Genomic DNA, 129,643 nt, shown 5'->3' with positions numbered 1-129,643 from the left:
TTCTAGCTCCTCCTTGATTTTCCTCCATTGGAATATTTGATCATAGGCGCTGCATTCACAATCTGCTGTGTCTGTGTGAGCAGAACTGGCTCCGCCCACACATGTCCATCTTGAGAAGAGGAGGAAGGACTTCCTCTCGTGGTGCCAAGTGCCAGAGTAGAGCTGCCTAATTGTGGGAGGAGTCAAAGGGAGGGCCTACCTTGATTGTGATTGGCTAAACTCCCGATGACACTATATAGGGTTTGATTTCTGATTGGCTGGTTGGAGCAACACACTTTCTAAAAGCTGAAACAAGCCAGGGAGAGAGAGGACAGACTTTCCATTGAAAAGCACTATATTAGTGAAATCCGTGTACCATAGAAAGTGCATTTTTGCATGATATGACCTCTTTAATGTTTACAAGTGAAAAAGATCAATTTCCTCCGTCTGTTAACAGGAAAAAAAAAAACCCCAGGAATTTAGCAGCTCTTCAACAAAGTTTGTGACATTTATCGCATACACGGAGACATTTCTTCGATAAGAGGACGACGGTTTAAAGGAGCTTGAATGTTTGTCACGCTTATTCGTCCTGCATCACCGGGATCCAGACAAGGTGACGGCTCAGACGTCCAGGACAGTCAGTCCTAGAGTAAACTTCACAGAAACCTCTGAACATCTGCAGCGAGCTCCGCGGGGGGCCAGACTCTGCTCCCAGGTTTCTAGGAAGAGAAATATTCAGCGTGCTCGCACGTACCACAGAGCAAAGCCGTCTTATCGCGGCGGCACCCGGCAGACACATCACATCGCTCAGCCTGTGGCCCGTTTCCATCAATCACAATCGCATCGACGTTACGCGGCACAAAGTCAAGCGGCGTCCTCTCGCCGAGCGAATTCGCACCAATTAGACGCCATCTGAGGAATTCTAATTCACCGAGTCTGGGTCCGGCGATGTGTTGTGATTAAAGACTCAATTTCCCAGAGGTCACTGTGGTGTGATCTCACATTACCACTAACTGATGGAGTGTCTGTGACATCTGCACTCTGACGGCTCGCCGTCGGGCTCGCGGATTCCAGCCAGACTCACAATTCATCCAGTCGCAGGTTTCTTAAGAAGCTGTGTTATTCTAGCAGACTGCTTATTCATGGCGGAGTTCATGTCGGAGCGGCGGCGGCGTGCCGTGAGCGGCTAAGCCTCGAGACGCTCCCATCCGGCATTATCTCCACATGGCAGGAGGCCGCGCCGCGCAATATCCCAACACGTGTCTCCGCCGGAAAGCTTCTTCGCCGTGCTCCTGAGTGACGGCGACAACACTCCTCTGTCTTCATTACAAGCAGAGCACAAAAAACTGCTCCTACCTGCTAAATAGAAACCACATTACAGAATTCCTCCAACTCCTGTTTGAGGTCAATTCCGGCAGCAGCTCCCAGGCAGGTGTGTGATTTGTATTCATTTCAGAGGACTGAAACTGGCTTTGAGACCCGTAATCCATCACAGCAGCCACTGCTCTGCCCTTGTTCCTCATCACAGTTATTTTAACATCATGTGGTAATACAGTTGAAAGCAGGAGCTACTTTCTCTTGTTTAATTCAGCTGAAGCTTCATGTGGCAGAGGTGTCAAACAAACCACCTCTGAAAATGGCAAAGGGAGAAGAGTAACTGCAGTTTTGAAGATAAAAGTCCACGGAGGGACGTGTCCATGTTTTTGTGCGACCTGCAGACCTGAGTACGAGTATTGTCAGGGAGAGTCTGTGAAAGCAAGACGCAGACATCGTGGGAACATGGCGGCAGAGACGACTACACTTATTTTTTTGTGCAGTAAAGGTGAACATTTCTACAATTCATTTGTATTAAATTGGATTTTAATCATGTAACTCTTTGGCTGGTTTTGCACCACTTCAGCTTGTGCTCATTTGCATTTTTCTTTAAATCCAAAATGCAATTTTGTTTAAAAACATTTTTTTAGTGTGAAAGTGGATGGAGAGTGCAGCAGCAATAAAAAGTCTGGGAGGTATAAAATCCTGAATTTAGTTATTTTTAATCACAATAGAAAAGAAATTATGAGTAAAATTAAAATTTTCTCTACCGTAATCAGCCACCAGGGGGCGATCCAGATGTTTAACGTCATAATTGTTTAAAAACAATCATTATTTTTCGGCTCATATTCAGCTGGACGATGGCAAATTTCCCGGAAGGATCATTACTTTTACTGCCTTCCTGCCCCGGGGCCTCACCTGCCGCCGGACAGCGGCTCTGGAAAGGATTTAAAGCGCTGACAGTCCAGAATCCATTACGGCGCGCCGAGAGGCCGGCCGGCAAATTGGTCGGCTCGCAGGAGCAGTAAATAAGATGGAGCGTCCCCATGTTTTCTCGCCCTGTCGATAGTCGTCGTCGCCGGAGCTTGAAAAGTCGCGAGGAGAAAGGATCGAGGCTTCAGGTCGCACCCAGAGGTTCTACTCTCCTGATGAATCGTCACTCAAAGCTAAATCACACTTAAAGGTTCTCATCCACTCACTGGGAATGCAGAACAGTTCTCGATACTGAGGATATCAAATGGAAACACATGAGGGGGAATCAGTACTTCACACGTTGAGGAAGTAATAAAGTGGAGTGATGTGAAGGAGAAACTAATACAAACAAGAACAAAAAAGAAATCTCAATGACAAACCACTATTATGAAAACAAGACTGAAAGCTTTGTTTAAAAAAAAAAAAAAAAAAAAGGAAAAACAAGTGAATGGACTCCACAGGAGTATGATTTGCACCTGAACTATATATGTATATATATATATATATATATATATATATATATATATATATATAAAAATATGAATTTGGCAAACATAAAGAAGGAAAGAAAAGGCAATATGGGAGATGATTGATCACAAAACCAGAGTTTGGTGTTTTCTTTTCTGAAAGGTTTTGGGTTCACGAAGAAATGGCAGAAACACACACATGCACACAGAAAATACACAATAAACATCAACACAGGCATTCCAGTGGAATACGTGTTACTGCAGTGACTATCAAAATAAAAGTACCAAGTCCCAGGAGGCTCTGGACTGGGAGTCATGACACGACCGAGGAAACGTTCCGATTGTGTCTACTGAGCATGTGCAGAAGAACTATTTAACAGTAATGTGGTGTGTATGTGCAGTTGCAGCATTTTCCCGTTTCCACGGAAACGGCGTCAGAGCGTTTAAGAAGTTGCAACATGTTCCGTTTCCACATAGACCGTGTTACCATGCAATCAGTGTTTCAAAAAGTTGCGTTTTCCTCAATTTTCAGGGACACAGAGCATATCAAAGGTCGCGTTTCCCCGTTTCCATGGAGACGGAGCATTTTCTAAAAGTTGACTGAAATTGTACGCGGACTCATGAGAAGCAGTGGCACATTTCAGTAAAAATACGTCGAAAATCTCAGCATTTTCCCACAAATCAAACAATCCGACCCTTTTTGTTTCCTTTGTAATTTCTTTCCTGCCTTGCATGAAGTCGTTTACCCGTCTCGCTGTGGTGACAATTTCAAAAAGTGCTGAGCTTGCACCCCTCGGCCTCAGCCTCCATCATAAAAAGTGAAATTACAGCAGTCACCGCAGGATAAATCTGAGCTTGAAGACGTGTCATTAACCCAAGGGGAAATGAAAAGGATTCACTATATAGGACCGACCGGATTCCACCTTTTAATGATGACGCTCATTAGCGTTAAAGCTTTTCATTATCATAATCATTATTACAGCAGCAATAACAGGCCACACGGACACCGAGGGCAGGAAGTGAGAAATAATGTAGAAAGGATGCAATGTATGTAATTACCAACTAGAAATTATGTTTTATCCATAAATTAACTGGTTCACACTCGTCACAGGAGTCAATGTATTCCTTACGCTTATCAAAATAAGAGAGAAAGTGTTTGGTGATAAACTAAAAATAATATAAAACTTGATAATAGACAACAAAATACAAATTTTAACTTCTTAGCTAGTTTTATTGAGGTAAAAAGACATTTTTAACTGTATATCTACTTTTTTTTTTTTTTAACTGTTGGCAAACAAATTCTGTACAAATTTATTAGCTTAAATTAAGATATTTTTGACTGATTGATATTCCAGTACTACGGTACCAGTCCCATAAATATAGCATAACCACACAAGTACGGAGAACATGAGTGCAGGAAGCACATGGAGCAGAAGCATTAAGATGTCGGGAATCTCTTATGGGGGACAAATGTTGAGATGTCACCAGAAACCCCAGAGAAATATCAATGTTTTTACTTCCATACATGATGCATTGCAGCATAACATGTAAAACTAGAGTTTTCTCTCTACGCTACACAAGACACTAAATGCCAGGAACTACAAGGGTGAAGCATTGAACTGGAACGCCTGCGGATCGCCTTCAACACAACGTACCAACAACGAAGCTCATTCAGTCTGGAAATTGTTCTTATTTTCAAACAATCCGTTCTAGCAGCTACCACAGGGTGGCAGTAATGAGCCACCGCTGGCCGTAATCTACCAGCACAGCAGGAAAAACAGCCAACAGCCAAAAGTTGGCTTTGTTTCGCGTCAACGCCACAGCACAGTCAATGCTTAAAGCAAGATGGCGGCAGGTCCAATAAATGGGAGGAAAGAGTCACATCAGGAGAGAAAAGACGCGTGACCTTCAAACTGAGATGAGGTCGAGAGTAGTTTATATTTGTGTCCAGTTGTTGCTCATTAAATATTATAATTAGGTCATTGTGTTAGTTTTGAGCCATTTTACAGAAATTATTTAAATAAATTACAGCAAAATGCAAAGTTCTCTTGTGTTTTTTATTTGTCTTCAGGGAAATGTGTTCTTAATAACCTGCCTGGGAAAACAAAGGCTAAACAAATACTTTATTTAAGAAACTAAAACAGAAAAATTATTTGAAAAATCGTAAAAATAATCTACATTTTAATTGATTAGTATATTAACGGGTCACGCTTGGTACCGATATTGTACTAGTATAATATCACCATCATGGTTATTGGCACTGTATCCGTATGGCATCAGCATTGTTATGGCTTACAGTGTAACTACCACCAGGGGGCGATCAATACATTTCAACGTCCCATTTGAGATGCTGTCAGTTCAAGCAGGAATCAAACAGTCCACATAAGTAGGCAAGGCGTCCTTCAATCACTCCGACACTGGTGATGGACGGCACAGCGACCGAAGATATCAACCAGCAACTCTATTCAAGCCAAATTCAATTTCCTCTTTATCTCAACTGTTACATTCTCCATGAACGCTCCCGATAAGAATCACAATTATTGAAGAGAGCCATAAATGATTACCAGTGAGTATTGTTGGGTCCCGAGCACCGCGGCCGGCCTCCAGTGAGTCTATTACCGAGACATTCAAATGTTAATTTCCACCGGAACAGACCTTTGACGCACATCATAACCAGGATGTGACGGTCAGTCTATTGGACTCCTCTCTGGAATCTTTACTGCAAATAAAAAAGTGAACATTTTCGGTCAACAGAAGCTACATGTTTCCGTACTCAAAGAAATCTCCTCTCTATCCACATTCTGATGGTGTTTGACCTTGGATGCATGAAGCAATTAATTTAATTTCTTAATTTATTGGAGAAGCAGAGCGATAGCGAGTCACGGGGGGCTCGGTTCCAGGATCCAGGATATCTCTGCCTCGTCGACCATCACGTTCAGGAGAATGTCCCCGCTGGGATGAATAAAAATAGGGCCCAGGCAGCATATTAAACCTTGCCATCGTGTCATGTGATTCGTCGCACCTCCGGCCTCCCTTGTTCAATCCCCCTTGACACAGCCAGCGATAACGTTAATGTGCCGCAGCCTCGCTAGAGCGTCGTCTGGGAGCAAATTCCCAATCAGATACAGCCTCTGAGCAGCCCCCATTAGCGAGATTAGCAAATAGCTCCTCGGTAAACGAGGCAGTGATTGACCTTGCGGCGATAGTCAGCCGAACGACCCATGAGCTCTGCCGCCGTCCCTCCGGGCGAGCGGCGGAAGGCGGAGAAACAGTCGGAATAAACCCAGACGTCAGTGTGTTACGCTGATTATGAAACATGCAATTAGCAGAAACACCATCTGTGTGCCGAGGCTGCTGAGCAGAAAGCTGCTCGCTGGTTACGACCCGGACCAGAACCGGTCGGCTGGATCAGCTCCCACTGCCTTTTCTACCTTCTCCTCCTGGTCACTGCCTCTTACCTGGAGAGGTTCCGTGGCGGCTTTCAAGCAGCAACTTCTGGGTTTTGTTAACTAATTGTATCATGATGAAATGTAGTTTTTGGGCTGCTACCGGAGGATGCTCATTAATGGGGCCTTAATCACTAACTGCGTAATGCTATTGCTAACATGCATTGTGATTTACAACCTCTTAATATTTTGTTTTGGATTATTTTTATACGCGATCCTTGTTGGTATTCTGTGGAGATTATTACAGACAACAAGCTGAGATGAAAGCTACTTCCCATTTCTGTGTTTTAGAGACGGTGTGCACAGTGAGCATGCCAGTATTCCCTGGGCAAAAAACCCCAATAACATTTAAAATCCACCACATCTCAGACACCTTCCTTTCTATAGCTGCTCCAACAACCAACAGTCCCATTGGGGGAAATCTGCCAAAGCGGAGGCCGATCCTTCATCCCACCGCGGTCTCCGAGGACCAGAACGTATCGTGTTGATCCTCCCTCCACCTCCATGTTTAACCTCACGGCTGAAAGCAACAGGTTCACACCTGCTCCGTCTCCCCGGAGCTCATAAAAGTTACCAGAGAAAGTAGAAGCCCCCTGCACAAGAAACGTCTCTACTTCAATATCAGCAGGTCGATTAAATCAAAAACTCTTCGGTGAGATTCAAGGACCGTTCAACCAACCAATATATGTGGACTCGAAATCCTATCGTCCACTCTCATCAAGTCACGCTGGCAACAGTGAGATACACTCTGCATTGGGTCAATGTAAAGATCCTTTATAAGCAAATCACTCTCCAGGCGTTATAAGACTCGAACACACTGACAACGATGTAGTTAGTCTGCTGGGCCACGGGAGGGCGCTGTTGCTTGTTTTTTTAATGAAACCACACAGACACGTGCAGAGAACAAAACGCTATAAACTTGAACAAAATGGAGAGAACCGTACATCCATACTGCGTATATCCCCCCCCTCCCGCCCTGTTGAAAATAATTCTTTCTGCAGAAGACATTTGATAATGGTTGACCAGTATTGGTCTAATGTTTGCACAGTATGATTGCAGTTTTTCATCCATTTGGTTGATTTTTGTAGCGCGCTCTTTCCATAGCAATGCATTGCTTTACTTCTGGAACAACAGAGCCTCTAGTCCAGATTAACATGGATGCTCTTGAAATTATGACCCAGACTTAATAAGATCCTGCTAATTTGTATGCTGGAGTGTTCACGTTGCACGCGGAGGATGATTGACATTACAAGCAAACGCCAACAAGGTTTTCAGACATTATTAGAGCAGCGTCACGTTTTCATCACATTAGAGTGTCTACTGATTGAAAAAGACGGCTCACACACTCACACTACATCTGGTGAGCTCGCACCAGTTGGGATCAGAGTGTTCCGGGTCAGACAACCATGACGGCTCTCATTTGTTCATCAGTGCAGATTTCCCTTTGTAACAACAACATGTTGGTTTACCTTGCAGAGGCTGGAACAACAGTAGCTTCTCTGTGTGCGGATGTTGGCACGCTGTAATTACAGCGCGGGGCCTATTTGAATAAGTAATTAGCTCTGACACACACTGGTCTTTTTCCTGTTTAGTCAGCCTGTTAAATACTGAGAGTGGTAGCTGTCGCCCTAATTCCTGGTGAAAAATAAATAAATCAATAAAATGGTTTGATTCTCGCTCAGCCGAGAGATGGAAACGATGAAAGTGTGCAGATTCGTGTCGACGAGGCCTCGGAGTGACATGATGGAATACAGCAGCTGGACGACACGACAGTGAGTGTGTGCTCGGAGACATCAGGTGGATGAATTGTCCGTCTTCTCATGCGAGACGACACCTTTTTTGTTTATGTCCCTCGGGGCGGAGCAGGGACTTGGGTTTGTCCTGTTTTTGAGGAAGATCGGTGATAAACAATCGCGTGCGATCGTTTTTAGTTGCTTGCCGGTGCCGGACGAGGTTAACGTTATCAGGACCGTAAAAAAGCCCGAAGCACATCTGCTGGCAGCGGCTACTGCAAACCACAAACCCCTCACCACACACTAGAACACTATCTGATTGTTGGCGATTTTCCAGAATGTGTCCTCCCCGAGTTCAACCAATCGGAAGTGAAAATGACCTTCTTGTTTTACGTGAAAGCTGAAGGCGTTGGTCAGGACACAATTTATCCGTGTATCTAACAGACGGATATAGCAACGCCAACACAGTACTCTAATAGTTTTCCTTCATTAACTCAGGACTGGATGTAACAACGGAACAACGCCTCCGGTGGGATGGCGCAACATAAACACTCGCGACTTTAGGAAAAAGGAACAGGCCTGCTGCAAACTGTGCCGTTTCTCAATTTAGAAAGAATAAAACATCACAAGCGTGCGTCATCCGTCCATCCACAAACAACAAACTAGTGGAACACAAAGTCAGTCTTCAACCTCGTGGCATTTATGTGTCTGGAGAGTTTTTGTTTATGTAACAGGAAGATTTTTGACGCTTTTTGCCATTGTAGCCCCAAAACATCTATTTGGGTTTCGCACTGATCAGTATTGTCATGGCCCGGAAATCTCAGAGTGGGAATCGGGCGAAAGATGCCACATACGTCATATCAACTATAGGCACGCCTTTAATACAGCTGCCGCCTGAAACATCATCATCTTCCCCGGAGGGGAGAAACTCTAGTCTTGAAACCGGTCCGGTGTGTTCATGTCGGCTGATCCGACACCGTCACCATGGAGGACCTTGATCACTATGGGCCTCGGGAGGTGGTCTCTGATGAATCTGGACCAGAACTGATCAACAAGAGCTTGAAAGTCTCCAGCGTTTGTGGCTCAGGGTCTCGGTTGCCTCCGAGCCGACGTCTTCCTGAGAAAACAAGCTCGCTGACTGCCACCGTTCAGCCTTCAAGCACATTCAGGTGCAGCTAATTACAGCTAATGAAGAGCGCCACAGAAAAGAGCCGACGAGAAGGGAACTTGGCAACCCCGGAGAGAAGGACGAGAATAACAAAAAGCCGCAAAAAGAGACAATAATTGGGATTCTTGGCGGTATTCTGCCTGATTAAGTTGCTTTGGGAATTTCAGCCAGATAATTGCTGTTTGATGCAGGTGATTATTTAACTGCTGCTGACTTGAATATTAACTCCGCCGTGGGTTTTTGTTTTCCATCGTTGATAATTTGGAACAGATGAGAAGCCCTGATCAATGGAAATGGATGTTTTCTTCTATTCATGTGCAGCATCTCAGGACGAAAGGTCTCGTCAAGTGATTTGTGTCAAGGTTCTTTTTTTTAATTTTTTTTTAATCTTCTCTTGTTGCTCAGGCTCAAAGGATTATATTTCTCAGTCCTATGGTTTTACTAAAATAATCTAAATATTAAAAAAACATCGACTTTAATCCCAGAATTCAGCTTTTCTCAGATTTTGCCTTTTTTCCTCAGAATTAAAAAAAATAAGATAAAATCTTTTAATTTATCATTTTTATTTATACTTTTTCTTCAGATGTTCTAACTTTCCCCAAGAAATTAGACATTTTTCTCATAATTCTTACATTTTTTAAAAACAGATTTTCTCAGAGTTTCAACTTTTTTCTCACAATTCTAACATTTTTGGATTTAAATTTTTTTTTTTTTAGAATAAAGCATTTTTTCCTCCGTATTTTAACAACAAAGTAAAAGATTTTAGAAATAGAAATAGGACTTTCTCAGAATGATGTTTTATTTTCCAACTGATTTAAGCTTTCTTTAAAATTTTTACAACTTTTCTAAGAATAGTTTTTTCAGAATTAAGATTATTTTCCCTCTTGAATAGAACATCTACGATATCTGAGAATGTTTGAAAGAGAATTTTGTCTATAATGTTATTTCCTTCCTGTGAATTTTGAGGATAAATCAGGACTGTGACGTGTGTGAAGGTGGCATCAGTGGAAACGGATGTTTTCTTGACGTGAATCTGTGCGCAGCGTCTCGGGATGAAAAGCGTCATCCTGACAGACACCAAATGTTTACATTTTCCTCCCCGATGTTCTCACAAAGCATTTTGTGTTGACAAGTTCGGAGGAAAAATGTCAAACAAGAGCGACGAGGAGGAGGTTTATTTTCCTCCTCTCTGGGCTCGGTCTAAAAACGCTCCCCGACTCAAACGACAGCCTTGTTTTCTCGTGTGGAGCTGCGTTGTCTGTCAACAGCCGAGCAGCCTCTCGGCCGGCTGCTGAGGATTTCCCTGGTAGATGGAGGATTAAGCCTGGCGGGGATTTTCCCGGCCCGTTGGAAACGTAGGAACGGCGCCAGAACGTGAACAGCAGGTAAAACAAATGGTGAAAACCAACATGTGCAGCCGAAGCCAAAACGTAGCAGCCATCACGGCTTCATCTGTCTTCTTCCTCTGGGGGTTCGTTGTGGCCTTCAGGCGGGTTCCTGCCGTTCCTGTAGAACTGCAGGTACGACGTGGGTCAGTTGACAACTGATGTGTTTTTAATGGAGATGAATTCTTCCCTAAATGAGCCTGGTTTGGACCCTGAATATGGGCCAAGTAACTCCTCTCTTGTATTGAGTTGACTGAAATGATGTCAGGTTGAAACGCTGAGGAACGTAGTGTCGACCAAAGACATTCAAATATTGAGCTTTTAAATTTAAAGAGATTATTTTAAAAAGTCTGCATTTAGTTTAAAGATTTAAAGTCGCGTAGATAAAATAAGTTTTTTTTTTTCTCTTTGAAGGAAAATAGGTTTCATTTTAAGAATGCAGGTGGATATTTAAAAGTAAAAAGCTCCTTTTGAGAGTCCAGGTTTGGACTATAGAATGAAAGTTTATGAAGGTTATAACGACGCCTGTAAAGAGATTAAAGAGTCTGAATAGTTCAGAGTTGAGGTAAAGTTTATAGAGTTTATGTCCAGAGAGCCAAGGTTGACTGGAGGCTGAACAACTCGCACAAATACTACAAGTGATGTAAAGCAGAAATTCTTCTCCACTTAAGAGTCAGATGTATTTCCAAGGAACAAATATGGTTTTTAATTTTTCATCAACCCAATTTCCAATAAGGCTGAATACATCGAGTTAAAAATATGTCCTCGGACGTCATTACACTGGTGAAATGAGCCGACATCAGTGGTAAATAAAGTAACTCTGTGTCCTGGGACCAAGTCAGGAATTTCACATTTAGGGCGTTAAAAAGTGTTTTAAACAGGGGCGGGTCCTGCGCTGTGACTGCATGCAACAATAACTAATTAAGTAATTTCCCCCAAGAATCCTACAAAGTACCTTCAAGGCTCAGCAGCTTCATTCCACTAAGCTCTAATTAAGACAACAAGGATTTCATATCCTCCGTCACATCGGCTGGGAGATCAACCAAGTGGCAAAAAAACCCTAAAAAAATCCTTTGGGGAGTAAATATATTAAGGATGGCATTTACTACTTTTGTATTTTCAAAGGCTGACTGTAGCTTATGTATATTTCAGTGTGAAACGTTGTTAAAGCAGAGCGGCTATAGCTGGAGCCTGTTTCACACGGAGTAATGCTGAACTTCAGCGGGTGGAGCAGCGCTCTGTCAACATCCATCATTCATGAAGACAATGTGAGGAAGTAGAGTGAAGGACAGCGAGAAGCCACGGCGATGGAAACGAAGAAGAGAAGCGCAAGATTTCTTGGCGAGCCGTTTCTGCAAGAATCGCAAAGAGGAAACTGCAAAAAAATGTTGCCAGGCAAAGTGGATGGGGTTTTGGGGAACACCCGAGCATGGACAGAAAAAACACATCAAATAGTTTGTAAAATTCATGAATAGTGAGGTTTGACTCAACGATTTGACTGAAAGTAAAGATGGTAGGAAAATATTCTATTCTAAATATCAATGATCCTTTAATATTTAAGAGGCATTTCGTTGACCATCATGTCACAGACACGTTTAACATGGAGGGATGGTGTAACAGAAATGTATAAGATGGTGTAATGGACAGTGGTTGGCGCTCTTGCCTCACAGCGAGAAGGTAATGGGTTCAAACATCACGGATGGACGGACTTTGTAATGGAAACATTTTATATGCTGGGACATAAACCCTCCTTATGGGAGATGCTGTCACATGAATACATTATTTAGCATAATGCAATGGAGGCTTACGCTCCGAGTACGGAAACAAACATGGACGGGAGCGTTTGACACCTTTATCACAACTGGGAGACTCACAGGTGGAACTGCGTCACGTCGACTATCTTTTTTTGCGATGGACGGTTTAATAGAAACGTTTAAGGACATTTCAAAGACGACGGGACTGATCGTCACACAGAACACGTAGCGTACGGATATAAACAAGGCATGATTGAGGCCGCAGGTTCAAACTAACTCTATCTCAGCCTCTTATAGGCTTTGAGAGCGAGGCAGACTCACCTTGTCAGTCATACGACTCCTCTGCCGGCTGCGATGGAGGGATGGAGGGAGGGATGGAGGGAGGGATGGAAGGAAGATGAGCTGATTGGGATGGATGCCGCCTCAGTGCTTTTTGGAGCGTTGCTGTGAAGACTCAGAGTCCAAGGACCGCCTTTCTTCATCAAACAGACAAGGGTTGATCCTCCACATGCACCACAGCCTTCAGGACACATGAAAAAATGAGTGGCGCGTCTTCCCCAAGGTTTTCTGAATTATAAAACGCAGCCACATCAAACAGTTACGGCTTCCTTCACCTGCTTCCCGACTCGAGTGTTCTTCACAGTCACACAGCCCATCAGGTATTTATGAGACTCCACTCTCACGCAAAAATGCAAATATTCTGGCGGCTGGTCATAAATACGAGGCTGCCGCCTTCAAGAAGGAGCCCTGCTTCCATGCCGGCGCATTAAGAGTTAATTTCCCGCTTGCAGGATTCAGATTCAGCCTGGCTGTCACACTCCTCTCTGTCAGGAGCTTGTGGTGTCCTGCCTCACACCCTGATGTATGCTCCCAATTTAAATCCCATCTATCTGCCATGGATGACAGCAAATAATTCGTGCTGCTGAAACGCTGCCATCGTCCCCGCCACATATCAATATTAATGCCGAATACCAATATTTAGGCTTGTTCTACACACCTGAGCCGCTGCTGCAGGAGGGGTTAACTCCCCTGGAAGTCTGCAGCTCCCTCTGCTCCACCGACACTCATTGGTTTTGGCTGCGAGTCGCAAATCGACTATTCTTCTATGCGAATTTATCAAATGTTTCAAACCCTGGCAGACAGGATGAAGATGAATGGCTGAAGTGGGCCGGCGTCCTCCAGGTGGGATGACTGTTCGCACTGCTCCGACTCAGAGGTCAACAAGCCTCCGTTTGAGTTTAATTTGGTTTTATTTGCCGTTTTCACTCAAAAAGTCAACTTCTAGATAATCTTTTCCGTCTGTGTCGGTTGAAGGCAGGTGCATTTGTTTGGTTAATTGTTTGCAAATAAACATGCTTACGTTGGAACACATCGGGCCCAGAGATCAGAAGATACTTACACCACCTTGTTGCGTGATTTCAAAATGTTTGGTTGCGCTCTGTGTCCGGTGTAGGTACCAGATCTGTCCGGGCTACCAGATCTGTCCGGGGCGGAGTTCGTGCCTGCGCCTGTCAAAGACGTCACACACAATATTATCTACGGCAACTCCATATTAACAAACTACATTATGGGCTGGATCGATCGATAGTTCAAGTGCATGCGCAAGCACCGCCCCGGACAGATCTGGTACCTACACCGGTCCAGCTCGTCAGCAGGTCTCAGGTTCGACTGGCAAACAGGAAGCAGCCGCTCCTCAAGCCTTTATAGAGGAGTGAGTGGAACGTACCAAGTGTGGCAGAGATTGGGGGGAGGAGTCATTGCGTCGATCGCTGCTTTGTTTTCAGACTTTGGTAAAACTGTAAGATGGTGTTGAGCGGCTGTTGTGGGTGAATTTGACTTTGTTTTGTCTTCATGTAATCCAGCCTGAATTCTTTGTGTAATCTCGGTAAATAGCAATGAAATATGAAGGCCCCTCGCTGTGCGCTTCTTTGAACTAGGTCCTTCACGTGAGCAAGTTTCTATCTAGTAAAAAAAATGTTGCATGTTAAAATGTGTTGAAGGGATGTTTTTATTGGCGTCACCCAGTCAGCATTATAGGACCACAGTTGATCCATTCGACGAGCAGGCGGACTCAGATCTCATGGTTTCTTGAGAAAAATGTAGGCCATGAAAAAAACCCTTCTTCCTGCATGACTTTGAGTATCTAAATCACCCCCAGCAACCCAGATGAAGAACATCTGTCAGGCCTGTTGTCACAAAATAAAATCTACTAAAGCACAGCATGACTTTATAAATCCCACGATGCTCTCGACTGCACGGCAACACCGAATCCAAGAAGTCGCAAATGTGAAAAATTTTAAGACATTTTTTTAATCAAAGACATTTCATGTTGGTTAAAACGTTGTAAAGAAAGTATGAAAATAACTGGGAGAATGTGGAGTTGTAGATATTTGAAAGGTCCAACTGAGGTCAAATCAGGCTGAATATGATCAACTACTAAAATTCAGCCGATACGTTAGTGGTTTTAATATCTAAAAATGGTCTTCATACGATTAAAGCTGGACTCTCTGCGTCAGCCTTTGTTTTATTTCCGGATTGTTTTCTCCCTTTGAGGGCTGCTTCTTCTGTCGGACTGAGTTTGGTGCACCAGCTGCTCACAGCGAGCCCTTTCTTTTAACCTTGGTGCATCTCCGACAACACAGATGGCAGATTGCCCCACGCCTTATTTATTCTACGGCTATTTGCTCCAAAACACACATCGTCTCCTCCTCAAAGGAAACAGGTCGTGATGGGGTCACGCCGAGCCGGGGAGAAAGCGCTTGGGCATCATAGTATGAATATGTATAATCGGTTGGGTGTTTTCATGAGACAATCCGGAGAAACTTGCCTCCGGTCGTTTTAACCACGACTCCACACAGAGGTTGTCTCCGTCTCCCCGGCGGGGTTTTATTCCTACGCTTTGTTTTGAAATCTGAGCGTTCCCAATCGCCTCGCACTCCGCCTCGCTCGTTACGAGCTTCATTTACCACAAGCCTCGGAATAATCACTCGCTTTTCATTTTCCCCGAGCTTTAGCCCTTTAAACACTCCACCGCCGGGTTGTTTGGCCAATTACAGAGCAGCCTTTCTATTACTCAGCATATTGGATCAAATTGCGTGTGCCGCAGGGGGTGATCAGTGGAATGCAAAACGCAGCACTGTGGATAAGAAGCTGCAAGTAACAATCATTCCACATGTGTAGTACAAATGATGCTGCTGCATTTTCCGGTGGAGAATAAAGCCATTAACTGATAGCGTCCCGCCGCTGCTGGGGGATGAACTCGCCCTCCTCCACACGATAAACCTGGACGCCGACCAACTGGCTCGCGTTGGAAATCGCTCCAATTACACAGTTTGCAGGAACCGTTGCGGAACGTGATGAAGAGGGACGTGAAGGCGCCGTGCCGGGTTCTGTGATGAAGAATAGCAGCACGGGAGCGCTGGTGTGTTTGCTGCCCACGAGCTCTCACAAGGTTTGCCAATAAAGCTGTTGGAGTGAGGCGCCTCGCCGAGCCTCGCCGAGCGCTGCCCACGTCTCCACGTTCGCCTTCCACATCTTTCATTTTCTCCCGCGGGAGCGCTACAGATTCCTCGGACGGCGGTGACGATAACGCCGCCGCCACTGGAACAGAAGCTTTGACGCTCTACCTGGAGGTACAGGAAGCTGCAGCAGCACAGTAATCCTGCCTATTTGTTCACGCTGGCTGTAACACACTCCTACACATCAACAGGCTGGATGCTGAAGAGGCCCAGCTCTCGACCTCCAGGGAGAACAAAGGAACAGATCAATACTTCATTTCTGCTCTCTGTGTAACAGCGAAGCCTTGTAAACGGCTGTACTGCTGCTCTTCCTCTCGACCTGCTTAATTTCAAACAAAGCCAGAATATTTCATATCGTCTTCCCAGACTGAGATTGTCAATATGAGTCAAGGTTGTTCTTATTTATCCCTTTTTCGTCATAATACTGGTTTGAATTGAACAGATTCCAATCGGTTATTGCACACTCAAGCTTTACATGACTTGAATCAGTTATTCATGATTGACGAGAGGAGATAATTTGTATGTAGTGATGAAGGTTTTGGATTGTTTGGATTATTGTTCTTACTGGTTGGAGGCCTGGAGGTCAACCCAGGAACCTCTGGAGGAAACTGCAATGTCTCGTTGCTCTTCCTACCATCACTGAAAAACCCACGTTGAACCACGAAGGAAAGAGAATGTGTGAAGTGACTCCAGGTTTCAATATACGTGCATAGATTTTTGTGACCTCCATTCACAAGCAATTCTATGTGTAAAATGACTGTGTGCAATTCCTGGCGCTGTCGGTCAGCGTTCTATTTATTCAATCATTCACTTCACCATGAAAACAGCCAGTTTCATCTTCGACGCGCTCAAAATGAATGATTGTTTTGATTTCCCTGGACGAGCTGAGAGGATTCTACCGACACAAGACACATCTCGCAGAACTCCCGGCTGAAAACGGGAAAAAAAAAATCAAAACAACAAAATAAACTTTGTGTTGACACAGAAATCAATTTGCATCCAGTCATTCAGCCGCCAATCAAGGAGCGTTCAGTTTCTTGGCGGCGGTTCTGGCTTTCGGTTGGAAGAAGCCGTTTGCAGGGATGATGAAGAAGTAAATCAACTTTAACTCAGGTAGAGTAATACCCTCGTACCGTTTTCTGTAATAAATACAATATCAAATCTTAAAAAAGTGCTTTATTTAATCTCAAGTAATGGAAAAGAAGAAAGCACTCGAAACTCTTGTATTTTTCCTCCGCATACACTGGGACTGCTGTTACAGTGCGTCTGCTCTCCTGTTCAAGTAATAGAAAATATAATAGTCTGGAGCCTGAGACAAACACCTGCACCTCACGCATCCTCACCAGTTACATTCACCTGGGAATGCAAGCAGCCGGCATCTTCGCTTACTGCCTTACAGTTTGTCTTTTTTCTCCTGGCTGCACAAAGACAGAGATCTGTTGTAAGAAAATACGAGCATCAGAATCTAGCGCGAGTCGACACAGTGTTTGAAAGGAGCGCCACCGTGACGCCGGGCGGTACATCCAACCGTAACACCTACTTCAGAAAGTACAACTGAAAATACATGGAGCACATTCATAATCAGAGCAGCTTTCCAACGAGTGTGTCGGCCTCTGATTTCAGGTAATTCGGGGGTGGGGGGGTCTGTGCCTTGACAAGTCGACAACAACTATTACCTGTTTTTTTTTGTTTTTTTTTTACTTTTTTATGAAAAACGTTTCTAATTTTGTGCCTCGTTTGTGAGTCAGTGAGCCGTAATCCGACACCTTCGCTTGGCGCCAAATGAGATCATCAAGGAATTTGCTTTGGGGATAATCCTCGCCAAGGGATCAGCACCCGGATGCTTGAATTCCACGAATCCCAGCAGGTTTGACGTACGAAGACGTCGGCCTCCTCCGGGTTCAGTCCTGCTAACATTTGAGGTGCTTCTTGCTCGTCATGTCGTTCCAGATCCGGTGCATCTCCTCGGGGGAGATCTGGTGCACGGTGACCACGCGGCGGTAGCGGCAGAGGCTGTAGGCCATCTTCCAGTGGTTGAAGCCGCTGTTCTGGAACGGGTGGATCCCCAGCTTGCGGAGGCACACGCCGACGTACACGTCCTCCAGGTGCAGCAGCCGGGTGTGCAGCGACGTCTGATATATGAGCTCGGCCACGTCGGCCGAGAAGACGTACCCGGTGCCGGAGCAGAAGGGCGGGTACTTGCTCTCCGGGTACAGATCCCGAGGCATGTACCACTTGCTGCGCATGTCTCTGATGGGGCCGCCGTTGATGACGTACCCGGTGAAGTACCTCCTCCTGGGCTTGGTGGTGGGCTTCAGGAGGGTGTAGATGAGGTTCTCCATGTTGACAAAGATGTCGCTGTCCGTCTTGAGGATGTACTGAGCCTTGCCGCAGAAGGTGGCCACCCAGCGCATCCCCATCATTGTCTTGAGCGTCAGGTTGTGGTACGAATCTATGAAGTCCTCCACCACGATGTCGTGGAAAATCTGACTCTCCTGCTCCACCATCTGGTTGAGGACGTTGTCGGTACTGCGGCCCAGTAGGAAGAGCGTGACCACGCGCACGTCGGCAAATGTGCTCTCGTCCCCCCACGTCTCCCTGATCGCCTGCCGGGCGTCAAACTCCTTGTGGGTGGTGCTGATGAGGATGACGAGGAAGGGGGGCTCGGCCTCACACTTTTTGGCCTCGTTGATGAGGTAGCCGAAGTCGTGCGGGTTGAGCGAGCGCGTGCGGACGTTGCTGAACGTGCCGTTCTTCCCGGCCCTGTTGACCTGGCGGATGGGGATGTTCATCTGGCCCACGTAGGACGTGGAGGGCCGGGACACGCTCAGGTACCACAGAGCACTCGCCCAGCAAACCACCGTCAACAGGTACAGGCAGGAAACCTTAGAAGGCATTGCTGGTCACTTGGCGGGCCTCGCCGGCGGCAGCACGGTTGGAAAAGCAGAGGCGTGCCTCCATGGGTTGATCGGCGCCGCAGCTTGAGGCTGCCTCCGCAACACGGCTGACATCAATCTGGGGTAACAGACTCCTCTGTTGTCCAGTGTCGGGCCTCAGATCAAGACGGAACCACGAGATCCTTTATCGTGTCCACAGCCGTCCCATCTCAGCTCACAGGAGGTGACAGCAACTGCAAGAAAAAAGACACAAACATGCATAAATCACACACACATCCTGAAACAGAAGCAGGAAGATCAGCATGTGACTCCTGGCACGATGTTTCCAATATTTATTTTAATCATGTGACAGACATTACCACACTTTCTACTCCTCTATTCTCCCGATTCATTACTGCCAATAACATCAGCGCCGGCGGCGGCGTGCCACCGCCCGCCCTCCCATCACTCCATCACCGCCTCGGATCGGAGCGGCTGCACTCGAGAGGAGAGAAAAACTCAACGTTCCACTGCTTCTGGTTCCAAACGCTGTTCGTCTCCGTCTTATACCCGCTGGAACAGACTCAGAGCTGCTCCACCAGGACAAGATGATCTTATTTGAATAATTATTTAAAAAAAGTCTGGTGTCGTTTTTTTTTTTTTGCCTGGTGTGTTTATAATGTCAAATTTATAGCAAGAGAGAAACACACGTCATGTTTCTGTTTCAAGCCAGAAAGTTTGAGCAAATGTTGCTTGTGAATCATCTTCCAGCCGTGACAGAGAGAAACAAGCAGACAGAAACCAACAAACACAAACAGAAAGTCGACAGAACTCCTACAAATAGCAGCTGAAAACATAAAGAGTTGAGAAAACAAAATCATGACTGTTAAATTAGACAATCAATGCGAGAAGAAAATATTCAAAGTAAAAAAAAAAAAGGACCTAAATTTAACTTCAACATCTATTTCCATTGGTAAAATCATCCATGATATTCCTAATTACAAGAAGAGTAACTGAACTGTGTGCAATGCGTTCATCCATTCTCAACAGATTGTGCAGCTATTAGCAGCACCGATATGAACTCGGAGTTATTCTTATCCAGACTTGCTGTCTTGCTTCAGGGAAGCGCTCAGTTCATCCAGCCTGAGATTTAAACAGGAAGAGGATCTTTCCACAGGAGGATTTTTTTTCTTTCACTCTAAAAAAAATCAAATAAACAAATGGTTCTGGAAGGAAGTTTTCAAGGAAAATCCCTCAATTAGAATCCTCACCGTCAAAGTCAATCGAAAACGTCAAAGCAGTGAATTCTGGGAAATTATACAAAACTTCTCAGGAGAGTTTCATCTTTTTTCCTTTCGCTGCTTTATTGTCGAGTCCTGAAGGATAAATCGCATTGGACTTTGTAAAAGGCATAAAATGAAGGTTATTCAGTTTTCTCAACCGACCGACCGACCGACCGACCGACCGGACTTTTTAACTCACCTGCTCTTATCAAGAGAATGATTGTAAACTAAATTTTGTGTGCGTCTCGTCCGAGAACTTTTACTTCCATTAGTAGCCCGTCTTTGAGAAACAGTTCTTCTTGATTACTTTGACAACTTTTCCAGCCAGCGCTCTAATTGGACGCCCTGACTCGGGGCATGGGGACACATCTAAACCCTCGCCGTGGAGCATTAATAGAATAGATTTAGATGTCAGCGAGCATTCAGAGGCGGTGATGGAGAACCGGATCACAGGATTTTGGGCGCCTGAAAGCCAAGCCAAGCCTAATCCGTGCTTACAAACAGACTTTTTATTTGCTCCCGACGTAATCTCTGCTGTTGCAGCGGCAGACCTTTTTTTTTTTTCTGAGGCTAATACTTCTTTTTCTTCATTATCATGCATAACTGATGATAAAGCGAAAAAAGGAAAGTGGTACAGATTCTATTAGAGATACAGAAACTGTGCAAAGATGCTTCCTCTTCTGGAGTCATGTTTAAAGATGGAGCCGCCCTGATAAGCGCCACTCGCTCTTTTATCGGCCTCCAGATTTTGCCTGGCGATGGCGTCTTTTCATCAGGTCTTTTCTCTTATTCCTCAAACGCCGCGGTCCCTTCTGCCTCCACGCCATCTCCTCCCCTCTCTTTCTGAACCAGGAGTCATCAATCTCACAGTCCAGCAGAATCCATCTCATCATGGCTGCTTTTCCACACCTCCTCCGTCTCTATCCTCTCAATCACTCTCCCCTCCTCGACTCCAGCCGGCACTTGATCCATCTTTATATGTCTCACTGCCTCCCTCCTCCTTCCTAATCCCGTTTTTTTTTTTTTTTTTCGAGATTGTTTTTCTCAGTTTTGTCTTCGCGTCGCCCCCCGGCCCACTTCCACCTCGTCATTATTTCTCGGCGGGCTTTTGCCGATGCTCTACTCCTCGTCTCCAACTTATTGACGGCTTCTGCCACCATCCATCTCTCTGAAGGCACTCGATCGCTGCCGACTCCCTTACCGCTCCTGCTCTCCCTCGCTCAGACAAAAATCACAAAATCATCATATCCATCCCTCTTTGCCTGCTTGCAGCCCCCACCCCCCGCCTGCACGTCGGCTTGTTTTCTTGGCCTCCAGGAGGGTCTATTGGACCCGCTAATCCTCTGAAACTACTTTACGCTCATTCGTCCCGATCCCGGAACAGCCGACATCCGTTCCTTGGCGATGCACCTCACGGAGTCCCGAGACCTCACTTCCCCTCTGAGTAAATTGAAAGACGGCTATATCATTTCATGCCGCCGTGTCGCTTCGAATTAGATTAGTGCTCAGAAGCAACGGTGAATATCAGAGCTCGGGATCAGGGATTTTCTTTCTTTTTTAATATATAAATATATATATATGGAATTACGGTGATAAAGCTGCAGCAGCAGCTATGCGGTGATGCCACTGATCATCTGTGGTTAAGAGAAGCTAATTTACCACGGTGAAAAGACGTGGCACTATTGATGGATCCTTCCTTCATGTGTCGATACCCCAGTGTGCAGGACCAGGACAAGTCTGGATGAGGAGGTGGACCAGGAGGAAACACTCGTGCAGAGAGTACAAACCGCTGCACCTCCAGATGGGACAGATTTGCTTCATGGTCCCTGTAAGTCGACGCATCAACTTCCTGCTTTAGTCATTCTGAACTGGACGTGGCTTTAAAGTTTCAGTCACATTTGACACTGTTTGATGAGTAACGTCCAACACTTAAACACGATAGTTTGATCCGACCAGATTGGGAATTGAAAAGAAAAAGAAAAACTTTAAACAGAGGGGATAAAATATCATAAATATCTCCCAGAAAACTGTGATGTAAATCCAATCAGAGGTGCAATTACCATCAAATGAAGTGCCTCTCTGAATTAGTTTAGCAGAACAAATCAATTTATTACAGGACTTGGGCTGCATTAGTTACGATTAAATGTTCCCAATCAACTGGCAACCGAATTCAGATTTCATGCGTTCTCTCTTAGTGGAGTCACACTTTCATCACTTGAACAGATTTGATGAAAAAAAAAAAGTGTTTAAAGGTGAAAAAGAATGTTAAATCTCAAATGAAAACCACTGAAGATAAGATATACTGCCAAAATAAAATCTTAAGACAACTTAAATATTTCAAAATAGTAAAATGGATATTGAAATACTATATATTTCAATGTCTATTTGCATATGATTGTAAGCTCTAGTCCCTCCCAAAAGGCCCTGGACCTCTTCGAGAACCAAAACTGCGTGAATAAAAATTGTGGATTTAACTTTCAGATTTCATCGGTGGCAGCATGTTTCCAGTACGAGGATTCATCTAATCCCGTCCTGAGATGTGTGTTGATCAAACACAGATCAGTTGGGTAACCTGATAAAAGCATCAGCTGTCACCGACATAATACCGCCGGCGTCATCCTGGATTATTCTGCACATTTGATTGAAATTGATTAATCTATGCAGGTGTTGCAGTAACTTTGATAACTCAGTAAAACTTAGGACAGTTTCCTGATTTATTAAGCTCCTGCATAAATCCTTCTAAAATTGCACTCAAATCGGTGTGTGTTTTGAAGGATAATGCATTGATTGACATTCGTTCAGTTTTTTGCATAAGTTAGTTTCTGTTCAACTTCGGGGTTCGGAAAATACCACCTACGAAGAGCTGCAACACAGAATATATCTCATAATAAAAGCTGTGGGAGGCCAGCTGAGGAAGTGCCACCCACCACAATAAAAGCAGCAGATTGAGCTGGTTTAAGCAGTTTCAAATCATTAAAAACAACCTTTGGTGGAGGAGGCCCTGACAGTATCTTCTAATCTGATAATAATAATCTGCCAGTTGATGCATTTAACTTTAAAATATCTTCTTACTTTTGACTCATGGCCACAGTTTGAATGGGCGACTCGGAGCCAGGCTCCGTCAACTGATTTACAAGCAGACTGTAGAAATCAGACACCTTGTGCCCATTGTTCTGAGCGCCACAGACCGAGTGCGCTCCGCATGACAGCCGCCACTTCTCCTCTTGACTGCCGATGAAAAGACATTCTGTGATGAACGCTGGTGGAAAAATATCCAATTAACTGCTTGCCATGTTAATATCATAAAGGAGGGTCTAAGAATAGGATTGAAGAGCCGGCGCTGCTTTGTGCGGCTCACAATGACTGCCCCGCTGATTAAAACACGCCGATGAAAGACCTCAAATACCAGACGGCAGTAAAAACAGGCATTAACGTGTGAAAAGCAAGAGAGAGGGGGAAAAGTGTAATAATTACTATTATTATTACATTCCCATTCACAGGACTTATTGCTAACGATCTACTAATCTGAAGTGGTTGTCATGACAGCAGTGACGGACCACAGAGAGAGAGAGAGAGAGAGAGAGAGAGAGAGAGAGAGAGAGAGAGAGAGAGAGAGAGAGAGAGAGAGAGACTGGTGGGGAACCTCCAGTTGAAGAAATGTTGCACGGCTAAATGTTTTTGAGCGTTTCCCCGCGGGGAAGTCAATTTAGCGAGCTCCGCCGCCGTGCCGGTCGCCGCCCCATTACACCGCGCAGCGATTTCCAAGACTTCACATTATGATCACCGACGGCGGCTCCTCGAGAGCCATCTAACATTTATCCACTCCTTGAAGGGCGGCTCGCCGCAGCAGGAGGATCTCTTCAAATCTCAGCGCTGCCCCAATCCACACACTGATCGACTTTCAATCAATATTTCAGGCCGTCAGAAAAGACCAACCTGGGCCGTTTCAAGCTTCTCACTTCACTTTTCGGTTGGCCGGTTAGAAAGTAATTCACTGAGGTGAGACAGCGAGCTTTGCAATAACAGAAATGATTCAAAGTTGGGTGTGTCCGGCTCTGCTTGGCTGAACCCTTTCTTTGCTCCCGACCCGGTTCTAGTGATGACAAATATCTGATTTATTGATAAATTGTACAGAACGTCCAGTGAGTCCGGAGCAGACACGGACAACTGGCAGCTCTTTACATCAAGCCAGCCAATTCCCATCAATGTCTACACTATTGGTTTCTCTAATGGCAGCGATAAATCAAAAAATAATTACTATATTTCATAAGATTTGTTGAAATAATTCCAATATATTCTGGTGTGAAAACTGCTCAGTCACAATTTGGTCCTCGGTATCTCATATTGATGTACCAAGGAAAGTGATCGGTGTGGCATCTTTGAACTAAAACTACAGAGCGGCTCAGACTTTTCAAATGTTTACTGATTGTTAAGGTTGGTCCAGAAGGATTATTTATTGATATTTCTTTAAGTGAGGGTTTACTTCAGAAGTGGGTAAACACCAGATTCAGACCCGACACCGACTCTCTGGAACAGGCAGGCCAAATTCCATGGATGACTTCATGACTGGTTTCTCTAATGACGGTAATAAATCAAAATTTTATTAAAAACATTCATTAGAAAAAATTGGTTGAAATAATTCCAATGCTTTTTTTATGGAAGAATCGTCTGGTCGTAGTTTGGCCGTCTGGAGGTGAAGAGGGAATTTTTGAAACCCTCAGGAATAGAAAAGTTGGCCGTCCGTGGTGCAGAACAACTGTTCTAATTGTATATATACAAATGATAGTTAGTTAGTTAGTTAGTTAGTTAATTGGTAAACTGAATAACTAAACAACATGAGGACAGTCCATTATATGTGAGATTCGTCCAGATTACAAACAAATGACGCCAGTTGCCATGAGATGTGTTCTACCAAGATATTTGGGATTCTGTGTCTTGCTAAAGCACAATTTCATGTTTGACCAGGCCGACATGGGGGTCAAACCCACAACCTTTTGACTGAAGGATCAACTGCTTCACCAACTGAGCCACAGGTCGGTCCGGAGGATCCCATCATGGTTTTTATGATGAGGGTGAGGGTAACCACTGAATTGGAGGACATTAACAGTAACGTGAAAAGTTGAGTTAACAATGTGAGGCAGAGCTCCAAAATCCTTCTAACATTGTTCCCGCTAACAACTCAAGTCCTATCAGTGATACCTGTGAATATTAAAAAGCTGAAAGAGAGACAAAGTAGTTCCCCTGTACTGCAGTAACCTCCATCAGCGGCCCGAACCAATCAGCATGTCAAACGCTCATTATCTATGTATCGCACACGTTAAAAGGCTCCGGGTTCCTACTTACTTCAGCACTTTATTCCGCCGGCTTTCCAAAGGTCCTGATGCAGAAGTTCAACATCTTGAAATATTGATTGGGATGAAAGATTTATTGGAGTGTTTTTCTGGAACTGACCTGACGCGATCAGCGAAATAGAAGTCATTTCTGGATTAAAATATGCGAGTGAAGCAGGATGATATTCAACCGATGAACCAGATCAGCAAACCCGAAAGGCCTGAAAACCCGATGGATCAACACCATGCAACTTGAAGGCAAATCCGCTCCTTGGCTCACAAAGGCTCAGAGGTTTGGATTGGAAGCCACCCACATAGGAGTCGTCTGCGAGGCCGAGCCAGGCTGGGAGAACTCCGTCATGTCGACGGAGTCGCTCCCTCCGGAGGCTGGAAGGGATGCAGGTTATGCAACCATGCAAATGATGCTGGGAGGGTAAACAGGACACTGGACTTTATACCACAATGTGTCTGAAAACACGTGTGTGAGGCGACTCCTGAGGAGAGAAAACGGCTGTTTTTCATTTCAGTGTCGTCGAGTCTCGTGGGTCTTAGATAAACTGTTGAAAAATCTTTCATCACAAATATTGTGCAAGAATATAAACAGTAGACGGAGTTGAAATCTTTTGGTGAACTAATAAATAAATAAATAAATAAACCAATTGGTGCTTCACACTGGACACGTCTAGATATTTCCTTCCTATTAAGCTAAATATAAAAGTTCAGGATTGTGAGAGCAATTATATTTTCCTTATCGTCCATCAATGTAGCTACTTTATATTATACTACATTATATTTTCGACATCAATTTGAAGATTGAGGCCTGTGATCAGGATTCAAAGAAGAATCTAAAAGGTTTAGAGTTAAATGGAAGAAACAGTCCAAGATCAAATCATATATAAATAAATGTATCTGGGAGCAGAATCACTCCAGACTCACGTCATCAAACTGCTGAGTTCAGTCGGTAGAAACGTGAAGAGTTCTGACAGAACCAGCTGGTCTCCTGCACAGTCCCGAGGTTTCCTAACAGAACATTGCTTCACTCAGATGTTGTTGGAGGCATTTCCGTACAATCAGACCGACAGCGCCATCAATAATCTGTTCAAACCGCCTCTGGCTCTCCTCCAGGCCTGCCGCTCTGGAGACGCCGTCACCGATAATCTCGCCGCCTCAATTTGCTCCAATTTTCCTGCTTCCACAGCCCCCCTCACACCCCACCCCCCCTTGGCATTTAGACACTGCTATAAGAGAATAATGGAGGTTATTCACTCCACCTGTTGGGGGTTCAAACCTGTGGGCGGTGCGGCATTTCTGCCTGTGGAGGAGTGAAGGTGAAGGAGTTGGGGGGGGGCGGGGGGGGGGGGGGGGGGGGGGCGTGAGGGGTCACCAGACTGTTCAGAGACGTGACTCATCAGCTCTTTACAATCGACTGACCTCTACAGAGGAAAAGCTCCGAGGCTACGCAGAAGTGGGAGTTTCACTGCCGCTTAATGTTGCGCTCTGTAATTGATTGCAGTCATTAGAGCGGCGTAGGGTAACCTTGCCGGGGGCGTGGGGTGGTGGGGGGGTTGAGAAGGGGAAAAACAAAGACTGCATTGCACACCGTCTTTGCTGCGTGGGGGGTGCACATGACTCCTCTGGAGGTAAATAAATCATCGCCGAGCTCCAGGTCTGACATCTTCCAATCAGGCTACACGTTCAATGATTGGCAGCGGGAAACAGCCTCCGGTCTCCCGACGTTCAACCGCCGCTGATTTGAGCAACGCTGTCAAAACGTGTAATTCTTTACATCGTGGCGTTACCACGCGGTAATAGTGTTTGAAAGCAGTGCCTGACCTGTAAATATCACTCAACGGTGGAAGAAAGGATACAAAAAAAAATAATTGCTTTTCATGTCGGCGGATGAGGAATAAAAATAAATAAAAATGAAGCAACATGGGACCAAATTATATCCATCAAACGCAAGTGTGACTCCAGAGCAAGTCACATTTTCTGGAACGTGTTTTATAATTACTGAACGAACAGACTCCGAGCTGCTTGCTGAGGCACCGGGTGCTGACAATCATCGTAGACTGACAACGGATCAATTTTATAAATTAAAGGCATTTTTAGAAAAAATCTATCTATCTGAACGGAGTAAAAACTCAGAAGTGTAAATTATATTTATAAGCTATGAGGAGCTACAATTATGTTAAACTGAGATCAATAAAAACAATGAAAAACCTGAGTTGGAGAAAAAAAACAAAGCAAGAAATCGTAAAAGTTAACTGAAGCCTGAGACCTCATTTACGCGACAATGTTCGTGGTGTGTGCGCGTTTCCATGACAACGGTGTTCGGAATTGCTGAAAACGTAACTTCTTCAAAACGCTCCATCTCCATAGAAACGGGGGGGGGGGGGGGGATGCAATTTTCCTGAAACGCCGGATCGAACCGTTCTGCACATGCTCAGTAGACGGACAATAAGAGCGGCGGCGCTGCGTTTAGTGTTTGCGTTCGCCAAACTGCCCATCGACGCATCTGAAAGTCGCGCGAGTCGTCTTCTCCCGTCGACACGAGCCGCCTGCAGCCTCCAACTCCAACCTTATCTCGAGCTCCTGCTGCTCGGCGGGCGATAAGCTCAACAGGCGGTTTATTATTGTCACCGTCTTCTGTCCGGCGCTTGATCCTCTTTTCCTCCAATCGTCTGCCAATTCTAAAACCCCCATTATGTCGCCTTCTAAACGTTCAAAAGAGGAGTTAATGCGCAGGGAATTTAACGGCAACGGCCAAATTGGTTTGCATCCCGCCTAATATGAAAGAGGGACAATTAAAATGTCAGAGATGGACGCTCCATTGGCGTGGTGCTCGCTCGCTCGGCTTTTGTTTTTCGCCGACAATGAAAGGCTCAATGGCGGCTGAGGAACTGGCCGGCGCTACAGGCCGCGGGACACTATAGGCTTATTGGGAAAGCTTCTGAATGCAAAGCAGCTTAGAAGTGACGGAGGAAATGGGATATCAATAGCGGCCAACAGATTTGGCTGCTGCACAGGCGGGCGCCTGACGCTCCAGCCCCACTCCAGCGTTGACTCCGGCCCAAACTGTGCTGAAGCAGCCAAGCGCGGCTTTGCACAAAAACTTCAGAGTTTGCTTTTAACTTGCTCCACTTAAAGGACTTTAAAGTCAAATTGGGTGCGTGGAAGGCTCCCACCTCCAGCTGGTTAAAAATAAAAAAAAACCCTGTGGGTTTGTGGATGCTGAGGTTCCCCACACCGCTCTCTGTGCTCTGAATGCTAAAGCCGCCTCATAAATAGTAAATGACAGCTTGATTCATGCAGGTAATACATTCCACTGTCCGACCGGGTGACATTGCGGTTGTACAATATTCCGGCTGCATCGGGAGCGGCGCTCCGGGAGGACACTGGCATTATGCTAATGCCGCCGAGGCGCGTTCAGCACCCCAAATTAAACGTCGCTGGAGAGCAGCTGATGAGGACAAAACGCTCCGGCGGGACAGAAACAAGCCCAGGTGTTTGGGATTGATACCGCCTGGGAAAAAAAATAAAAATCAGCAATAACCTTCCAAGATCAGGCTGTAGGTGTCAAACCTTTATAGTATTTACGACGTGGATCAGCCGGAGCCTCCGGAGAACCCAGGTGCCGGCGCCAAGGCGCCGTTCAGCTCCTTTTTTTTTTTTTTTACACTTTTCCATTTTCCAGGGCACAATTCTGCTGAACACACACTCTCTGGTCCTCAGCATCTGCAGCGGGGCGACTCGGGGCAAACGCTCTGTAATGTGGCGTCAAGACAATTCGGCTTTGCCGATCTGCTTCAGTTCTTAATATTTTCGGTTGTTTTCACTGCGGCCACAGTGAGAAGTGGTAATAAAGCTCAGCAGGTTCATGGAGTGTGTCCTCCCTCTGCTGAGCTCCACCATCGTTTGTCTGACTTGTATTTTCTTCCTGTTCTTTATCTTAACTAAATTGGATTTAAGTTTTTTTAGATTCACTGCCTTGTTTTGAAGACGCTGTCTTCTGAAGAATAATGATTTGTTTCTATTGACTGTACGTCTCAAGATGAGAGTCGTAAATCTTTCACATTCTTATATTTCCAAACCTTTTTCTACCCCTTTGCACTCGCGGGATCCGTGCGAGTGAAGAGTTATGGGATTGTTACCGACACTCTCCTCAACAAGCTCCATCGAAACAGATCGGCACGGATACGGACTGTAAAGGCATCATTCTGAACGCCCTATAAACATTGAAAGTTAAGCTCTGGTTGGAGTCGAGACCCACGTTAAATATAAAGAGCTTTTCCTTTGTTTTATAGTCAACTTGATTTATATTGTTTTTAAACCCAAGTTAACACACAGACTTTAAATCACAGAAAGTGTGGAGCATCACAGCCAAACTGAAACATTTCGAAGCACAAAGCCTCCAAACACAAAATGCCAAGTCGGGTTCCTTTTAGTGTGAGTTTGGACAAGTTGCTGACTGGATCAGTGGTTCAAGTTGTTTTGATGAGTCGTTGATTTCCACAAAATCGACACACCAAACAGCAACTTGTCAACGATGTGAAATGACACGTCGTCACACTGGTGTTCGAAGGCGATATGGAGTCGTCTGAGGTCCTACTGGTTCCACCAGACCAACATTCTGGTCTACGAAACACTTCCTGGTCGGTCGGGCGACACTCTGACCACCACTGCGTCGACAAACACCTGACGGATGAGCGACACCCCGACACCTGACGCCGTGGCGAGTCATCTGGTCACCGTCGAAGACATCTGGTGCGTCAGCGCAACATCAAACCCCCCCAGAACTTTATGTGCAAAGTCATCGTAAAGGACTAACGAGCAAATATAACAGCTCATTTGCTTTAATTTAGCTGGGGCCACCCTCAGAACAGGTTACAGAGCTGCTTGTCAGAGCCTGTAATGGAGGAAACTTCATTACAGGCCGGAGCCTCTCGCAGGCCATTTTGGATGTTTGGTAAATCAGCCGCTGCCCGCTTATAATATCATCAACTGAACGGGCACATTAAGCAGCTTAAATAGGTCAGGGTTGGTGTTTCACTAACTTTTTCACATTCCAATCCAAGGATTACGTAAGAGTGTCGGAGGAGTGTGAAGAAAGTGATACCGCTGACTCAAAGCAACACCTGCTGCAAACTGCAGCCTTAGTTTCTCTGCCAGACAAACGCAGGTTTCATTTTCCCGTCCTGTGCTGTTTTATTAACAAACGCACTTCGAGCACTTCTCAAATGCAACGTTGGTGTATGACCACCTCGGGAGGAGCACAGGGGGATAGATTGGTTCTGCAGAGGTCGTCAAAATAAAAGCATATGACACTTTTACCTCATGACAAAAAAAAAAAAAGCCCTTTTAATCATATTTCATCACATAAAAATCACCCGGAGCCTCAAAACCTTCAAAATAAGGAAAATATACAGCTTAGAAAGTTTTATAAATAAGAACAAATCATTAGCTGATTTGGCATTTAGCCAATTTTAACAGTTCTAATGGTTTAAGTTTTGTACAACAGGTTTCAATTGGATTCTTCATCAGGAATGTCATGAAGATGTTAAAGTTCTAATTTGAAAACCTCCTTTCCTGCTGAGAAGAAAGAGAAAATACTTACATAATGAATGTAATGAATATAAAGGTACGATAACTTTTTTTAAAAAGGACCACCTGCCTGAAAAGACAAAAGCAAAATACGCTTGAAAAATGTAAAAGACTGATGGACTTGACTATTGGAGATGCAATGTTGGAGCCATTGTGGATTACTTTAAAAAGGTTTAAACCATTTCCCTGTTTCAGCTGTTTCGCGGTTTTACCACTTCTCACGTCGTGTTTTGTATGTCAAACATCCAAACGCTGATATTTTCTGGAAGCTGCATGAAGCAACGAGGAGCTGAAAGACTCGGTTTTATTTGAAAGCTGAGAGGGCGTCTCACAGGATCAGTCCGGCGACTAAACTCACACGGAGGAATCGGCCCGATCACAATTCAACGCATTGATTTTTTCTTCGCTCCTTCAAGGGGAGTCCATTCTCAGGCGGATCGGCTAATCTGGAAATTGCGCGTCTCCACGGAGGAACCTTTTGTGAGAGACGGAAGAACAAACGATCGATATCCTGCAGAGGAGGCGCCGGCGCGCAGGCGACCTCGCCGAGGCGCTTTAAACACAGCTCACTCGGAGGTTTGTCGCTGGTCGACTCCAGGATGAGATTCACAGCCGGGGTTTTAAAACCAGGCCAGCCGTCACTCGAGGAGAGAAAAAATAAATAAATAGAAGTGTCACTCCGCCTGCTGATGGATAGAAATCCACATGAGTGACGTCCCGTCCGGTCACAGAAAGCCAATTCCAGCACTTGGAGGATAAAATTAGATTGCTCTTAAAGACGCCGGCCTCTTCACTTCAAGAATAACGAGCGACGATTGGAGGTGAGTGTTATTCCCTCAAAATGAGCTCAAATTACGTTGGAGTGCTCTGCTTTGTACATTAGAGAAAAATCTCATTTCTTCTGAGTGACTGCAGATGTTTGTTTTTTTTTAACCTAAATGAAATGTCGACAGCGACGTCCTTGAGCAAAGACGCGCGGCTAAAAATATCACACCCGGAGCTTCCAGGAGCAGGAAGTGGCTCCGTTCTTCTTCTTCGCTCTTCGTTTACGGTCAGCGGTGACGCAGAAGGAAAAGTCAAAGTCGGTTTTGTTTTTCCCCACATCTGAGCGGATGATTACGACCGCTGGCCGCCTCTTTTACGATGCAATAATTTGTCTAATTGCTGGTGATTACTGGCCACTGTGACCACAAAGCTCCAATTTGGACTCAGGTAATTATAATTACAGCGAACTGCCTTTTCCTACCGGCACGCCGCGGCTCTGGCCACTTGACCACCACAGGCTCGCTCCGAGCTATTCAGGTTTTCCAACATCAGACAGAAGACAAGGAGGAATGCTTCACTAATCCCAGGGGGAACATTCGTGATGTCCACTTTGAATGTGCTTTGGTAGCGATCGACTAAAAATGACGTCAACAATAAATATTCAAATGAAGGTCCTGCTTGAACCAGAAGGATCTGCTGGAAACGGTTTGGTTCCTGTGGTCGTCTGTGGAGAATACATGATAGAAATGTTTATATTTTCACAAAAAAAAACCAACAATTACTGCTGAAAATGAACACAATTTCAACATGAAACCAATATTAATGAAATCCAGAGAACTCCTCCTGTCGCTGTTGCATTCTGGGTGTTTTTATGACAGCATGGCTTTCAGGCTATAATGTTAGTTTGACATATTTCATGGCTGCATCACCGATTTCTCAGCTCGGGTCTCTACTCTTAAGAAATCTGTTCAAAAAATGGAAAAAAGAATCTACATTTTCTTTGAAATATTTAAAAATGTTCTTGGCGGATTGGAGCCTCGGGTTTGACACCCCTGGGTCAGATCATTAGATTAACCGTCACAAAGTCAAAACTGAGGAAAGAAAGACAAGATCCAGCAAAGATTACGACAGAAAAGGTCTCATGATAAAGTCACAGTCGTTTCAGGGGCTGGAATCTGAGTTTGCTCGATGTCAAAAGGTCACTTTCTACAACGGGGATCAATTAGTGCCGACGCACATCTGCACACATGTTTCTCTTTAGAGGAGAAGCTCCGGAGCCGAGTTGTAATATGATGCAGCTCATTAACTCCTGGACTTCCAGGCAGATCTGAGCAGAGCGAGGGAAACATCTGGAGGCAGCTGCAGTACGTTCCCTCACTCGGCTTCCATCGGGGGGGCGAGGAGCTGCCGGGGCTGGAACAGGCTGCACACAGCCCATTATGCTGCACCTGTCAAGGTAACGGACACACACACACACACACACACACACACACACACACACACACACACACACACACACACACACACACACACACACACACACACACACACACACACACACACACACACACACACACACACACACACACACACACACACACACACACACACACACACACACACACACACACACACACACACACACACACACACACTCTACAGACACAATGCAGACTGACTGCCGCTCTGCCTGCCCTCTGCTGTCGCTTCGGTTTAAGAGGAGAAAGCCTCGCCGCTTTAAAGCAGGCGTCTTCCCCCTCAGCTGACGGAGCTCCTCGTGGGGCCGCTGTTTTGACGTGAAGGCCGAGCGGACGCCTCGCGAAGCCTCCTCCGGTAATTATCTCGTCCGCCAGACACACACACACACCTGCACACCAGGGTCGCTGCTGATGGCAGCAGCCGCCGAGGACATGCAGCTTCAGCACTCCTGCCGGTAAATAACACAGCTTGTACTGAAGAGGCCACTGAGAGAACACACACACACACACACACACACACACACACACACACACACACACACACACACACACACACACACACACACACACACACACACACACACACACACACACACACACACACACACACACACACACACACACACTCTAAAGGTTTCAACCCTCTGTAGTGGCTCCACGTAGCTTTTACTAAATTATATTTGCATAAATACGCGTTTTAAATATATATTTTTTAACATTGTTCTCGTCACATTGACTCTTACATAAAATGTTGTTTCAGCAATAAAAATCGTCACGTCACCCAACAAGAAAAAAAACACCCAAATAGCTAAAATGGCGAAAAGAACTGAAAAAACCAAAATGGCTAAAATAGCTATAATGCAAAAAAAAGAAAAGAAAAAAGTGCTGAAATGGCTTAATTGCTGAAACAATCAACATATTTTCTGAGTATGTTTTTGTTTCCCACAGCTTCGGCCGATCATCTTGATCTTGATCTTAGTGAATCAGCTCTGGAGCGTCTCGTGTTTCCACAGCCGAACTGGAGCTTTGTCCCACAGCCGAGGAGTCGTTCGTGGAGCCGGTGGAGTACGGCCGGTGTGGAACGTTTCAAGCCCCAGAAAGAAACCAAGCTGGATGGCTTTGCCTCGCATAGAGAAGGTGAGCGGGAGGAAGTTACACCAGCCTCCAGTCGCTCTGCCAGCCAAACAAATAGTAACTTTACTTCCATCCTGAATCTAAATCCAGTCACTCAAACAAGCATCTGGACTCGATCAGAATCAGAATGACTCTTTATGTTCCTGCTTTTGTCCAAACCTGCCGTGAATTGAGCAAAACTTTTCCTAAAAATTAGGCGACGCAACTTTTCTTAAAGTTGACTGATAAAACCTGGAGCGTCCGCCTCTCAGGATCAATACGAAGTGAAAATAGGGAAGAGTGCTGCTTTAACTGCCGCGTGTCACATACCTGTACATTTAATGAGCATCTCACTCCAGCGTTTAGCGGCCGGATGTCAACATTAATTAAGTCTGCCGGTAAAAACAACACGAGCTGATTATACACGTCGGTTTATCATATTTCAGGAGTAGGTAATTATAACTGCAGTCACTTAAACGTGGGAGATGTTGACCCTCGCGCCGTCGCTTTCCCGACATGCCAGGTTCCAGTGAGCTCATTAGTTTGCAGCAGATTCCACGAGGAGTCGTTTTGAACCGACTCCATCACGTTTGTGCAGCCGCGCCTTCATCTGCAGGGCGAGCGTGCAATTAGAGGCAAAATTCAAGCATCGTCAAAATCTTTCATATTGGAATTTGAAGAGAAAACAAACTTATTGCACATTTTCCAACAACTCCATAAAACTACGATGAACCCCGTCGGTTCAAACAAACACTTTTTATCATGACCAAAAACTTCCATACAAACCTGAACAAGTTTAAAACTGCAAAGAAAAATGTGCATAACTTTAACATTGGGTCATTTTTAACATTTTTAATTAAGCCGATACCAATGTTTGCAGGATGATGAGTATTGACTCTCACAGTGGGAAAGTTACTGCTGCATCATTCGATGCAGTATTCCTCCAAAAGCTGGAAGATTTTAAAACTACATTTAAATCAAATCCTCCAAATGAAACCAGGTAAAAATCACCACGGTTTGGATATTTAAAAACCTTCAGCCCTCGAAGCTGAAGCTTTATCAACAACACGTGTATTAGATGTCCAATTTCCATAGATCTGAATAAAATGATTCTTGTTGCTGTGGAGGAAGATCCTTGGTGGAAATATTGAAATATACACATACATGCCTTGCAGAGAGCGCAGCAGGGGCAGTAGTGTGTGTGTGTGTGTGTGTGTGTGTGTGTGTGTGTGTGTGTGTGTGTGTGTGTGTGATAACCCGCCGACCGGCTGCCTCAGGATCCTCGGAGGTGAGGCGGCTATCTGCAGCCAGCATGAGGTCCGGTCAAAGGTCACGCTGCTCAGCGAGCCCCCGGTAAATAAATGATTCCACCTGTCAGAGCGGCTCAGCGTGTGTGTGTGTGTGTGTGTGTGTGTGTGTGTGGTAGTTAGGCTCCCACTCAAACCCCGATAGAAAATCTGCACTTTAGTGGGAAGCAGGTCGTTTTGGATGCTTGTTATGACACGTGGATTATCAGCTGTGGGTTTTATGCTTTTAAGACTTCGTACCAATAGATCCAAAACACAGCGAAGATGCAATATCTGTAAATCATTGCAGCGTTTAACATGGTGAGACATTTCCCCAGCTGCCTCCCCTCGATTTGCCCACTTTATTAAAAGATCTTTTAAAAGTACCATTTGATACTAATAAGTATAAGAAACACAAGCAAACAAACGTCCTTGAGAGGTGTATGAGCTTTCTCTTATCGAGGGTTCTGTGTACACGGTGTGAAAATGGCCATATGGTGGGCGAGTGGAACGATATATATATAACAAAACCTGCCGTTTGAGAAAAACTGAAAAATCAATCAGCTCCTCAAAAACTTTGCAGGAGGAAACATTGTCCTGTGGTTTTAATGAATACCTCGTCACAGTTGGGCTGAATGAACAGAAATAAAAGTCTTTGGCTGTGCGTCTCTGAGCTCAAAACAATGCAAAAGGAAAAAGAATAATGACTTTTGCTAAAAACAACCTGTTTTAAAAAAAAAAAAAACGAACTAGAAATGAACCAGAGAAGAACTGTTGCTGTGAAGGTTTTTACTTTTGAGTTTAACTGTCATTTAATGTAGTGTGAAGAGGACGTTATACAATTAGCAGTGTTGGTGCGGATTGAAGCGTCTTCTTTGGAGCGCCACAGCAACAGCTCATGCATATTGAAAACGGAGCGGCGGAGGCAAACAAACGGCTCTTTGAACTGCAAACCTTCGGCGAATTTATCGGTATTGAGCGTTCAGAGGAGCGGTATTAACCTCAAAGTGAGCTTTTGTGTGGCGGCCCTGGGGAGAGGTGTGTGTGTGTGTGTGTGTGTGTGTGTGTGTGTGTATGTGTGTGTGTGTGGAGACGCATGCGAGGCGTACGTTTATTTACAGGCTGTCCGCTCCACGGTCACACACGAGAAAGAGAGCGTGGCGATGCCAATATGTGCCCGGTGACAGCGTTGCCATGGCGACTGCATCGCGGTTGGGGCAGGGAAAACAAAAGCATGCAGCGGAACCAGAGCTCAAAGCGTGTCTCTGCATATGCCCCCCCCCCCCCCCAACGAATGATTCCACTCTCCTGTAATGGCGTTGCACGAAGTTCAACGGGCTGACTGGACCTCCAGCTGAGCTTTTCAAACCTCTCAGGCTTTGACGGAGACGCCGCTGTCAGGAGAGGAGCCTGGAAGTAATCCATACACACCAGAAAATCCTTTTTTTTTTTTTTTTAAAGTATCGCGAGTCCCGAGGTGCCTCTCGTAACGACCTCACTACGTCTGCAGTGGCTTTAATGGGATTGTTGATCAATACCAGTGACTCAACCGTTCTCCTGCCAAGTGCTGAGGCTTCAACTTTCAAACCTTGTAAATATAACACCCATTAGATGTCTTAACGCCCCGTTAAAGTATTTCAGTAATGGCGGATTAGGAGGACATGAAGCGGAGCATTATGGAAAGTGAATCAAGTCAGATGAAGGGTTTGTCGACCTCGCAATGAACGGCAGCGACATTCATGGAGGACTTATGAAATTACTTATGTTGATATGTCTGAAGCACCCTCACCATGTGCAGATATCAGCATTGTTCACATCATTTCATTCATTGAACAGTAAAACTTTATATTTAACGTTTAATCGACATAAACGCCACTTTGCGTCATGTGAAGGTGAGAGAGTTCATAGTCCTGATAGTGAAGGACAAACAGGCCTGAACCAACCTGGCACAGCTCTGCATAATGATCCAGACGTGTCCCCCATAGTGCCAAACGTTGGTTTATTCTGCACCGTGGTCATTCGGAAGCACAGCGAGGAAGTTTTTAATAAAGGCAAAAAGCTCATAAAAGCACGATAGAATCTGGTTGTGTAGCAGTTTTCAGAGGAGAAACCCCCCACAGCGCGAACAAGGGTCATTACATGTCAATCCGAAAATATAGCTGAAAAGAGGAATATAAATTTTACTCTATCCTTGCTTCTACGTCGTCGGGTATTTACACGTTAGCCAATCAGAATCCTGAACAACGAATTGCAGGATTGACTTCCTGTTCCTTCAGCACCGACGCTAAGGGGGCTCTTCAAATCCCTCCACAGTGCAAAGCTTCCGTCCACTATGATCCCAGTGGAGCTTCCAGAAGAGACACGCCTGCTGCCACACCGACACTTCTCAGCTGAGGCCACAGAAATCTCTTCTCGAGCAGCTTCCAGAACGTAAACATCAGTCCCTCCTGCAGCGCTGCTCATTAGTGCTGCTGCTGAGTGACGGAGGCGGTGATGGAGGCGATCCAGCAGCAGAATCACTGGCAGCAGAATCACTGGCGGTGATGGCTGTCAGGCGGCAGTGTGACGAGCTGCAGAACCGGCCCGCATCCATCACGTCGATCCTGCTGACCGCCGAGACGCCTCCAAAACCTCGCCTCCCCCAAAACCTCGCCTCCTCCACGGTAACGAGTCGCTCAGATGACTGACGGTGACTTCAGCGTGACATTAACCTCGTTGGAGTTTCTTCATAGTTCAAAGGAAAATCTGCTCCACATGCTTCTGTTTTGTTCCACGACTTTAAATAAGAATCACTAATGTCAAAGCTCCTACAGACTCTACTTGCCAAAGAGTCGCTTACATGAAAACCAATTGATTTTAAAGCTTAAAGAAAATGAAGAATTTGCTGCTAAAATGTCAAAGAGAAGAAAGAAAACTACCAAGATGCAACTTTCACAGCTTGAGATGAAACAGAAGTACTTCAATTCATTCAAACCTTCTGTCGGTTTTACAACTTCTACTTATTTTAAATGATGTTTTCTGCTTTGAAGGGAAACAAATTAACTGTATTATAGGGCAAATGGCCAGAATTGATGAAATGAAGGAAATACTAGAGTTTCTATTCTTATAATAGCATGAGCACCGTGGAGTTTTACATTAAACATCTCCCTTCCCCACTAAGTGCACATAATTGATGCATTCTTTTCCAGATTTCTCTGACAAAACTGAGCTCGCAAACCAACACAGCTCACAGAAAATAAACTACTGGAAATGAGCGTTTCTATTTTTAAACGTACACCGAGTGAGACTAGTAAGGCACATTGAGTTTACTTTTTAAGTTTTGTTTATTCAACTGCTCCCATTTCAGAGGTCTTCAAGGCTCCACGGAGCTCATTCAGAGAAGGTTGTAGGTAGAAATGGTGACGTTTGTGTGATTTTGGTCCATTTTAAATGACTTTTGAGAGATTTAGTTGAATAATTGAGTGTTTTGAAATGAATTTAAAACATTAAAGTGTAGACTTTAGAGTTACAACTCTCAATATGCACATATTTTATGGATAATTAAGGGAACTAACGACCTAATTTATCTTAGTTTATGGTTTAATTTCAAAGAATAAATTGCGAAGAAGCAGAATCCCACTTTCTGCACCTCCTCAGATAACAGATGAAACCAGGTCTTCTCTCAGTGGAAAGCCAACGTGGAGCCGTTGGCGACGGGTCGGAGAGCAAAAGCCAGAGATTTGAGCAGAAATCCCACAACGGGGTAAATCCCCCAGCTCCTTTTATCTGCCTGCTCCTCTGCAGGATTGAGGCCGACACCTTTGCGTGGCCTGGAGAGCATTTCTGTAGTGTTAAATAGAATCCAATAAGGCGTCACACAGGCTTCATCTGCTGTCCTGACACACAAACATGTGGCAGATCCAGTGGATCACATGTGGATGGAAACCCCTGGAACAGGAGCTCTTCAGTGTGTGTGACCAGCAGACTGACGAAGTGGAATCACACCTGCCATAATACATTTATATTACGTTCAATTTAAATCAAATAAAGCCCATAATAGCTTATCAATATTAGAAGAAATTAATACTCGAGCTTTAGAGTCTTTCATTTAGATGTTACATTGACCAAAACAACTTGAGAAGAGTCTGTTCAAGTATTTCTCAGGAGGCACTCAATGAAAAATCCTCCTACAGGAATCCATTAAAAAGGTTAGGAAATGGTTTTGACCATTTTTGTACCGAGTTACTACAATTCCTGATTTCTTTGCAGGTCCGTGGTAAAAGCCAACGAGAGCATCATAAGTGGGAATATGAGAATTGGAAATGATTGAAATCCAGATGGAGAGCAGGTAAAGTGGAGTAACCCCTTCATGTAAACAGGAAGTCGTCCTGGACTGGATGTTGTGCACAAGAGCTTAGGGCAGAATCCCTTAACATGGCTGAGAATCTACGTCAATAACTGTTCTTTCTGTCGTCAAAGAATCTGAGCGCAAACCATCAGATTTCTTTTAACGATTCAAAACATTTTCCTGAATCGGGGAAATAAAAATAACCTTGTGGTGTTCATGTGGTAAAATCCTTCCATAAAAACACAGATGAGCTGGAAGTGACTCGGACAGAGACCAGGGCCGTCCTCCTCAGCTTTCCTTCAATGTGTTTAACACGGTTACCATGACAACAAACCCACTCGACGCTGTGAAAACAGGCTCATTTAAAATATGTCAGTTGGTTTGCGATCAGCTTCCTGCTCGTGTTCGGCGGAGAAACAGAGACAGTCTCCCTCCTCTCATCGTTCGGCCGCCCTTCGCTCTCGACACTAATTAATTTTTGCGTCCGTCCTTGAAGGGAAGGACGTCTGAGAGCTGTCGGGTTCGAGACTCCTCCGTTATGTAAGAGCGTGTCCGACCTCCACCGGCCACTTTATCTGATTGATTCCCTCCACGTGAACAAACCTGAGCGAGGAAGGAACCCGGGCTTTCTTCCCGAGCTGGCCGGACCCCAGGAGTGTGTTTCTTTAGCAGAGTGTTGACACATGTAGCTACACCTCCTCTGTATAAACACACAGTGCTTATTAAAGTCGCTGTAATTATCATGACCTCCTCCTGAACACTGTAACTATCAAACCCACTGCTTCTACTGTTCTCTAACCTCACCTCTGTTCTTTCAAGTGCTAATTGCAACGTCTAGATTTACAGATCATCTTCCTATCAGATCAATTCGGTTCATTGCATTTGCGACAGTATTTATTGCCGTTTCTGTAAATCAATGGCGGCTTCAATGACCCCCAGCCAGAACCTTGTAGGTTTCCAATGAGAATTGTGTGTTCAGCATCTGACTTCAATTGGACTTTATTTATCATTTAGCTCTGTTCTGTTCTCACTTGCATTGATCAATCAACCGTCTTCCTACACAAACATCTGCTGTCAGATCGTGCCTCGATGTCGTTTGAATTCACATTAACTGGATTTACAGAACCTGAGAGGAAACGGAAATATAGGAGACAATCCTGTGGCTAAATTTAAAGATATAATTCATCAATATTGACTTCAATCCTTCTATAGATCCTCTGAAGATAAAAGTGTTTGGTTCTGCCTGGAGAGATACTTGAAGATTTGCCTCTATGCTGACGATGCTGTCTTTTATGTGACTGTCAATACAACCAGGAGTTAAGACGCTGCTTTCTGTTCAAAGTGTCGCTGCAGAGCACGTTTCTATCTCCAGCAGCTATGCAGAATGCGACACAGCGAGAATGAAACAAACTCGACTCCTCGTCCTTTCACTTATACACATAAAACACAGAAAGAACGGTCATATATTGGATATTGGATTACTTCCCGCAGTTTTACATGGTTAACTCCGGAGTGAGATCTCGGAGAACCGGTTTCCAAGCAGCATGTGAGATCCACTTACTTCTCTCCTGCATGACTTTTAGTTGGATTAAACATGTAAAAGAAATCCACAAAATATATCTATATGACAACATGTGGTATGTGACTTTCATCAGAGTTAGACTGAGGTCAGTTTACCTTCTTAAAGATGTTCATCCTCTCAGAGTGTCTCAGTTTCTTCTTCTCCCTGAAAATACAAAAACAAGAGAAGTTCAGTTCTGTTTCTTTCACCTTAGTTTTAACAATCAACCATCCAACATCACGGCGAGGAAACAGGTGGAGGTATATAAACGTTGCGAACGACGGCCGCATTGTGGCGGGGAGACGGAGCGCCGCAGGAGAGACGTATCGTTGTGTATTGAGTCGGAATTAAGAACAAAAATGAAGCTGCAGTTGTACAAAAGATTATTCTCTGGGAAGTATTTATGAGTTGACACGGCTGACTTTGTGCCGCAGGCGGAGTGTTTCTTTGACTGCCAACGCATTTATTTTCCAACAAAGGCTCATCAGAGGGGGCCGAACTGGAGACCTCCAGGTTTTATTCTCCAACACTCAGAAACACACAGAGACTCATCCAGGTGGAGGCAACAATCACATGACAGGAGAAGAAAACCTTTCGGACTGAGGCGTCAAAGTCAAAGACACTACTAAACTGCTGCATGACACAACACATGACCAGCTCCTGGAAGGTACTCTGAGGCGTCACGCTTTTGAGTTTTATTTGAATTTAGAGGCCTTGAAGTGATGACGATGAAAACCTTGCTGCAACTGATTATGTAGTAAGTCTGTTTTTAACTTAATAAAGCCCGTGAGTAATCATGTATTATTACACTACTTTTAAGGATACGTCAATAATGTAATAACTGATGAAATGATTGACAAGTTACTAGATAATTAGGTTCATTTGTTTTTTATGTTTGAAATTACCTACATTATTACAAATTTGGTGTTTTTATGTTTGAAATTACTTACATGATGACATTGCCACTATTATTACATTAAAAATTACCTACATTATGAGATTATTGGTTGCTGCAGACATTCAAGTTACACAATATCTTAAGGACACAATCAAGGTATAAAAATGGCATTTGCTTCCTTTGAAAGGTTAAAAAGTTAGAAAATTTCTGATCCTACAAACTTTTGGACATTTTCATTTATCCAGATGGTGTAAAATCCTTTAGTGGCAGTCATAGCTGGAGACATTTCGACAGGAAGTAGTCAGATATGACCAGATGAATCGACTGTGGTGAGCTCACCTCGGTTTTAAATACCCGCAGCTTGACACACGGTTGCCATGAAAGCAAAACAAAAAAAGATATTTTATCATATTGTTTTAGCTTGGGGGGGAAAGTACCACCTTTCATCAATTGTCAAAAACGGAATGTTCCTAAATCTAAAAAGAGACACGTGCAGAGCACAAAGAGTATACGACAGAACAATAACAACAATGGCAACGTGCAGTAAAAAGACTTGTATGTTTAGGAGAGCTGCAGAGGGAGGTGGAGGTCAGATTGAAGTTCACGTTCAGTAGGAGGAGAAATGTTCTCTGATCGTAGCGAGGCTACAACAAGATACGCGTTTGGCACAAAAAGAAAAAAAAAGCCACGCGCACGACGACTTAAAATAACGGAAGAACATGGAGACGGCTGGATGATTCCAGCTTTGATCAGCCGTACGGCTCCCGAGATAAATCACCCGTTTATTGTAGTTCACGAGTCCCTCCATGCAAATCCCGGACCATTATTATTCATGTATTTAAATGAAAGCGGAGATGATTACCGACCGCTAAGATTACAAACATTCCGTGGTTCCACCCTCTGAGACGACAGAGATTTAGTCTTAGTTTAGTAGTTTTCACCGTGAAGGCTGGCATCATGTTTTGACACATTAAAGCAGGGACTAGCTGTTCGTTAAGCATTCATTTGAATCACTGGTTGAGCGCTACAACGGAGCGCAGGAGCCTGAATCCAGGAACGAGGGGCGAAAAACGCCTCGGCTGAGGGGATTATCGGACTCAGGATTGAGAGACCTTGGCTTCATCTGCATAAAGACTTAAAAGACCGTTCAGCGTGTCGAGGTGTAACGGCTGGCGAGCCGATTAACCTCCGGACCCATCGACCTCGGCCGCCCGCGCTCCCAACACGTGGACAGCGCAGCCCATCGACCTTCACTCGGAAGGAGCTCCGTCTGCATCGGGAGGGAGGAAGAGGAGGATGAAATGTTGGGAGAAAAGCAGGTCTGCTGACGGCCGCACGCGTCGGTGCTTCATCTGCATAAAGACTGGATGCGAGGTCGATTCAGAGCCGATTGACTTGCAGAGACTGCAGCTGCATTCCGTCCAAACACGTGAATAATGGACCTGATTTACATAGAAATCGACTATTAACTACTGATCGTATTGATTCACTGCGCTTCACTTCATGAATCTGGAATTTGGTGCATGTTTTTTTTGTTTTTTTCCTCAAATGGCTTTTATTAGTGGACTTTATTATGGGACGACGATTCTAAATGTGGCACGTATCACAATCTAGATTCAAAGTCTGTTTTTTTAATATGTCACCAGAACGAAGAGGTTCTGCCGCAGCAGCAGCAGCGTGAGACGTTGTGACATTGTTGAGGAAACACGGCAGTAACAGAGCGGCGCCACCGCTGAGCATCGTTTGTCAAATCAAAAAAAAACAAAACACAAAAAAAGGTGACATAATTCTGAGCACAGCCGGTGGCGGGAAGAAAGAGAAAACATCCAGAGTTTTTCCCAAACTTTTCTCCACTGCAGAGCTTCGTCTGGTGCGAAGGTGATGAAAAGACCTCGTGTTGCTCAGAAGCTCGATAAACATTCATCCCTCCATAAAACTGAATTCCTTTCACAATCAGCTTCGCAGTCTTAAAACTACACAAATATACACGTTTTATTAAATTCTGTGTCATGGGCAAAATACATCAGGTGATATTGGAAGTGCTTTCAGCATTCTGGGATTGAATATTTGGGCTGAATATTTTTAATTGAGGAATTTAGAGCTGAAGAACGTCTGAAAAAAGTGTGTGAAGTAGTGAAATTATACAGTAAGTTTGCCCTTCACGTCTATTAAACTTGTCATTTTATTCAAATTGAGGTAAAGTCTGTATAAATCGGGAGACTCAGCAAGAGAAAAGAGGGAACAAGTGTTGATCGGCGAGGAGAGAAGCTTTGCATAATGCATCAGAGACAGGCGGCAGGAGGCTTCCAGCACGCCGCCACATCAATGAGGAGTTCCTGTTTGTGCCGATAACGTATGTGCAGATGTGCGTTCACAGAGCACCTGATCGCGAAGTGCAGGACGCCCGAGCGCCTCAGCCAGCCAGTTATTTCAGCGCCGAGCGGTGAAACACGGCGAGCGATCACAACTTGTCTGTGTTTGCTCTCTGCTCAATTAATCCCACTTTGTCGGCCTCTAATGCGAACAGCATTAGCGCCAGCGCTTCCTGATTTACACCTTCTTCTTCTTCTTCCAGTCTGCGAACAGCTCTGCATTCGAGCACCTGAACGCAGAGCGAGCGAGAAAAACCAGCGACAGCGTGGAAAAAAAAGAAAAGAAAGCAGGACCCTGCAGTGATTACGGATCCTAATGTGGGAGCTATTAGCAGCGAATGTGCAATTAGATGCAATTACATGATAGAAATATGGCCGGCACTAAGAAGGATGTGCATTTTCCACCTGTCGTCACAGTAAGACACGTCTGGCGTTTCCTGGCCGCCGCCGCTCCGGCCGGGGCGGAGAGCGCCATTTGGCCCCGGCGAGCGTCGGCTTGTTAAACGTCTGGACGGCTTCTCCTGCCATTCAACTCTTTTCTGCAGAACGAGGCCGTTAATGAAATGGATATTATTTTAAAAGGATTCCTTTCGGCCTCGATGGCTCCCTTCGGGTTTTATTTCCGTCCAGCAACAATGAGATTAATGCAACACAATGAAGAAAACTTGGGCGGCGAGAGGAAGAACCAGTGAAGGTGAAGATGAAGGTGTGCCTGCTGCAAGTTTGACTGGATAGTTGGTTTTTAGGAAACCGTTCTCCGGAGCAAGAGGACACGACTCCTAAACTTTCTGCATGTTTTGATGTGCTTTTAGCGCAGCGCTCACATTTTCATCAGCCTCCCATCGGCTTTAACGGGAAAATATTTTCTGTAATTTTTGCGGAAACTGCTGAATCGTTAAAGAAAGTCCCAAACTTCTCGTACGGCTCGAAGTGATTTTTGTGTACGTGCTCGAAAATCTGGCAGACGAAGACTAGGATGGTAATCCTGGCGCCGTGCCTCTTAAAGAGACAGGCACACAGATTGAAGGGGCGCGGCAAGAGAAACTTTATGGTTTCAATCATATTTTCAGACTTTCTACCAAATCCTAGCTCTTAAAAAGTATTTCAGTCTTGTAAATAAAGAGAAAACAATTTATGATAATAACAGTATTTAACCCTTTCTATGCCACTTTAGTCTCGTTCTAGTTGAAGCGAAGTGGAAGGGCAGCGAAGTGCAGCGGGTCACATGTGAATGTAAAAGAACAAATAAAAGCGAGCGCTGCAGCCGCTTTATCAATATTTACCTCTTCCAGTTTGATCTCGGCCCCGATTCCCGGCTCGCCTCCGAGCTTAATGAGATTTGTTCTGCTGATTCTTCGTCTTCTCGCCGATGACCAGGAGCGAGAGAGAACGGGGGCCCGCGTCTGAACCGAGGCGCCATAATGAGCCCAATTTCACGGGCGGCGCTGTCGGAGTGCGTAATGCCCCGTCAGTAACCTGCTGTGTAGTAATGAGTGTGAGGCTCTCTAATGCCGCTTCCTCGCACTGATTTGCACACAAACAACAGCCGCGTTCTTCTTTTTCTTTTTTTTTTTCAAAAAGAAAACATTTTTTAGCCCCGATACACTAATAGCCAATTATTTGGAGCTGCTGAGAGTTCCAGCCGCAAACAGCCGGCGGACTTCGCCCGGCCAACTGTGTTGCTTCAGAGGCGGAGACGATGAGCTTCATCTCCAGCGGCCCGGCTGGCGTTTACAGGATCCAATAATGGAGGAAACGCCGTTTCTCCGTCCTTCAAACGGAAGGAAACTTTCATCCTGGCTCATCCCTGGAAGTTTCTTAATATCCGCAGTGCTCTGTTTTCCTGAAAAAAGGCCTGGTTGACGTGGACGCGCCCGCCGTCACCACCCGCCACTGAAATCCAATAATGCTGAAAGTGTTTGAGGTCAGAGGAAACAAGCCGGGTTCAAAAATACTGTATATTATCAGCTGGAAGGTGGAGAAGTGAAGGAAAAACTCTTTTCACACTGAGGGGATAAATCCATCGAGCCAGACTCAAACACACGGCTGCAAATCAAACGCGCAGTTTTCACAACGATTCCAAGTGAAAACGCAGCGTTTAGCATGTTGGTCAACGAGTCGGTGCTGTTGGTCGTTTTTGTAATGAAACCACACACACACACACACACACACACACACACACACACACACACACACACACACACACACACACACACACACACACACACACACACACACACACACACACACACACACACACACACACACACACACACACACACACACACACACACACACACACACACACACACACACACACACACACACACACACACACACGCAGCAGAGAACGATACGCTATAAACACTAACAATGGGAGAACACCGACATTCTAGTTGACAGACCACCAAGTTGGATTGTTATCACGGTGACTGTCAAAATAAAAGTACCACGTCCAGGAGAATATGGACGGGGAGTCAACGGAGGAAACTGATTGGCTCCACTGAGCATGTGCAGAACAAGTAATTATTATAACCGTGGTGCGCATGCCAAGTAGCAGCGTTTCCGAAAACTTGTGTTTCCCCCCGTTTCCATGGAGACGGAGATGGAGCATTTTCAAATAGATGCATTTTCCTTCCTGATTGTTTTCAAAAAGTTTGACTGTTTTCCTCCAGTTTCCACAACAACAGAGTCAGAGCGTTGCAGTTTGTGTATCCACGCAATTTAAACACACATCATCCATAGTTTGTGCGATTTTCACGTTTCTGCATGAACGTATAAGTTCCTCCACATTAAAGCGAGATAGTTGCTCATGAGCTTCGTGATGTAAACTCGCTCTTGACTGTGAGTAGCCTAGCAACATGAAAACAAGTCCCTCATTTAACTTCCACCTTTATTTCCCTTTCACATTTATATGCAAAACAGACGGCGACACATTCAACAGAAACGTTACATTTCTTTTCATATCAATTTTAATCGCACGCCGGCCGTTTCGCCTCGGCTGTAACTACTGACTGATTCTGAGGCCTCGACAGTAACTGCCGCACGCATATATTCCTCTGCGGTGCAAATTTATAATTCATTGCAGTATTTTTTTATTTGCATATTTTACCATAAAAGAAAAAAGTTGGAGCCTTTGTCCTGAGTACTGGAGGAGAGCCGACTGCTGTGTGTTTGTGCTCCGACCGGAGAACAAATGCAGCCGATTCCTGGAGTGACTCTTCATCGGCTCGCCGCAGCTTTTCATTTTAGTTTCTTATTTATTGGTGAATCTGTGGCACAGAGCATATAATGAACAAGCTACAGCAACAACTCACCTCCAAATGGGTTTTGCTTGTTGCCTATTTGGTTTCAAACCGTTGATCAAACACGAGCCGCGTGTGAAAACACGGATAAACGATTGTTCAGCCACTGGGGATACTGGGAAAGAGATGCGGCTGATTAATAACTACCAGATAAAGACGATTCGTCTGCGTCCAGAATGTCTGGAACAAAATGTCCTCGAGCAGGAAGAGGTACCTCGCCTGCGCTCAGAACCCCCGTGGTGGAACGTGAAGGAACGATCAATGATAATGAAGAGGCAACATGCTGGGACGGGACCTTCGTCCTGAACAATCCAGACGACCCACTGGGGGGCGCTAACGTGTGGTGAGCTCTAAAGACAAGCGTGAGCATCTCAAGTGGTTACCCTGAAACGCAGCGGCGGCTGGCCAGTAGGGGGCGCCAGGATGCCCTGGGAGCAAGAAGTAGAAAAGAAGAAAGAATAAACTGCAATCCTGTCGAGGTATATTTATACCAACAAACTAACAATATGGGCCTGAAGTGTGTTCGCTTCAGTTTCTACAGATAATCTTCAATTAAAGGGGATTTCTTGAGTTCTCTCTCTCTAGTAGTGTGTGTGTGAGCAGCAGGGGGCGCTGCAGATCTCACTTAGTTTCACCAGTTATTGACCAACAATATTAGTGACTGACGTAAAATTAAACGCCTGTTTATAAATGCTCATATTCATTCATGACTGAAAATCTAAGAGCTTAAAAAAAAAGCACACACTTTATTTTGTGTTTTCTGAGGCCCAATTTTGAAATACTTTGAAAGGTGGATTGATGTGTTGTTTGAAAGTATACGTGATCCTAAACTTTTAAGTAAAACCCCATTTTGAATGGCAGAGACTGCAGCTTCACCTGCATCCAGAACAGGTGTGATGAATAACTCATGGAAACAAAACAGAAATCGTTGGAATCTTCAGGATCTAAAAGTCGCCGCCAGAACGAGATTTGACTTCTGGAGACGAAGAGACAAATAAATACCGACTCTGATTTTAGAGCTTCAAATAAGAAAACAGAAGAGTGTTTTTGTCAGACTGACGGGTGATATGTGGCGTGCCTGGCTCATTAGCGGCGGCGCGTGGCGTCTGGCTGGTCTTTGAACGCGCGGCTGCGGCGCAGTTTGGACATATTGGAGTCATCAAAGAGAATGAGAGAGAGGCTGAGAGGGACGGTACGTCACACCCAGGTGACAACGCCACACACACACACACACACACACACACACACACACACACACACACACACACACACACACACACACACACACACACACACACACACACACACACACACACACACACACACACACACACACACACACACACACACACACACACACACACACACACACACACACACACACACACACACACACACACACACACACACACACACACACACAGCTGCCATCAAAGAGCTCGTATGTGTCTGGAGGAAAGATTTCTGACATTTTGCATGTGTTTTGTTTTTTTGTTTTTTCCCCTCACCTGTCAGCGCTCGGCAGCAGAGTGGATTTTTTTCCGGTGATTGTGAACTTTTGGCTAAACGAGAAGTGTCAGTGGCAGAAACCAACATGAAGCACAGCAATAGTAGCGCACACACACACACACACACACACACACGCACACACACACGCACACGCACACGCACACGCACACGCACACGCACACGCACACGCACTCGCACACAGCAAGTCGTGGCAGTTCCTCCTGCTTATCTCCGCCTGCGGTTTGACAGCAGGAGTGAGGACGATTCCCAGGATTGAGCGACAGCCGCGATTCCTCTGAAGCCGTTTGTCTGATTCGAAGTGACACGGGTTGTAACTGCCTGAGAGACGGCGGCGACTCGCAACAGAAACTGAAAACTGAGATTTTCTACTTGCTCGCATGTAATGTCCCCTTTGACTGAGAATATACAAATAATCTAAAATGGCCCATATTGTGTAAAATTGACTTTACTACAGTTTTCTGTCCCTCGAGGCTGCGTACGAGGCCCTAGAAGTGACTACGGTCTGTCATTTTTAGTGAACGTGTGCTCATACAGGCGATTCAGAGATTCTCCCTTAATGACATCATGCAGGGAAAACAGACCCAGCTCATTAACATTTAAAGTTACAAACGCAGTAATAGCCTGTTCTCAGTAGAGCTCACTAGAGGGACTTTTAGACTGGATCAAACACAGCACCTTGGGAAAATAGTCTTTTATTATAATGTCGTTGGACATCTGATATTTATGTGAAATTGTTGAACAAACTGTACAATATGGGACTTTTAAAATCAGAATTGGAACATGCAAACTTTCTACCTCGCCACTGCGACCATCTCGTGCAGTTTTTGCAATTTTCTATCAAAAAAAACCAAACAAAACAAACAAACTGCAGCCACATGTCAAAGCACATCATCCAGAAGAGCTCAATCATGGATTCTGTTCTCGGAGGAAATGTGCAGCATGAATATGAGGAACGGTCCCAGTGTGCTTCTGCATCAGTGAAAATAAACAACAACAAATCGAACAAAAACCACAAACCAGACTGGAGGCAGAAGAAGTTAATGGCAAGAAAATATCAAACCAGAGGGAAGATCCAGGCTGGATTAGTGTGTCAGCAGGGATTGAGAAGCAGACGAAGGACTGCAACTGTGTGTGACCTCAGCCAATCAGAATTCATGGAGTAAAGCCAGAGTCCCCTGTGACTCCCGGTGCGTCTCTGATCCCCCCGGTGCCGAGTCCCCCCACCCCCCGCATGTCAGTGTTCAGAAAAACAAACCGCAGCTCCCGACCTCAACTCGCTCACACAAAAAGGCGTCTCGGGTTTTCTTGCCAAGTTTCCCCCGCCGTGTGGGTGCAGGAAAACACGACGCAGCGAGAGGCGGCGAGCGGGTGCAGCCTCGTTATGATCCCAGCGGCGTGCACAACGGCGGCTCACCCATTAGCGGGGGCCACCGTTGAAATCCGACGTGGTCTCGGAGCAATTTGTACCGGCTCCGTTCCGTCCGACTAGGACAATCGGCAGAATCGTTAAGGAGCAGGCGGCGTGACCCCGCCGGCGTCTTGTTTCAGCTTTGGGCCAGCCGAGACGGAGAACGACCGATAACGATCCCTACAGCATCGTGCAAAATGTATATCACAACTGCTTTTATTATCAGGAGCAGATAGTGAATCTGAAATATGAGCCAATTCAGATTGGGATGCCAAGAAGTTGGGACGGCAAGACGTTATTCTACATGAGTGACAGACTGAAGCATCTTTACTACCAGTAGTGCCATGTAAACACGTACAAGATATACGTATCAACACATAGTCCAAACTTTTAGAAGTCGTTCTTTCAGTGTTATTCAAATTGAAGCAGTTCAAGTCAAAACCATAAATCATTGACTCCCTTTATGATGTAATAAAATTAATACTATATTAGAAGAAAAATATTTTGCCTGCCCCGTAATGTAATATTTAAGGTTTCGGGCTCTAACATGCCCGTATCTGATTATACATGCCGTCGTTTGAAGTGTATGTGGAGTTTATATTGTGCAGGTTGTTCTGGAATATTCCAACCTTTCTGTAGGTCTGCGCGTTAGCACCCACACAGCAATCTGTTTCTGAAAAGGTCCTGTGAAAATGTCTCCATCCAGCGAGCTGTTGTTTTGCATGCTAAAAACTTGTTATTTCATCAAAGTCTGACCTTTTTTTTTTCTCTCTCTCTCTTTCTTCCTCACTTCCTACACGATTCCTCCTCCACCCTGGTGGTGATCAACACTCCCGTCCTCTCAAATCTCCGATTCGGTTAAACTGTCTGGCACCTGCAGCTCGAACCCGAGTCGCAGGTCTGTTGCTGAGCAGCAGCTGCTTCTATTAAAAACTCACAAGAAGCGCCGGCCCTCTTCTTCCTCAACCTGCAGAGTCTCAGCAAACCACCTGTTAATGAACCTTCACCACCTCGACTTAAAGGTCCTAAATATCACATTTGAAAGTGGAAAAGACGACGACGCTTTAAGAGCAGACCTTGAAAAGGTAAAATAGGGAAAAGATGTAACTGCCATCATTAGCAATCACTTCTTCAGCCACAGAATTCACAAAGTGAGCTGCTACATTGGCATTTTTACTAGATTTGAGCTTCGGCGTGACGCTGTGAAAAAAAGGCCTGCAGCTTTTTATAGCGGGAAACCAATGAGTTCCTCCATAGTAGCATTTCTGATTTATTGTCACAAAAAGATGTGTCTTCGCTGGAAGGTTCCAAATGTCCTGATAAGATGCCAAATCAGTCAAAAACCAGTGTTTTTACACATAATAAACCCATCTCCAGCTTTGAATAAAAAGCAGTGCGTCGTCGACGAAGAGGATGGGCGACACTCGCCCTCAAGAAGAATTAATTACTCTTCCAATGCTCATCAGCTCCCGTCTCATTATGAGCGTCTACCAACATGTACAGCGCTACACGCTACCGAGTGTGTCCTGCAGAGCCGGCGTTAAATTACACGGGCGTGGGAAGGCAAGCAGGTCATTACACTGTGAGGCAGATGATTTTCTGTTCTACTCAGCCCGGTCTTGTTTTACTCCCTCCTCTCATTTCATGCACAATAACCCTCCTAGATGAAGGGCTTACAGCAGCAGCGATACAACGCATCGACTATTCCTGAATATTTCATGGCAATTCTATATTAAATTTTTAATTACATTTTAAATGGGCTGATATTTCCAGATTCTTTTCACCCGCACAGATCTGACGATCCTAATATGATCAGTGATTCGAATTTATCCGATATTATATTTCTGCAAACATCTTTTTAACCAGAAGCCTTTCGGCAGATTTGTTCTCGACGACAGATTTAAACACATGTTTGCGCTGCTTTCAGGCTGTTGTCTGAGTTCAAAGATGTGCCAAAGGATTTTATTTTTTTTTCTCGGTTAGCAAGAGAAACTAACCGAGTGGGTGTTAATTATGTTAAAGTGTCTAAATGCTTTGCCTCGGAAGATGAGACGCTCGTTAGAATCTGCTAAATTCCAGGACGCGTCAAGAAAAACAACCGACGACGGGAGGGAGGGTAAATATTTTGTTATCGCCTTCCCTCACAGCTCCGTCCTGCAGCTGATCGCTATCGCACCTCCAACAAAGATCCTCTGCAAACATCCCGCGTTCGGCCCGAGGCCTGGCGGTATCGCCGGCGCTCGCACACACGCCCGCTGTCCAGATACGAGACGCACACGCACACAGCCGCAGTCCGCCTCCAGGTCACTCACCTTCAGATTTCATAAGCTTTATCTGGCCGGTGTGGCGACAAAAAAGCTAAATTAAAGTTGGGAGAACCGACGGCTTCAGGAGTTCTCCTGCGAAACATTAAAAACGCCACATTTCAGAATTTGACTTCCTCACTAATGCGATGCTATTTTCTAGCATCTTCCACTTCCACATTGAATTTAATTTTATATTTATTACATTGGCCACATGAATCGGTTATATTCAATTGTATAAAAGGTGAAGATGAATACATGAGGAGAATAAAGGAACAAAAGAAACCTCAGATATGAAAAAAGTACCAGAATGGTTTAATGTAAGTTTACAGCCTCGTCGTGTCCCAAGAGATCTTCTGGTACATGAATCATTTTAATTTGTGTATTCAGCCGTTCTCACTTAAAACTGGTGTCAAATCAGAGCCGGCGCCGATGTAATCCGTGTCTCCTTTAATTACTCAAACGCAGTTTCCCGTTTATAAACCCTTGATAACCTCATAACGGAGGTGAACAGAGGCTATTTGGAGCCGCTGAATCTGGTACTTTTCTCATTTGAAACCTGTTGTAATCCTGTCAGTCATGACCTTCTCAATTCTCCGTGCCATTTTCCAGCGTTCACTTTTTGTTGCCGGATCGTTTCATCATCATTTCAGAGCCGCGGTGTGTCGAAGAAAACTTAACGACACGTCTGGGGCTGTTCAGGCTGAGGCCAGTTAGAGTCAATCACACCAAATATTAATCAAACGTTGCAGTTGGACCATGGACAAGGTGAGGTAGCACCTATTCTGCCTATTGGAGACGTCTTTGTTGGCACATTTGTTTTTGTTGATAAATAAGAGGTTGACATGCAGCCTCTGGTCTATGGTACTGGTGACGTCTTTACCTCTGACGTTTACGGCACCAACAAGAAAAAGATGTATTTGTAGTAATGGGAGGCTTGTTTTGAATACGCTTTAACGCTTGTGTCACTCTGTTGCCTTTGGTACTGGAGACGATGATCGCCTCAGAAAATGAGACGCTTTACTGCAGACGAACCACTGAATTGAAAGTGACAGAGGAAGTACTCTGTCTTGCTGTTTCTGTTGGAAACAAGGTAGTTTTGCTGCCTCTGGTATTGGGAACACCTTCGTCTCTGATGTGAAAAGAGGCTTTTACTGGTTTGGGGACAAAAGTTTGAGCCGCAGTAGCAGAATATACTTTGACACTTGTAACGGAAACAAGTTTGCTACCTTTGGTACTGAGGAATACTTGATGCAGCAATGGAAAGACATGACTATGGATATCAGGGTTTGTCCTGCTGCCTCTGGAAACAGAAACAACTTGATTGCCCTCAGTGACGGAGGCCTCTTTTTTCATCTCTTGTATATAACGTCAACACCACGACCTCTGACACTAGAGACAATGACTCAATGAAATATTGTCTGCCTCTGGTACTGGAGACTGTTTAATGCTTCTGGAACAGAAAGATGAACCACTTCTGGCACTGAAGGTTATTCTGCTGCCTTCTTTTTCCTCTTTTCCTTGAGGCCAACCAGTCGATTTGAGCAGACATGCTTACGGTCATGGAGTTCGTCTTGCTGACCCTGGTAATGGACGGTACTCTCTCTTTTGTTGTTTGTGTAAATAGATAAGGGGGTGCCCTTTTGGTACATGCTGCTTTTGGTCCTGAAGGCATTTAACTTTTCAAAAAGAGATTTTAATCATTTCAAACATATTGATTTCTAAAAAAAATTCTAGCTCCAGACAAGAGCGCCGTGCATCAGGATGTTCCTCTCAATGACATGACAATGGCTGTGGAGGATGGTGAGGCTATTAAGAGCCACAGACGAGATATGGAACGGCATCATTTGTTGTGTACAGCTATATGAAGAGCTGCGATACAGAGCTCGGTGACGAATGCCCGAGAGCTGAAGGTCGTCCGTGCACGCATCAATCACAATCGGTAGGAGTGAGAGCGAGCGGTGTGGAGGGAGGCGGAACAACAGTCTGAATCAAAGGGGAGGAAAAAAAAAAAAAGAGCGGATGTGGAGAGGTGGGGGACCTGCACTCCTCTCCCGCCTGCTTTGATTCTGGGTTTTGTCCTTGAGCTCTCTGCCAGCGCAGGAGTCCCCTGGTAGCTTACTGCAGGAAACAAGAAGCCGGGAAGCGACACCGAGCATCCGCCAACCGCGCGCTGGGAGAATCGCTGCATTAATAACAGGTGGAAGTCGTGTCCTGCAACTGACTCGGTGGCGTTCCTGTGCTGGCAGCCTGCACCCGGGCCTGAAACAACTGACTTATCTGATCTCGCTCGTCTGTGGATGTAGGAAATGATAAGTTTTGTGGGATAAAGTTTTGAAGCTGCCACGGGAATCTGCACACATGCAGCTTTTGGCTGCGGCCCAAAACTAATTTTGGTTCTTTATCTTTTCTTTTTTTTCCAATTTATTTTTCGTTGTCGCATGGAAATACATAAAGCTCATCAACAAAGCTGCAGAGCTCAGCTCACACCTGCATCAATTACCAGCAGCGAGCATTTAACACTGCGCTGATGAGTGCTGCATTGTTTCACACATCCCCCGAGTGTGTGTGTGTGTGTGTGTGTGTGTGTGTGTGTGTGTGTGTGTGTGTGTGTGTGTGTGTGTGTGTGTGTGTGTGTGTGTGTGTGTGTGTGTGTGTGTGTGTGTGTGTGTGTGTGTGTGTGTGTGTTGGCATGCACGTGCACACGAGGACAAAAGCTGTAAAAATAAAAAGGCTTTGAAAGGAAAATCTGCCAACATGAGCAAGGTTATTCTCCTTTGTACGCCCTGTCAGGTGGAAACTTTTGTATTTGTAAAATGTCAACTTTTTTTTTTTTTCTCCACAAAGACACACTTTTCTCTTCCAGCTGAGCAGCTTGTGGTTTTGACTCAGCCAGCTGTGTCTGCGAGAACCGGGCTTATATAAACCTCCTCGCACTGCAGAGTCATCACACTTCACTCTGCGTCCAATCAGACGACTTTCTGAGAACGTCCACCCCAATGTGTTCGACCCGTCCGATCTAAGATGTTGCCGATTGCAAATCGATTGCACTTTCCATTTGCTGTGTAATACTGAGTTGCATGATGGGAAATGATCTGTGAAAAAGTCAAAGCTGTGGGAAAAAGAGAAAGATCTAAGAAAGAGTTCAGTTAATGCTTAAAACTTAACGTAAAGCTTTCGAATCGCATTGCAACATTAGTCTATTAACATAAACTCCTCCCAGTATTTTGAACACACTAGTACTATCATTGTACTGCAGAACCTTTGACAGCCTCTAAACTCTCCCTCTATATTACTAGAAGCTTATTTCATCTGTCCATCTGTATTTTGTCAGACTCCTCCGCTGAGATGAGGTTCTGTCTGCAGTGGCAGATTTCAGGAGCCTCTGTGGCTTTGTGATTGGATTTAGGTCAGGACTCATCACCGGCCACCTTAACCGTCCGTCTTTTCCCTTTGCTGCTGGATGCGAGGAGCTTTGCTGCTTTGCCCTGCAGGTGTTTCATCTCAAATGGAGTTTTCTGACATTACTGATGCAAAAGTGTCTTTTCTGTCCATGTTCTAGTGTTGATCTCATCCAACACCTCCAAAATCAGTCGCAGCCTCTGGTATCATAGGAAGCAAAAACTCAACACCTCCAGGAGCAAAATCCAAATATCTTTACAAAAAATACCTCTTCAGGATCAGAAAAACCTTCATCAGCAAACTTTAACAACATAAAAGATGTGTATCGTCGAGGAGGATGCAGAGTAGTTTCCAGAATCTGAACATATCCACCTTAAAAATGCTTCTTCATTCCACCAATTCCAGTACCAGAGGCAGATTACCCAATAAGGGGGTTAGATTAGGAGAAGAGGTTAAAACAGGAGGTTGTTGTTGTTAGAGAAGCAGCACAGTAGCTCCCAGTACCAGAGGCAGCCTTCAGGATCAGAGATACCGACAACAAAGAAGACTTAATTACTCTGGGTAATAAAAGAACCATTTATTTTTTTAAACAATCAGTAGTAGAAGCAGCCGCGAGTGCCAGGTGAAGCAAAGAAAAAGAAACAAAAAACCTGCTTTTGATGAAACATAAGGGATTTTGATCCAATATAAACTTTTTTCTCTTCAAAAACATTTGTATTTTGCCAACATCCGTGTCAACGTTACAGATATATTTGTAAAAACAAACAAACAAATGTCGGCGACATAATAGTGATCATTGTGATGCTTCCCTTCCCTCTACATCCTCCTCAAGCAAGGTGAGAAAACCGTCTGTCCTGCGTCCCCCTAAAGACCCCCCTCCCCCTCCCCCTTCGCCCCCCCACCCCCCGGGGGGGTTTAAGGTTGATCACAGGCCTCCTCCATCCCTCCATCCCTCCATCCCTCCATCCCTCCTCTATCTTTCCGGACAGGCTGAGTAATGAGCAGCAGGTCGGAGCCAAGTCATTTGGCCGTGTAATCCTTTTCATAATGCCCTCCTTCGGCTGGCCGGGGGTCATAAATAAACACACTCCAGACTGGGACTTGGCGTTGATGGTGAATTGGTGTTTCCTGTGGGGTGGGCTGGGGTAGGGGTGGGGGTGGGTGGGTGGGGGTTGCACACGGTGCAACTGCTTCACACACTTATTATGCTGAAGGTGTGACTGGTGGCAGAAGAGGACGTGAGGCGTCTGGGGGCTGTTATGTTGTCGCTGGACCTGGGATGATGGGGAGATGCACTTAGAAGCAAAACCCCCCTCCCCTCCCCTCCCCACTCTGCTGCTGATGTTCTCATTTTGTGTTTGCAAGTCGCCGCAAGGTCGGACTGGGCCTCGTTGCTCAGTGTCGGGACGGAGGACAGGAAGCAGGCAGGTAGACGGCGGCAGCGTGGAGGAGGAGGAGCTACCATTGTTTCTACCGCGGGGGAGGAGGAGGGGCGGGGGGGGGACCTGGACCCTCCAGGGATTCAAGCCCTTCCAGAGACCTTGAACTTCTCTTTTTAGAATAAACACCTTCCTGAACAGCAAGGACATGTTATAGAGAGGATGCTGCATGCTAAGCTAATAGCTAATCTTATCTACAAATCTCTGCTTTCCGAATGAACGGAAAATTCTAAGAGGAAACAGTCGCCACAATTAAAGTTGTTAAAAAAAAGACAGAAATGCACTAACAGGCTCCTATGTCCATTTTTTCTGTCCATGTCAAGGTAAGTCCTCTTTGTCCTCAGTAGTCTGTAACGCTCACATATCCTCCTGCCACCAGCAGGAACGCTTAAAACCATTTTCATATCATCAACCTTCAATTTGATCCAATGTCAAATGCAAATATGTCATAACGTTCATGTAATTTCCTGAAGAACACGTGGATGGTCCCGTACTGTCCAATTCCAATTAATCAAGCCTCATCGGATCAATTTAACCGACTTGGAAACATAATATCCTGATTGAACATGAATATAAATCTGTCTCTACCTGGTATGGTAAAGTCATACCCTGGCATGCATTAATTTCAATGCGCTTCTACAATCATGTTTATTGCGCAATAAAGCTGATCCCGCAATAAAGCTGATCCCGCAATAGTTGGGCAATTATTGTTAACTTTATATATTTATCTCCCTAAAAGGACATAACTAGCATTAGCATTCAGCGACAAGCGAGAGCCGCTCTCCTCCTCAGATGTTTCTGGTACGGCGTGGATGCAGACCGCTGCAGCCCACAGCTGTGCCCCAGCGCTGCCACTTTAAACTGAAATTAGCCCGAGAATCACTTTTACATAACACACCACCGACACAAAGTACTTAGTATGCGATGCAGCTCGCCGGGAGCCACCGGAGACGCTCCAAAGGCTACACTCCCACAGATAGCGGCGCGGAGAAAAGCTCCTGTGTCAGAGTGCTCAATGTCCAGAAAAATTGTTTCTGGACAGAACTTGGAAAGTTTCTGTCTTTTCTAGCGAAGCGGCAGTGATCAGGAATCAAACTAGCACCCGGTGGGAGAGTGGGTCTGCGGTTGGTTTTCGCCTTCTTATCTCATTTCTGCGCCACTCTGCTTCAGTTCCTCGTCGAAGATGACAAATGGCCCCGTGCGGCTCGATATATATATATATATATATATTTATATATATATTTATACGGCCATCGAGAACTCTCCCTTTTCAAGCATGTTTTTTCAGGGGAGGGCCTATTCATCTGCACAGAGTTCAGCCTTATCAAAGTCACGCACGGTTAAGAGCATACGCAATCGCTCGCTGAATGCACAAAAGATTGGAGGATTTGGGGAAGAAGAAAGCGCCGCTCGGCTCATTTCCATCATCAAACATGGCTGTTCAAAGGGACGGGAAATGGAAATCGCCTCCAGGAAATAGAAAGTGGTCAAAGCACAAGTGCGCGAAAGGAGGTTTACAATACAAGAGGGGGAGGCGATTGAAAACAAAAAAAAAAGCATATCTCGCTCTCTCTCTTTGGAGCAGCGTTTTCATTTCAAGGGCTTTCACCTTGATGAACACCGGAACAAGACGGAAAGCCGACAACAATGAAAAGTGAGGGAACGTGGCCTCGGCATCGAGTCTCCGAGTCTCCGGCACGCTCGTGTTTCGCTCAGCTGAAGTTCAAAAGGTCTTTTTACTTGACCCAAGTCACCAGGAACTGGACCAATGTCTTCCTCAAGGAGGAGCAGTCGACTTGACAGTGGCTGTTTGAGGAGAGGTCGAAGGGGGATCGACAGAATCATTAGGCGCCGTCCTCTGGGGACCTCGATAATCAATAAGCAATTTATTGTCTGGAGAGACGCTGTGGAAGAACCGTGACAGTGACGGACCAACAGCTCAACTTCTACGCTGGATTTAACACATTTCTATCACCTCCAACCAGCCTCGAGGGGTTGGCCATGCTTTCTAGATTTCCAGCCTCAGGTGGAATCTCAAAGCAACGGAATCAGGTCAGCTGGACTTGGCCATTCGTCTTGGAAGACATTAGGCTTCTTATCCAAGTGGCTTCTTGGATTAAAGGCCTTATCTTCATGAGGGATGTTTATGGGAGGCGATAGAGCATGTCTTTCATATCAGCCGAAGGCGCCGACAAAGCAGAATTGGTTCAAGTTATCAGTGACAGACGAAAACAAAACAACAACAACAAAAAACCTTTAAATTATCATGGAAGTGAAAAAGGGTCTTGGGAGGCGGCGTTCAACCCACCGACTTCAAAACAAAAACAAGTGGCGACCTTCGCTTCAGATGAAGCCTCCATTTGTCAATCCTCCGCTCAACTGGGTCTGCATTACATCTCGCCACCGAACATCAACACGCCGCAGCGAGCTCGGCCTTCAGCTGACTGTGCTCTGCCCTCTGGAGGGATTCAGGTTCAACACTGCGGCGATACGAACTTGGGAATCCAGTGATCTTATTGATATTTAGAGAATTTAATTTGTTTGACCTGCTCAGATGAGCTCCGATTAGTTGGCAGTGGAGCCTCACGCCTCTACAAGCCTGGTTCCACCCGCCCAGAGCTCGTCCTGATTAATCATCACACACACTTCTGATTCCAGCGTGTGTGTGTGTGTGTGTGTGTGTGTGTGTGTGTGTGTGTGTGTGTGTGTGTGTGTGTGTGTGTGTGTGTGTGTGTGTGTGTGTGTGTGTGTGTGTGTGTGTGTGTGTGTGTGTGTGTGTGTGTGTGTGTGTGTGTGTGTGTGTGTGTGTGTGTGTGTGTGTGTGTGTGTGTGTGTGTGTGAGTGGGCCAGCATTACAAGGAGTTTATAATATCTTTCCACTTTTTGACGCCCACATTTCTGAGCGCGTGGCGTCGAGGTCACGCGGACCGACGCTTCGTCTTTTGGTCGATGTAGAAAATGCAACAAAAAGTCATACAACCTGGTAAGATTGAGGCTTTCTGGCAGAAGCACACCTACGATCCGATCAGGGATAATCCTTAAGTCCAGTTTGTAAGAATGTTTGCTGGTTACCACGGCAACGCCATAGAAATCCAGTTGCTATTCAGTCCCGAAAGCCTTTTTGCTTTTATTTTGCAACATTTGAACACACGCGGAGTGACACAGAGTGACACGCAGAGTGACCACGGAGCTCGAAATCACACATCCGATTCAGTCCGATTTAAAAAACAAAACAAAAAAACAAACAAACAGTTGAAGCTTGAGTTCATCACCACAGTTTGAATAACCCGAGAGGTTTGCGTCGTGTCCTTCAGAAACGTCTCCCCAGATGTTTTCGTTTTCAATCGGGAGACTCTCGCCGCTCGCCACCCTTTCATTTAGTCTGACAAGTATAATCTTCCGAGATTGCCCGCTATCCCCGCTGCGGTGTTTGGAAAGCTTCTGAAAGACTCACTTCATTGATCTGAAGACACTTTAAGAGGCCTCATTGTTGTCGCCGTGCCGTAATCACAAATAGAGCGCCCGAAATGGAATAACGCCAAACCACGCCAGTCAGTGAGCAAGTCAGCCGTGCGACGAGGGCTTAATAGAGTTATCATTGCTTTGAGATCGCGCTGTGTGTGTGTGTGTGTGGGGGGGGGGGGGGGGGGGGGGGGGGGGGGCGGGGGGGGGGGGGGGTTACTGTAAATGAACCAGAAGTTCAAATACACAAAGAGACAAATTCTCTCTCCAGCGATAAATGGACGATCATTTCATCGGAGCCGGACGCCGGGACCTTGACTTAATAATCGGAGAACTTCTGCGACACAGCTGCATGTGCCATGGAAGTAGCACGGCGCTCCACAACACGGATTATTGCTGCACATACTGCAACGATGGTTTTAATTGAAGCTGTTCAGCGGCGTTACACCTTCTATGTTATGACAACCTATTTGACTGAAAAGAGCAAACTGAAGGCATAATGGACTTAATTGAACCATTTGCATGATTTATGACGGTACCACATGAAGGTCATGCTCAGCACATTGTGCACCAACACACGTTGCTCTATATCATAGACAATGGTGAGGATTGCTCTACAGCGGAAGGCTTTTACTTGTAGGGCGATGATATAATTACCTTTTAATGCAGCAGGATGCTTTGATCTGTATATTGCAATGACGCCATATAATTAATCATGTACATTTCTATTTTAGTGTGTGGAAACATCCTTACTGCCTCTTCTTCATGCATTTAGAGTAATACGCCCCCCCCCCCACACGCACACATACACACAGTCTTTCACCTCCCACTGCGGCACAATGGATTTCCCCCCATGGCCGGCGTTCAGGTTTACATTCCTAATGGCCCACCATAATTCACCAGAGATTGATCGGTGGAATTGACTAATGACTCACTGCAGCCAGGCGTTAATCCCACACGCCTTAAGCATTGTTCTTCCTGGTATAACTGAGCCGAACCCGGGCCAATGCCTCGCGCTCACTCTGGCCAAAGTAACAAACTGCGCCGTGCACTTCATCCCGCCACGGCGGCTCGGCGAAGGACGAAGGAGTCGGTGGGATAATGTATTCATAGAGGAAAGGGTGGAGGAATCGGTCTGGAGACGTGATGAAGCGCCTGCTGAGGTGACGTTAATAAATTATGATGGAGCTATGCAAATAGCGCTTGCAGCTGGATCTCTGTTCAATTAGCTCGACGCCGTGGCGCCAGCGGTGAGGCTGGTCGGAGCGAGCGACGAGTCCATCCATCACTGAAACTCACCCCGGCGCTACGTTCCCACATTATGATGAAATCAAAAGCAAGGGCTTCGAGCCGGGCGCAGATACAAACAAGAGATGAGCTTTTTTTTTTTTTTTTTAAATAGAACAGTGAGAAAACTGTTTTAAAGAGGTGAAAGAAGGAGCACAAGGAGAAGTTAGATGATCATTTGGAACTATGGACTGAACTCTCATACTATGGTGCCATTTTGGAGAATCAGCTTTTTTGATGTGTTTGTAGTTACTTTTAAAAAAACTATGACGGAAAAAATAACTGAGCGTCAAAGAATTGTTGATCTTACTGTTGCCTGTGGGGGGACTGTGTGGGAGAGAGCAATATCTTACAACACTATGGTCACAAAACTTTAATTTAAAAGTAAGGATTGCAATACACTTTGAGTAATGGAACCTGTCTAAGCCTCACATCGAGCTCAAGAGGGACATAAGGAAATATTTGGAACTATGGGGGACTGCACAGTGTATCATAAGGAACTGTTTTGTTTGTGATTTTGATGCGACAATGATGTTTTCTTCTTCAAGATACTTTGCACTCAGGACGGTCTTTATGCTTCCTTTAAGCAGGTCAATACACCAACAGCACTCTTGACACTGTGGGGGTGTCCAACACCACCCCTGGAATCTACACAGTTTCTTTTGACATTTCGTTGATCCTTTTCGATTGTATTTGATGCCTTTTTCTCATTTTCTGACTTAAATTAAACATAAATCAATCATCAGCCTGAAAGATAAAAATATCAGCGATCGCAGGAACGCACCCGCGACTTTGCCAACTGGATTTGTTTTGATTGAGATTATCGAGACGATTCCGACTCAAACATTTCACATTATGATGAAATCAAAAGCAAGAACTTTCAAGCTTGTAAACAAGACATAATGTGAAGGCGAGTGGGAAGATTTTTGAATTATTTTTTTCTTCTCCCAGATACTAATTAACAAGAAACATTCAGAAATCTGCTTCATATCCTATCACAGAATCCGTTTTAAGAGCAGAAGAGTCTTCAGACTTGTCAGGAAAAATTATCTCACGGCTTGATTGAATTTTTTAAGAGTTTCTTGTATAAAGTGCAGAAAAATGGACTTCGTTTCAACACGTTGTGCGGATTGAGGGCGACTCCCAGCGGTGCTGCCCCGAGCGCTTCAGAGAGGTTCTGAGATCCAGACGGTTCCTCCCCGACGGCCCGACGCCACATTCAGTCCCTCTCACTGAATATTTCACTCGGCGGGAAATCGGCGCGCGACTTCCAGCCAATCCTCGGCTGTGCCCGATCAGAGACACAAGAAATTGGCGGCGGTGCGTTCAGAAAGTGGGATTTCAGAGCTTCGGATGTTAGAATGGGTCTGGAAACACAATGAATCAAGCAACCGAGCCGCGCTTCATCACACTAAAACACTTTCCACGGCTTGGAAAATGGTAATTATATGCAGATTAGTAATACGATTCATGTATTAATTTGGCGCGCTGAGCCGTGATTAGGTAAGTGGGAGTAAGCCGCAGTCAGTAAAGCTAAAAACAGAGGAAGGGGAAGCAAAGAGCCGGCCAATTTTCTCTGGGTCACTCACTGCGAGAGGCGACCTTTAGGCTGACTACCTGCCTGTGGCGCCGAGGAAGCGCTCGCATGGAGGGGATCTGAACTTTAGCTGGCGAGCAGCATCTGACATATGTACGCTAACTGTTCTGCGTCTCCGCGGGCAGCAGCCGAGGCTGGCACGACGCCACCGCGAGCAGAAAGATACCGAGGAGGAGGAAACGCAAGGCCGACTTATGACTTACTAGAAAAAAAACGCATGTGTTTTCCTGAATCTCTCGTTTCCTTTGACCTTAAAGATTTGAGCGTTTGAGCAGTTCTGGCATCAGAAAGTCTTTAACATGATGAAGGTTTGGTAATTCTTGGTTCTTCAGATGATACTTGACTTTTAGCTTCAGCCTCCGCGTCGTGCGCATAATTAGAAAGAAGAAGAATTCTTCACTCTTACAGCTGCTTTAATCAAGTTGTTGATGTCATGCTGCATATTTAGCTGTGCTGCTCAGCCACTAGCGGAACAAATCGGAGCCGGGCCGGAGGCGGGGCACATGACCGGGTCCTTTAAACCCAAATAATAAAGCTCATCATAACAGCATTTTACAACATACACATCCCCTCAACAGTGGGGCTGACAAGCTTCAGCACCACGAAGAGCAACTGTGTCATTTTGAAGTCCATCAAACGGACGTGAAGTAGAACAAACCAAGAGAAGAACAGAAGCATCAGGCTCCACGGCCCCTAATAATAATAATGCAAATTCAATGCAGTTCAGCACCATGGACAGCGACCACGTCATTTTGACACCCACTTTAACTTTTTCAACTAATGAGGGCACAGCAGGCTACTCGCCTATATCAAGAGCTATAAAGTTTAGTAAAACTGGCACAGCGGCCCACATGTTCACCAACAAACACAATTTAAATATGAAGTACGAAAGGCCTACTCACCACTATTTGAAGGGCACACGACGAGCCTTGCGCTCCACGAACTCGTCTGTGATGCTCTGTATGTTCATTTTTTTTGCTCTCTCATTCTCTATGGACAACATAGCAAGTCCACCCAGTCTGACCCACTGGGCTCCCCAAGTGGGTCTTAATGAGTTTTAACTGCGCGGCGCTCAGAGGTCGCAGCGGCGACGGGAAGACTAAACCCTTAATTTTGTTCACGTAGAAGAGACGCAGCAAATAATTTACAGTAACTTAACAGTAGGACAGAAAGTGATTGTCCATTTCAAACAACAATCCAGATAAATTCAATGATTCATGAAATAAAAAGAAAACCTGATCGATGGAGAGAGGATGGCGGCTTCGTGAAGGGCTGGTAATTAAATTGATTGATCGGTAAGAAACCGCGGCATGGAAGAGAAGCGACGTAATGAGAAGAAGACGCAGCTGACAGAAGTTGTTTATGTGGATCAAAACAAATGAAGTGATGGAGCGTTCACACTTTTACTCAGATATTGATCATGTGGCTTCCTGAAGATTCAGTGGATCTGTGAGGACCAGGCATCGTGTTCAAACGCTTTCTCCACTTTTACAGTCGTTTCTGTGTTTACAAAAACAGCCTGAACCTTCAGTTCATTCTGCCTTTAGTTTGTTTTGAATTATTTTATTCTTCTTTCCTCCTTGAAGGTGTTATTCTTCTTCTTTATCACAAACATCCAAGAATGATGGAAGAACACCATCTAAATGTGTTTGAACATTTTTAGCCATGGCAGCTTTTTTTTTTATGTAATAAAACTCTTATGTCGATGATGTTACTGTATTCACACTTCCTTGTCCAACGTCTGAGATGTTCTCAATACTTGTAAAAACAGTGTGTTGGCTAAAATCTGGGTTTGAGCTTGATTTTGACCTTTAGGTTTGATAAATGGATTATTATGCCGTGAAGAGATAAAAGACATGGAAAGAAAGAAAAGGATCTAAACCACTGGGAAGTACCACACACCGCTGTTTCCCTTCAATAATTAATTTAGTAATTCCCTTTGAAGACAAAGAGAACACAGGAGAGTTAAAAAGCCAGCGAGGGCGATAAAGCTTCGGCTTCATTAACCGGCGAGATTGACGCGACGAAGCGTGGAGGCAACAATAACTTTTTTATTCCAGGCTTTTGTTTCGCCTGGCGCTGCCTTTCATGCTCATCTTCTGAGCGGCACGGTGCCGGAGCGCCGGAGCGTCGGAGCGTCGGCCTATTGAAGCGGGTTGAGGATTAATGAGCGGCGGGAAGTGGGCGTGGCTTACCCGACACAGCCGCCTCTCGTCCTGCGTCGCACGGCGCCGTCGTTTCACGCCATGTCTGGAAAAGAGGAAGAGACGGAGGAGTTGGAACAGCCAGCAAATTATTATTATTATTATTATTATTATAATACTTTCTTTCATCTTGCTCTGTTACCTGATACTAATTTTAAATACTTTTGCTGTTTTTTTCAACAAAAAAAGGTAATTCTCACAATCTAACCATTCTTTACTTTTTTTAAAAATTTGTTTTAAATTTTACGATTTTAACATTTCAACTAAATCTCATTTTAGCGGATCGAACACATTTGAGCTTATTTACCTTTTCTTTTTAATTAAACCAGTTTTGGCTGGATGGCAGTTGAAGCCCTGATTTTCCATTCACGCCACCTCACCTTTTCAAGTAGTTTTCTGGTGTTTTTAGAAGTTTCACATCTTTCGATAAAGCCTTGGTAAAAGTACAGAATACTGAAAAAGACCTTCCTGCTAAACTCTGAATGAGAGATCATAAAATCTTTGCGTGTGTCAACAGCGTCTCGGTTCCATCAAGTAAAATCCAGCGTGTGTTCATCAGTATGCTGCAGCCAGCAGGAGGAGAACGTGAGTCTATTGATGTCGCTCTTTCAGGAGAACTTATCATTCAAGACCCACTCACAGCCCACGAAAGGTCAAATGAAATTTGCGCGTATCAAATTGGGTTTTTCACTTGATTAATAAGGTCCTGCGGCAGGAATTCAAAACTATTTTTTTTTTTTCCAGGCAGGTTGAAGATCCGTCTGTCTCCATCAGAGCTGGGTGGCGTCGGAATAAAGACGCTCTTCCCTTGTAGCCTCGGGAGGAACAAGCAAAAGACGACAGCACAACCTGCCAACTTCGATTCTCACAAACACTCGGAGTTTAAAAGCAACGTGGCTCCTCAGCCGCTCGGCAGCGGCTCCCTGCAGCAAACACAAACGTGACAATGTTTTCAGGTGAAAAAGAAAAACTTGGTGGGACTTTCTGGAAACGGAGGAAATGCTGCTTCTCGTTCTCTGCTGCATGCGTGTGTGGTTTCACTACAAATACAAATAACAGCACCCACTAGTGGCCCAACATGCAATCTACATCATTAAGTATGGGGCGAAGGTTCTGTTTTGTCCACGTGTATTCATTGGTTTGTATGTATATATGTATGTATTTTATCCCCATCCGTCCACTCTCAGCCAATCACAGGCCAGCTCGCTCTAAGAATAGGAACCAACAGAACATCATCATTTAACCTAAAGATTACAACAACATGAAGCGTTTCAAACCACCGACAAACGATGGACATGGTGCGGTGGATCAAATAGCCTTGCAATCCGTTGGTTTCCATGGTGACAAATGTGGCGTTGACGAAGGCGTCCGCTCTACCGACTGCCCGTTGTAGGTTCCAGTATTTCTGTTGAATTAGCATCAACTATAAACATTAAACGCATGACTAATGGTTCCTGCCGAGGTCGTTCTGCCAGGATCCAGAGACGAAGAGAGACTTCTCCCCCTCATTAGCATAACCCCCCCCTCTCATCATGCTAATCAGCATAATGTGAAATATTGCCATCATTACGTTCGGTGGCTGCGACATAACAATACCACTTAATTATTCAACAAGCCGGAATAATGAAAGCTTCAGTTCGTTCTGCCAACAATCATTACGGTTTGGATCCGTCTCTTCTTCAGGAGGCGAGTTTACCTCCGCCTGGAAACCCGGTAAGAAAACCCATAAAACTCTTTTCTTAATTTGTTAATGTGCCAATTAAATCCAACCCAAGTTATTTTTCCATTTATCCTCAGAAGTCAAACCTTTTCACTGCTTAATGGTCGTGAATCTCCTGCTTGTAAAGTCTGTGGATGTTCTGGCATGTTCCACTGTGTGGAGAGAAAACATGCAAACTCGCACCATGTGGCCAAACTTCTTATCAACCTTGTCTGGACAAACTGTCTCTCGTTGTTATTCAGGGATTAACCCTTTTTTTTAATGTGAAAAAAAAAAGTCTATATTTCACTTGGAAAATTCCCCAAACTGGAAGTCCACACTAATGAGCCCCGCGAGTCCTCGGTACTTGAAGAAGAGCCGCCCGGGAGGATAACGTGGTAATTCCACTCTTTTATGCTTTAATATTAATTTCTTAGGTTTCGAGAAACGAATAACCTTTAAAAAGACGCCTTAATATCATCATTAAATATAAGGGATTTAATTATCTTTGAAATGATATTTCTATTGTTATTTTCATTGTACAGTTTGTACGACAATCCAGATCCTCCGGCTCCGATTCCAAACTGAAGCGTTTCGTTCAAACACAGATTATATCTGCGTTTCATATCTCCAGGTTGTGGAGGTCAAACTCATTATTGTGGAGAGACGGGGGCTTTAACTGAACCCGCAGATCCGCCGGCATCGCGGGGTCCCTGCGACCTTTCGGAGCGAGTTGCCAATCAAGAGACCGTCCTAATGGAGACGTACGAGGCGATTACATGATTGTGAGCCGTGGACCCGCGTGCAGCTTCGGATGGGCGATAAAGACATTCCTCTCATTATTTCACCGTGCTCCTCATGGATCTCCTTCTACAGCTTATCAGTGGAAAGCTGCTGTCAGTTCTGCACGACGACACAACAAATCAAAATCAAACCATGTGCTTGAAGCAGATTCGCAGCTTTACATAGGAAAACAACTGAAACCAACAAACAAGTGAATCCTGGCGTGCCCCGTTTAATAAAGGAGCAGGAAGACCTATACACTCTTATTACTATGTCATTTTGAGTCTTTACTATTCTCACACCATAACACACACACACACACACACACACACACACACACACACACACACACACACACACACACACACACACACACACACACACACACACACACACACACACACACACACACACACACACACACACACACACACACACACACACACACACACACACACACACACACACACACACACACACACACACACACACACACACACACACACACACACACACACACACACACAATGCCTGATGAGTGGAATATTACTCCATGACTCCTCACTGATTCATTCCTCTTTAGCTCAAACTCAAAAAAGTTCCACATCCAAATCAGGTGACCGGCGTCAGAATCAGAACACATCCTAACACAGGGGTCCTCAAAGTTTTCAGAGCTGAGGGCCAATTTAGGAACCCAACACTGGACCGATGGCTGCCGGAGGGGAAAAAAATTTATACTATTAATGACCAGGCTGCAGCTCTATGAATTACATGTATTGGCCTGCATTCAGTAATCTGCAATAAACACATTTTAATTAATAAATGAGGCTAAACCTGCAAAACTGGAGACGCGTCGTAATGCACACAAAATCCAAAATGCCCTCTTCTGCCCTCTATAGTCACATTTGCGGTATAACAGTCGGGTGCCAGGGTGGAGGAATTCTAAAGCTCCGGCTCGGCTTCGAGGTTTGGATGGACAAAGGTGTAGAAAATGATGATGTCGGAAACGGAGATTCATCCCTTCAAAGCAATGCACAGTTAAAACTAATAAATATAAAAATTGCGGGCCGCCATCAGCCTGCATGTTGAGAAGCTCCACCCTGAAGGTAACTGGACAAACCAACTGTCCTCCATCGTCAAGTCACGACTGTCGCTGCTTAAGGTTTGCTTGTTTTTAGAGCAGTTTTGCGTCTTCAGGCTGTGAAAAAAAAATTTTGTTGATGAAAATAATTACAAAATCTGGAAGTCTTCTTGGCACTGTGACAATCTGAAGTTGTGCTTGGCGCCGCTCACTGGAGCAAATACCTTCATGCGAGCAGATTCCCAACAGCGCCAGTAAAATAATTAGGATTCTGCTTGGAGGCGCCTCGAAGACTCCCTGTCAACTGCTGTTAGCGTTATCGACGAGAGCATCTGATCACACGCGCCAGATATGGAAACAACCTTTGATTTTCTTTTTTTTTCCCGCTTCCCTTTTTCTAAAAAGACTATTTCGATCATTTTGCAGGTGCTTCACGCTCCGCTGGCGCCCGAAGCGCCCGCTCTGCCCACACTGCTGCTCGCTGTGCCAAGGGGACGGTAACATCCAAGGTCACACTCCGCTTTCCTGCTCACTGGTTTCAGCTCAAATTGAGAAACTGCCACATACCCAGACCACATCCTCCCATCCGTGCTTCCAGCTCTGCTCATACCTCCATCACGTTTCTGTCTCAAGGTGTTTGAGGTATTCCAGGGACGCTGAGCCCGACGCGCTCTGATGTGCTTTGTTTGTGGTCCGAGACCAGACCAACCCACCGCAGCGTGTTGTGATTGGTAGATAATGCACTCAATAAACATGACCTTTACTCAACTATCCTTGGATGTTGACTTTCTCAAGAAGTGTTTCAAAAGCCCGGCGGCCGGCCGAGCCCAGATCGACCTCCTGCTGAATCAAAGACGGCAGGAGTCTTTCAAATAAACACAGCTCTGGCAAGTTTCTGCAAACTGTGAGAGACGGACACTGATGATAGCTAGCAATTGAGCAGAACTGCTGTCCTCTCTGAATTATAGCATTTATGCCTTCAGAGATAAGGGAAATAGCGTACGACTAATGGCGCAAGTTATACACTGTCACTTTATCTTGTCAGCTACTCGTTACTGCGAATGTCTAATCAGCCATTCACAAGGCAGGAACACGGCGTGGTTCAGTCCAAGCATGAGAAGATTTAAGATTTAAGTGACTTTGAACATGGTAATGTTCTTTGTTATCGCACAAACTGCTGATTTACTGGGGTTTCCAGGGTGAGAAACAGAGAATATGAGAAGTGAGCAGCAGTTCTCTGGGAGCAGAAGAGGTCAGACACACCGGCTCACAAAGATCAAATCATCCTTACAAGAGTTCACTGGTCTCCACGAGGGTGTTCAGGAACTTCTCAGATGCATGAAACCAAGGATGAAGGCTGCTCTGCTGATACATGGATGTCTCAGGCTGAATATTCTGCTGTCTGCTACTTTCCCTCGGCCAGGCTATTAAAAGTGCCACAAAAAAATTAAATAAAAAGCCAAAACTCTCCTCTAATCTTGTTCGGACCCGTCAAACAAACCCAGCATGGATCTGACGGGAGCCTCCATCATGTGAGGGGACTGGCCCTTTAAGAGCGCTGGCCCATGAATGGTGCGTTGAGAAATGCTTGTGACTTTATATTCTAATGAAAATGACCCAGATCTAATTGGAAATGGCCTGGATCGTGATTGTTCTAATTATACACCTGCAGCAGACAACACAGAGTATACTCGTCGCCATGTGAGGCCCGGCGAGCTGCTTTTTAGCATGACTGTATGCTTAATTGGTTGACCTTTTCACTGGCCGCGGCATTATTAAAGCCCTAATTAAGGGTCCCATTACACTGCGAGATCCTGCCAATTAGGCCCTTAAACACAAAGATTTAGGCCTCTCTAAACCTCTCAGCAGTCATCACCGAAGCCAAATGTCAGCTGCCGACAGGTGAAGGCTGAATGCACTGAAACAATGGCTCTGGAAGGAAGTTGTACGAAGCTGCTGCTGAGTCCACCAGCAATTGAAATCCCATTACAGGCATTTCAAACCTTTAACTGACAGCGTACATTCTCTCTGGTCCGCTGTGTTAAAATCTGTCCTGTATCGCCGGTCTGGGAAAAGGAGGGAAATGTCAGACTCCTTCTGCTTCGGCCCGAATGAAGTTACGGAACAGAGGTTTTTACACGAGAGAACGACTCACTCGACATCCATCGACAGGGAGCTTCCACTTTGTGCTCACGTTTACAGCCGAGAGCCGGCGGGTGGTGAGGACAGTCATCTCTGGGAGGGATAGTTCTCAGGCTGCTGATGCATAGTGAATTACACCGGAGCAGGTGAGAAATACTCCCACAGAAGAAAAAGCAGGATTCCCAACCTGGTTTCCAGGAGAACGGCAACCAGATCATCTTGGAGGGAGGCAGCGAACCCCCTCCATGATCTCGGATTAACTAGAAAATGGCTTCAGCTTACAAAAACACACCTTCCTGCCCTGGAAGGTGGTCAAGATTCTGGGCTGCTTTGTCCATGAGCCTTCGATACATGGGCAGGGTGCCATGGGGAATTGGACTACAAGTATTAGGAGTGTAAAATCCATGTTTCTGAGGTCTGCTCTGGATCCTAGAACGTGTCTTATTGTGCACCAGAGAAAAGGAAGACATGGCATCAAAAGTGACGAGGAAAACAGCTTCAATCAAAACTAAAATAAAAAAAAAAGACTTTGAGGGAATCAATGATTAAATTTCTGCAAGAAAAAAGACATGAGAGGAGAAACTCAGCTTCTATTTCTGAGCAGAAACATCAGAACTTGTACCTTCTAGTAATCAATCACATGATGTCCTTTGCAACCTGAAGGGAGTTACTTCAACAATCACAATCATCTGTTGAACGAAAGAGGACGTTTTAATAATTGTGAGAAACACAAGAACAGATTATTTAATGATTAAACGCCCTTATTTCAAAATTATGGCAAATAATAGCTCAAAATGACATTAAAGTCCAGAAATATTTGCCTAGATTGAATAACTTTCTAGTTGGGTTCTTGTTAAAGACCGACTGCACACAGCTGAGCATTACCATCTTTCTATATTGTGTATTTTTGGCAAAATAAACAACCTGAAACACGACGACAAACACTGGGAGTGTTTGAGGAGAGAGACTTTTGCACTAGTTTTCAAGGTAAAAGCACCAATGAACAGCAGCCACTCGTGTTTTCTGGAACGTGTGTGTCCTTGCAGTGATTATTTGGACAAAAACAAGATTAAAATGAGAAATTTGTTCACTTGCTTGATAGAAAGTTCAATCAGATTTCATGATTTTGAGGTTTTTCAGATCAAATGTTCCTTTTACTGCTAAATGTTTTTCTTGGAAATGGCATTGGAAGAAAAAATACATGGGGTTGGTACAGAATACTGAAACACTTTCTTGTTTGTAGATTGACTCAAAAAAATGGGAGAAAGAAAACCAAAAAAAAAAGATCTCTACCCACTTTCCATCTGGTGCTGCGGTTAATCTTCGGGTTAATGACGAATTCAAGGAAAATCTGATTCGCTCGAAGTGGAATGTGTTGTCTAACACAGAATATTTCCCCTCAACATCTGCTGTCAGGGCTCTATTAAAACTCTATTAAAGACGTCACTGTAAAGACTTTGTGTCTTGTGGTGAATTACGGCGTTATGAATTAGACGGAATGATGGGAATCATCCCACAGAGGAACGTCTGGATCTGGCCAAGTCACGATACCATGACTCAGCAAATATCAAGACTATTATATGGCAATACGAAAGAACAACACCATTTAAATCAAAAAGCTCTGGAAGAGATGGGCTGAGTCAGTGGAGAAGTAGACATGCGATATGAGGTCTCAGGTTTGAATCCCATAGCTGACGGGTTATTGTTGACCCCGCCCAGCTGCATTTGAACCCACTGCTGCTCCATACGAAGGCCTGACAAGAGTGATTTTTCCAACAGGGAGTAATAAAGTAGAATGATCAGCAGAAGATGCTTGCAGCTCAGTCTGTTCCTTCCTCCTCCCTCTGCCTTCAGCCCTTCAGTTCCAGCAGCTGCACTCGGGAGGCAGATTTAGGTCACATCGCCTCGGATGGTTTCCATAACCTCTCACTTCAGAGCCGTCACGTTTAATGAGTGAAGAATTCTCTGAAGTGCATCATCTGTAATCGGTATGGCTCGCCATCATTTAGGAGACGGCTGACCCCCTCCCCCCCACTGTCGCCCGTCGCCCCCGCTGCTGCAGGATTGAGCCCGCAAGTTACCAAAATGGACATGTTGATGAGCGTGAGGTCGGGAGCGCCACCTGAGGCCGGGCGGCGTCACTCTGAAGCTGCAGCTGCCAGACGCGTCTCGTCCTCAGGTTCGGTTCGAGCCAGATTAGTGCAGGACGACATGTCGCACGCAACACATGAATGAGCAAACAAATTACGCCTGCGCCTCACAAACCTGAGCTCATCAGAGCGCACTCTCTCTCTGCTCTCTGGTGTTTCAGCAAAACATGCTAAATCGGCCAATTAGTCCCTTTTTGTCTCAAAATGTCTTCAAACAGAAGCAACACAATAAGTGACGGGAGCAATTACAGTCGGTGTTCTAACACCGATGAACCTGCAGGAACTCACTGCAGGATAGAAGACCTCAGATGCCAAGAGTCTGACAGGGCAGGACATCGAACATATTGGTCCAGAACAATGGAACTATGATGGAAACCTCATATCGCACTGCAACATATCCCATGACAATGTTTTATAATGTATCCTTTTGTATCATATTGTATCAAAATATATATTGAAACATGTATCATATTTTATCATAATATATCTTATTGTATTATATTGCATGATACTCTATCATATCATAGCACACTATTATTGCATTGAACCTTATCATATTGTGTCATACTGTATCATATCTTGCATGGTATCCCAGTTTGTCAGACTGAATTGTAAGAACTTACATCACATTGTATTGTTGTTGTGAATCAGTGGGAGGAGACTCAGGATGACGGCTGTTACAGTTGATGACACATACTTGTTCAGACAAAGGTGGGAGGGTAAGACCAGGTGAAGTCGTGCAGCCAAGGGTCAAAAGTTCAAAATTCTAAATCTGAACTTGCACAAGACACACAAGTGAAGTCCAGCATGTCCTGCAGTGCTGTCACCAGGTGCAGACAATCACGCTCAGCGGAAACCCATCAGGAACAGCAATCAGACACCAGGAGGAGGAAGTCAAGCTCAGACTTCAAAATAAAAACAGGGAAACAGATGAGACAGAACATCACACATATTGAATGACTTTCTAGCAAATCGCTTTGTTTTGTATCATTTAAGAGAATCAGGTTAGAAATACCGAGAGCGTAAAAAGGCAACTTAATCCATAAAAGAAATTTAATCATGGGGCTGGTGTCAAATTACAAGCACTGAAGAAGAAAATGGATTCTATCCTAAGCACTGGCAACTGAAAGGAAGAACCCCTATGGAGACCTCAAAGGTTAAATTAAATGGCTGAAACAAATTGAAAGCCTGGTGCAGTAACAGGAGAATTATCTGGAGTGTTTCTGTCCTGCAGTTTCCTCAGAGAATGTCAGCGCATCAGCTTTTTACCGTCTCAAAATGACAACTAAAGTGCAGCCAATTCTCTCACGTAGGGAGAGATGAAAGAGCACTTTTTATATCCACACCATGACAGCGGCGGAGCGCGACGCACCGCAATCTGATCGAGCCGCCAGACTTTTCAGAATTCAGGGGATCGGACTGACCGAGCAGATTACTCTCATTCTCATGTCCTGTGAGAATCGATCTGCGCGCCTTTGTGTAGAAATCCCCCGGAGAGTGTTGGTTTCTCATGTCTTTTAGAGGAAAAACTTGAAACACTCGAGATGTTGGTTGATTTTCATTCTTTGGGATGTTTGAGTACCAGAAGTGAACTGTTGGTTCACTATATTCTTCAGCAGCGAAACACGATCTTCAGTTAATTGAGCCGCGTCCGTCCTCTGTGTTTTATTTTCATTTTCATTCAGCTCCTCTTCCATTTCAATCAACCTGACTTGTTATGTAACGAGCAACTTTTCACCAAATAAAATTCATCTGAAGGCACAAAATATTTAAAGAACACAACAGGGTAAATATGAATAAAAGAACTGCCTTTCATGTTGCATTTATCTGGTTTTTAAACTTAAATAGTACTTAAATACTGATCCTAGAAGAACACAAATAACGTGATCAACATTGGATCTGTCCAGCTTTGGCTTGTGCTCCGATTCAGAACGACCAGGTCTGTTTTCCAACAAGCAGAATTGAGCCACATAACAGGATTTATTCAAAACAGGAAGTCGCAGATCCCCCAAAAAACGACTAAAAGCAACTTAATTTTTGCCAAAAATCAAAGTGTGGAGCTTTAAATGAGCCTTCTTTTGAGCGTCACTTCACGCCACTTCAGGCTCTTATTGGATTTGTCCAATTCGCAGCAAATCAGCTGCGCCTGTGAGCAGCACTATCTTTAGACGGCAAAACAAGATGAGATTCCTTCACTGATTATGTTTGAATTCGTCTGTGCAACACACACACACACACACACACACACAATATTCCTGCGACGCTTTTAGCCGAGGCTTAAGTGTCGACGTCTGTTTCAATGCAAATGCAGGGAAGCTTTCAGGGAGAGTGTGTTGGAAATCAAAACTGAGGGGTTGTGTTGCGTCTGCAGCTGCAGGTAAAAGGAGCACTGTCCTCCCTGCTTCCCTCTGGTCTCCTCAAAGCCTCTCGCTCCTCATCGTCTCTGACTTTTCATTCCTGCTCCACCTCTCCGGCCCCGTCAGAGCCGAACCGTTGATGAGTGCACCTTTGATCTTTCCGAGGCGCCTCCCCTCCTCCTCCTCCTCCTCCTCTTCGTCCTGCTCCTCTCAGAGCTGTCAGGAGTTCTGAAGCCTTGCTGTGTCCACTCACACCTTCCTCGGCTTCTTTCATCCGCCCGGCTCGTTGTGGGACCTCGCCGCCGCCGCCCGACGTCTCGCCCTGATCCGACTCCTGGGCTCATTCCTCAACATTAACCACTGCGATCACTCCGACGGGGGTCGTGCTCGAGGAACAATAAGCATTGATCCCTTTCACACATTAAATGTGCATAAGCACTGAGTTGTGTTTATTTATTTAGCTGTCAGCGCTGAAATGGCCAATCAATTCCCGGCCGGGGGGGCGGCGTTTCAATCAGAGCCGAGGCTATGATTTAGCCTCGTTATTTACAGCACGGCTTCTTGTTTATCATCGCCTTCCCTTCAGAGGAGCTGGACCCCCCTCCCTCCCTCCTTTCATGTGTCGTCTCTGCCTCGTCCCCCCACCAGGACACACAGCGACCCCCCCCCCCGTCCTCGCCTCAGAAACAAAACCAGCTCCGCTCAACTTCAATTAAATCTGCCGATGAATATGCAGGACTGTGATTTCTTTGTGTCACAGTCTGGCATGAGGCAGGCGCTGGGGAGGGTTTGGCTGGGGAGGGTTTGACAAAGCGCAAGAGTTGATTGGGCCCCCCCCCCCCCCGCCGCTGGGCAGACTGGTGGAGGTTAATGACTCGCGATGCAAGGACGGGGATTGTTGAGCGAGACGTGTTGCATCGCCGCCACGGGTCGCACTCAAATCACAGACGAGAAGCCGCAAACCAAGAAAGATGCATTATGATGTAATTTAGAACGGCAGAGACGCACAAAGGGCCTGAAAGAGCCTGTAGCTCCAGTCGAGTCGCTCTATTGTGGAGAAGCTCTCGCATAACAACACTGACGCACTCCGACTGTTCTGAAACCAATCCTCGTCCATTTCTACTCCACTACTATCATGTCTTTTACATTCGCCTCAACAGTCACGCCTCATGAAGTCAAAGCAATTTAAATCGATTGCTGGAATAACCTCAAAGTCTAAACTTGTGTCTTTTCATAAGCTACAAGCAGAAAAGATCAGTTGTAAAAGCAGCAAGAAAAAAAAAAAGAGCATCAAGCACCAAACTTGCAGTGATATTGAAGAAGCAATGTGACGTTTTGTAAATTCAGAATGAATCATTTAATGGATCAAAGTTTGTAAGACAACAAGGTGAAAGAAGAAACGTCATTGAGGTTCTGTTCAACTGAACGAGTCCAACATCGTTCCTACAAACGTCTCAGTGTTACAGTCCCTGGTGTTTGGCTGAAGTGTCTATTAAAAGCCAGTAGGAAGCATTCGTCTGGTACTAGAAGGTTCCTTGAAGCCGTTATGAATGGAGCCCATCAACTGTGTGAAGTTTGATTTCCTGTTCAACTGAATCGTTTATTTGGATCCCGGCTGCCATGAAAGCCCATTAAATCAATTCCTACACATTAATTTATTACACAACCACGACAAAAAATAAAAAATAAAACAGTTATCAAGCTTCTCCAAATTGACAACATGACAAAAGCAGGATTTTTAAAGATCTACAGCGACATCGACTTTCTGAAAGGTACCAATTAGCTGCCTCGAGGAACCAAGACCACCTTTCCTCTTAAAGACGTTTCGGTACTAAAAGCCCTCGGGGAGCTTTTATGAATGGAAACCAGTCAGTGTGTGAAGCCGGAGTCTGAGTTCTGCCTTTGGTAATGGAGACTGATTGACTCTCTTGTTCAATACGATGGGGATTTTAGACGACTGAAGACATTTTGGACAAAGAAGTGTCATTCATTGTCTGAAAAGTCGGTTTGAAGTGACGATCTCATCTTTGAGCAGGACAACGAAGACAAAACAAGAAATGACTCCTGAGCTGAAGTCACATTGGACATGCTGGAGACGGCGTCAATCCAAGACATTGTCTCTCACGCAATTGTGAAGATTGTGTGGTCTGGGGCGACCACTTCTTTCCCAATAACTATCGATTACCCCGTCATTATATTCCTTCCCCTCGGATTGTACTCTCCAAACAATGTGCAAGCAGCCGGCCGACCGTGACTCACACCTCCACAAACAAAGACAAGCCGCCGCCGGTTGCCGTAGGAACCAGAGAACAGCTTGAAAGGGATTTGCTCACTCGTCCAAAGTTATCACTCCTCATTCCAGCCAAAACGACTTCTGAGGAGACAAATAGGTCTTAAAAAAAAACAACTTGTTAGTGGCTAATAAACCGGGGGCTCGTCTCCTCCCCGGCGGGACGGAGCGCCGACCTGATGATGAATGAATCTGCTCTAAACGTCTGAACGGTCGGCGGGGGAGGAATTGGTCTTGAACACATCATTTGTGTTCACAGTATCAACAGTTGTGGAAGAGTTTTGTGGGCTAAAAGAGAAATCACTTGATTCCATGTAAAGCAGGTGGAGCGCAGGTCGGGCCTCATTACCGCCACTATTACCCGGACAAAAGCTCCCGGTGACGGTGCACTTAGAGGCTGAGCGGAGAAGAGCAGCCCACCAGGGCCCATTTAGAGGCACCTCCATATAGGTCGCTGAGATAATAAAACATTAAATCTGGATTAGATATCATGCTTTTGCCTCCGGGCATCATCTTTTTATTCTGTTATGATCCGGCAGAACGAGGCTGACGATTCACAAAGAGGCAGAATTTAGGCTTTCCTCTTTATGGCCGGCCTAAAAAGACTGAGTATAAATAAACTTCGTCGGATGAGACACAGGTTTTCTTTACCCTTTGATATACTCAGTATAACCAGTCCTCTCTCAGTGACGGAGCGTGGGAGGCGGCGGCGTCCCGAGCCGCTGATGATGTCACCAGAACGATCTGTATCGCTATCGTTAAGTGGCATGGGGGAGCGTTTGGACGCGGCGGAGCACCGTCACATGGTTCCACCTGGAAGTGGTTTGTCCATTTGCCCCCATTTTCATTTCTTTCTGGCTTTCACCACTAGTGAGAAGATATAAAGGCCCAATTTTAAAAAAAAAAAAAAGAGGGAAATCGTCAACTCTCATAGAAGGATAATCAGTTTTTTTTCCCACCATTTTAAGTTTATAAATGCAATTTTAGTCCATTGATAAACAAGAAAATCAGATTTAAAGCGTAAACATGATGTGCTGGACCACGTGCTGTGAAGAGAACAGGGATCATCCCGCTTGTTATCGGCGGCTGAAGAGCCTCTCCGAGTGTGCAGGGCTGCATTAGCGCCGACGGCCACGGGCAGATTACACATCTGGAAAAAGCTCCATTGATGCTGAAAAGTAGATTTAGTTTTTAGAGCAACATCTGCTCCCGTCCAGACGCGGTCTCTTCCAGGGAACGACTTCAAACACATTTCACTGATCTCTACATATGAATGACAAAGATGCTGATTTCAGTCTTTAAAAAGCTTCAGCAACTGTTTCAGGTCGACTCTCCTGATTATTTCAACGAGTGACGGAGGCCGGAATTAATTTTTCCGATGACCCGGGAGGCGGCTCCGGGGAGGACCAGAAGCTAAGAGATGAGGAAGGAGGAGGAAATGGAGAATTTAACAGAGGAATGAGTGCGAATCTCAAGAGAGACGGAGAGTAAGAACCAACAACACAAGGTGAGGGAAGCGAGTGAAGTCGGGCTGACTCACTCCCCGAGGCTCTTTCGTCTCCCGTTTCTCCGTCTGCCAAGTCCACAACGCCAGCGCGTTGAAAGCGAGCGTCCGCAGACAATACATCCACAAAGAGGCCCGGGCGTTTTATCTGTGGAGCCAAAGAGAAACATCCGCCGCCGTCGAGACGACAAACTCCACAAACTTCCGTGTTGGAGGATTAGCAGGGTCGGTTCTCTGGATCAATGGGATTATCGCCGCCGTTAACCCGTCGGGGGGGAAAGACGAGCAAAGGAATCGTGCTCATGAAGAGGGTGAAAGGAGGACAAAAACAAAGCGTCATCCCAACCAAGACTAATCTGAGCTGGAGCGCAGACTGAGAGCAAAGTGCCCATGGCGCAATATTAAAGAAAATACATAAAGACGCTTCTGTGCTTCTTATCCCTCCTCTCACACAAAGGCTTTTTACTTTTAGCCGCCAAACCCAACACCCAACGACCTGCAGTTAAACGCCACTCAACCTTTACGTCTCCGAGGCAAAGAGACGCCGACTGATTGCAGGCGGGAAGCAAAAAGCAACGCGGTCGAGGTTATTTCACAGTCCGACGTCCAACAGCCATTTCAGTGTCTGCCGTGAAGCGATCGTCGGAGGGGTCGAGTCCTTCGGTAGCGGCGATGATGACGGGGTCAGCACTTTGTGAACGTCTGCGTGGGCCGCTGGCGCAACCACTGCAGGCTGCTGGATTCTCAGAGCGGCGGTTTCATCGTCGACAGGAGAAGTTCAGGGATCTCTGACGTCGACTCTTCAGGCCTTCGAGAGCAGCGGATTGAAATCAGACACTTCTGCAGGGGAAGTCACTTCAAGGACTGAAGAGAGAGTTTTAAAAAAAGAAAGATATAAAACAGCGACTGTGAACACATTTAAAAGGTTTTCAGAATCACTGTCTGGGGTGATTCTGACAAACCACTGCCCTTCATCACTCAGGGAAAAACCACTGCCCATTGACAGATACGGAAAGAAACACTGCCCCGCAACACATTTTAGAAACATTTTGAAAAAAACATTCATATTTGTGAAATCCGTTGTCTGAGAATACTTCTCAAAGCTGTTGTCTCTGAAAACCACCGCCTGTGAACACTTCTACACAAAATGAAAAGTCTGGATGTCCAGACCATCATGAGGCTTTTTAAAAAAGTGTGTGGATTATTAAATCCAACGTCAACGAGGAACGACTCCAGTTCTGATCTCCGCTTATTCCACTTTTTGGCTTTGACACATTTGATCAAGTAGTTTTCTTGAAAATGCGTTTTATTTCTCCAATTTGAACAAATTCCTCAGTTTCAACATTTCACACGTTGAACCTTTGAACCACTTTCAATTAAAACATGAGGATTTGCACTCCACCGCTCCGTGCTCTTCTCATTTCCATTTTAATGCGTTTCCGGCGGCCTTATCTCGCGGATTCGTTCTCCCTGCCGCACGTGGACGAGCTGCGGTTGTTTAGGTTTGTTGAGGCCGAGCACACGTGGGTCTGGCGAAGGAGGGAGTGGTGGCGGCGGCGGGGGCGTCCTTGCCCAGGTGTGTTCTCCAGCCTCCGGGCACAGCTCCAGATGGAAACTCCCGAAATAACCGGGGAGGAAATTAAGAACAACAGCTGTCAAATGAGTGAGCGGAGTGACAGAAAAGAAGGAGGTTGTGTGTTGGGGGGGGGGGGGGGGGGGGGGGGGAGACCTGCAGTATTCACCTCGCCCAGGTAAAGCCGGATTGACATTCAGCGAGCAGCTTATTAGGGAATTTGACAGGAGTGTTGGAGTGATTATCCTGAAGCTGTCAGCTGCAAACAGCGTGTCAACCTGCCCCCCTCCCCATACCCCCCCCCCATACCCCCTCCCCAACACACACACACACACACACACACAACTCCTCCAGGTGGTTGATGCAGTGAAAACCAAACCAAACTGATGCCGCACAAACACACGTCGGCTCTTCGTCTTTTCCGACTCAGAGGAAACCCGATTGGCCCGAGCCTCGTTTGTTTCAGCCGGAGCACAATGAAAAATAAAGAAATAATAAAATCTCTTCATAATGAGGAGAAAAGCCTGATTGATTGTTTCCGTCTCTGTTCTGCTTCTTCGCGTTTTGGAAAATCGTCTTTGTCCGTTCACGACTTTCTTCCCCGCAGAGGAAAACTCTTGCAGTTGGGTCCTCAACTCACCGGAGCCTGGACTCCGGCTCTGTTAAGCACATCAATCGGTCATGCTCAGTGAAATCTGTTACGGCTCTGCTAAAAATGATATCTCATCGTTTGCTGCTCTGCTAAACCTGCTGCTGCTTATCACATGATAGTGCTGTGGTACTAATGCTGACTCTCAACATGCTTCTGTTCTTCTAATTGTTTTGTTCCTCTTGCTGCTTTGGTAGTCGTGCTGCTGCAAAGCTGAATGTGCTGCTGCTCTGCTAAACCGCCCCACTGCTCCGTTAAGCACATTAGTGCTAAACTAAATGTGAGCTGCTCTGCTAAACCTGGTACTGCTCTGCTCAGCACGGTACTTCTACCCTATGTACATGTACTGCTGCTCTTCTAACCCGACACAAATACACAACTGAAAACCTGTTGCTGCTCGGCTAAATCTGTTGCAGACACCTTCGGGACACAGACTTGCTTCCGTTCTCAAAAAGCCTGAGAGATGACAGATTTTTTTGTTTTTGTTTCCTGGTAACATTTGATGTGGCTGACTCTGGATTTTTGCCGACACATTCAGTTATCGTGAGATTTGGTTGCTGCACGGTGCAATCCGATTAAAGTTTAAAAAAAATAAAATAAAAAATACCCACGGGAAAAAGAAAACGTAAGCCTGGCAGCCTCGTGCAAGGTTTGGGTATCTACATAATTTAGCCTGTGTAATCCAACAAGCAATACACCTCTGCTCCGCTGCTTAGCAAGCTTTGAGATAATCCTCCACAGGCAGTGATTGTTAACAGCGTTCAGCTTGTACCTGGGACAGAATCTCATCAAAACCAGCTCAAAGCGAATAAAAAAAAAAGAAAAAGAAACACCCCAACATTTGTTTTCAGCAGGCACACAGTCAGGAGTTTTACAGGAAGGAAAAACGCTACAAAAAGCCCAGATAATTAGTCGTCCTCAGTCTGCAGGAAAAGCTGAAAACTTTAAAGCCTCATCTCATATTTATAGGACAGCAGTTCAAAAATAAGCTTTGTGTTCGAAGAAAAGTTCTGGTTTTGGATACGAGATCGTCTGAAAATATAATGCAGGCATAAAAATCAAATAAAGTGTGTGTTTTTCGGTCATCGGCGTGATGAAACACCGTCAGAACTTTTAATATTTTACATAAACATGAATCCACGTTCGTATCTGAGATCAAAACTAACCCTGAGTTCTGTTTGAATATTCCCTCAGATCACTGCTGTTTGTTTCTGCACGCCGTCAGGATTCAGGTTACCTGGATTCCAGCTTCGTCGATGGCGGATACAATCACTTCGATCATACTTTGGAACCGTGTGTAACCATGGTTACAAACTCTAGTTCAAGAAAATTTGGCATGTTCTTCTTAAAAAGGCCCGAGAATCAATATCAGCTTCATGAGGAGCCATCGGAGGTTCAACCGTGTTAGCAGATCATTTCCCTTGCCGAGAGCTGTGATCTATTTGAGATCTATTTGGAAATTTTCAGACCTAAAAGAGATTGCAAGCTGAAAGTATTGAATATTTAGGAAAGCAGCATGTTTAGAAGAACCGAACATTGAGCCTAAAACAGAAAATACACATTAAGTACGGGAGCAGAGATGCAGGAAAGTAGCACAATTAGAGGAGACGATGCAGACAATGACATCACGTTTAGCAGAGCAGCATGTCCAGCAGAGCAACACGTTTAGCAGATCAGCATGTTTAGCAGTTTAGCAGAGCAGAATATTTAGCACATCAGCATGTTTAACACAGTAGAGGGTTTAGCAGAGCAGCATGTTTAACAGTTTAATAGAGCAGCCACAACGGCATGAGTCGCAACAAAAATCATGTTCAGCAGAGCAGAAAGTTTAGCAGAGCAGCACCGGTGGCAAAGCACCATTTTTAGCAGTGCGCCATGTACAGATGAGCAATATAACGTCAAACGTCAATGGATCGTTCTCCATGATGGATACTACGACTTTAAGCAGTAAAAGATGAAACATTCAATCAAAATGAGGATAAAAATGTTATTTGTAATTCACCTTATATATACAGTATATATAAATATATATATATATATATATATAAATATATATATAAATATATATATATGTAAGAAAACCGTCTCTACATTCCTTTTGTCTTTTAGTAGAAATGGATTTCACAGGCTGAGAGATGAAGTGGATGAAAAGGTGATATACATTCAAAATAAGCAGCACGCCGCCACCCACACACACACTGGGGCTTTATTAATGGTTTCCTACACACCTACGGCGCACTGCGCTGATGAGCCGAGTGGGAGGATTGTTCTGCGGCGCTGCGAGGAAGATAATGTGACACCTGAAGTGTCCAAACATCCTCTGCTCAGTACGCGACCTCTGCAGAAACCCAGCAGAGCAGCCGCCTCCTCAACGTCCCTTCAGGTGAAATGGAGCTTATCGGGATGTGGAGACCATCCAGCAGGTGGCGTTCGCGGGTCGCCGCACTTGACGGAGATTCGACGGCAGAAAGAGAAAATTCAGGGGGAAGTTTTCTAATTAAGCCTTGAAATGACAAGATGGCTGTCAAGTTGAGAATTGTCTCACAGTTAAGGCTTTTAATTGGCTGAAAAAAAAATGTTGTTGCAACTTCTGCTCGTTTTTATTATTTAGATTTGTTTCTCTTTTATGCCAAAAAACATCAACTTCTCCTTTATTCATTTATTCGTCCATCAATTTCTACATCGTTAGTCAATAAAGTACTAATTTCAGGACAAAAATTTCTTCAATCCAGGTTTCTTTACCTGTGATTTATAAAGCGCAACTTGAAAAGCAGTACTTGAAAAAGCAGAGAGGCTGCAGTGGAGAGGCATGAAACCAACGCACACGAGAGCCGAGAGGTCAGAGTGGAAACACACCAACGGAAAAACCAGCAGTGGAGATACACAAGGTAGCTTTGATACACAACAGGACGGAGAAACAAATAGTTCTACACAAAGTAGAGCTGAGAGGACGCCATGGAAACACACTGATGGATAATCAATACGGAGAGGCTGCAGTGGAAATACGAGATCAATACGCAACTGAGCTGAACAACATACAAGATCAACGCTTGAAATAAAACAGAGGCTGTCGTGGAGATCAACAAAATCAACACACAATAAAGCTGAGAGGACACAGTGGAAACAGCAAGTAAAGACATTAAAGAGCAGAGAGGCTGCAGGGGAAAATACGTGTGTTTAACGTGCAGCAGAGCTGAAACAAGACATAGAAGAAACACACTAATCGCTTTTAAAAACAGAGAATTTACAGGGAGACGTGAGAACAACACACAACCAAGCAGAGACGTCACTGCGGAGACATAAGATCACGACGCAAAAGAGCAGAGAGGTGGCCGTGAAAAACGTGATCAATACGCAGCGGAGCTGAGAGATACACAGGTTGTCATGGAGACCAACAAAATCAACACACAACAGAGCTGAGAGGACGCTGTGGAGACACTAAACGTTGACACCAGGTCCACACAAAGCTAAAGTCGGCGGAGAGGACCGCCGAGTGGAAAGGTTGCAGTGGAGACACGGCCGACTTCGCCTCCCAGCTGGGAATTGTTTTACATTTGCCAGAAATGGATCGTTAATGGGAAATCTTTGCCGAACAGATGCACGCTGTCAGAACTGCTGCTTCTTTTTAATTCTTTATTTGCTCTCTCATGCTAATTCAGGGATAAAATCCGTCTCCAAACAAGCGTCGGAAGTGCCTTGAGAGATCTATTTATCTCCCACCTCTGCGTTTACGTGCTTATTTATCTGTATAAGCTCTTTGTATGCATAGATGCGCTCTTAAACCTGCTTTTCTTTGTGGCAGCATTACAATTTATGAGGCAGAAAATACAGCGTTATCCTCTTGAAATTCCCCGGGGCGCTCTCCGTCACCTTTATTATTCCCCCTAATGCGTTCTCTCAGGAGGCGCCACCAGATTCTTCATTTTGATGAAGCGACAGCTTGAGCAGCTCTTTTATAAAGTTTCCACCTCTACGAGGAAGAATAGCTGGAGCAGACAGGACTGATTAGATCAAGACCGGTCGGGCTGAATAATAACACCTCAATTACCGCGACGATGAGCTCTAAAATAATTATATAGCTACAACCACATTGGTTTTGCAATACCGCTTTTAACCACAAGGGGGTGAAGATTAAAAGCTCTTTTTTTTTTCACACAATATTGATAGTTAACTTTTTGGGGGCTTTTTATTGGACTTAATACTATTAACAGCAGATCTTCAAATCTTGTAATACCACTTTGTACCACAAGATGGAGACATTTAAAGTACAAATTTAACATGACCCAAAATCTTACAATGGATATTAAAACCTTACGGGCAGAATTTGATATAAGTGAAGTCCATTTACCATTTAGCATTTGTTTGGGTCATATACCTACAGAACAAATAGGTTGCCATGGAAACACGAAGCGAACTTTACTAAGATTTCATTGCTAACACGCAAGGTCTTTTCAATTCTATTATGTGGAAAATTTCTGAAAATTATTTAAACTGCACTCAATTACAAGCAAAAGCAGAAAGCATCGTCAGAAACTCCTTTAAGTATCAGTTATTTTTTTAATTTAGCTTCATTTTCAAAAAAAACCCAACATATAAATATACATTTTGTAAAAGAGAAATTTTCAAAATTAATGTACCCATTATTGAAAATGGACCCATAAATTCATGATTATTGGCATTTCTAATTCATGACACTAACTCATTACTGCCACGCGGTGGTAGTACATGTAGCAGTACTCTGAGCTGTACTGATGCGTGACGAATGAAAACTGACGGGGAAACATCAGAACGTGGTTGTCGGGACCAGACGGCGGCTGAGGAGTGTGATTAGCATCATCGTCTCGTGTCGATTGGCTGATTTGTTTCAGGCGGCGTCATGCAAGCAGAACATTCGCCCTTCATATGATCTCCGTACACCTCCCGCTCCGTATTCAGCCCTCGTCCTCCCCTCTGGATTCCTTCCCTTCCCGTTCTGTTGTCTGGTTGATTTCCAAACCAAAGAGGTCTGCTGTTGCTTCCCCGGCGTGGCGGCGGCGGCCCGGTCGGGATAATAACTAAATGACTGTGAAAGCGAGCAAAACATCTCAAACTGCGGCGCATTACATATGATCACCGGGCTTTTAGCACCGCTCTGCTCTCGGCTCAATTACATGCGTCATTTCTGAGGTCGACTTGGGAAAAAGAAGAGAAAGAGTCTCCAAAGCAAATCGGAACTGTTGCTGGTGTTTGAAAACAAGCTCATTTTGATGAGTAATGCACATAAAAGCAGGAGATCTTAGCGGTCATAATGAGTCACTTTCCCGACAGCCTCGACATGACGGAGAACTTCAACCACAAACATGTTTTCTATAACATCGACACTGTTGAAACTTGATGCTTACGCTCGTTTCACTGGATCATGGGCAGACTAGAGTAACATTATGACATCATGCACTCAAAATTATTACCAGAAAAGAGAAATTCAGACCCAAAACGAACACATCTGCTGCTTTTTCTATTATTGTCCGATTAAAGACTTTGAATGTAAACGGTGTGCCACAGGGGTCAGTGCTGGGACCACACTGTTTTCAGTTGTTCACGTTTATGCCGATGACATCATTGTTTATTGTCGTGACCATCTTTTATCAACGACTTCATGATGATTTTTTTGAAAGCTATTTTAGCTTTTTGTACTTTTAAAATTTCTATTATGTTTTAGCTGTTTTAAGCTATTGTAACGTTGAGCTATTATAATAGTAAACGGTGTAACTATTTTAGCTTTAGTAATGGTGTGTTTACCTTTTCAGCCATTTCTAGCAGTTTAAACCATTGAATCATTTCAACTACTTTTTTTGTGTGATTTTAGCAGTTTCAGCGAATTCGAACCATTTCAGTCAGTTTTGGGGTTTTTTTAGCAGTAAAGCCTTTTGAACTATTTGTAGCGGCCTATGCCTTTGCAGCATTTTTAACGTCTTTAGCATTTTTATAAAAAAATGTTTTTACCAGTTTAAACTATTAAAGCTTTTTAAACTAGACTGTTTTCAGCATTTTCAACGGTTATAACTATATATACTTTCACATCTTTAGCTATTTTACCCTTTTCAGTTCACTGTTCTCATACATTCTAATTTATTTAATCAGCTTCAGGTACATTAGCAGATTTCGCTCCTTTAGCCATTTTTAGTGGTTTTAGCTCATGTCGCCGTTTTGGTTTTTGCCAGCAGTCCTAAAGGTTCGTCACCAAACTGGCCGGATCAGGAGAACGTGGTGGCGTCGTCTCTGTCCCTTGGTTAATCCACACACAGCGTTTTGAGTGACTAAAATTAAAAGGAAAATCTTGTTAAAAGTGTCCTTGGGCTCCCGTCGATCAGCATAATTGTGGTTTTAATGATAACACTGTGTTATCGATAAGCAGAAAAATGTGGTCAGGAACACAACGAGATGCAAACGCCAACGTAAGACGCTGGATTCAAACAGCACACGGGCCATTACACAGCGAGCTGAACATCTTTTGATTTATGACAGAGCTAAAGTCCTCACTGTACAGACCCGGCGGATCCCCGGAGAGGCATCGCAATAAAATGAACTGCCATTGTTTTCTCGCAGAACTGTACAAATTGCCTCATCAAAGCCACAACGTGGTTCCTCCACCTCCAGCGATTAATCAGTGGGAGCGGCGGCGGCCGAGCAGAATGTGTTTTCCTGAACCAGGAAGGAGACGCAGCATCAGGCTGACAAGTGTTTTTCTTTCCTTTTGCTGTGTTGGTTCTGAGACAACCGGGCGTCTTCCTGCAGATTATATAGATTCATTTAATCCCCGACACATCCAGCCGGTCGTTTCCTGCTCCCGAGACTCGATGCGGAGCCGACCCGTACAAACGCCGCCACTTTGGGAATAAATTAAAGGAGCCGCGGGCGGAATCTTAATGGCGGCGTTAACCTTTGCTAACAAAGTCCCATCGACGTTCACTTTTCTGAGAGACGGATGTGGTCTCCACTCAAACTGCAATAATTTCACTCCCTTCTTTGTCACGCTTTTTCAGTTTCTAATTAACAAAGGAGACTTTCGAGGACATTTGAGTTTCATTAAATTAGCAAAGATGGATGTAATTTCATCGGGGCTATTTTTGGCTCGACAGCTTTTGACTCTGGAGCGTCTCCACGTCTGTGTGCGAACTGTTCGAATGTCTCTGTACTCTGGGGACAGTTTGACTATTGCACTCTCAAGGATTGCGGAAAATCTTTGGCTTGTCAAATTGATTAAATTTGAAATTTTAGCACCCGGGAGGCGATTTCTCTTTACAGTTTGAGTTTTTACTGAATATTTTAAGACCAAATTTAATTTTTTAAACACTTCAGGTGAATCAGCCTTAAAAAATGTGAAAACCCTACTGAGCAGCTCGGGATCTCCAAAACTCTGCCAGCGAACGCTAACAGACGTGTCTGTGTGTTCTAGCAGAAGAAGAAAAACTTATTTTTGAATCCTCAGAAGCTGCGAAGAGGAAGTCAAACTTTATTTCCGAGCTGGCTTCATCCTGTGTGAAGCGTCTCTCCTCTGCCGGAGGGTTTGTCAGCGAGGTTCAGAGGTTCCCACCGATTCGCTAAATATAACCGTGATGTCAAACCCGCCGCTGCCTCTTCCCTGCCAATTACTGGGTCACACTTGTTGCCCCGGTCCTCGGGGGGCCGTCGTTGGCTCACCTCTGTCGGCGGATGGGAAATCCGCCCTGGCGAGGGAGAGCAACCTCACACCTCGACAAATAAAGAGAAATGCAAATGGAGGGACGGCGACATATGTTCCTCAAGCGGCTGAGGCGGCGGGTTTAGCCACGTTTAGCACGGTGGGACGATTAGCAAAGCGGCATTTTATCGTGGTGACACGTTTAGCAGAGCAGCACACGTAGCACAACTGCTTATTTAGCAGGAGCGGAATGTAGCATCGCTGTCCGATTAGCGCACTGGCATGGAGGGTTGTAGTCACTGAGACAAAACCTAGATCTAGACTAAGACCTAGACCTAGGTCTTAGACCAAAGAATCCCACGCAGGACATTTAGCGAAGCCATATGTTTACGAAACAACTAGCAGTACTACACAACAAATTTGGCGAAACACAATCTGTAGCCAAACAACAGATTCTTGGGAACAAGAGAGACGTTCTGCGTTTAGAAAATCCAACACAAAGACTTTTATTTACAGAAACTGGACAATAACGTTGTGAAAACAAATATTCATAAAGACTGCAATGAATTGCAGGAAATCCACCGTACAGCGGGACAGGAGGAAGCAGTACAACCTGGATACCGAAGTTTTTTTTGCAGGTTTAGTAAAGACCAAATGTGCTTGAGGTGTGAATATAACCACACACGGACGAAGTGTTTCAGCACCTCCATCTTCAGCTGCTGAGACGAAGCTCTTTCTTTCCCTGCAGGGATTAATACGACTTAGATTCTGATTGCTGAGGCGTGATTACGATTGATGAGTGCCGAGATCTCCCGCCAGGTTTTTCAACCGCCGTCGAAGCCAACGCCGAGCGCGCAGTGGCTTCGCTGTCGATTTCCGCCACCCTCATTTGGAAACCCAGCTGTCAAGTAATCTTTATCATCAGTTCGATCAACTTCCCACCCAAAGCGATGCTTCAAAAGAAAAAAAGTGTCCTCCCCCCCCCACAAGGGTTGGAAATGAACTGTATGGAAATACGACAGCAAACATTAGCCGCCGCGCTAAGCCGCGGCTTTTTATTGCTTCTGAGAGTTACAGTGTAAAGAGTATTATAAAGCCGCACACTGGAGATTATGCCGCTAATCTGTTCCGACAACCACACTGTCATTGATTATTAAAAGCCCCATCTATAATCCAAAAGCACATCGGGGGGGATGGGGGGGTGGGGGTGGGGGGGGGGGGGGGTACTTCAGAAATAAAGTGACATTTTAAAACATGACAAGGACCTTGAGGTGACCTTTGGACTCCGTCTTCTGTCGGACATAATAGAGGAGGAAGATACTCAATAGAAACACACAAGATGATGATACCTAAAAGTACATTAAATAAAGTGGTGGGGAGTCAGGCGAAGAAATGGGCAAAATAAAAGGGTGATTCAGAAAACATGAAACACTAATAAGGAGTAAAATTCTTTCTGTGTTTCAGATGTCGATTAGGTCTTCGGAGATATCCGGAGGTTGTTATTTATCGGTTAACGTGTTATAAAATCGACTGATCTGAAACGAGCCTCTTCTTCTGGGATCGGCAGTTTCCTCAAAGGTAACTCTCGTGCTTTTCTCCAAAGCGTAGTGAACGTTTGAAAAGAAACGGTATCTGCATGGAGTCTGTCATCAATCAGCTGTGGCGAAAGAAAGAAGACGATTGTGGGAATTGTCTTCTGATGGAACGAAGTGCCACGCTTTCTGCTGTAATGACAGAAAATGAAACTCCTCCAGGACTGATTCTCCTTGTTAGGCAGACGTTCTTTTCAGAACGAGGGGGAACGCACGCCTGTCGCAATTAATATCACGCTGCTTTTTTTGTTTTCTCTCCGTTTTGTGGCGTGCCAGGAGCCTCAGAGGCTTTTCACTCTGCAGACACCTGTAACTCCGCCGTCTTTTGCACTTTTCTTCCCTCCGTTCCCACCATTAATCTCTCGGCTCCGGCGTGTTTTCCCGCTCCCCATCTCGCGGGCGGCTGAATCCTGAGCCGTCACGGCGGTTTGCGCGGCGCCAGCCGACTGACAGGAGGGGCCTGGGGACAGATCAGGAGGACCGCAATTACAGCAGGAACACGGAATCGGCGGGGGGGGAGGAAGGAAGGTTGGAGAATTCTCTCTGTGACTAACCGTCACGAGTTTCCCTGCACCTGCCCGGGTCCCTCACGGGCTCCTGTACTTTCGCTCAATTAGCGGAGATGCGCCGCCTGCACCTGCGCCTCGCCAGCACCGGAGATGGCAAACATCCAGCAGCAAATCCGCTCATCATCGCCTCCTAATCTCAGTCGTGCAGAAAGACACGGTGGATACCTGGAGAGGCAAATCTTCAATTCTGCCTCCGACACGCCGTATTCTGCCATATTTGTATCTCTGGTATTACAATGGGACCATGAGGAGCCACAGAATACACGCATAGACATACAGTAAATTACATAAAGATATTCTCTTTTACGAGCGTGTTTTTTTGGTTTTAAGCCAAAATATTGTATATTACACATTTCTGCAAGTTATTTAAAAAAACATCCATTTATTTTTTTGCCTCCAACGCGTCCTATTCTTATCAAAAGTTGCCTTTTTGCATCTCTACTATTAAAATGGAGTCATTAGGTTCACAAAGTACATGCAAGAGTAGGGGCTAGCTGGTTATCTTGCTCATTTAAATTTGCTTTAAATTAGACTTGTTAACGAATATTGAATGAAATAATGCAAATTTTAAGTGAGTTTGGATTTTAAGAAGAAATGTTGCGCACTGTGCCTTTAAACAAGAGTTACTTCTGGAGGGGAGCGAGATGACGCTACGCGACGTTTAAGCCTCTCTCGTGTCGACTGTAAACGGAAAATACTCGTCTGCAGTTTGTTTAGAGCATTGCTATCAGGTACAATAAAATACTTTCCTGCACAAAATATACGACTCCTTGTACGCAAACTACATAAATATCATTGGGATCATTGTTCTGAATGGATGCATGCATCAGACTTTAACATTATTTAGCTTTATGAGGCGGTGAAAATGCATTTTGGTGTAAAATAGCAGCTTATTTTCTGGCTTGATGAATCGCTGGGCTTGGAGGTTTGCAGCGAAGACATTTCCACCGGTGGCGTCTCTCTCGGGCTGCAATCATGAGCAGCGAAGCACCGCGGAGCCGTAAAACCGCAGGTGACAAGTTAACGACGGGGCATAAACAAGGCACAATGAACGAAGGCAAAACAAGTATGAAAGTACATAAAAAGCTGATAAACCGGGGTTGGGAGACAGGGTCTCGTTGAGTTTATGAAATTAGTTTTTAGCAGGGAGATTTAAAAACTTTTAGCTGCTGAATGAAGAGTATCGATTTATTTTAATCCACCAAGTCCGAAAACCCATTTATCGAATTAGTTAGAAAGCAGAGCTTAAAACAACAACAAAAAAACAATAAGCTGGGGATTATTATAATTCCATTTGTCTAAATGCCACTAATGGAACTGTAATGGAATTGGTAGATAATCATGTAATTATAGAACGACTGCATTAACTGAATAACATCTCTGGAATCATTTCATTGTATGAAAATACCAAACTTTTCAATTAAAACACAAAATTTCGCTTTTCCATCTTGAATCTTTGCATGTTTTATTAAAATGTTTCATGCTGAACAGCTTGGCGGGAAATTAAAGGTTTTAGAAGGATTAACCAAAGGTGGGGAAGAATCGTCGGATTTGCTCGAGTTCTAAACTCACGAGGAACCAAGAAAACTGATGGGAAGATGTTGAACGGCGACGCCTCGACTCGCCTCATCAACATTCACCTGCTGCGGAAGCTTGTCCAGTTATTGGATCGCTAATCTCTTCCTGGGAGGCTTTTTTTTCCGCCGAGCGGACAGATGAGGGTGGGAAAGAAGGCAATAAGCCATCGACGGGGAGCGGCTGATGATAAACCTGAGCAACGGGGACGAGATGGGGAGGAGGGGACGTCGGTAACAAGAATCGTGGGGGTGGGTATCCTGAGTTATTGCTTTTATCTGAAGGCCGCTGCAACTCCTCGCCGCTGTAGATTATCACGCTCAATAAACGTGGTCGGGGGGGTGGGGGTAACGAGGAGGTGGCCGGATTCCCCACCTGCCGCCAATTGCTCTCTTAATGGTGATGAACGCGCAGGAAATGGCCGACGGAGGCCAGAACGGTATGGAGGCCATGACTCGCCATCTACGGATCTGACCTAGCAAACGTGTTCTCCTCGAAACAACGCTGAAATCTTAATAACACAGCGTGCTCACGCGAGAAGACGCTCCGTTTGAGCACTATCGAGTAAGCTAACATACAGAAAACCAAAGGTTTTGAAACATTAAGCAGAAAAAGTAAACCAAAAAAAAACTTGAATAAAATGAATCAAACTGTGTGAAACCAACTGGTGACGCCCCCTGAGCAGTTGGCGGGATATGAAAAGGGGGCTAGCGCCGTCGTTAGCATTTAGCTTGGAGCTATGTAAAGCAGCCAAGCCTGGATTTGAATCATCACACGTTTTTCTGAGTTATGAGCAATAATATCACAGTCATCTATAATTCAAGGCCTCGGTCTGGTTCCCCTGAAGCCTGCAGAGTTATTCTCCGATGCACAGTGACGAGGCCAAAAAAAAATAAAAGAACGTTCGCAATGCAGCGACCGGCGGGAGATCTCAGTCTCTGACCTTCAGAGATTCACGCCGAGCGGGGACGGATCACAATGTCTGGTGGCAGTTTGTGGAGGACAGCTGCGAATGCAAAGTGTCTCGGGGCGTCGCAGCTCATGGAAACGCGCCTGGCGGGCGGCAGGAGGTCGCAGCTGCAGTCCTGCAACGCGAGGCCGCCGTGCCGCGCTTCATTACACCTGAAATCCTTCTGGCGAGACGCAAACACGGGATGCGTCCTCTCCCTCATATCGTCACAAGAAGTGACTCAAACGTTACATTTGCAATGACAGACGTACTGGAGCAGCACTTGTTCTTATTCCAAACAATATTGACACTGTGTTGAGTTCTGGTCCAATCGTGATCCTCATTAAAGGTGGCACCATTTAATCATCTAAGCCAGATTCTTTAAACTGACTCCTTAAATTGAACCGACTCTCTGAACTAGACCAACTCTCTGAACTAAACCCAGACTCATTAAACTGAACCGACTCGTTAAACCAAACCAACTCTTTCAAGAACTGACCCTTTGAACCGAACTGACTCCTTAAACTCAACCCAGACTCTAAACTAATCTGAGGCACGTTGTTTTTGCACACAGAACTAGAAATCCAGACGTAACGGCTTAACGTTTCCTTCATGAGCTGCTACAACTGGATCCCGACGAGGAGTCCGTGCGTGCTGGAATCAGTAAATGCAGCTCTGTAAATGTGGACACACTGAATATTAATGGGAACTCTTGCATGAGTAAAACTCATAGTGCCTGCAGCTGATTAAATATGAAGAATCATCCAGTGAACGTAATCAACCGCATTGTGAAAAATGCAAAGAGTTCATATATTAGATAGGACACTGTGTTCCACTCACCACACATTAGCCTGCCCCCATTTCTTCTTTAACCCCCCCCCCACCACCACCCCGTCTCTGAAGGCAAGCAGATAAGATAGACATTCCTGAAGTAATCTGAGCAGATAAAAGCATGTTGAGAGTTACAGCACCAGACAAGCCATTTATCATGGCGCGGAGCAGCGAACGGGCCGCTAATGGAGCGCGGCGTGCCGTATTCAAATCCACACACGACGTATTTACGGGCTTTTCTGGGGAGATAAGTCGGCGTAGGCTCACCCGGGAAACAACAACAACAAACAAACAGGAGCCCCGGAGCGAGCGGGGAATAAACATGCACCCAGAAATGATCAGACCAAACAAAGCCGAGCGTCTCCCCTCCGTCCCCGGGAGCTCAAGGGGAAGATTGTTTTAAAGTTTGTTCTTCCGCGAATAAAGCACATCTGAGGCGATAAATAAAGAAGAACTCCGATAATCCTCCCAGTCCTGCTCCTCGTTTGTCGGCGTTTGAAGCTGGAATCCCTCTGCGCGGCGCGAGATCACAGCACTTCCATGTCGTATTATACACAAATTTGATTTGTTCTGTGCGAGACAGAGATCGAGTTAGGGCGAAGAATCAGAGACTTCGGTGACTTGGGTTATATTGCGACGTACGTTAGATATTACTTTGTAGTCAAAGTGATTCTGAGGTACCTCTCAAGAGAATCCTTTGAACATGTCATGGGAAATGCATCAATCTGGGAAATACCACAAACTATTTATCAATCAGTTGATTTCACTCCAGACAGTGAACACACTTAAAACTTTGGATGGGTTTTTAATTCTGCTGGATAAAACTGTCTGACTTTATAGCCCGAGCAATAAAGAAATCAACACCCAGAATCTATTCCATGTGAAGGAAAATCCTGAATGTGACATTTGGATATTGAGCGAAGTTCCTCGAGGGTTTCAGGAACCTTTCCGGCCTCGAAGCGTCACACTTTGGACGCCGCCTCGCTGAGGAGACCGGAATCCTCTCCGCCCGATTGGACCAAAGGTTTTTTGGCGGAGAAGGTCAGATCGGGAAGTTTATCACCCGCTTCTGTCGACTTCACCTCGATGTGAAGCCGCTCCTAACAAGACCAACTGGGAAACGACGAGGATCAGCTTCCTGCCTCCGCAAATCAATCTGCTCCACGTCGATTCCAGAAGCAAATGTCAGATTTTCCTTCTCAGGCCTCGGAGGATAAAGACACTTAAGCGTGCATCAAGTGTATCAAACGCACCTGAAATAATTGGCGCCGCATCCGGTTAGGCGTAGATTAATGAAGCTCTGCGCAGGGTTTGTGCTTGCGAGCCATAATTAGGCCTGGGAGTCAAACCCGCCGCTGCTGAAAAGGTTTGGCGAGGGTCCACACAGGGACGGGCGCTCGTTGACGGCAGATGCTGATTGAAATCAGCCGAGCGTACGGCACGGTATTAATACCACCTACAGGATTACGCCCGGAGCGGTACAAAGCGTTATCCGCACAGCCTCCCCAAAGAAGGCGGGATCCTTCCCTCGGTGGCGACCGAGGAAGCAAACTGCACTCTGTGTGGTTAATTAATTTAGCGTCGAGAACTAAAAACAGCCGGAGTTTGGCTCCTCGTCGGCCCCGAACGCCGCCGCATCCCAATATCAGTATGGAAACATGTTGGGCTTTCAAAAGGAGGATTAGAGTGAGGAGGAGGAAGAGGAGGAGAAATATATGACTCTTTCCCTGAAACGACTTCCCAGGCAGAGCATGAGCATCATGCTAGTGTGCAAAAACGTTTCATCGGGAAAGTCCTAAGGTTTTTTAGGCTGAAATTAAAACTATATCCAGTTTTGGGCCAAAATTAGAATTGAAAAAAGAAAAAACTGCCAACAGCCATCAATACAATCTGTCAAACAATAAAAACTATTAATATGTGAACAGTTATTTGTTCTGTGAATCGAAGAGGCGGCCATCAAACTTTCTGCCTTGGTTAAATGTGTTATTTCACTAAACAATCCAACCAAGCAGCTTCGGATCACCAACCTGCACGTTTTCTAACTCAATAGAACTTCTGTCACGGAGGGTTTGGAATGCGTTGGTTCACCACAACGTCTCCGAGTGTTGAACCGCATCAACTTTCAATCCAGAAGCTCAAAATTAGACTGACGAGGTTTCCATGCGGTGGCGGAGATAAGGAGGAAGCGGCACAAACAAAACACCCCCAACGCCTATGTTTTGTTGGAACAGCGCCACCTGCAGGAACCCAGTGTTTTATCTGCTCCCAACCCCCCCCCCCGAACCCCGCCATCTGACCGCTCTCATGGAAAGCCAATCATGCAGTTGACCGACGGGCGAACCGGGAGACATCAACACCGTCCAAACCGGCTTGGCAAAGCAGCAAAGCCCCAGCTATCAATTAAAATGACCCCAAGGGGGGATAGGAGGGGGAGGGGGGCTCAGATCCACACTCATCTGGAGCCAAGTGGCGGACGAGGCGGGGGGGTGGGGGTAAGGACGAGGGGGGGGAAACAAGAGCCAACATGCAGCTGGTGGAGATAACACAGAGCAGCAGAGGTGCTACTGGTTCAACCCCCGGAGACGTTCGCCCGCAGAATCCAACGAGAAAAACCGAGTGCCATCCAGGAAGTCACGTTTCACTAACTATCTGAAACATCTGTCGGGTGAACTTTCATTTTCTGACCATCAAAACAAAGAGAATCCTGTGTTTTTCCAGAAACACGCCAAACAATCAACATGACGTTACACTACAATGAAACGCAGAATTAAAATGTTCCATTTGTGCTCAAGACATTGACCATCAGGCCATTTTTTCCTCTGAATGAATAAATAAATAAATAAACAAACAAATAGATAAATAGATAGATAAATAAATAAATAAATAAATAAATACTTGGATATATATTTTATTATATATAAACTTAAATAAAATGATAAATACGACTAAGAAAAAAAGGGCTAAAACACGCAAAAATTCTAAAACTGCTAATATTGCTAAAATGATTCTAAATAATAAAACATCAAAAACAGCTTAAATGGCTGAGAATTGTAAAACATGAAAATGTTTTTTTTTTTTTTTTTTAAAAAAGCTAAAAAGATTTAAATGGCTTAAATGGCTCAGAGAGCTTCAATTGAAACAACTAATTCTTGAAAAACTTCTATTGAATTATGTTGCTCGTTGGACATAAATATTGTCCTTAAACTAGAAATCTGTTTTAATCTATGGTGTTGGTTTGACAGGCGTTGTTTTATTTTATCTCTCCTCCTCGGCTGAACCGTCACCATTAAACACACACCGTAATCCATCCTGGTTATTATTTCCTCCGTCTGTGTCATCACCGCTGCTGGATTCCAATCCATCGTCTGGGAAACACGTGGCGGCCAGATTACCCAACCTTCCAATAAAGTTTGGACGACGATCGCGGCTCGCCGGATGGAATACAAACGAAGCTGGAGAGAGGAGAGAGGTCGGAGCGCATCAGTGTGAAAACCAGCAAACAGCCTCGGAGAACGAATCCCACACAAATCCTGCAGCAGGAACCTTATAAAACATGACAGCGCTGTAAGTTCCCACTCGTCAGCGGCCGCGCAAAGCATCAGTTCTGCATGAGGTTCACCTCCAACGCCGATCACGTCCCGACACGGTCAAAATTAGTATTTAAATACATTTCCCACTAAATAACCACAAAAACGGTTTTAATCATTTACATAGAAAAGTCCCGATGTTCTGCTTCAGCGTGGATACGCAAGTTAACATGCTACTTCAGTTAGCATGTAGCTCGTCTCCTCTTTAAATCTTTTGCATCTGATCTGTGCAATGTTTGTACATCAACATCTAGTGTCTTTCATTTCTTTGAAAACATCCACTTTTGCGGGGAATCGGGTCTTTTTAAGGCTGTCAGACCCTGAAGTAGCTTTGTCTTCGTTATCGTCGCCCCAGTGGACAAATTCCGAATAGCATTTAGCTTTACTTCAGAGCATCTGGCAACCTACAAACCATGTTTGACACCCCTGGTGTCAATTATAAAGTTCATAGTCAGTCTTTTCCCTTTGTTCTTTTCTCTTTTGTTGCTCATTTTATTCATTTCTCTCCCTTTATTCTTCCTCCCAACATTATTTTCGCATTTCTTTCGCGTCGTTTTCCATCTTTCATTTCCTCCATCTTCATCTACCCTCAATTCTCTCGCCTCTTTTCTTCTATACGTTTCAATACTCTCCCCCGTTTTCTCTTCCTCCTCACACCTTCACCTTTCTTTCTTCTGTGTCTTAATTCTCTCCCGTCTGCAGCGGATGAAACAGGACAAAGAGAAAAGCTTTAATTTAAGCGGGATCCTGTGAAATAACCCACCTGTTGACGAAAGGAGAAGCCATGAAAGAGTCTTTTAATCCCGATTCTGCTTTGTTCTGCTTCACTTTCACCTCAGATCTCTTATTTTCTGTATGTTTTTTTCTTAAAGGACTTCAGTCTATTTTATTTCAAGAAAAGAAGCTGCAGGCGTTCAAACATTCAGAAGTCAAGAAACCAGAGTTTCGACCTCTCAATGACACAACAACTGGTTCCGTTAATGAGTCTCCACATCTGTAGAAACCCGAACCAACAGATATCGTCTCTTAAGCCGGTTAGTTCCATGTAGAATTTCATTTCCTCTTCAGGTTCTGGAAAGTCTGACAGCTTCAGGATTTGAGGAGCAGGAGGTGCACAGTGTTGCCAGATCAGATTGACAGTTTCCAGCCCAATCACATCTTAGAACCCGCCCATTCCAATAAAAACCAGGCCAAACTACGAAGTTGCCAGACGCCCATGCAAACCCACAAAATCATAACACATGCAAAAGAAAAAAACACACCCAGAGCTTCATATCTGCATCAAATAACCACATATAAATGATAGATGAATAGGTTTTTGCAAATTGCAATCAACAAGAGCGCAGTAAATCAACCTACACAAAGTGCAAGATGAACCTCTGGCAACGTAGCGCCAGGCCCTGATGAGTAATAATCCCAACTGCACGTAAAAATGTGCACTTTTAAGCCGTGTAGGCCTCATATATTTAGTTATTTAAATCTCAAATGATCTGTATGAGGACAACACGCAAATCAATTAAAAACAAAACTAAATTACGCACATACAGAGTACATCTCCCTCCCTCCCTCCCTCCTCTTTATTTTCTCATCGCCACTTTCCACACCTGTGGTGCTGAAATACGACCTGGCCACACAGCAGCTGATAGAGAGAGAGATAATCACCAGCCCAATCTATTTTTTCCCCGCCTGACGTAAACAAAAACAGTCCAATTGTGTGGAAAACCGTCCAATCTGGCAACACAGGAGGTGCAATAACAGAACTGCACATCCATGACGTACAGTTGCTCCCAAAGCTTCCAGTTGGATTTTCAGACAAAATCAACTTCTACCATTGGCTTTATTCAAACCTTCTGAGAGGCTTCATTTTGTTTTTGCAGTTTTCGATCAGATTTGATAAATAAAACAGATTCAGATATCAAACGTTTGACCCTGAAAGTCGCTTCACGAGTCACTTTTTTACTTTAAAAGTGCTTGCTGTAACATAAGTAGCTCACATGATTAAAAGCGCCACTTTGAGACGCGAGCTGTTGGCTTCCGCGGCTGTATTGATGAGTAAATTTACACAACAGTGGCTCATCAGCATTAATTCTGCGACAACAAAAGAGGAACCGGGCCCTTGTTTAATGAGCAGCCTGTGAGCGTGCGATGGTGCGGGCAAAGTGCCGTCATTCAAGACAGAATGACTTTTAACTCAATATAAAGGCAATAAAACATGTTGCACCATAACAATTACCATCAAGTGTCACCCTGAAGTGAAAACTGTAACTAAGAAGATAAAATTGTGCTTTTGCTATTATCCTATAAATTACATCTCAGAACACAGAAAACAGAAAAGTGTAGCCACGTTACCTTGTTAGCAATTTTTAGCAAACCATTTTTAGCTCATTTAAATGCCATGTCAGCATTTCTTCCATCATCTATTTTGACTTTTCTTTTCCTTATACAGCCTTTTTCCCTTGATAAGCAGAAATTTCTTAACCACAAAAAAAAAAAAAACTACATTGACGTGGCATTTCTGCTGCTCATATTTGATAATTGCCAACTTGCCAACCTTTAAAAACCCGTTTAAAAAAACACAACAGAAGCAGAAGCAGGGAAAAAAAAGGGTCCCGAAGTGACTGTTTCCAACTCAAAAAGACACCGGTAGCATTTAAAAGTGAGGAAACCGTCCCTAAAGGCACTGAAATGCCATCAAAAGACACACAAACCATTTAAACGAAGAAATCACAAGGACGAGTGCATGGAAATGAGTTAATGAGATGGGATTCCGATCACTTCCCGGCCCTAAAATATCCCGTCAGGAGAGGAATCTGCTCGCGCCTCAAGGGGTTTCTTCACATCTTCCTCAGAAATCTGTGAAATTATTTGATGTGGCGCGTTTGGTAAAGATCGATTCTGAGCGACACGGACCCGATAGGTCTAGTAAAAACCCCCGACGTGGGGCTAAACGAGTTAAAATCGGGGCTATTAGACACTCAGCCGGGGGCTGGCTTCCTCTCCCGGGACGTCGATAAGACGCAGTTTACAGCACAGCCGATGTAAACAGACTATTAATAGAGCCAAAGGCTCTGATCGCAGGAAGAAGTGATTTACTCGTACGCAAGCTGTTTTTTTTTTTTTTTTAAACAATGTGAGAATCATTGATTTTTCTCATGAGGAGTGAACCCACCGGGACGATTAAGTACAGAATATAGAAGCTATTGAGGAATACTTCAAAAGAAACTGCAAAGCTAACGGAGACATTTTCTAAAGTCAAACAGAAAAAAACTATTATATTATCGTTACCTTTTCATAAATGTCAAGCACAAAAAGGTGGGAAACCTTTTAAGAAAACATCATGAAGGTCACGAAGCAGGTGCCAGTACTGGAGGTACTTCACTAACTTCCAGTACCAGAGGCAGCACAGTGGATTCCAGTACCAAGATGTACATTACCAGAGGCAAAAACGCAATAAAGTAAATCCATTCATAGGCAGAAAAGTGGCATCATTTACCTGAGGTAGTGCATAGACTATCTCAGGTACTGGACTCTTCTCTTAAGCATCAACAAAGGCACCAAAATAGAAACATAAAACACAATCCACTACCAGAGGCAGTCGACAAAAATGCTGAAAATCCTTCCAACCAAAGGCAGCAAATGAAACTTCCAGTATCAGAGACAATAAAGAAAGTGTGAAAGCAATACATTGATTCCAACTACAAGAGGCAGCAAACAGCACCGACAGCAGCAGTAATATGACATCCAGTACCTGAGGTAGTAGCAGACATTAAGTAGAAACAAATAAAGTGGAGTGTAGTACTAAACATAAAAGAACAGCAACGAATAACCCAAGTACTAAAGGCAAGTTGTCACATATACAGTAAAGCAGCATCCAGTACCCAAGGTAGTATCTTAACAAACACAAAGACAATAAAGAAGCTGCCATTACCAAAGTCAGCATGTGAGGAAACCAATATAAAAAGACTCTCAAAGGGAAGTGACCACGTACAAGCACCAAACAGAAAATCAAACTTGTGTAAGTGTACCCTGTACTTATTGCAACTTCCTTGGATTACTTCCTTGGATTACTTCTTTGTATTACTTCATTGGCTTACTTACTGGACTTCTCGGGCTGTGTGCTGGACAGACACTGCTTGAAGTGTGAGCTGATCACTGACTGGCTTCACCTGCTCACCTGCACAGTGCAGGCGGAACAAACCAAGTTGACCTGCGGGGGGGGGTGTCAAACCTCGAAAATCCAGCATCCTGCAAGGTTTAGACGGCTCCCTGTTTCAGCAATCCTCAATATAATGTTCAATTCATCATCCAGCTTCTAATAATTAATAAATAAACTAATAATGAGCCGCATTGCAATCAAGTGTGTTGAGACCTAAAACTTTGTGATTAATTTGTTGTGTTAAAAACAAAAAAACAATCTTGCAGAAACAATATTTAGAGTGTGAGCGGAGGAGGTCCTGCACCTCAAAACCATTGTTTCTCCCACCTCCTCCATCTCCACCCAGGTCATTGACTTCTGCCAGAGAGGAGATGTGAGGAACTCCTGCCATCTTGCTTTGAAAGCCCTTTGGACCCTGTTTTCATGTTTGTGAAAATAAATCGCCCTCTTCTTTACCTGTGTGTGTTTGTCACCCTTTGTTCACTAGAGTGAGTCTGGTGTTTTGTGCTGGTTACACTTCCCTCACCTGGGACGTCCAGAACAAAAGACAATAAATGACCAGTGAATGTTTTCAACTACGGGAGGAAGAAAAGTGGTAAAAGAGACTAAAACAACTGCCAGTAGAGCAAATCAGCATCCAAAAGCCTCCAGTACCAGAGGTAGTAAAGTGAATTCTCACACCACAGGTGTCCACCACCTGAGACCATTAATGTCATCACCAAAGAATACAGATGATTAAACTCGATCAACTTCTTAAAGCACTGAGTTGCAGGTCCAGTACCAGAGGAAATACCAATATAGCCTGAAGGTGACTCAAAGTACCAGAGGCAGCAAAGCAGTAACAGAGAAGAAAAAAGTTTGCAGCAGCGCGAATACATTGGATACTGCATAAACTATCAGTAAAAAAGCCTGAGAGAATGAAGAGAAGTGATTAAAAGAAACCTGTGAAATATCCCCAGTACCAAGGGCAGAGGCTGTAAGAGACCAAACAATGAAGGCATGAACTGAAGCAGAGGCAGTAAAAGTACCACATGAAGCAAAAAGTGGCTCCCAGTACCCGTTGCACCGACAAAAAAAAAAGCAAAGACAGAGACAGCAATGTGAATCCTAGAAGCTGCAACTGAACCAATTCAGTGCTGTCCAGTACCAGAGGCAATTCAGCAGTAAGATATATGATACTATGTCTTCATTCCCATGGCCTCAGTGAATGACCACCGCCAGAGGCAGCAAAGGAAGGCGTTGTACCAAATTAAAGAAGGCGACCAAAGGAAGAGGCTCCAGTACCAGAGGCAGCACTAATGTTTCACAGGGTGATGTGTTGGCTGCTGTTTTTTTATTAAATGACACCCATCGGGAAGTCAGACGTCTGATCAGACACAAGAAAACTCGTGGAAACTTAACATCATTATTCTTTAAACACCTAAATGACTTGAAATCCTCCACAGGAACTAATTCCGGAGCGTCGCCGCCTAATTGAGATGAAACCACAGCGTTTCTCGTCGGGGGAGATGAATGTAGGTCTGTGGGACGTTCCTGAAATGAAAAGCTCCACCCGCCAGCACGCCGGCTGAAATGAGAGTAATTGTCAGGCTGAAGGTGTTAACGGCCCGGCGGCGTCATAAAGGTGGAGTGCTCTGAAAGGAGACAAAGGGGAGAGCAAGTGATGGAGTGTGGACGGGAGCACTCCAGTTCGCTCTTTTTAAACCGGTGGCAAAGCAACTGTCAAAATAAATCTGTGGAAATGGATTTTTGGAGGCTGAGACACTGGAACACAACTGTTATTACGACCCTTTGACTACAAGGTAAAATCCTGCTGAGCTGCTGCTTCCCACACTTTGATTCCATTTTTAGAGGAAGAACCGACACGGTCACTGGCCGAGGCGCCAGGCTTCACTTTGTCTCTTAAAAACATCAAGCACATCTACATCTTGAAAAATGAGTTGTTTCCTCTCTCGGAAAATGACGCAGAGAATAAAAAATAAAATTCTATTACATATCAGACAGAAAAGACAAGCATGTTTCTGTCTGGTGGAGCTTCTATCAAGATAATACTGAGTCTCAGATATGATCAATGACAAATGTGAGAATATATTAATGTAAAATGTTATGAAAACAGCAAAGAAAGAAAGGATGGATGGATTGATGGATGGATGGATGGATGGATGGATGATGGCTGATGGCTGATGGATGATGGCTGATGGATGATGGATGATGGATGGATGAATGGATGGAGAGTGTTCATTTTAAAAGGCTGCTGGGAGAAAGAGGACCGAGTGGTGAAATGTGTGCAGCAAAAAAAATGAAATTACAGAAAATTACTGATAAAAGGGCAAAGTGGTGGAAATTGCAGTACTTACACCAAAATAAAAGCACTCCTTTCAAAGTAAAAGCTCACCACCAAGCATGACATTGTTACGATCAACCTACAATGCTAAAAGAGGTCAAATGGCTAAAAGAGGTCAAATGGCCAAGGTTCAGTTTACACAACAATGTTTTCAAGTGACAATGGAAATCTTTCATTGTCTTCTGGATGTCCGTTTGCATGACAATGGTGCTCGGTGTCACTGAAAATGCAATTTAAAATAAAGAAAAACTTTTTGAAAACGCTCGAACTCCGTCCGTCTCCATGGAAACGGGGGAAACGCAACTTTTCTGAAACACTGTCACTGCACACGAGCAAGTCAACGGACAATATCAACAGTGTCATGACTCCCAGTCCATATTCTCCTGGACTTGGTTCTTTTATTTTGACAGTCACCGTAATAACAATCCAAATTGGTCCTCTGTCCAGCAGAATGTTGTCCCAGTGTCAGTGTTTATAGCTTGTTGTTCTCTGCTGCATGTGTGTGTGGTTTCATTACAGTGACAAACAACAGCACCCACTAGTGGCCTAACATGAAAACTACATCGTGTTCAGTGTTTCTGCTGTTTCCTTGTTAAAAACATTAAATTGGATGAAACCATGGAGTGTTTACGCACACACGAATAGCTGAACGGATTTAAGAATGAAAACAAGATAAAATGACAACAAAAACATTTAAAATGTAATAAAATATCTTCTTGCAAATTGTTGCTGTGGAACTTCCTCAATGAGATAAATAAAGATATTGTTATTTTGAAGGTGAGATATGAACTTGTAAATAAAGTGTTTGCAGGTCCGGAGGTGGAGGAGTAAAGAGAAGAGAGCACGTGCTGCGTGATGATAATGATGATGATGATGATGATGATGATCATGATGATCATGATGATGATGATGATGATGTAGCGGAGCGTCATGATGAAGAGGAGATGCTGCAGGTCACAAATCAAATGAAAGTTGAGTAAATGTGAATCTAACGTGGGACTGGACTGGTTTCCGTTATGTGCGCGCACAGCGGACGTGCCCGGTGCCTGAGGTGGATAAATCGCAGGAGTTGATGAGCTCCGTTATCCGCCCAGCGCGCGTCTAGATGGGGGAGAAAGACGCAGACCACCGGGGCACCGGGGGCACCGGGGGCACCGTGCACCGGGACTTCAGATACTCACCGGAAGGAGCGGCCGGCGGGGGTCACATCCACCAACAACCCCGCACCGGAGGAACCGGAGGAATCGGAGGAGTCCGAAAGAAAGAAAGAAAGAAAGCAAAAACAAAAAACCCACAAGATCCGTGATGAGAGCGGGGCGCAGCGGCGAGTCCAGCCGCGTCAGGACGCTCTCTCTCCGGATTGATCCAGCGTGCATCCGGCGCTCCGCACCGCACCGCACAGCACCGCACCTGTCCCGGACCAGGAGCTCTGTGCGTGCGCTCCTTCCTCACACCACCGATCCTCTCTGCTCCTCTCAGAGAGAGAGCGAGAGAGAGAGAGAGAGAGAGAGAGAGAGAGAGAGAGAGAGAGAGAGAGGATGGAGAGGAGAGGAGAGGAGAGGAGAGCGTCCAATCAGAAGCCGCCTAACGGAGCGATGGCAGACAATCCGGAGGAGAGGAGGAGAGGAGGAGAGGAGGAGGAGGAGGAGGATTACAGGAAGAAGAGCAGAAGATAGATCATTAAAGATAATTTATCTTTAAAAAAATAAGTCTTAACCTCACCGGTCAGAATTTGGACATTCATTATGTTAACAGTAAAATTCTGACTTTATTCGTAAATTTAGGAAAATAAATCTGAATCCTGACTTTAATATCAGATTTCAAACAAGCAGAAGTGGAATGGAGAGGTGATGAATGTTTTTGTATTTAAAAAAAAGAAAAATCGAAATTTGATGTTCTCACCATTTTATTTTCATCCATTTATTGAGTTTGACTTATTTTAGCCATTAGAAGTTTCACTCTTTGAGCTATTTGAGCGTTTTCAGCGTCTTTAGAGCCACAGGTTGAAAAGCTTTTGTTTGTTTGGAGTTGTTGACGTGGGTCACTTGAATGTTTGACTTCACGCCGGCAGCAAGATGTGGATGTCGCTCCCGGAGACTTTTATTCTGAAGGTTTCCACCAGACGCAAACAGGACAGGAGGCTGCAATGTTTGTGTTATTGTGCGTTTTGTCGACCCGTGAGTACATTACGTTTGTTTTGTAATTACTGGCGCCTCTCGTGTATCAGTGGAAATCGAATGGCTTGTTGCTACAGAGATCTCAGAGCGACTGGGTTATCAAGCTAGGCTATACGTCAAGGCAGCGGCACAGTGATTACAGAGCCAGAGTTTGTCAAGCTTTATTTCAAGCAGAAGACAGAGAAAAGAGGGAAACACCGTTTCTCTTCTGTGCGAATCAGAAGCTACAGCTAACACAGGAGATTTCTCTGCACACCAGGTGCAGACGATCATCAAACAAAGCTGAGATATAGAAGAAAAGAGCAGGGTTCAGTTCGTCTCTCCATGGACGCAGCGGGGGAAATAGAAGATTGGCCGGATTCAAAAGTCTTCGTCGTCGTAGTGTCTGTTTCGCTTGATCTGCTCCTCCACCGTCAGGCCGTCGTCATTCGCCCAAATCCCGAAGTCCAGGAGGTCGTCCAGCGCCCGCGGAGCCTCGTCTTCCACGTCCGGCTGTGTCGCGTTGACGCTGAGGTCGGCAAATATGTCATGGAGGAGGCCGGAGGCGCTCGGCTCGGCGCCGGTGAAGAAAGCCGCGTAGCAGTCGGCGGAGTCGGAACCTTTGGCCACAGACGGAACGAAAGCGTCGTCCCTCTCGGCGAGCTGCAGGACTTCGCTCGACATCCAGGGCGGCTCTCTGCAGATGTCGTTCGGGGGCGAATCGGGACCCTCAAATAAATCCACCAAGGTCTGACTGTCGTTGTAGTTGTTGTTGTTGTTGTTGTTGTTGGCGTTCAGTGTCGCCGTGTCCTCGTCGATCAACGTCACCTTCACCTCCTCCGTCTGTTCGTCCTTCTCCGAACTCTCCACCTCCACGTCGTTCACTTCAACTTCCTCCCTTCCCTCGTCGCTCCCTCCAGTTGGTTCCGTCTCTTCCTCTCGCGAGTCCTCGCCAGCCGTCTCCTCGCTCCTCATCCTCTCCTCGGTTCCGTTTCGTTCCGTCGCCTCTTCAGATTGGTTTGGATTTTCCTCTGGACTTTCCTTCGGGGGCCACGGCGGCTTCACCACCCTCAGCTCCCCCTCCATGGCGAAGGGTTTCTTGGGAGAGTCTTCCTGTGGAGGCCACACCACGGAAATCTTGCTGGACTTTCTGATTTCTCTGTTTTCTTTCTCAGCCCTCCTGTCGGGAGTCGGCGACCTGATGTCTGAAGTCTGCTGGTTCCGGTTGTTCCAAAGCTCTTTGTGGGGTTTTTGTCCGAATCCCTCGTCGTAGTTTCCTTTGGCCTTGAAGAGTTGCTTGTAGTGCGGTTTGCAGTACATCCGTCCATGGAGAGAGGCGTAGTTTCCAAGACTGTTCACACAAACGAGAAGACCAGTTAGGACGGCGGCGTTCTCTGGGTTCTCTGGGTTCTCTGGGTTCTCTGGGTACTCTGGGCAGTGTGTCCTCACCTTAGTGTGCCTCTGCAGTGTTCACAGCGGAAGCAGCTTCTATGGAAGTTCTGTTTGTCTGCGATCAGCGACTCCATGGGGTAGACCCGCTTCCGACACATCCTGCACAGATCGGACTCTGGAACTCGAATTTTCTGGAAAGAAAAGCACAAAAATCAGGCCAAACTCAAAGGAACGGATCATTTCCCCGTGATAATGGGACAAGGGAATCAAACTCCTGACGTGCAGGTTAATGGTCAACAAATTAGGAACGCCTCTGCAAACTCAAACATTCTGTTTCTTTATTACAAGTTGTGCAAAATTAATCCGGACCCGAAAATCAATCAAAAGTTCATATAAAAGCTGAATTTCAGGTTTTACTCATGACACTTGAAAAGTTTATGTCGGACATGTGAGAGTATTCTGAACAAAAACATTACTTAAAAGCAGACAAAACTAATAAACATAACAGAGCAAAGAAAAGTAAATAAATAATTAAATGCATGATTAAATAAATAATGCCGGTAAAGGTTGAAGCTTAAGCTTATCTACTCCTTCCCTTTCTCCACCTCAACAATTAATCATCTTATTTCCCAGAGCTTGTGTTTTTTTTTACAGCAAATAAATAAATGCTTTCTTCTAATTAATTAATTACATTTCAAAAGGTTAATAATTTATTAAGTTTTCATCTCTTTAGCTTTTACAGCCATGCTTTGTAGATTAACTTGATTCAGTAGCTTTTTTTTTTTTAATGAAACTTTCCGAGCGGTTTAAGCTGTTTTAGCGACATTACCCGTTGTATTGTTATAATATCAATAAATTACTATAATATCAATGTTTGTGTTGAACTGGTGATAGATTTTCTTTTATATATATTTATGATCTAAATGTGCAAAAGTACATAATTATAAGTCAATTATGTTATGGATTAAGTACACTGAGTAAGAATCAAGGATAAGTGTGGAAACAAAAATGAACTATAGCGTTTGAATGAAACCAAAAAAAGAAAAACAGGAAAAACACAATGGGACGATTTCCGTCTGTGTTTGGAGGCAGAGCGAACGCCGTCACACACTGAAGCATGAGAAATATTAGTTACCTGCATCACACCTCATCAGCATGCTCAAACACAAGAGTAACATTCAGTAGTTTTAGTGGTGTCTTTATTTCAGATCAAATGAAGCAGGTGAGTTTGGAGGTTAGTGTCTTTCCACTCGATGCAGCCGACGTCTTCAAAATCCCAAACTGCTCAAACACGCCACCGCCATGCGGCTCTGCTGGCTTTACCCGTCACGACAGTCTGCTGCTGCCGGGTCACGATCTGCGAGGTCCTCTGCTCCGCGACGCTGAAGCCCAGCTTCTGGAAGACGCCCTGGCTCTCGGCCCAGGACTGCTGGAAGTTCCTCAGCAGCTCCTCGGTGGACGCCTCGGGGGGCACCGCCACCGTGGGGACCGCACCCCTTACCACGTCGGCGTAGGACGGGGGGTTGCCTCGGGCAGCGGTGCCCCCGGAGTGCACCTCGCTCCTGGTCTCCGTCGTCACGTTCCCGGAGTCGTCGATGGTGCAGAAGCGCTCGGTGACCGATGTGGTCGCAGAGTGACCCGGCGGCTCGTAGGGGGCCGCCTCCGGCTCCCTTCTTTCGATTTGCTCTCGGAGCTCCCGGGCGGCGCGGGACCCGAGCTCGCCCGTCTCGAACACGTCCTTTATCGCCCTGACGTTGAACGAAGGGACTTCCTCGCTTCTGGGCGGCTGTCCCTCCGCCTCCGGGTCCTCTGTGTCGCTCCCCAGCCGCTCGGCGATCACGATCGGATCCTTTCTGGCGTAACGTTTCAGTTTCGGGGATTCGAATCTGTTCATAAGTTTTGTTAAGTCGATTTTGGGGAGGTCCTCCTTCAGGAGGTCGAGGGCCACGCCCTCCGCCGTCTCCTCGGTATCAGGCCCCAGGCGCTCGGGGATGTCGATGGGATCCTTCCGCAGGTACATCTTGCTGACCTCGGCCTTCTGAGCATCCTCGAAGAAGGACTTCTTGTCTCGTACCGTCGTCATGGAATCCACCATTTCTGCCACCTCCTCGCTTGTCGACAAACTTCGCTCTCTCTCCAGCTTCTCCGGCGTGGGAGGCGGGGGGGTGACGCGGGCGAGCAGGGAGGTGGTGTCCCGTAGCTTCATCAGCTTCTCGGAGCGGCTGAGAGTGGGTGAGGGCGTGGCCCGACTAAAGGTGGGCGTGTACGTCCTGCGAGGAGGCGGCGGTGGCGTCCCCACTAACTTGTAGGGCGGAGGAGAGGGAGTCACCCTGAGAGGAGGGTCCACCTTCCGGGACTCGATGCTGATGAACGTTGGCGACGGAGTACGGATGCTCGCCAAGGGGGAAGAAACCCGCTGATCCACACCGCCACTCCGCTCCTGCTGCCGCTTCTTTTCCTCCACAACTTTCTTCTCACTTTTGCTCGAGCCGATGCTGATCTTTGAAATCTTCGTCCCACTTATGATTTTTTTCTCAGGTTTTGGGGGAACTGGTGGAGCTGTGGGGGCCGGGGGCACCGGGGGGGCCAGTGGCTCTTCTTTACCCTCCTTTTCCACCACGATCAAGGTCTTTTCCAGAAATGTGAGTTTGGCTTGAACAACATTCTTCACATAGATCATCATCTCTTTCAGTTTTTTCTTGCTTTGTTGTTTGGCGATTTCTGTTAAATTCTTCCTCTCGGCTGAGCCCATCACCCACTCGGGCACTTCGCTGATCACCGTCCTCATGGCGTTGAAGTCGACTTTGTTCGGCGTGGCCTCCAGCTCTTTGATCTCAGACAGCAGCTTCTGCATTTTGCTGCATTTCACCACATCTGTGACCTCTTGGGGTTGAGTTTCAACTCTTTGCCGGTCTTTGGGTTCGCTTTTTGACACCCCTGCCTTGGTCTGCATTCTGTTGGCGTTTGTCGTTTGTACCTTGGTTTGCTGTGTGTGCATGTGAACAGCCTCTTGCCTTTGTTGCACCACACTCTCGCTCATGATCACCTCTTGAATTTGCTCCGTCTTCGCGCTCTGCTGACTGACGGATATGAGGCCTCGTCCTTGTTTGGTTCCCGTGGATGTTACCTTGGCCGCCGGCTTTGCTTCTTCGTTTTTTGCCGCCTTGGCGTGGACCTCTGCAGGCGGCGTGACCTCAGTTTTCCTCTCTTTCACTTTAATTTCTTTTTTCATCTCCGTTCTAGCTGATATCTGTTGGTTCCCTCCTTGATCTGCTATTGCGCCACTTTTCTCTTGCTCCTGCTGTGAAACTTTTTCACTTTTCTCTTCTTTCTTCTCCACCGGCATCTTGAAGGTTTTCACCTTGAAACTGGGCGTTACCTTGGGGATTCTAGTGGGTTGGGATGGACTTGTTGTGCCCTCCTTTGTCAAAGGGGCATTAATATTCTTCACGCCTTCTTCTTTCGATGTGACCACTACCTGACTTTGAAGGTTTCCGTGGACAGAACTCTGTGTGGCAGTGATGGATTTCTTCATAAACTGCTGCTGCTCTGTGAAAGAAGTAGTGACCATGCTGGAACTTGACCGGACTTCTTTATCTGAAGATTCACGATGCAACTGAGAAACCGAAGCTGATTGATTCGTGGGTGGAACTTGAACCTTTTTGATTGTTTCTGTTGATGATTCTTTTGAAATTTGCATTTTATCCGAACCACCAGAAGCTAATTTCTTATTCACAACTGAGATGGTTGGCTTGCTTAACGGGATGTGGGAGGGTGTTTTCTTGGGGCTCTCTTGTGCAGAGGTTCCCTCTTTAGAAACACTTTTCACTTCTTCACGCTTCATCTTTGTTGCCTCCATCGTGACTTTGGTTCTTTCTTCTCTCTCAGAGGTCTCAGCTGCAGAGATCTGAAAGGTGGCGTCAGTAGTCTGCATACTAACGGGTGGAGTGGTGGGAGTTGAAACTCTGCTCTTCTCCATTTCCTCTTTCTCCTGCTTTTGCAGACGGTATCGCTCCTCGGCCAGCATGAGAGGGGTTTTAAATTTGCGAGCAGGCGTTTTTGCTTTCGGGGCCGGTACAGGTTCGGGAGGTGGGGGCAGTTTGATGGGTGGGGCAAATACCTTTTTGGGTGGCTTTGGGCTTGGATTTTCCACCGGTTGTACCACCGGGATTTTCTGTAAGTTTGTTTGCAACGCCGCTGTTGTCTGTTGAACTTTTTCCTCTTTCACCTCCCGGATTTTAACGCCTTCTGTCTGCACCATCGGGGGTGGAGGAGGTGGAGGAGGGGGAGTCGGCTGCTTTTTCTGCCACTTAGGTTTAACCTGCATGGGCTGTTTCGGTGGTTCTGGTTGCTTTGGCACTTTGAACAATGGCCTGCCGATAGGCTTCCCCAGCTTTGTGGGGGGAGGCAGGGGCATGGCGTTGAGCTCTTGCTGCGACGGGGGTGGAGGGAGAAAATCTTGCGGAGGTGGAGGAGGTGGGAAAAACTCCAACTCAGACTTGGCACATTCCACAGGAGGCGGAGGAGGCGGCGGAGGAGGAGGAAGGTCGCTGTCCTGCCTCATGATGGAAGCCCGGGAGGTGGAGGACACCGGGTTGTCGGCTACCGGAGACGGCGGTGGTGGAAGAGAGAGGTCAGACTCCGAGGGTGGGGGTGGAGAAGAAGGGGGTGGGGGGAAGTGAATCTCCGGCTTGGCCTTCTTCATTTTTATGGCGCCTTTCCCTCTGGTTTCGAGGTCACAGCGATCAGCCTTCACACTTTTGACCTTGCCCCCCTCCTGCTTCCGAGACGTTCGCTCCAACACATTCTGCTGATGCATAGTGCTTTTCTCCGTCACTGTCGTGTGCACATGTTTGATTGTCTTTGTTTCGCAGGTTTGCTTACTTGAAATACTCGTCTGGGATGTTTTCTGCACATCTTTCATCACATTCATATCAGCCGCTTTCCTCTCTATTTGATCATTCTCCGTCTTTTGTGGATTGTTTGTCTTGATCAGCTGCAGAGTTTGGGGTTTCTGGGGTGGTGGCGCATTTTGCTTCGGCTCTTTGCTGCTCTTCTGATGAGAGGCCCTGGTGGGATTGTCTGTATTGGTTACTGCAGCAGAGAGAACCTCTTGGGTTATTACCTGCGTTTTCAGTGATTTGCTTTGGCTCTGAGAGAGGTTTTTCACAGCGGGGGCCGAGCTGCCTGCTGCACTCTCACTCTTAGATTCATGCTCCGCTGGCTTCAAGCTTGATGGATTTTTTATGGGTGCTTTCGCTTTCTTGGAAGGATGCATACGCTTTGTGTTTGAGTACTGTTTCCTCTGCATCAGACACTTTATCGTCCCCTGAACGTCGCCTCTCACAACCTCCTCCTTTTCCACCTGCATTGCCTCCTGCCCTTCATAGAGGGATTTTATGGACGTCTTCACGTCTCCCTCAATGCTACCCCGGCGCTGTGTTTTCGGAGAGGTCGTTGGCTCCAGCAGGAGCTGAATGGTGCCTCTAACATCCCCTTGCTCGCTCACTTGGTGCTGGTAAACTTTCTTCTCACTCGACGCCTCGTGTAAATTCAGCATGGCGGTGTGAATATCCCCTTTGACGATTTCCTCTTTTTCCACTTCCTTCACAGCCTGCTTCGCTTCTTCCAGAGACTTCAGGGTACCTTTGATATCGCCTGAAACTAAATCCTCAACAGTGACCTCTGTTTTCGTGGAGACCGATTTCTCCAGTGACTCCAGAGCACTTCTGATGTCACCCTTGACGATTTCTGGCTTTTCCATGTCTTTGGCCTGATGCTGGGCTTCTTCCAAAGACTTCAGAGTTGTGGGTATGTCTCCCTTTAAAACCTCCTCTTTCTCGATTACCACTTTCTGATTGATGGCTTGTGTCAGAGAATCTAGGGCCGCACCAAGATCCCCTTTCACAATGTCCTCTTTCTGCAGATTCTTATAGTTGACGTTTGGTTCTGTCATGAAGACTTTAACGATGCTGTGAACATCCCCAGGCAGGATATCGTCCTCCGCCACTGTGCGACCGATCTGCTGCTGATTTCTCCGCAGAAGGATTTTTGTCTCTTCAACGTCACCGCCGATTATGCATTCTTTTTCCACTATTTTATCCACTATTTCCTGGTCGGATCCGTACCGGAGCTGCTTCAGGTAATCCAGAGCTCCAGACTCGATGCATGTGGAGTAGAAGCTGACGTTACCTCGTTCGCTGTCGCCGATCTTGATCTTCTTGGAGTCTTCGCTCCCTGAGTTGGACAGGAGACGATGCAGAGTTTTGTTGACGTTCCCATGGACAATGTCCTCTCTGTCGGTGCTCGCTCCCTCGCCCTTATTCAAGAGCGAGTATATCGTCATCCTCACGTCTCCTTTCTCGTCCTCTTGAATCAGAATGCCACGTTTGGAGGAGCCTTCACTCTTAAGCAGGTTGTTCATTGCTTCTTGAATGTCACCGCGGATAATTTCCTCTTTCTCGAGACTGATTCCCTTTTCCTGGTTGAACAGCTGCTTCACTGTGCTATTGATATTGCCACGTTCTTCCGCATCGATAATTATTCCTCTTTCGGTGACCTCACTACGGTTGAGGAGGTTCATCATAATGTTGCTCAGGTCTCCACGAATGACCTCTTGCCTCTGGATTTGAGGAGCCTCCTGGTTAAGGAGTTTATATTTAGCCATGCGCACGTCACCAATCTCATCCGTCTCGATGAGAATTCCCTGTGAGTCCACCATTTTCTGACTGTAAAGTTCCTCCAGTGTCTCCTTGATGCTTTTACCGATTATCTCAGTTTTTTCCAGACTGCTCTCGTTAAACTCATTGAATGGAGTAGTTTCAAACAGCCAGGTAGTTGTCTTCACGTCTGCCTGTGGGATTTCTTCCTTTGTCACAAAGAGCTCTGAGACGTCAGTGTCTTTAATCTTGTCGAGAGGCTCTTTTTCAAACAGCCAGACGGATTGCTTGACGTCCCCTTTCATCACTTCCTCTTTTGTCACTTTCTCCATGCCGTCATACTCGGACCCGGTGCCGTGGATCTCGTCGATGGTGCGCGTTTCGAACATCCACGTGGCAGACCTGACATCCCCCTTTTGGATTTCACTCACGCTGACAGTTCTGATGTACTTTTGAGATGTCTCGTCGGCTTCAAACCGCTGCTTGTTCATTTTCACATCTCCGCCTTGGATATCCGCGACAGTTTTTGACCTCACTTTCATCTCCTCTGCAATTTCATCCAGGGGCTGGGTTTCAAACCTCCACCTGGCAGAGCTCACATCTCCTTTGTTGACGCCTTCCTCCGTCACAGCTTTAATCACGTAGACTTCCTCAGAGTCTCTGATTGAATCCAGAGGCTTTGTCTCAAAGAGCCATCGGGCCCCCACCACGTCCCCTTTCAAGATTTCTTCTTTAGTAACCGTAGTCACTTCATGGTAATGTCCCTCCTTATCACAAATGGCATACAGTGGCTGAGTTTCAAACATCATTGTATAGTTTTTTACATCTCCTTTCTCGCCTGCGTCCCTGAAGATGCTGGTGATTTTGGTGATGTCGGTTTGAGTGGATTCCGCTTTGATTTTATCAAGAGAGTAAGTTTCAAAAATGAAGCGGCCTTTGTTAACGTCACCTCCTTGGACATCGATCACTGTGCGGATTTCCTTGTTGTCTGTTTCATCATCGCAGATTGCATCGATCGGCTGGGTCTCGAACATCCAGGTGCAGTTGAGCACATTTCCACGCTGGATGTCCTCGGCCTGCTGCGTCTTCAGCCTCTGCATGGTTTCCTCGGACGTGGAGCTCATGATGTCAGAGGAGCGATTCTCAAAGATGTACTTCATCCTGGAGACGTCTCCTGACTGGATGTCGATTTCCGTGACCCTCCTGAAGGAGCCTCCATCCTCGCCCACAATGTTCTCCAAGTTCTCGGTTTCAAAGAGGAAACGGGCCAGTCGCACATCTTTTCCTTGAACATCCTCCTGCTTCACGGTGCAGGTTTTCAGAATAGTTTCTGACTCTGAATGATCTCGGATGTTGTCAAGCGTCTGCGTCTCAAAGAGCCATGTGCACGTTTTCACGTCGCCTTTTTGCACCTCTTTGACATCGGCCTCAGATTTTTCCACCTTTTCGTACAGAACATCCATTGGTTGCGTCTCAAACAGCCACCGACACGTCTTCACGTCACCTTTCTCTATTTCAATACCCTCTTTTGTTTTATTCTCTTCCTCTTCACAGTTGCTGAAAAATTTAATGGCATCGAGTGCTTGAGTTTCAAACAACCACTTGGCAGTTTTAACATCTCCTGACTCAATCTCCTGTTTTGAAATGCCTTTAATTATCTGGAACTTATTGATGCTCTCGTCAAACTCATCAATGGGACGAGTTTCAAACATCCACCTGCAGCTGCGCACGTCCCCTTTAACTATCTCCTCCCGCCTCACGGTCCTCACCTCATGGTAATGACCAGAGCTGTCCTGCATCGCGTACATGGGCGTGGTTTCGAAAAGAACTCTGTTGGACTTGACGGATCCGCTCATGACCCCTTCGACTTGAATTTTCTGAGCCCCCTCACATTTACTTAAATCCATGCTTTCAAACTTTTCCTTGTAGTTGGTCACGTCTCCTTTGTCGAGGGCTTGGATGTTCACAGTCTTTGTGAACTCCTTCTTCTCCTCTCTTATACTCTCCAGTGGTTGGCTTTCAAAGACCCACTTCTGATGCCTCACGTCACCTTTTTCTTCTTCGGACGCAACCATTTTCTGAAGTTTACCCACTTCCAGCAGCTCTTTCAGATTTTCCATGGGTACGGTTTCAAACAGATGTCTGGTGGACTGAACATCACCGCCCATGATTTCCTCGCAGGGCAGAGGTCGAGCGTTGGTGTTGTCTTTCAGACTGTCCATGGGCTGGGTCTCAAAAACGAAGCAGTGCCTCCTTACGTCAGCTCCGATTATTTCCTCCTTTTGCTTCCGGGAACTTTCCCACTCCTCGTCATTGATGGTATCAAGAGTCTTGGTCTCGAAAATCCACCTGCCTTTGTTCACGCCACCTTGAGCGTTGTCCTCCATGGAAATGCCGCATATGAGCTTGACTTTGGATGGATCTTTGTTGATCATATCCAGAGGCTGAGTTTCAAACATCCAGCGGGAAGTCTTCACATCTCCTTTCTCGGTCTCCTCCCTGCGGATGGTGGTTATTTCCAGCATCTCCCCCGAATCCCCCCTGATGACGCACATGGGCTGTGTCTCGAACATGCGAGTAGTAGTCTTCACGTCGCCTTTTATCTCCTCCAGCTCAGACTTCAAGTTCAGGAAGTGGCTCTCCTCAATAGTTTCCATCTTCCCCAGGGAATCCAGGTGCTGGGTCTCAAACAGGTACCTGGCAGTCTTGACATCACCACCTGTGATGTCTTTAGCCATGGCGTCTGTCTCCTGTTCGTCTTCTTGGTAGATCTTGTTGAGGCAGTCCAGAGGTTGGGTTTCAAAAAGCCAAGTGGCTGTTCGGACGTCACCTCTCGCGAGATCCGAGTCTTTCTGGGATTCCTCAGTGGCGCCATTAGTCTCCGTCCCCAGAGCATCCATGGGCTGCGTCTCAAACATCCAGGCTGTGTACCGGACGTCCTTGCCGGCGATTATCTCCTGCTGGGCGATGTTCTGCACCTCGTCTGGGGTGTCGTCTCTAATGGTGTCCAGAGGCTTGTTCTCAAACATCCAGCGCATGGACTGCACTTCCCCCTTCAGGATCTCCTCCCATTCCAGTGACTCCCTGTCGGGGCTGGAACACCGGCTGGAGCCATTCCCATCATTCTCGAACAAGTAGCACGCTTGCTGGACGTCACCCACGACTTCCTGACTTTGTAACTCTGCTCTCTCTGCTTCAGTGAGTTGACTCAGGAAGTCTGCCTCCAGGTTCTTGCGCACCTCCGGGTGAATGTGCTTGTAGAGGCGCTTCAGCTCGGCCATACTTTTGTGTTTGAAGTAGTGCTCCTTGTTTGTTTTAACCTGGGAATCTTGAGACTGCGAAGAGACATTGTACTCTGAGATTTCTTGGGATACCTGCAGCGGATTGGATGGCGGCGGCGGGATCCGATCAGTTGACTCATACGCTGCCGAGGAGGAAGTGACGGTCTTCACAGTAGAGGAAGAGCTTTTGGTAGCAGACTTTTTGGAGGACTGTGTAACTGGTGCCCATTGAAACTGATCAAAATCCACTTCGACCTACAGTGTAGGGGTCATTTCAATCACAGAGAGAGAAAAAACCTTCAAAAAAAGACAATCCAAATCCACAAACATCACCTGAATTAGCTAGAATATCAATTTTACCTCAGAAAGCAGAGGAAGTTCTCATTTCATAAAGTCACTACGTCTTTTACCTCATTCAATTTACTCCAGCAACAATTTATTTTTTGATGACTTCATGATGGAGCCTCATTATCCTACAAACACCTCATATGAAGAAAAAACGTGTATTCATATAAACAGACAACATTACCTTAATTTCCTTGGCTGGTGCAGCTTCCTCAATGCTTTTCTCATGCTGCTGCTTCAGAGCCTGAGTGGAAACCTTTGGCAGGTCTTCTCCTCCGACCAGCATAACTGAACGAGACACGAGAAGAAGGCCGCCTCATTAAGTGGTTCGCGGCAAGCAAGAGCTCAGGGGGATCGGAACGAGAAATAAATCATTTCATTAAAAAACCTGAGTAGTTTTCATTTTCCTGAACCGTGCAGCACTGATTGCCCAATTTCTACCTTCCAATATTTTACCTTCCTGACTTTCCGCTGATTCGATTTGCTGCTCTGCACTTAATAGAAAAATCGCGGGGGCTCATTTTCAGAGCTCATCCTTTATTTGATCATTGATATACAGGACACGAGCACACTTTGATGAAAAAAAAATCACTATAAATCACCTGTTTCATTGTAATGGTCCCCATAAGTTGCAGCCACGTTTTCATGGTGGACACTGTGATCGTGGATCATCTGTGGGAAACACGTCAGCATTCTTCACTAACTGTTTTCAGTGGAGCGATTTAGTGGCGAGACACGAGCATGAAGCCAGGAGCTGGTACCTGCTGTCGAGCGAGCGCTGTGGCGGGGGCGATCTCCCTGGCACTGCTTCTTACCGTCACCTCCGAGGAGCTCGACATCTCCTGTCAAACACAACATGAAAACATCTTGTTGTAAATATTGACAGGAATTTGATTTATTTAATGCGCTTATCCTTGGATATTTTAAAGAATGTATTGTAAATATTTATTTCTATATCTGTTAACAATACGCGCGCAACCCTTTCTAACTTGTATATCAGAAGAAGTTGTGTAGAGGGCTTGGTTAATTTAATCAAAACGACTGTTAAAGTCTACTTTATAGTAAAAGTGCTTGAAAATTCTTGAATTTTATGCAGATACATTCATTTAGTTCAGGATTTATTTGTTCCTTTGAAAAAGAAAGAATACGTCTTTTTCAAAGACTATTAGCTTCGTCTGCCTGGGAGTTTGAGGCTACTCTGACAAAAGGTAATAGAAGTGAATGCTAAGAGAAGGCTTGAGAAGTTTGAGGCCGTAAGAAGAGAAGCTAAGATTTTTATGTGAAAAAAAGGCCTCGTCAGTGTATAAACCTCTTTCAAGGATGCAAAGACTCTCCTGCCTGAACGAGCAGATGTGACCTCCTGTCACTCCTCTCTGCCGCCCGTATTGAGCTAACGCTAACACGTTCTGACATTTTGCTCACGCAGCAGCGAGCGACAGGAAGGTTCAAGGTGCCCTAGTTGATTCGGACTGCGCCAGCACTTTGACCGAGCCTAACCCGAACCCTCAGTTCCTCTGAAGAAACGCGTCACAAGAATTTCAGTAACTCGGCAGTATGGACTCCAGCACTTTCTCTTTCGGGGACTTTTAATTTGGCCATCTGGTAATGCTAAGCTAAGCTAACAAGTACCTCTAAAAAGGTACCTATTTATTTGTAGGCGATTCTTCATTCTATCAGTAAAAAGATATACGTCTGATGTGTCTGTCTTTCACGGAATGTTCTGAGAGGAAAATAGCACTCATCGGTACAATACACATTTTAGGAGAATAAGCATATATCAATTTTAATGCTAAGCTAAAGTAAAGATCTCCTGAAAATCAGCGGATAAGGATTCTTCCAGGAGATTTTTAAGTTTAGCACTAACACAGAAAAAGACTGGGCATTATATCTACTTATGGATGAATCAAAGGAAGCAGCCAGACATTTTTGTTTCAATGCTACGCTAAGCTAATATTACCTTTAAAAACTGTGGTTACGTCTTATTATCAAGAAAGCGTCAGCTCAGCAAAGACCTTATGCAGGTTTTCCCGTGTCGTCATACTCGATTATTCCCAAGAATCCTGTTAGCGCATAGCCTCACCTGGAAGTGCACCTGAGTAACGGTGGAGTGGGACGACGACGACGAGAACTCCTGGTTCTCAAACTGCCTCTTCACGCTGGCCAGACCACCCGGCAGCGAACACGCCTCCGAGTCCTCCATCACCTGTCGGGAAGTGATCACGTAAAGAACCTGTCGAAAACCTTCGTGCATCATTGTGCTAAGCTAATAGGAAAGAGCGTATTTAGCAAATGCCGTATGTAGCATGTAGAACGTAGCAAAGTAGCATGATTAGCAGATAGCATATTTAGCGAAGTAGCATTATTTTTTTAGCAAAGTAGCATATTTACTGAAGTAACATAATTAGCACAGTATGACAGATGTATGCGTTTAGCCGAGCAGCCCTGTAATTAGCAGAGTAGCATCGTTAGCGACGAGTAGCTTCGTCCAGTCGTCTCCACGGAAAGTCCCCGTGTCGGACGCATTGCTTCCCGTATCACACGTCCTGTAGCCTGAGGGGGCGTGGCCTCACCGCAGAAGGGGCGGCGCTGTCCTTCCTGGACACGGCGGCCTGATACATCGCCAGCCGCTCTTTGACGGACACTGGCTCCGCCTCCTGCTCCTCAGCACTCGGGGTCTTCTCGTCAGGACTCACCGGCCTTTGCGAACTTTCGCCGCCTGCAGCTGTGCAAAAATAAAAAGGTGGAACAAGTTAAGTTCCTTCTTTGTGACGGTGAGGTTTTTTTTTGTGTTTGAAGCACGTGCCTGGCGCTCCGATCTCTTTTCTCACGTGCTATTTCTCGAAGGACAATAGCTTAACATTCCTACATGACCGAATACCGATGTGACCGGGCATCGATCCAAACTCAAACTAATTTTAGCTTCCTGCTGCAGCACCCGCCTGAAAATAAACCCCCCTTTTTTTTTTTTTTTTCTCCCTGCTTACGACTTTTTAAATATGGGTCAGGAACCCGACTCCCCGGATCACGCCGGAACGATGACGGACGTGCGAGGACAACGCGTCGTTCATCACCGGGGATGAATGTTGCTGGACGTCTCCGGCTTCTCAGCATAGCGCCGAGGTGAGGCAACGGCCTTTTAATAACCCCGTCTCGTCTGCGGCGTCGCGTCACCCTCTAAACACGCTGATTTACGGCGTGGAAGTGTTTTCGAGAGAAAACAACAGCTGGAAATAGAAATAGGGGACTTTTGTCTCTCTGGAAATACTTTAAGGGACGTCGTATTGAAGACGTATTGAAGATTAGATTGCATTTTTTAAGTTTAAATAGGTCAAAACCCCCCAAAAGAATTAAAAATAAATGTGAGGAAACAACAGAAGTCACGTTTACTTGTTCTAACAGAAGTCAACTGTCGACCAAACGCTGCGAAATTCTCAAATGAGGTCAAACCTCAGAGGAGCGACTGGATCCGCTGACTCAGCACCGTCAGGTAATAAACATCACCCTGCAGAACCTGTTGAGTAGATTGTCTTCCTCTGGTACGAGGAGCTTCTTATCTCAGTTCCCACTGAGGGAGGAAGAAAGTGTCGAGGTGCCGGGAAATGTAAACGACTTTCCCAGAAAGAGCCGATTCATGTTTGATTACACATCCTGGAGGAATGGTCTGTTATTGCTCCCGGTACTGAACGGCGAAGCTCGAGTCGTTATCGGCGGAAAAGTTTTTAACGCTCTCGACTGAAGAGGCTTAGCTTCATCTTATGCTGAAATTGATCATTTATTTGCTTGAAGACGCATGTGGATGTTTCCCAACTGGACGTCCTGAGGTCTTCTATTGCAGGATTTCGTCTTTAAATTCAAGCTGATGACTGACCAGTTTGTTACGAGTTGTCACGTAATGTCGTCCAATAGAAATCTTTTATTTTATTTCCCCAAAATATCTAAATAATGATTGTGTGCAGACAAATATCAAAAATAATTGGAAAACTTTACCTTAAAAGACGTTGTTCTCTAAATATGGGAATAAGTGCGATTTCAAGCTTCTGTGGTACATTTTCACACTTCTTGAGGAGAAAAGTGAGTTGATATCGTTTAAAATCAGAACGAACCTCCTGAGCACCTCCCATGTCGATAAAAAATATAATAATAAAAGGGCAAAATGATGCAGTCTTACATAATATCATCATGGAAGTGCAATTTAACACTTCCAGGTGAGAAAACGTCAGATTTTTTTGTATAAAATTGGCTGAAAGCTACAATAAAACAAGCAAAACCATCTTTGTCTAATGCTGCAACCAACGTTAATATGTTTTTTTCACGTTGTTTTCTCAGATTTACCTCATGTTTTCACTTTATGATCCTTAAAGCCCTTTAAAAAGTCTGATTTGACATGTGTTTAGGAATTAGAAACCAACATAAAAACACACTGAAAAACCTGCAAATGATCTCAAAACAACTTTGTCTGTTTGCGTAACTGATGTTTTTCATTCATTAAATCTCATGTCAAGTGTTTTTTTCTCATATTCTTTTCGAGGATTTCAACCGATACTCTGAACAAACCAACCAGCTACTGAAACTGTGTTTGTAGGATTAATCATTTTCTCAAGTTTCCGGACTTTATGAGTCACCGACTTCAACAGGAAACCCAACGACACCTGATCCACTTCGTAAACAGACATGACGCCACGGACGCCTTCAAAATAACTTTGTGTCGCCACTGAGGTTTTTCTTCACAGAATTCCACTTTGAAATGCTTCAGCGGCTTTCAGTCTTATTTTCAACACGACGTTGTGTGAGCGTCTTTTAAAATACGAAAACCAGTGACTGGAAGCTTGTTTGTGAAGAGGATTAGTTATGAGTTATTACAGAAACATTGTCCGGAATCGAGCTTAATACTAATATATTTGAGCTAAAAAACAAATCTAAATATCAGCTCTTACATTGAAAAACGCTGAATACAAGGTCTTGGTTGTTAAGCGATCAACCTGGAGCCGAGTGGACATACAGTCTCATGCGTGTTGAGAAGCTCTCTGTTGAAACCATCCACTTCTACTCACCGCGCGTTCGTGGTTCTGCCTTTAAGTTAAAAACACAATAGAATCCAGGTGAATAGAAAAAGGCCTTGGGGGAGTGAAAGGGTTTTGTGGGCCGGCGGCGTGCAGAGACGGAGGGACGGTGAGGCTTGGAGACCAGCTCCAGCAGTGCTGGCTGAGGCATCCAGTGACAGCTGGTTTTATTTTAGAAGTCCCCCCTCTGGAGAAAATAGGACGGACTTCTGGGGGCCAGTGGGGGAAGCGGATGTGGGGCTGGGGTTTTTTTTAGCGTCGGGGTACCTGGCATGCTCTTAACCTTATGTCACGGCGGTTTTCTGGACGCAGAGCAGACACACGTTTGGCATTTGGAGTTTTCTGCTTGTTAGAAGGTTCATTTTCACCGCATTTCATAACGTTTTCATGTATACAAACACAAGACGAGTCACTCCCAGTGAAACATGAACCTGACTGTCCCATAGTACCGCATCTTACCACACGATGGTCCCAGTAACAGGATAACTTAGAAAATTCCACATTGCGGAGAGTTTGGACCAGTGGTTACCTACAAAACCAGATTTTTGATAATAGAAACAGTTTTTACTTTATAGTATGGAGGCGAGACGTGGGAAACGGGTGGAGTCTGATGTGACCAGTGACTTGGAAAAAACTTGGAGATCAGCCTTTCTTCGAGGCTAAATGTCAAAATCCTCATTTGAATACGCCAACACAACTTTTGCTCGCCAAAATCTATGAGGTGAATCCTCAGGATTTAAAAATAGGCCGACGAGATGAGCGACTCAGAACTGCAGAGAAAAGAACAACGAACTACGTAGTGGAGTCGGTTGTGTTGACAGAGTTAACAGAACAGACGGCAGCCGTGTCTTTAAGGACTTCAGTTTAGTTTGAAGTACAATTAATTCATAACCTAAAATTTATAAAAAAAAATTGCCTGTTGAATGGTTCCGGTAGTTGCAGTCATTAATTTCCAGTTATGAGAAGTCATCAATAATTGGCTAAAGCCGAGGACCAGAAGGTTAGAGACCAAATCTGTTGAAATAAGGAAACAATGCTGGTGGTTTGTGTAACAGATAATCAGTAAACCTATCTTCCTATAGAAAGCTTGTGAATCCACCATATTCTCACAAAACCCTTTGGGAAACGCTGTCCAGGGGCCGATAAGAACGCCTAATCAATCGAGCTGATAGAGCTGAAGTTCCAAACTCTTAAAGAGGGAGTACTGAACAAAACATCTATGGATGCACTAAAGGAAAATCCTCCTTTGTTTCCAAGAGAAACACAATAAATGTTTGTAATTGTGTGGAAGAGAAGCGACAGACGCTCACGTTGCTGCTCTGAAGCTGAAAGTTGTTTGGATTTGGAGCCAGACTTTCACTGGCTCTCCTGTAATCTCAGGAACTGTCGGCAACTCCTCTTCAAATCTTTCTCAAGCACTTGGAAAGATGGAATGCTGCCGGAACTGATCAGTGGAGGCAATCACTCCAGACCGCCAGGAAAATAATCTTTAAGCACCAAGACAGCGACGTGTAATCGATAAGAAGGAACCAACAGAAAGCCGTCGTATTGAGGTTTTTATTTTCCTGAAGGGAGAAAGTGGCATTCGGTTTGGCTTTCCATTGACTTTCTCTTTCCTCAATGAGGAAGAATCACAAATTATTCCACGTGTGTTCTTTGTGCGTCGCCTGTGATTACGACTTCTCCGACTGTGTCGCGTATGAAGCAGACGGCGGAGTCCCGCGGCCGCCGGCAACACATCGACTGGAGCAAATCGTGGTTATCAGGCTGCTGGAGAAGCTGCACTCTGCTGATAATCCCACTGAAATTGCACATGGATTTCCTGTTCCTAAAGTGGAAAATAAACAAACTCCCACAGAATACCTAATGAAGTGTGGGGGTGTGTGTCCCCCAAACCCGGTGTCCAGAGTGCATCCACACTCCGTACAGAGAACCCGCTGTTGGAGGAGATCGGCATCTTTAATTTGCTAAATTAAATTGCCGATGAAGAGATTTACTGTTCTGACTGTGAAGCTAATGTCGGTGCTAATCAATGCAAGTATTTAATCGGGTATTTTAAGTTGGTGAGAACGTGGCGCTCAGATGTTCTCAACCTGAAACGCTCATTCCACCGGGAGGATGTTGATTACACCAAGTGAGAATCTACTTTATCACGGCGCTGGCACCGAGCTATAATCGATCCAGCGTGGGCACAAGACGGGAACTTTCCAACTGTCTGTGGTCGGCGCAGAAAGGGAAATGTCACGCAGAGGGATCAGACTAGGAAAGAAAGGATCCTATTGTTTGGGAGGAGGAAAAAAGAATAAATGGAATAAGACGGAAAATGGCTAATTTACAGACAAGAACAGATGTAAGAGTCTGTTTTCGTTATGAAGCAGAAAAAGTCTCATAACAGGACATGTTGTCTTCAGGAAACCTAAAACCCTAAAAGGAATGAGAAGAATTCCCGTTCCCGCGAGGAGGCCTGTCTGGAAGAAGCTCTGGAGGTGAGCTCTGCATCTGTTTAAAGCGCCGTTACTCCGCCGCCCGGCTTTATTTAAAGTCTGCGGCTTTGCAGGGAGCAGCTCCCGAGCCGCCGCCGTCACTCATCGCACCGGGAAGATTACGTGGCGCTGTCAAGCCTGTCAGCCGAGACAAAACGCCGTCGCTCGGCGGGGACGAGGGGTCGCCGACGAGCGCCGGTTTTAGACGCCGTGCAGAGAGTTGAGATTAGGGCGACACAAAGGTGGAGGCGGGGAATCTCTGGGCTTTACGGACGTCGTGCGAATGCCCCTCGGTGTCACGTCGACGTGTCCATCACTCCGGATTCAACCAGCAGCACCTCACGGATTCAGTTTTAGCTTCTGTTTGGCTCCATTGATGAGGACCGTGATCCTCCTCCTGCTGGATGAAGAGCCAATGATCTCCTGTGAGAAACCAAACGACGGGAAAATGACATCTGTCCAATTTGGGCGCCCGAGCAAAGAAGTATTAAGATAGTCAGCGAATAGAAGAGGTGCAGGACGGGAAAATGACAAAGTCCCGTCTGACAGCAAGACAGGAAAGTGGCAAGTGTCCAGCGTGGAAAGAAAAGGAATCAAAACCTGTCCATCATCAAAATGAGGAGCAGCGGTCCAACGTAGAGACAAGACGGCAAAATGAAATGTCTGTTGTTGGACAACGGTCCAGTCTGGGGACAGGAACTGATTTAACAAGTGAAAATAACTATAGCAGCTAAATTAGTAAAACTAAAGGAACCAGATAGATATGGCAAAAAAAAAAACCAGCTGCTGCAGAGGCCTCCCCCTGCGCTGGTTCTCCATGAGCCTTTGTGTAAATTTGTTTTTAAAGTTCAGTACACGAGGTACAGATAAGGACAAGATATGGAAAGCAGGGCTGGCGGCGGCCTCTCCAGGTTTGTTTGTATGGAAATGTTGCTGGACGTGATCGACTCCGTCAAATGTCTTCTCACCAAACAACAACTTTATATTAAACTGGTGGTGGTTCAGCGTGGAGCGCAGAGCTTTAGCTGATACAAGTACAGCAAAGAGCGAGCGACCTGATCTGGAAACCAACCGTCTGCTTCTGCCAAATGTTCGTCTCACAAAACGTTTTGGTCCAAGACGTCCAGATCAGCAGGTCCAATCAGAACCTGGAACTTAAAGAGAGTGGAGGACTCACGTGGAGCGGACGGCGGCGAGGACATGGCGGGATCAGCCGAACGGCCACGGGTTGTCGGCCGGGAGGCAGCGGAGGAGTGGAGAGAAGTCACTTCCTGGTCAGAGAGAGAGAGAGAGACAGAGAAAGAGAGAGAGAGAGAGGGAGAGAGGGAGAGAGGGAGGAAACTCCTGTGAAAGTCCTCACTGTTCAAACATTCAGCCTGTCGTCCAGAGCGGCGGACAAACACAAACAAGCTTCTGATTCTCACAGTTTTATTAATTAATACTGATCAAAGTCAATCCAGCCAAACTTCACATGATCTCTCACACACACACACACACACACACACACACACACACACACACACACACACACACACACACACACACACACACACACACACACACACACACACACACACACAATTCCAGACACACACAAAATGAGTCGTGCCGGGGGTGTTATGAAGAAATGTGTGTTTCCACCACAAGAAGTAAAAGGCAAGGCAAATTTAGTTATAGAGCACCATTCAAACAAAAGGCAGTTTAAAAGAAATGAAAGAAATAGTGAATAAAGAAATACATTAAAGCTTTAGAAGAAATGAAAGAAATGCATTCAAACAAATGATGAAGAAAAGTATAATAAATAAGGTAAGAGATTTATGAAGATAAGTTTAATAAAGTAAGTACAATCTATTTTTCATTCTAAAGCCTGTGCAAATAAAAATGTTTTAAGTCCTGATTTAAAAGAGGTGAGTGTGTCAGAAAGACAAGGATTCTGTTATCCCTGTGGGCAACAAACACACCTGTGTGTGTGTGTGTGTGTGTGTGTGTGTGTGTGTGTGTGTGTGTGTGTGTGTGTGTGTGTGTGTGTGTGTGTGTGTGTGTGTGTGTGTGTGTGTGTGTGTGTGTGTGTGTGTGTGTGTCCAAGTTTGTCTGTCAAAACACATTGTGGGTGCTTCATTTGATTTGCAAATGCCTGCACACACACACACACACACACACACACACACGCACACACACACACACACACACACACACACACACCGTGTCTCTGC

The 129,643-nt window shown here is 45.3% G+C and overlaps 2 protein-coding genes across 2 annotated transcripts; both read right to left on the bottom strand.

The window, feature by feature from the left end:
* Positions 1–16,514: 16,514 nt before the first annotated feature.
* LOC308127512 (beta-1,3-galactosyltransferase 1-like) lies at positions 16,515–107,522 on the bottom strand. Its single transcript, XM_080492606.1, has 4 exons — positions 107,236–107,522; positions 66,555–66,609; positions 41,473–41,521; positions 16,515–18,866 (listed from the first exon to the last, which is right to left on the bottom strand). Exon 4 carries the CDS (start codon positions 18,631–18,633, stop codon positions 17,647–17,649), a length of 987 nt encoding a protein of 328 aa, XP_080348732.1. The 5' UTR covers positions 18,634–18,866; positions 41,473–41,521; positions 66,555–66,609; positions 107,236–107,522; the 3' UTR covers positions 16,515–17,646.
* Positions 107,523–108,376: 854 nt separating this feature from the next.
* xirp2a (xin actin binding repeat containing 2a) lies at positions 108,377–119,624 on the bottom strand. Its single transcript, XM_080493360.1, has 3 exons — positions 110,926–119,624; positions 109,660–109,793; positions 108,377–109,561 (listed from the first exon to the last, which is right to left on the bottom strand). Exons 1-2 carry the CDS (start codon positions 119,540–119,542, stop codon positions 109,699–109,701), a joined length of 8,712 nt encoding a protein of 2,903 aa, XP_080349486.1. The 5' UTR covers positions 119,543–119,624; the 3' UTR covers positions 108,377–109,561; positions 109,660–109,698.
* Between the last annotated feature and the right edge of the window lie 10,019 nt (positions 119,625–129,643).

The sequence above is a fragment of the Lipophrys pholis genome (assembly GCF_963383615.2).
Source record: "Lipophrys pholis genome assembly, chromosome: 23".
NCBI classification, from domain to species: domain Eukaryota; kingdom Metazoa; phylum Chordata; class Actinopteri; order Blenniiformes; family Blenniidae; genus Lipophrys; species Lipophrys pholis.
The sequence above is the reverse complement of the archived record's forward strand: the minus strand, read 5'-3'. Positions and strand labels throughout refer to the sequence as shown.

Excerpts from the sequence above, each read along its gene's own strand:
- LOC308127512 (XM_080492606.1), bottom strand. The coding sequence starts at position 18,633 with ATGCCTTCTAAGGTTTCCTGCCTGTACCTGTTGACGGTGGTTTGCTGG.
- xirp2a (XM_080493360.1), bottom strand. The coding sequence starts at position 119,542 with ATGGCCGAGCTGAAGCGCCTCTACAAGCACATTCACCCGGAGGTGCGC. Across the intron at positions 109,794-110,925 it reads GCAGCAGACTGTCGTGACGG|AAAATTCGAGTTCCAGAGTC; the intron begins GTAAAGCCAGCA and ends TTTTCTTTCCAG.